At 36.5% G+C, this 144,179-nt stretch overlaps 1 long non-coding RNA gene across 1 annotated transcript; it reads left to right on the top strand.

The window, feature by feature from the left end:
* The first annotated feature begins 42,946 nt into the window (after window positions 1-42,946).
* On the top strand, window positions 42,947-120,110 carry LOC144246267 (uncharacterized). Its single transcript, XR_013339941.1, has 3 exons — window positions 42,947-42,984; window positions 107,966-107,994; window positions 120,025-120,110. It is a non-coding gene; the product is annotated as an uncharacterized LOC144246267 (long non-coding RNA).
* The last annotated feature ends 24,069 nt before the right edge of the window (window positions 120,111-144,179 follow it).

The raw sequence follows: 144,179 nt of genomic DNA, 5'->3' as shown, positions 1-144,179 counted from the left end.
CATGCGCTTTGTGAAGTTGGGAAGAAGATAACAGAATGTTATGACTAGCACATTTCAACAATCCATTTTTAGAAATGTCAATTGCTCTGAGTTAGTCAGAAAACAACAGCCCCCGGCTGTGCCCAAACCCTAACCCTGAGTTTGAAGGACAGTCATGGCTAGCAGTTGCCAGCAAGTAGAAGGTGTGATGTTGAACACCTCAGAAATGTTTCTCATTCTACTTGTGCCTGGTGGGAGCCACCACTGCAGGTTATACACCATGTGCACAGTGAGCTCAGATCACACACAAAGTGCAGACTGATGCCTTAGATTGAACAATATCTGGAATAATTTTAATACAGACCTGACATCCAGTGTCTCAGTTCATTCAAATTCTTTAAATGGTTTCAGATTTTGGATCCTTCCTTATCACAAAACCTGTACTGTCTTCACTCAACTAGTCCTATTAACACTACACTTCGTTCAGCTTGAGACTAATTTATATTTTTTAGGTAATTTGAACAAAAAATCATTAGATAAATAATTCTGCCCATCATGTAAATTTGACAGATCCCCATCTGCAGAAAGTAGGCAGGGGAAAATATGGGGAAAATGCAGTTATTTCCCTGTTCTTACCTTCTTCCATTCTTCTGGTGTAGTCTTATGGTTACTGGGTTAGGTGAACTCTTGGTTTGAAGCAGTTAACCTGTTGTTGCCTACTTTAAGTGCTTAGTCCTCTGAGTTCTCTAGGTAGCTTTTAATCTGGTGTGGAAGTCCATTAAGTGTGTGTGTTTTTCTCTAGTGCAAGTACAGAATCAGATGAACCTCCAATTCCTTCAGGAAATCCATTCCCCTTCAAGATTTCCAAACAAGCCAGCTAATCAACACTTCTAATCAACACTTCTCATAGTGAGTAAGAGCATTTGCTTAGGCATTGGGTGACCCTACTGCCCAGGAGACTTACAGTCTCTTACTTCCTTGAATGCTTGCACGTACTCAGTCTCCTAATATGTCCCCAAAGCTGCAGCTTTCTTTCTATGAACAGAAAAGCTTGTTTACATGCCAAAAATATTTCTCAGACTATAAAAAATCCCTGATTTTCAGCCCTTCACTAAGTGGTGGAACTGTCCTGGTTTGTTCAGGCTTTTCTCCTTGAGGCACTTGGCATATATCATAGAAACCTGAAGCTTTTTCTTCCACTTTTCTCCAAATTTACAAGCAAGCCTACCCTGACAGTCTGTATCACAACTACCAACCTTGCAGCTTTGGAAGATTAACTGAGAAACCCCACAGAGCCTGCTAACATCATATAATTGACTGAGGAAACACTTCTAAGGAGTAGTATAAGGAACTCCCTCCCCTCTAGACTCTCAGCATTGGCTGTTTGCTTTTGAAAAGCTTTTTTTTTCGGGAAGGGAAGTGCGCAGGGGGTGAAAAGGAGAATGAAGCCTTGACTGCAGTTTTCATTGCTTTCCGAAGGAAAATCTCAGCTGTATTCATGCAGGCTGTTCCTGTTTTGTCACTTGTCTGGATTGTTTGCCTCTGCTTGGAAGAATTAAAGCATTTTCAGAAAAGTAATCTTATCGCATGAGAGGGCAATTAGACATTTTGTAATCCTATCACCCCTGTGCTGAAATTACCATGCCCAGTTAGCAATAATTCTGCTTCTAAGAACAGAGTGAGCAGCAGCACAGCATGAATTATTTAACTCAATGCCATGCTTCCTGTTTTCAAGTCACTGGAATAATACCGGCACCACAGACAGTAATTATCCCCAGCATAGAGTAGAAACAGTTAATGGAACCTGCCTTTTAAATCAATATTATTAATTCAAGGAAAGAAACAGCATGTACTATCTGACGCCTATGGAGTTTTGATCTGGGCTTGATGTCACGCTGAAGTAAGTGGTTACCATGGAGATTGGAGCTTGTGTCTGCGTATCCCTCCCTGCCAGGGAGCTGTGAGGAGTGTTTTTGGAGAGGAAATGCCCATCTGTAGTCAATCACTATTGTTCTGGCAGAGCCACATGCCAGCCTCGCTGCAGCCCTCCGAACTGCGTCACGACACAGCAATGTCAGTCCCTCTGAATAAAGACTCCCTGTTGAACCAGATTTATCCACCCTGCCATTTTCACTGTCAGTTGATTATCTGCTTGTATTTTCTGGCTGTGTTAATGTAGTCTCTTAGTACTGTTATCATAGGATCCCTACAGCTTGATACCTCGCAGTTCTGGATGGATCTTGTATTTCCTTGCTTTCTTTGTCACCCTCTTCACTTAATCAAGGGAAAGCACCCATACTACATCAGCCACTTTGCTTGTTTTCTTTCCTCTTAGATGCAGAAGACCTTGAAAGCCTGAATGTGCTTTCTTCCCTGTACAAATTCATATCAACCAAAACCTGATTGTAATAGATCCTTTTATTAAATCATCATTATTAATTGCCAGCATATGTTTCTGGAGCAAAGACTGGCAGTTTGGCACAGTCTACCATGATTATTGAATATGCCTGTTTATTAACCAATTAAGCAATGGGCTAGTATGCCAGTGGCTTATGAAATCAGGGCATTATTATTAGCTGGGAGATATCAGACAAATTTACTTCTGCTTCCTGAAGACAATGCAATGAGATATCTCCCTGAATATCAGGTGGAGTTTGTGTTCTTATTTTATTTTCCTCCTTAAGACAATACTCAAAGTAACATCTGATAAATTTCTTCCAGAAATTCTGTGAAGAGACTGTCTCAAATACTGTGCACACCATGAATCAACTATGATGGAAAAAGAAGATTTATCTAACTAGTTTCCCCTTTATTTTACTTTTCTTCACCCTCATTTTTCTCTTCTCAATCTCTATTTTGTTTATCTCTTTTGTCAAATAAAGATGCATTTGAGCTATCTAGGATTCTCATTGAAAGTGATGCGAGAGGTTTTCAGAACAGTCATTGTATCTATCCTCTTTCCTTATCATTCCTGGAAATGACTGAACATTTTCATCAAAAACATCAAAATGAATCATCTTTAAGCAGATTCCTGGCATGAAAAACTGCAGGAAAAACAATCAAAGTTTAATAAATTCCAATAATGATAAACATTTTGATTGTGAAGAATGTGCCTGCCAGGGATGCTGGGTTCTTACCTAGCCACTGAATTTTGTCTATGTACACTACTACCAGTGGTAGGTCGATTACCATTTGAGTACTCCCAGCCTGGGTACAGGTGTTGCATTCAAACCTCAGCTTGCAATGTATGCTGACTTTCCTAATTACATGATGAATGTAGTTTCATATTTGCAATATGCCCTACTGCTATAAACAACACAAACATTTCTTTAGTTCTTGATGGGGTGGTTCAGGCAGGGCTGCTATGGAATTGTGATTGCCAACTGCAGGGATGCACAGCAAAAGAGCAACTTTCCCTCACTACATGTTTTATTTATATCTCTTCCATTCCAGCTGGCATGCACACTGGCAACTCTGGGATCTCTGACCCTGAACTAAACTGCTGCAGGGCTGATCAGAGACTTGACAGGTACTTGGTGAAGCTGAACTGCTCAGCAAATGCTCTAACTTTACTGACTATGAATTTTAGGAGAAGTTTGAAAAGGATGTTTCTGAACACTTATCAGTTCTATAAGCAGCATGGTTTTAGATTTCCGAAAGTATTGTCATATCATGTGATTTTTAATTGTAATTGTGGGGTTTGCCATGCTGTGAGGCTTGACCAATGATTTTTATGCTTTTGAGGCAGCCAGTTTGAATGAAGAGTCCAGCCACACCTACAGAAACAAAGCTAATTTGAAAACAGACCAGCAGTATACCTAAGTTAAACAAGGAAACATAAGCTTTCACTACTGAAAGTGAATGGTAAGTTCAATTCCTAGTAATGGAGATAAAAAAAAGAAGGCATTTCTCTTCAAGTGAAAACCTTTGGTGCTTGGAAATCACATAAGGTTAACAGGGAAATAAACATTATGTGGAGAGATGGATGAATGCATGTTAAAGTATATTTAAACTGTCCACCAGAAAGGCACAGAAATTGGCATATTCTTACAGAACATGTAAACATTACTGAATTTTCATTTTGACAAGGTCTTCAATTAGAAAGCATCTAGACAGGTTCACTTTCTTCTACACAAGGTTAGGAAATTTTCACCTGGTTGACTGAAAATCCTAGCATATCAGCTACAAGTGACCTTGGACTGTTTGTTTTTGTAACACTTGCTCAGAGTGACCACCTGACATCTGAGATATCTGGGGTTTATTTGATCTCCAGCTTTAATATAACCTGCCAAGGGGGGAATCAAACTCTGTGTGGGCAATTCATTCTGGTAACCAATGTGACATTTTTGACAAAGCAGGACATATGCAGGTAAAAATCACATAGGATTCTAGACAAGGATACTTCATCCTCTAAATAAGGTGTTCTCACACGATACTTGTCACATTTGAACCACATTCATTGATTTAAATTAAAAATGTTCCTTGGGAAATGTTCATGTCTTGTACAAGAGATGATTAATTTCACATGGAGGAAGCTCTTTGGTTTTTCCAGCCTGAATTATTTGGGTTTGTTTTGCTTTTATATTCTACAAAATATCACCAGAAAAGAGATACAACTGCTGAATATAATTGTATTTTTTTTTCTAATTCTGATCTCTATTTCTGTTCACTGCTGTCCATTATACAGCAGGTAACTAAGATTTTTCATAAACTGAAGGAGTATCTATGAAGGCTAGCAAGCAAATATGTTGGTGTTGGTCAACAATTTTGAGACACTGAGGTGTGAAGCAACTTCCTGATTTTTTCAGAAATTCGACTTAAGAATTCTGCAAAACATTTGACCCCCTTTGATCCTACATCCTGTAGGATATCCTAGACTCCGGATTCTAGAAATACTCTCTAATAGAAAAGCTCCCTACCTTTGTTGGAAAGCTTTTCTATTTCAATATTTCCAAATAAATTAAAAAAACCAAAGGAATTTCAATTAATGGAAATACTTTCTTTTATGAACATTACCAGTTTATTAATTTTATTTTTATTCATTTAATATTTCTAAAGGCATAGGAGACTTCCTGATTTTATATTGCAAACATAGCAATGACTTGAAGCTTTGTTCCAAACTTAAAATGAATGAAGAATATAGATATATGATTTTTTTTTTCCTCTCACTTATACTATTTTTTTAGAGTGTATTTGTATTCTTTAGCATCTTTTCAATGCATTCAAAAAGATATGTTCAACCTCTGTCAGCAGTCACGGCCTATTTTATGTTCTGAAAAGTCTTGCCAGAATGGCCCCCTCAAGCAACACATGGCCCAATTTATTTATGACACTGCCAAAAAACTATTTCCAGGATGTTCGTAGGTCAAGAGCTCCTCTGAAATAGAGAATGCCTTACAGACTTATTGCACGGTGTATTATTTAGTGTGTGTGTGTGTGTTGTACTCATGTCCCGAGGCCACAATCAAAGGCAAGGAAGTTGAGGAAGAATGAAAGAAAGATGATCTTTCTTGCATTTTGAGACTCTCCTCATAGCTTTATCCATCTATGCACTGTCATCTCCACTAAGTCATCAGTTTACCCTTCAAACAATTTTCTTTTTAAAAATCTCCTTTCATTAGCCTCCTATTTCTGTTTTGTACCTGACAGCTGTCTTGAGGCACCTATTTTACTGTAGTGGTTACATCCAGTAAAAGAACACTTAAAATGGATGATTCATGATTTGTCTTTTTATATTCCTTCTTCTTTTACACAAAATTGCATATGATGTGAATTAAATATCTCAGCAAATTTAAAAAAAAACTTTAAAAAATGATTTCCAGGTGACTTTTTTAAGGGGATCTTTGGGAAGGGAGGTGCTGCTCTGTGTATAGAGCTGCAAAGCACTTAGGGAACTAGAGCAGTGTTCAACAGTCCTAGTGAGAGAGCCCAGCAGATTAACTGCTTGTAATAAGATACACCTTATTCTGTTTCTTTGTTTAGCCATCTCCTTCCTAGTTGTCCTGAACATTCCTTCTGGTTTGACCTTTCCTTCAGTCATGCAGTGAAATAATTCTGGGTGACTAAGACCTGCTTTCCTGCACTGAGACATTTTACAGGAAAGTGGGAGAATTTGTAAGCAAAGCACTGGCTCTAGGAGTATAAGGATCTAGTGGTAGTGAATTTTTCAGGTTGTATTTTTGGTAGGAAATATAGGTTTTCTCCTTTTTAAACAAATCCATAGAAATCATAGTACATATACGGCAAAAATTCAGAATTGTGAAAAAAGTGTATTTATAAGTATGCAATACTTGCCAGTGTTTGTGAGATATAATGGTATTTCTACTTGCTTAGCCCAAATTTTGAAAATGTGGTAATATCTAATAATGAATACAGGATGAATTTGTCATACTTATTCTTATTGATAAACATGTTGCAAGGAATAATGTAACAAAACCAAACTTTTAGATTCTATAGTAGAACAAAACATAGGTGAAATTTTTCAGGCCTTCATAATTCACATTATTGTTTTCTGCTTTTGAAGATGAAAGCTGGGTCTGAAGGGACAACAGGATGAAGGGGAATATTTGATGTAATTTTGGGGAGTTAGAGGAGCATTTGGGCAAGAGGAATTAATCTGAATTTATTCTGATTTAGGGATAAGTTTTGCAGGGGTTAACTAACATCATGCTCTGTTCATTTATTCTTTGTGAATCTTGTGAAAATGACTGTTATCTTTTAATTTATTTTTTTCCTAGTGTAAAACTTTGTCCACTTGGTGGGACTGGGGTCAAATTACTCATTGTGGCTGGAATTTCTAAAGTTTGACTCACTTGAAGTCTTCTTATGCTTAAATTCTGAATCAGCATAGGCAGGATGAAAAAAGAGATGGTAGTGCACTGACACCAGCGGGATTTTCAGCATCTGCATGCAATGATGTCATTTGACTGACTTGTATGGACCTGAACCGAAAAACTACAGAAAGGAATAATTTAGGACTTATTACCTGACATGTGGAGGATGATCCTAACTATAAAGGAGATACTGATTACAACAGGCAATCATTTTCAGAAGAACAGATAGGTCTTGGTTTTGTTCCTTAGCTTATATTCCTCTAGTCATTTTCCATCCTACTGTATGTAAAACAGCTTGTACATATGTAATAATCACATAAAATTGATTAAGAAAAATATCCAAAATTCTATTCATCTGTACTGCATGGAGGTTTTGTTCATGAGCCTCTAAGAGAGACAGAGAGAGAAAAAGCTTAAAAAGTGTATCTCCAGTACAATTCAGGTTACTACACAGAACCTCCTACTCACCACACTTTAGTGACTCATGCATGCTAAGCATAATGATTCCTCTATTTTTTTAATGTGTTCTCATGCTAATTTTCTCATTTACAATTATAAATGTTACATTCACTTCAAAAATTTTGACAAAATCAAATTTCCAAAAATATATAATGGAATAATTTTCACTCATTGTCAAATCAATTTTAAAAAAAAATTTGTACATTATTGTAGCTATATTACATTAACTTTGTACAGTATGTGCCATGATAAAATATTGGGAAAGACACTATTAACTATATTTTTCAATGCTCTTTCTGTGTGATTAAGTTTCATATTACTGAATTTGGATAAAGCATTGATCATGGAACTGTCGAATGAAACTTCTACTAAAATCTTGGCTGAAAAATTTTCCTCTTCAATTGCACCTTATTATTCTTTTCCCACTGCTTTGTAGTTATATAACAGATTTCTTCCTTCCCTTTTTGATGTACTGTTCTTTCTTTATAATCCAGGAAAATGAGACTATGAGTTCATTTGACTCTAAAGACTGGTTTCCATGTTAAAAAGAAACCACAGAGCTATAGAAAATATATCACTTTCAATAATTTGCAGTGATGGACAGAAATATAGCTCTATAGTTAAAAAAACCCCTCAAGTCTAGCAGACAGAAGGAGCAGATTTTTAGCTGATTTTTATGATATGGATAAATGTCCACCTAAAAACCAGGTAAGGTGCTGAGAAAGGCAGTAGTGTGCAAGCAGAGGGCAAAGTTGTCTTTGAAGGATGATAAAATTCTGTCTGGGTGAATGGAAGTTTCACAGTGTTGTATCTGAACAGTCTTCCTAAATAGTACAGAATTAAAAGTCAAAATATTACAGCAGTGTAACAGAATGTAACATTTTTTCAAACTTTATGATATAATATTTTTCAAGTTCAAATTTTCAAAGAGCCCATGAGTCTTGCTATGACATGCAATGAATGGCGTTCAAAGTTGCCCACTGTTCCTCTGGCAGGTTGGCAGCACTGAAGTCAGAGTATTCTGTCCCCATGGCATGAAGCCTCACAGAGAAACAGACATTCTGAGATGTTTGAAGTTATACAGCAAGTGATGCTTAGTTGCAGACTTGACTAAAATTAATGAAAAAGTATATTTTCTTTTTGGAGAAGATGTGAACTTGCTTTATCTGTGTCCAAATTCAAGATACAAGTAAGTTGTGGTCTGAAGGGCCTGCACTTGATCCTCTGCAATAAGCTCTGATGGGTGTGTGGCAGTGTTTGCTTTGGAGTTTGTAAACTCCCTGATGTGATGAAGTGCAAGCAAGGCAAGCATGGGTCTAGGCACCAGACTGAAGATTTACAGTGCATAATGTAAGGCCAAGGCTCAAATACACAGTAGACCCTTGACCTGGAGGTAAGACTTTTGGAGATAAGGGGCTTTCCTTCTTCAAACAGATGCAGGAGACAAATAATACAGGCTAAATTAGAGAAAACAAAACACCATTATATAATCTTAGGAGCATTCTGCAATAACCACTTTTTTTCAAAGACTATTTGCACTCAGAAAAGACTTTGAATGAGCCTACATCACTCATAAATCAAGAATTATGTGTTGTGGTGCCTTTTTTAGAGCCTTCATGGTAATAGCACCCAATGTGTTCTGCTGCTTTTTTTCTCTAAGAAGAGTTTCTGCTATTTCTGGTCAGTAAATTATTTGTCCTGAGGTTCTTAGATGCCCCACAACAGAGGCTAAATCAATTCTGGTAATGATTCATTGTGAATTAAGGCTAGGTCTCTTGGACCCTCTCACTAGTTTTGTTTCTTTTACTCTCAGAAAGTTGTGTTATTATCCACTGTACTCAGTAGAGAATCCGTTTTAAAAATATTTTAAACCATTAAAGTAAGATTAATAGACCCAAGGAAGCATCTATACCTTTCTGTTGCCTGGAGAGGAAATTTGGCAACTAGCTTAGATTAGAAGCTGAAGGCAGGCTTCAACAGGCTAAACATATGTATTTGTGCAATTTCCTGCCTAGAGTATTTCAGATGTCTGCAAAGCTGGTGAATATGATTGGTGGTGTAAATAGAATACAGAAGGAGATAGAAACTGCTTGAACAACTCAAAAAGCTTTAGATATCCATGTTGAGCTAGACTGAGACACTAAATGTACATGAGTAGAGGAAGGTAACTGCGTTTGAGCCAGCTCTTTAAGTTTCTGCTACAATCAGTGAGGGTGCAACTCAGCTGCCTAACACACATTAGCTGGGGTGCCCCAGGGTACACAGCATAGCCTCCAACTGCTGTAACCAAAAGGTGTGGGCAGCCCTACAGGCACCACGCCATACCTGACTGCCTTCAGCTGACATCCTGGACTTCTGGATGCTCATCATCTGGAATCTCAGATGCTAAACACCAAAGATTATACAGAGATGAATGTCAGATATAGTCCACATCGTGAGCAGAAGATAGAAAGTTATTCATCTCACCTTTAAATAGTCTCCCACCTTTGACCATCGCCGTAGCTCTCTGTACTGCCCTGAATCAGCTGACTAGATTAAGAAATTCTATGATTCAGCTAAGAAACTGAATGTACAGTTGCATGTTTGGCTCTGGAGCTGAAATCCACCCATAGCTGACGGAGTTCTGAAGTTAGGTGAGATGAGTCCCTTTCTCATCAGCCATGACAAGAATACATGACAGGCAATTCTCCCACCCTCGTGTTAGCACTGTCATCCTCAGTTTGAAGAGGCTTGTCAGGCTGTTTGCAACAAGCTGTTTATTTTAAATGTCATTTATGTAACTTAGGAGTTTTTTCTCTGTATTACAGTAAATTAACATAATTTAAGAATTACTCTCACTTCCCTTTTTATTCACTCTGAAGTTTACAGAGTTCTGATTTTTGCTAAGACGTCAGTAAATACAATAATTTAAGCAGTCTGAAATATCAGCAGCTGCCTTTTCCTCCAGTTTCCATTTTTTTTTTTTTTTTTTTTGAGCTTGTTTCTTTTTTGTGGGGCAAAAACAATGATTGGTAAAAACAGATCACTTATAATAATGCTATTGGCTATGCATCTTCGGAGAAATTTTTTCTGCAATGTTCTCTATGTGAAAGAGCCTGGGCACCCACAGTATTCCATAGATGAAAACCTGGCAGACTAGATGACAACACCCTCCCCCACAAGTCTGTCAGGTATTGAACTTTACATTGGATTAATTCCAAAGAGTAAAATCATGCTAGTGCTCTTAATTCCAAAGAGCACTAGCAAATATCAATGGTACAATTCAGTTCATCTAAACACTAGTTAGTTCATACAGTCATACTCAGAAAACATAACTTTCATTACAGTTGCTGGCATAGGGATTGTCATTGCTATCAGCCTAGATGTAAATTCAATGAGTTAATTCAGACTTTTATAAACATAGGTGGAGAGAGTATATATGCTCTTGATACATGGGCACTTTACTCAGAGCAACGATAAAGATTAAGTAGAGCAGTCTCATGATCAAGAAAATGAATTCTCTTTTTCCTTAGCTATGCCCTCCTTCTTGCTCAGAAGTGTACCTTTAAAAGTTACTTCTGATTTAATCAGGCTGTTGAAATTCAACATATGTGCACACAAAATCAGAGTTCAGGTAAAAACTACAGAACAGATTTAGCTGCACAGGGGCACAGAAAGAAACAAGGACCTGACCTTTTAAATTTATGTATCTATTTACATGATTTGGAAGTGTATTTTTGTCTTCTCTGAAGAAAGGATGTGTAAGATACAGCAGCTCTCTTCATTCCTTGATCTACACAACTGTGGTAGGATTGATGTATGTGATTGGCAGTAGCAAATGAGACCCAAAAGCAAGGGGGAAGTGGATTAAATTGTGGCTTCTTAATTTCTTTCCTAAGGCACTGATGGACAAATGCAGCCACATGATACTCTGTGCTGTACTACACTGGAAAAGCCAGCTCCTAAAGAATAACAGATTTATTTTTATAAACACCTGTATTTTTCTCTTTTCAAAGCATGTTGGTCTTCAAAATCCACTGTGGTGTATGCAAAAGTATTTGGTAAGACAATAATCTACAAAAAGTCTTTTTATGTATGTATAAAATAGAGATATGGGAATATGTTTTGTAATCATGCCAAACCTGTCAGAAGGCTTGAATGATACCAGAATGTCAAAGGCAGTAAAGGACCCACACTGTTTATGGATGTAAATTGTGCTACAGTTATCTCTGTATACAAACATCTTTCAATAAATTTCCTATCATTTGTACACACAGACATAAGTTGGACTCTCCCATTATAACAGCTGTGAAGAGAAGCCCTTTTATATTTCATTCTGAAATTTCTATTAGAGCTGTCTGTGAAAGCTTACCCTGCTTGTAACAGTAGTGTTCTACTTCTGCTATACACTTTAGCTACACAATAAGGAACATTAAACTTTTTGTAAAAACAGGCAAAGAGCTGATAGAGCAAAACCCATTGTGAAAAACAACACACTGACCCCTAATATCTAAATAAAAAAATGAATTACATTTTATCTTCAAATTGCATGTTGAGAAAGGATGACGTGGATGGAAAGAGACAAGGCAGTTTGAAGGGTCTTGTTCCCCAAACATCAGAGCTAACTGCAGCATTTTGTGTCTATGTGTATCAGATACCTTGGCCAAAGGTTGTTATATAGAGAGTCTAGGTCACAAAGAGTCACAAACTCTTTCACTGTACTCTGTAGTATGTTAGCTTGTACTAATGGTATTTGAGATCTAGTCTGGATATACAGCCAGACCAAGTCAAGTGCCCCAAAAAATCTGTTTTCAAGTTACTAAGGTAACCCATTTCTTAATAACCACAGAGCATAATTTACACTAATTTTATTCATTTTTGAAATTACTATGGTATTCCATGGTAGCTTTGTATGTGGAAAAAACCTGAAAACTACAGGTAAAAAAGGATTAATGTTTTGCCTACTACTACTTAGAATTTGAAATTTTACTGTCTTTCTTGCCCTCACAATACAAACTTGTCAGTTTTTAAAGATAATTATTACAGTGCTCAACAAGCAAGAAATGTGGGACAAGTAATATGATTTAATTTAGGAAAGCTGAGATAACAATGGAATGATTTTCAATCAGAGATGAAGAAGGAATATAAGTTACAGGTCAAAGAATGAAAGAAATCTTAACTAATAAACAGAAAACCTTCAGTGAAATTACATTTACTTGGAGCTCTTAAAGCTCAGTTTGCTCAAAAAGCATTCACAAGACAAATGTGTATAAAATTACTCTTTGCAGCTGTGTTTGCTTCCTGTATATGTGAGAGATTGTATTTAGACTTCAGGATTTACAAAGGAAGGAAGGGAGGAAGGGAGGAAGGAAGGAAGGAAGGAAGGAAGGAAGGAAGGAAGGAAGGAAGGAAGGAAGGAAGGAAGGAAGGAAGGAAGGAAGGAAAGAAGGAAGGAAGGAAGGAAGGAAGGAAGGAAGGAAGGAAGGAAGGACTAATCAGAAAGGTTTCTTTCCTGACTAGCAGTATGGACAAATTCCTTCTTGTCCTTCCTAGGTTTTTTCTTGTCTATTAAGGGATCAGTATTCTAAAAACCCCCTCTTCAGATACTTACAGGCGTTATTCTTTTCTATTGGATGTTTTGCTGCTGGTCCTTTTGCTTTCTTTGATGTTTTAAGGTCTTGATATGCTCTCTATTTTCTGTGAAACTTACTTGTAACAGGAGATCAAATTCAAAACCTGTTTGGTGCTATGACTGAAGGCAGTGTGTGTATGCATGGAGATGAGCATTGGGAATATTTCTTGTGAATGCTAGTGCCTGCTATAATCACAGAGACAAAATCTCTTTGATGATCCCAGCCTCTGCCAGTCTCTGTGCACTGACTGGTTTTGGCAGAGACCTAGCCCATTGCCTTTTCATTACTCTCCTAATCATACAGTGATGAACACAGTTTTAAACAATTGAAACATGGTTTTAGAAAGCAGCAAAACCCAGGAAATAGTGTCACCTTTTTCAGTGACCAATATTTCCATATAAATTTTTGTTGTCAGCTGACAGTTAAAGTTATGAAATTCTGTAAAGCCTACAAAGACTCAACATACCCTGAATGGTGTGTGTGGCTGCAGAGACACAGAGCAGTTATAAAATAACCCAGTAATCTGAAGTAATTGCATTTATGCCTGTTAACTGGAAAAAAACATTACTTATTGATCACTGAGGATAGTGAATGTCTACTTGCAGGCCCTTCTGTGACATCCAGAGGTAAACATGAAGGTTTTTCATCAAACTGATTTTCTACATAAATGCAAACTTTCTCTTTCTCCTCCCTGTCTCCCAGTACTGCTGAAGTACTCTTTTGCACTCTCAGTGGTTTCAGGAATTACTTTTCTGTGTGCCTAATTTAGACTCCTGTCTTTTAAAAGTTTGACACAGGAATGGCTTATTGGTCTGTGTTCTGGCCTGGATTTGCTGGAAGCATACTTGCTGCAGCCATCACATCTTTCCAATACACACAAACTCACTGTTAACGTGAAGAAGAGACAAATTACTCATCACAGAAGAAATAAGCACAAGTGGGCCCCAGAAATGCTGGCTGCTATATTTAGCTTATAATACTAATATTCGAATGTCATAGTCGTGCCCTCTTCCCTAATAGCAGCCCTGTGAGATTCTATCTAGATTTTATGATCTTATATGGAAAGTAATTCAGCTATTTGGGGAACTATGCTCTGTGCATACAAACAGTGAGACTACTTACGTCTGTTCTCTGTGTTATCAGTGCCATTAAAAAGTCACATCAGTTGGGAGGATATGCTGCTTTATAGTTTCTGCTTTTAATGTCTCTAAGGAAACCACTTTGCTTACCCACACTTAACCGTGCTTGCCACATCCACAATTTACACACAGGCAGGGCAAGGAGAAATAGTACATCAGAAATTCTATTCTTTACATAAATGTGCCAGTAAATGTATCAGTATTAATGGTCTTTATGGTTTTTTTTAAGCTGGAGACTCTGGTTTAGCTAAAGTCCTGCATTTATGTAGATTTCCACAGGAGTGAGCTGGTATGGAGATACTGTGTCACAGATCTGGTCATAACTTTGAGGGGAATTTCTCTGTTACTGAAGGCCAGAAGGACTAGAAAGAACTATGTTTGGGTAAGGTAGACAATGAATGTAGGGGGAAATGATGAAACAGTCTAAGGTTAAAATGTGCATTAAAACCATTTGAGTTTTCTCCTTCTTCATTTCATAGAATAACTCCTTGTGTTTATGAAATGTAAGGGCAAACTTTTTTAGAGTAGAAATTCATACCCATGACAATATAAAGAAAAATATTATTTTCACCTGATTTATCAAGTGTCTTGAGGGACTAATTTTCAAAATGACAGTTTTTGTCCCACACTGATAATTTTACATCTTTCAAAAATGTTTTGAGCTTAAAACATTTCAGGCCCAGAAGAATCTGATCACACTGAAACAAACTGTGGACATTTTTAGAATAGTACAGCAATTTGGACAGTGCTGTTGCGAGTTGGAGGAGTGGGAAGGGAGCTGGAGCTCCCTTAGTGCTTCTGGCCTCCATGGTGCACTTCATTTTAGCAGCCCAAATTTAATAAAAGCTAAGGAATCACTATTGTGCTGAAGAGAAGAGGATTTACTAACCTGTGATTCTGTCTTTAGGAATCCTGAGATGTCTTATTTGATGTTCCCTTCAGAATGGGATATTAACTCTGTCAGTTAAAACTTCTGGGTTTCTGACCCATTGGTCAGAGACATACTGGTCTTATTATTAATTATGTTAAGTTTTCTATAAATATGCTTGCCCAGAAGACTGTCTGCCCAAACATTTCAAGCATTCCTTCCAGATGGAAGATATAGAACTATATTGTACTCATGGAAGATGTAACTTCAACAAAACCCAGGCAGAAAAGAATTTAGAACCAAAGAGAAATTTTACGACAAACTTTTTTTCATGGAAGTTCAATTTGTTTAAATAAATGTATAAGTGTATAAGCAAATATTTTTATTTTAATAAAAGGTATTCCTTTTTTCAGGAAAAAATAACATTGTATTTCAATATTTAAAATATCAAAGAACAATACATCATTTATTAGTCTAGACACAGAGAGATTGACATAAAATTTTCCTATGTAGGGAGGAAAATATCTTTGTTTCTGGCTAACACACAGTAGAAGTAATGATAGTAACCACGCATTGAAAGTAATCTGTCCTTTAAGCAAACATTTCAAACTGATGATAGAGGAAAGGTAGTACAACAGTTTAGGAAAGGTACTCTACAACAGTAGATTCCCTGTGTAGGGTTAACATGAAGCTTCCATTTTTAGAGTCCATAGAGTAACATATGAAAGAATATTGTACAGGTAGAGATTACATCATAAGGGTTTACAGCTGCAACCTAGCTGGAGTGTGCATTTACAGGTACAATAAAACCCTTACAATTGCCTTTGTAGCATTTCATAGGTCCTGTATTTAAAAGCATAATGCTGACATAATATTAAAAATATTACTCACAAACACATTTCTGAAAAAGAGTTAAATTGATTTCATTTGTGAAATATTATGTACTATAGGTATTCAGTCCTCATATAGTATATTTTAATATGCTTATGAAAGCCTACAGCTGAATGTAATTTAGCATGAATGATTATCTGTTTGAAATTTCACTCATTATTAGCCATTTCTCATTTGTTATTCCAGTCATACTGACATGGAACCAAAAAATGCTGCAGTTCTTAGGTAAGCAGTCACAGCAAGATTCATTTTCAGCATGTGGGGGAAAAGTATGTCCTATGGGACAATCACAGATTATCAGGGTGATGAATCCCATGCTTGTAAACAATTCTAATGCTTGCAGAAATAGGGAAGGTTTTCTGATTACCCAAGAACAAAAATGTTTCTAACCATGCTAGTTGTTAGCTGTGGTATAGGTATTGTTTTAACCAGTTTCATGTTTTAAGAAGATTTTTACACTTTTTCTACACTTTGACTGTACAAAGGCAATTTGGAAACATCAAAGTCCTTGATGGAAGGAGACTGCATTTGCTGGTTTCTCCAGGTCCTTCTTCTATTCTCCTAGACATAAGACAGGACAATTTCAGTTCTCCAAAGCGAGACTTTGTGCAAACTTTTTTATTTGGTGCTTAAACCAGATGTAAGCAGATAGAAGTTAGTGTGTTTTGCCTGGGACATGACATAGTCAATATGATTGTGTAATGCAGACCCTTTTTACAAGCAATAATATCATGGAAAATATGACACCATAAATTTTTAATTGAACCCGTATCATTAAGCAGTAGAGTGAAAAAGTACATGCAGTATCCCTGCACAGCTACTTGATGCTATCTGTCTGCCCTTTCACATGAGCCAGGAGGAGAACAAGAACATTAACAAATAGCTTCTATTCTCACAACTCGAAGCAGGGGAAGAATAACAAGTTGCGCAAGTGGAAGAAGAAATGTTAGACTTTGTGTTACTCCTCTCGTTTTCCCTATCGTCTGAATTGTATTAGTAACTGAGGCAAGTAAAAATGTTGTAAAGGTTTAGTGTCCTGTTACCTGCTAAGTCTTATACCTTTCTCAGTCACTAAGATTTTACAACCAGCTATAAGGAGATTACTTTAAATCCTTTTCTGTCGCTATGAAGAATATTTTTAAAGGGACCCTGATAGGAGTTGCAGGTTCATATTTTGATTTGGAATCTGGTATAGAGTTGGAGTTTGTAGAGTCTTTCAAAAATAATTACAGGTATTGAAAATAATACCCAAAACCCTAATCTTATGTATTGTCATTTTATGTTCCTTGCTCAGCAGAGAGAGGATTATTTATAGATGTCTTTTTTTTGTCCACACCACACTTTCTTTATGCTAAAGACTTGTGACCTAGGACTAAAAAACCCCAAAATGTTGCAGTAAGACATTCAATTATTTCTTTAAAATAAGTAAAAATTGTCCTGCATTTGCCAGCAGGATCTGCAGGACTCATCCTGCATCCCACCAGCTCTAAGAGTGTCTTAGTCACAAGCAAATAAGAAAGTCCATTGCCTCAGAGACTCCTGCTCACCATTAAAACCTGATGGAACCAGCTGAAGAATAGTGTTTTCAGGCACTTTTTCAACAACTGGCTTCACAAACTCAGTATCACTCACTGTGATGACTACTATATGTATAAATAAACAAGCACATAAATACGTGCAAAAATAATTTAACAGAGTTTTTAATAAAGAAATAAGCAATCATTAGAGAGATGGCCAGCCTGTTTCCTGTCAAATAGATGCAGTGGAACTGACTTTTGAGCTCACATTTGCCTACAAGACATATTACATATATTCATGGCAACACATTGATCTGTTCTCCTTTTATAAATCATTTATAAATGTCTACTAATAAAAGTGTACTTTTACTTTTATGTCTGTTAGACAGAACTGTAGTGTGTAAAGTCTGCTCTTACCAGCCCTTGCCTCTGGCCCAAAATTGAATACAATATGGCTCCTGCTGAAATTTCAGGCATGTCCATCTTTTCATTGTTTTTTAATGGCATATGGCCAGAAATACTGAAATATAATACATTGTCATTCAATGACTTTAGGGAGCTCTTTCTCAATTTAATAAAACAGGATAACTTGCTAATGCAAGTGCTGCCTATCACACATGAGGAGTCTAAAATGATAAATGAGTTGCAAATGAAGCCCTTTGTGGAAGTTGAGACAAATTCTTTTGACTGAAGAGATGGATTCTCATCTGCAAATATTTTGTATTTCTACTTTTCTGAAAGCCAGGGATGAGCTTATATAGATAAACACAACCTTTTAGCTGCAGAAAAACCTGCTGGTAGCTTGTATTGGATTAAGATGGATTAATGCCTCTTTACTTAAATTCCTATTGTCATTTTTCAGTTGTGTACTTCACACTGGCAAAAAAAAAATTATAGCCATACTTTGCATTTATTTGACTGAGGTTTTCTATTTTAAATCATCCCAGTCCAGGATATTAGTGTCCTTGTCACAATTTTCTCTGACAGATTGAATGGGATCTCAGGTGAATTATTGCACATGGATGCAGGAACAGCATAGATTTAAGGTGTCATATCTCTTTTTCTTGCCCTGGTATCTTTACTTTTCTTGATCACTGTCCTTGAACCCTGAACCATATGGTGTCAAAGGGCACATTAGAGTCTACCTGTTCAGCACCAGAAGAGAACTATTAACTAAACCTAAAGATCAATAGGATCTAATTTAACAATTGCCATTATAGTTCAAGCTACCTTTGCAAAATAATGTGAGGGACTTCATTTTCAGGGCAGTATCAGAATAAAATGTCAGAAGTCTAAACCTTAAAAAATGTAGCAAAATAAGATTCTTGTCATCCAAACAGCTCTAGTGTGGGTATCTTACAAGTATCTGAAATCCTGGAATGTCCCCAAAGTGGTCTGTGAATATGTAATTACAGAATCACAGACCACTTTGGGGATATTCCAGGGGTTTTTATTTGGCATTTCAGAGAGATACAAGCTCTCTTAATTTACCAGAAACAATGCCAATGGAACTGGAATGTCAGGAAGAAGTAACGAGTCATGTGAACTGTTACCTGGTGATGCAAAATATGTTTGAGTGGTTTATGGCTTCATATTTTCTAACATTAAGTTGTGTTATTGTCCAGTTTATGTATGAAATAAACTGCTAATATTTTAGCTACGTTCACCATGAAGTTTGTTGTTCAAATGTATGCTTCTTCAATGAAAATTGCACTTTACACTTGTTTAAAGAGCTCTGCACAGGAAATTGTCAGCATGGCCCTTGCAAGGCTCTTCTGAGAGCCCACAGTCTGTGCCAAAAAAAAAAGCCTCAGATAAATGGCAGCCAAATTTCCACCTCTGGAGCCCCATAAACTAGGATTCCTCATTTAGGGGCTTAAAAAGGAGAAATAGCTGCTACATCTGTCTTAGAATGAGGGCTGCCCCCACTCGCCTCACAGTGTTTCTGACAGCATGAGAACATTATTTCTCAGTGCCACCTTCTAGCACTGCCTTATGAAGAATTTATATGTTTTGAGTTTTCCTTCATGGCAGGCGTCCAGCAGTGCTGTACTATAAACCTGCCACAAAGAGTGAAAAAACCAGTTTTCAGTTCAACTGGGGCCCAGACTGATTAGCTCAGACAGGCCGAACTTCTAAAGGTTCGTGAGTCTGAACTCAGCTGATTCACTGAGCACCATCAAATTATGTACGACTAAGGAGGTAGCAAACATTTTAAAAGACTAATTGCTTGAGAAGGTTGTGGAGGGTGATTAATACACTCAAATCCTTTATTAGAGTTCTCTTGAGGAACCCTAATGAAATAACAAATTCAGAGAGAGGACAAATTATTTTCCTTTTTTGGCAAGTAGCTATTTGAGCAGAGCAATGCTCCAGCTGAAGGCATCGTTAAAGGGATGGCTTCCTGCTGCACACCAAGCCCCTGCGATGAATGGCGAGTGAAGCGCGTCTGTCGAGCGCAGCGCGGGCGGCTGGGCTCGAGCCGCGCTCCCAGCGGCCGGCGCTGCGGCCTGCAGAGGGCGCTCACGCTCCTCTGCTGCGCCTGCCCGCCCCGCTGCAGGGCTGCAGCTGGAGGTTTTCTGAGGTCACCGAGGGCCGTCTCAAAAGAGCTAAACAAAAGGATCCTTCAGCATAAGCATGCCTTTTTTTTTTTCTTTTTTTTTTTTTTTTCCCTTTTCTATGGCCTTGCTGTTTCTATGTACTATCTCTAGCCACAACTTTGCCTGCATTATTTGCTTTAGCAAACAGATGTTAGAAAGTCACTGCTAAATATAAGTCTGTAACAGTCGTTGTGAAAAAAAAAAAAAAAAGAGGAAAAAAATCCAACAAGCTTGGAATAGGAATGAACACTTTCAGTATTTTTTGCTTACTGTCATCTTTGAGGCAACAGTACTATAGACACACAGAACACAGACTACTTGTTTATATTTAGTTAGCTCATTTTGTTCAGTTCCTAGAATGATCTGGGATGTGCAGGAACACAAATATTGCATTGAATATCATTCTTTAAAGCTGACTTTACTGCAGAATGCATATAATTTTTTAGACATAGAGTGAATAGCAGAACCAGCTACACAGATTACTTATTAACATGCTTGTATTAAAACCCAAAACCAACCTACCAGCAAGTGCTATACATGTACAAGAACATGAAGCCTGCAGCAAATTAAATTTACATATATATTTAATGGCAATTAAATCCTTGTCTTGTGAGTTACTAACACGTTTTAATTGCTTGCAGCCATGTAAAATTTTTCATTTGTAAGAATATAGCCTGTACTGGAGGTAGAAAATGCTCTTTTCCCTTTGAAAATAGCTGTGTTTTAAATCCAAAATTCTTATTGTGATTATCTCTCCATGTAGATCTGGAAAATTCAGAAGGAACAGATTATTACAGCAACCTTAGTTCCTGTCTTTCTTTGTCTGGTTATACTTAAAGGAAGAACCCTCTAAAATTAGGATAATTGAGCAGTTTTTTCTTTCTAGTAGATTTCCTTTATGAAAGGGGACATCCTGTAGCAGTCCTTGATGGCACCTTCTGGCATTACTTGTTTGTTTGCCTTTTCAGAATAAAAAGGGTTTTTTTTATTTTATTACCTTTACTTCATGTTCCTATTTCCTTTCCTTGTAATACCAGGGTGGCTTTAGCTAGGACAAAAGTTATATACGAAAAAACTTACATCCTGTTTTTGTCCCCGTATGCAGAAACACAGCTGTGGAAGTAGTCTTGTAGTTTTTCTTTCCTACAGGATCTCTGAATAAGTCATTCAACATACTAGTTGTTTCTATTCTCCTTAACTGTAGTGGCAGCTGCCACTGAGCTTCTGAAGCTGAATTTACTGGGACTGTGCAGTAAACACTGGAAAGAAAATACATGATATTAAGAGAGAGAATTGTAGGTAACAACAAGAAGTTATGACCATGTCACCAGGTGTTAGAGACTGCATATCTCAAGGCACTGAATATGCAAAAAACCCCACAACTCTTTGGGTATTCCCAGCTTTATAGACTTTTACTACTTTTTCTTGTCTTTAGATCAGCTAAGGGTAGAGAACCATTGCTCTCCGTGTTAAATGGCTGTAGGTGGTGAGATCTTTATGTGGTAAGACTGTCAGGCTCATGTACAAACTGTTTCTTTCGACTGCTATTTAGGCATCTGTAAGTACCTACTGACTGGTACTGTTGAGAAGCTTTTCAGTCCTAAGTCTGCAATATTGTAGAATTTTATGCAAAATCTCTAATCTTCTGAAGTGGGGGAAACTAAATTCCTTTAGGCAGTCAGGTACTGTACATGTGAGGGGATAGAGTAGACCTTTCTTATCTGCCACTGCTCCATTGCTCAGCAGTTGTACAACACATGCCACTGCTGGAGGCTGGGACAGAGAGTATGGCAGTGGCTAAAGTTTTCTGAAAGTGTTACAGTATATTTAAGCTTTCCTGGACATGTTCTGGTTATTTTGGGCAGAAATTTTCTACACAAGGATTTTGAAGACTTAATGTATTTTTCCAGGCCCTAGTAGTTCATAATCTGCCAACCAAGAACCACACATCTGGAATTCTTCAATATACTGCAAACCAGCTTCATATGCATCAAACCATATGCAGATATGCAATGTGGTTTGTTCTGTGCATGTCTAGGAGGATCAACATGTCCTAAAATTTCTGGGCTTACTGTGTAGTGTAGAAGATCTATATCTGCTGATAGGTTTCCACACCAGATATACTGAGATGCTGTGCGCTGACAGTGACAAAGATTATATTGGAAATTTTGACTCTGCAGAGCTTTGATCTGAAGGATATTCTAGCCTTCTGTGTTTCAAGCACTAGTTCTCCATGTCATTTTCTTTAGGCATTCAATGAAATGTCAGTAGTCACCAGTGATACCCTAATACCAGTGGAGGTGACTAATATCCATCATGTCAGTTGGATACTGTCATGTCACACTTGTACCAAGAATGACACAAGAACAGATGAGGATGCAGTGTAAAAAGGAAGAAAAAAAGGCCTTTATGGAAAGGAAACTTGGGCTTAAATAGACCAATATGATACATTTTATTTGATTGGTTAATTAATAAAAACATCTTTCTCACACACTGTCCTTGAGAGGAACAGAAAAGCAAGGTGGAAAAACACCACCTGCAGATTGTTTTGACTAACAAGTTATCACATTCCTACAACTCCCTAAAAATTCTCTCAAACCACTGTGAGAAACAATTGTCATTTCTCTCTCCCTGACCACAGGCTGGCATCCACACTGTCAAAGGCATAGAGGTTCAGATTCATGGTGTTTCTTCCATTCAACGCCCATTACCAAATACCTTCCTGAGCATTATGCCCCGCTGTCCTTGTTAGATGACAGAGAAATGAGCTTTGCTTCCTGGAGGCATGTTGTCTTGGGACAAGACCAGGCAGGTTAGAAGAGGTTTTAGAAAGTGTCAGTCCGACCTGCTGCTCAAAGCATGGTCATACTGGCCAAACTACTTATTTCATCTTGAAAATGTTTGAAGAATGAAAAGTTTCTATTCCTGAAACCATTGCTCCTTCAGACTGTAAATCCCAGCTCTTGGCCTCTCCTCATGGGGCATCAAGTGCTCTATCTCAATGCTATCCTGGTCTCCCACCACTAAATTCACTCCAGTTCACTGATCAGTGTGTACTCTGGGGTTTCAGACTGTTCACAGTTTTTCAGAGCTCTTAAAGGTCATGTAGTAAGAGGTACAATCCCTTCCCTGATGGGTGTGCTGCTTGCTGATACAGTCCAAGAGGCTGCTTTTTTTCCTTGCTGCCAGGACACACAGAGTGGTTCATGCTCAGCTGTTTGCATCAGGGCACAAGTAGAACTGGTTGTTCCCTGAGGAATAGGAGGTTGAAATTTGAGCTCAATGCCTGGGCTTGCAGGGCAGTCACACCACAGGAGTAGAGTGTCTGTCCCACACTACAGGGGTGGGGTGAGTGGGGCAGAACTGAAGATGGTGCCCAGCCTCAAGCATAGCCTGGTGGTGGCCACATGGGTCTGTGGTGACAAGGCAGGTCCTAGGTCAAGCTGGAAAATCAGTTAGGCTTAGCTAGTGTGTCTGTCACATGAGATTCAGGGCACCATGGACAGGCACAGGCCTTTATGGGTCAGTCTGTGACCGAGAAAGAACCTTAACTGAGAGCGGCTCCCAAAAGTCAGAGGGTGGGAAGTCCTGCTGTGTCTTCCTACAGCTTCTTTTCCACCAAAGCTCTGTTGAGGTGGTCTCAAACGCAGCCTCTTTGGCACCCAAACCCTGGGAAGGCTGGGGAGTGCATCCAGAATACTGACAGCTGTCTGTGAGGCCCCCAGATCCTTTGCAGAAGAGCTGCTCCCCAGTCAGTCTCAGCCTGTACAGCTGAGTACATATTTCTATCCCATGTGCAGGATTATGGATTTGTTCCTGTTGAATTTCATAGATTTCCTGCTGTTGCATTACTCCAGTTTGGATAGGTGCTTCTGTCCCTAGATGGTGACCCAATGATCCGTGCAGCACTTTGCTGTCATACAGAGACTGCATGAGTGTGAATTCTGTCTCTTCCAGATCAATGATGAAGATACTACACTAAGTATAAACCCTTAAAGAACATCATTTGTAACCAACTTCGAAGTGTGGACCATCTATGATCTCAGCAAAGTTCAGTGCACTGGCTGTCCATTCAGACCATAGCATCACAACCTGGATAAAACAGTACTGTTGGGGAGCATATCTAGAGTCCTTTTGAAGTTGAGTGAGAGACATCTACCAGTTTCTTATCAGCTGCAGAGTTATTTATCACATCAGACAATCATATGAGGTCTCTCATGACCACACAACAACTCTGCTTCATCCCTTACTTGCTGTCTTTTTGACACTTGATAAAAGATTAACTAATTACTTTAGCAATTTTTAGCTATGTTACGTGTATTTTATTCCTCTAATATTATCTTCATAAAAAAGGGAAAAAGCACAGGAACAGATAACAAAGGAACATCTTGTGATAAGGTTGTTAAACTTCTAGATTTAATAAAGAATACAACAACGTAGCTTTATGGATCAGATGCTCTTGCATTCATAATTCAGGGATTAAATGGGAACATTCATCTTATTTCAAAAGGATAGGATAATCACTTGCTATTTTATATGCTCAAGTTTTGAATTTCATTTTAGAGACTTTGAAGAATATTCCTCCTTCAGCCTGAATGGCTTTTAACTTTGCTTTTCAAACTTTGAATTCTAAAAAATGCATAACAGCATTTCAATTTCTTATAGATCTTCTGCACTAACTTCACTATAATAGCAGTGATCTAAAGCCCATTGAAATGAGCACAATTCTTCCTTTAACATAAATCATTTCTGGATCAAGTGGTAACTGACAAATGCTAAGTTCATTTTTAATTCTTTTACCTCTGGTTTTCTGATGAGGATGTACAAAGCCATATATAGGATGTAAAAGAAAAGTCTGTGGTGAATAGCAGCTTCCCTTCATGTCCCAGGTGCCTGAGCACAGATTATTGTTCCTGAATTACTTGTTACAGAAATTTAATTTTCATGACTGTATAATAAGCTTACTGTCTCAAAGTTCTTTTGAATGTTTGATACCTGATTGTTGGCAGAAATCTGCTGTCTAGTTATGAGCTACCATGTTTGTCATATGTTGATTCTTTGGTTAGAGTAGTGAAGTTTAGACTACTAACGTCATGAGAGAGTCTGGAATATAATCAGGAAGACTGTAGATATCTTACAAACAGCAGACAGAAAAACATTACAAGGCATTTTGAAAAGAGTTAAGCTGCTCAGGGTAATCAGATGCAGTTAGCTCTATAATGCTGTGCCTGAGCTAACAAGCCCTGTGTAGAAGAGGGACTTAATTGTTTAAACAACACTAGTGCCACTAATTGCACTAATAGCAGGTGATTCTCATCTGGTGAAACAGCAATAAGTGAATAATAGCTGCACATGGCCAAGAGGATGACTGCTGTGTATTGACTATATAAGCTCACCATAAATTCCCAAAGTAGTGTCCTGAGGAGTATTATGTTACTTCTATCTTCAGTGGTTTGGGAGGTACTATAGAAAAGTATACATTGCCACACATATATGGCAAAAAGTTTGGATTTCTGCTTTGCTGGGTTATCTTCAGAACTTGAAACACTATCAGCACAGGGTCCTCATTCCCTAGCCTGGTACCCTTCCAGAAACTGAGCCAGGAATCCAGTGAGATCTTGTCAACAGCAGATATATTGGATTAAGTGTTCAGGTTCAATAAATCATGACATACCGATTAGATTTTTTTTAATTGAAAATTTTCATCAGCACTACTGGTGAGGCCTTCCAGCTCACAAAGGGTAATTCCAACACACAGTCAACATTACTGACATGTTCTTCATAAGGAATTTCAGGAAACTGACATCTTTTGGGGTTTGTTTGTTTGTTTTTAATCCTAAAGCAATGTCCAATAATACTTTTAATACAAATATATAGAAGTACAAATTTATATTTACCTTTAGCAATTATTGCTATGGACAAAAATCAAAGCACATTTGAAAATAAGTTATTTTGGTTAGAGTGCAAAACATATTTTTTTGATGTTAAACAACTATAGAACAAAACCACTGGGTTATTTTACTATAGGACAAGTCACTTAAAAACAAAACCAACAAAAACCACCAGGCATTCCGGTCTGGGTTTAGATTAATATTTCAAATGTATACCAAGGGATATGATTTCTGGAATTTGTTATGCATAGTTGCTACCAAAATGTAACAACAGTCTGAAACCCAAAGCTCTGTGCTATTTCTAAATTATGTCTCCGCTATGAGTTCATCACACTTTCCTAATGATGTTATAGTTTGGCACTGGCCTTGAATAGTTCCTTTACTTTTCTTTTGTCATATAGAGGCAACTGTGTAGCATTCTTTTGATGTAAATTCAAGTAGTAGGCTTTCTGTGACAGCTGTGCGTACATGTGCGTGCTGTTAATGCTGTCAATCCCAGTGCCTCAAAGTTTTCTTCTTGTAGCGAAGCACTGGATAAAACTTTCCTGATGGAGCCACTCCAGGTTGCTGTGTATGCAATATATGTCTATTAGGAGCCATGGGAAATTCTTAAATTTCCCTTAAGCTCAACAAATTGCTATATCATCTCTCCTTTAGAACTTGATAGAATATCACAGAATTGTAGAATTGTTTGTTCAGAGGAGCTTATTTATTAATCTTGCATTGAAATAAGGGGAAAAAATGAGTAGGACACAACAGCAGTGGATTTTACAAAGGCTAATCAAAGCAAGTTTTTACCTTGCAGTCAAGTGTGGAGTTGAGTCTCAGTCTAACCATTATATAAACCACTGTTTCCAAACCTAGTGACATGTTGGCTTCAGTCTTGAAAACTATAGTTGACTCCTGAGGCTATTTGGCTGTTTTGGGGTTGGGCTGCTACAATTCCTGATTTCTGGCTTGGGCCAGTGCTACCTTAGATACTACACATCATATGAATAAGTTCCTAGACAAGTATTGTTTGTGTGTGATATTAGTACAAGGGACAAAAAAAAGAAGAGATCAGTTACTTTCCTTATTTTTCTGACACACTATGATATTTTGACATACCTATGCAAGTGGATATCTTCTTTTTTCTTAGGTTCTGCTGGAAATATTTAAAGGTGCTTATGAAATGAAAAATGGAGAATCTAGGTTACCTGTGTTACATTTTGGAAAAGTCCTAGAAATTATCTCAGAAGCTCCTGGCTATATGGTGTACAAAAAATTTCCCCTTTGCTGTATTTTTTGGCCTCCAAATCACACTGCTTAAGGTTCCTTTTAATCTTATTTCATGTGAACTTAAAATGCAAAATATTCTCTCTGCAAAAAAGCCTTTAATGACTTCTCTCCAAGTCTCAATTTTTTAAGAGCTGCTATTTGTATCCTTCTTTCCCCAGCCTCATTGCTTTAAGCCCAAATCTGTGTTTCCTGTTAAGTCTTCCTGTATGAACAATCTCCAGTGGTCCTCTTGCTTTGAGGAGACTCTAATACCATCCTTGCTGAGGTATGACTTATTCCACAGCTAAATGGTTGGTTATTATCATAAGAGTTCCACCCTAACTCTGGGATTCGTAAGTTCTACCAATAGATTTCCAAAATCATCATGGTTTTATGAACAAAGAAAATGAGAAAGACAGGAACACTTTATAGGCTCAAAATGACTAGCTAATGTCTAGTAGCCATACATGTCAGAGCACATATTTTTACAACCAACTTGAAATTATCAGATGTTTTTAATATCAACTGTCAGTATACAACAGCTGAAACATCCTAATGGACAGAATTAGATTTTTTCTTCCTTGCATTCAGCAAATTGAAATGAATGAAAAAGAAGCAGAGAAAGAGATATTTTATATTTGAGCAAAAATAGGAGAACCCTTATTAGATGATTTTAAAATGCAGGAGAAGCTCTTGTGACTAATCTAATTTCTATGAAAAACATTAGGACAAACTCTATTAGAGCTAATACCTTAATATCCCCCTGCCTGCATTCTTTATTTTTTGAGAGTGCTTTAGATTGTGCTGTGAGGGAACAGCCCAACTGCTGATTCATAGAGTGAGCTTTGGCATCAGCCTCTTGACTGCTCTTAGGACTTGCACATGAGCACTGGAAGAGAATAAAAGGCTGTGTTTGGCAACCTTAAGTCATGCAATTCAAATCAATGGCCACTACATTTGAGTAGAGCATATGAGTAGTTGAATGGGGGAGGGTTGAAGTAGCAGCACCAAGCTCAGGTGTTCCAGTAAGAAAAGCATGGCATTGAAGAGCAAGCCCCTCATAGTTTTGCTTGATTTCATCTCAGACTTGCTGGAGGTTTGAAAGAAAATTGAAATTCCTTTTAAAGAAGCTTATTTGGATATACCTTAACAACTTTCAAGTATTGACAATGGCTCTAAAACCTGCATGATTTTCATGTCCACTGGAAATATATTTTTTATTTAGCCTTTATTATTTCTAGACATTATATTTCATTTTTTTATAATTGATAACAATTATTTATAATTAATTTATTACTGAAACTGCTGTTCTTGCTCAAAGTTATGGTTTCCCATAACTTTGGTATTTAAGACTGAGTTTGTACGTGATTCCTTACCACTATTTTGAAAGAGGATGTGAACAAATTGTGAATTAGAAATTTCAGCTTGCAAAACCAAAACCCCAAAAAACAAAGAAACAACAAAAAAACCCCCCACAAAACAAACAAAAAAACCCAAGCCCCCCCCCAACGCCAAAAAAAAAACCAAAACCAAAAAACAAAACCAAAAACAACCAAAAACCAGACAAAGCAATAACAAGAAAAAGTGCTCAGTTATTAGGTACTATGACTTCAGGGTGCAGCTCACAGCATAGCTGCTGTTAAGAAAGATCCTGACTTGTTGGTATAGCTGTCTAACCCAGGGGAAAGCATTTCAGAGACTCATTTGTGCACAAGAGTCACTTTAAACTAAAAAAATTTACCCTTGCTTGTCTGCTTGCGTTAATTAGCCTAAATTAGAGACAATTAGTGAGCTAGCTCAGGTGGAACAATATCCTGCTGCAACCATCTAGTTTCTGGTTCTGAACCTGGCTTCCCCTGAGGCAGCTCAGTGCTCTCTGCTGAGCTGTGTGGTGAGAGCTTGCCCTAAATAACTCGTCCAGGTTCAGCTGAGTGCAGTTCAGAGCCAGGAATAGAACTGCCATCAGTTGACTTCATGACCTGCCTGAAACCGTGCTATTGTTGGTTTTCTCTGAGTTCTTGAATTTATTTTTAAAAAGCTTTCAATTTTTCAGCTGAGCAGCTTGAGGCATAAAGAGGTCAGTTAATGGCACTACTGGGAGAAGCACCTGGTATCCTTGGAGAGACTATCCCCAGCTCTTCGGTTCTAAGCAGCAGAACATGCAGCCTCCTTTAGACTTACTCCAGAAATGATCTATAAATAAAACAGCACCAGGTTTGTTTTGAGCCCACACATAAGGAGTTTATTTGAAGGTACCCTCAGGCAGCCTTTTCAGTTATGAAATAAGTTCTGAAACTGCTCTGCTGTGGCTGAGACTTTTTAGTCTCCGGGTTATACAGTAAGTAGTACATAATTTTAGCTGCCGTTTAAGGTCCCAGAAAGTGGCAGTTGCCCAGATCTGTAAGATAACAAGCTGGCATTCTTCTTTCCACGTATTTGTGCTTCCTGCCAATTACAGCTTCTCCTCCCCCCTTTTTTAAAAATTTCTCCTCTTTCCTCCCTGCACCCTGTTGGGAAAAGGAGAGCTGACAAAAGGCAAGAAAGGTTAGTGTGAGCTCCATTACAACCAGTGCCTGTTGAAGCTTGCTGTTAAATGAAGTGTGAAGTGGATTGTTAATGGCCCTTTTTATCCTTTTCTTGTGAAGGATTAGCTTTTTCCTTTTATGATAAAAGAATTATTCACATACACTTTACTGTTCAGATCCAGACACTCAGCTTTATGTATTCTATTTCTGATCTCAATTGGACAAGTGAGGTTTATTTACCTCGGCCCTTAAGTAAGGGTTAACAGACTGCATCACAAACAAGATTTCATAACTGTTTTATGTTTTTTGCTGGGTTTAAGGTAGCTGAAGGCTAAAGCTCTATGTTTATCTACACTACCTGATGCAGTGGTTTAGTAATCTTTTCACTGGTGCACACAAGGAATGTGGTTTTAGCTTGAAAAATAATAGGAAAGAAGCTATATAATGGCCAAATATGTCAAGCATTAAGTTGCAGGTAAGTTCTCAAATTGTGGAGTCTACATTGTGAGATGAAATGTTGCAATATATATCTGGATAGAAATTAATTCAATTTAAGGATTTTTTGGATTTAGGCCTATGCACAAATCAGTTAAAAAGTCATATAGTTCCCTGTTTTTTCCTAACAGAGATGGACTATAAGCCTATGTTCCCTAAACTCCATATTTTATACTGAAGTTCTGTTTCTGGATATCCCAGAACATTGGAAGAGCAGGCAAAAAAATACTCAGGTGAATCTTCTGGAAGATAAAATACAGAGTTTGCAAAATTAATAGAGGAGGAAGAAATAGTTTGGACAAATATAATTTATCCAACCTCACTTTTGAGCAAGCCTATAAAGTATTTAAATGGAAGAATAATGAAAGGTGTGAAGTTTTGTGGATAAGAAAGCAAATATTAAATGAGTTTGTTGTAGGTAGATGGTACTAATCTAGCTAGGTGTTTTTCATTTACAAAAGAGCTGTTACTTTTAGACAAGAAGCAATAGGCTTTATCTACCTATAAAAAGGTAAAGCCAATGCTGTGGTACCAGCAAACAAAAGGGATTACTATTAGGATTGTAAAGTAAGCCTGAGACTGGTTGTAAAGAATCACACCAGGTTACCATTATGAAAAAAACTGAAAAATTTATGACTGAAATTTCTCAAGGCTCAGTCTTGGAGCCATTACTTAATACTTTCACTAATTTTCTTTTTGTGCTGAAGTCATTAATTCTTATAAATAGTGTTGAACACACAAAGTTAGTAATAATCATGAAATCAGAGGTGTGCTGGGATACCTTGAAGAAAGAAATGGAAAGAATTGAGGTAATTGAAATAGGATGCAATATTAAAATACAGAAAGCAGTCTCTATACTGAAGAACTAAAATTAATTTCTGTTCAGGGTGATCAGTGGACTAGAGGGCACATTTTACAATTGCAAATAAAAAGATCTTGGCTTAAACTCACAGAATGGAGGCTGAGAAGGGACAATTGCTTTCTAAATGCATCAGAGGGAAATAAACAGCATGGAGGGAGGAGAACAAATTAATCTAAAGGACATTGCTGGCACAAAAACAAAGGTTCATTATAAAATTTAAGTCAGAAATTAAAGGAACTATTAGAGAAATGAGGAATGTCCTGATTAGAAGTAATGGAATCAACTTCACTGAAGTAGAATCTACTTAGTTTTTAACAAACAGTAATTCTATGGTACAATTGTCTGCAATAGGAAACAGCTAGACCATGGGAGTCATGAGGGCTCAGAGTCTTATGCCCAACCTCATCTTCAGCAAGTGTTGATATTTCTGTGTAGAAGCTCACAGATCAGCCATCACCAGGTGTAACCTGTACACAAAAGAAGTATACAGCCTTTTTCATGTGGTGATAAGTTTCACAGTCAGACTTTCCTAGAGACAAGATGGGATCAAAGCAGAATATTACCTTGAAATAAATAATAAAAAAAGGATCTGAATTTTCATTTGATTCAAAAAACCCCCATTATTAGCATAATGCCTATATTTGAGAATAGACACAAATTATATCACAGGATATATAATAGTCTAAGCCAATGTTGCTCTTTATATAATTACATTTTCCTATTGAGAAAAAAATGTGTCATGTCTAGGATTCTGTCCATTATGTTCTTCATTCTTTTTCTTATTTTCCTGCTTCCCCCTCCCAAACCTCAAACACTGTTAAAAAGTTAGCTCTGATATTCCACGGATGGGCTGAGGACATTAAAACATTTTGTTTTTTTAAATATTTTTCGTAAGTGCATTAAAAAGTCAGAATAAACAGAAATCACAAAAATAACTGTGATTTTATGCATCCTTGCCTATTCAGTACCTGGACTCTTGATGTATCAGGTTACATGCATTCTAAAAAGGTAGAAATAAAACTCCTTATTTTTCACCTTGGAGGAAGCAGTTTTTTCCTGTAGAAAGTAGTGATATGATGCCACTTAAAAGTGGCAGAGAAAACAGAACTAGTATCCATAATTGCTGCTGACCAACATTTATTCTGTGGCTAAACAAGGATTTTGGTTTTCAACGTTGTCAATCTGGCAATTTCTGCAAGTCCTACGTTGACCTTTTCTGTAGAGGTTTAATGATTTCTTTTATCTTTTAAATATAAAAATGTCCAGCCTTTGTCCTCAGTTTGATTCAATGTTTTTTAAAAAAAAAGAAAAAAATTTTGATCTGCCTTTCAGTATATATGCCTTGCTCCGTTGGTGCTGGGTTGACAGAACTATGGTACAACACTAACACTGGTAAATGCAAGCCAGTTAACATTTTTGTTACCTTCACCCTTCTACTTTCATTCCTCTACTATGCATGTGGTTTTGAGTGACGTTGTTTCTATGACTACCATTGCCTTATTTTTTTGTGATATATGGTTCACTGAAAGTAGTAACCTAAATTGTCCAAATGCACCAAAACATTCTATACTTCATGACAAACATACTAAAGCTGTTTGCATATACATTTTTTAAGATACACATATGTAAAAGTTATAACTAAAAATAATTTAAGGATTTTAAAAATGCTTCAAGTTTTTAATATGTTTTAAGAAATCTTAGCTTGGGGATGCCAAAAAATTCCTTCATCTTCTCTCTCCTCAGACATAAAAGATAAATGATGATGGGAGAAGAAAAATCTGAAAATTTTGTTACATTGCAGAACAAACTCTTAATTAACAATACAGTATTAACTGAGTTATGTGTCTCATCTTTCAAGGGATTTATGTTAGTATCTTCAAAGGAAAACAAAAATTCACTGTTCTGCCTAGTTTTTATTCTTACTTACACTCCATTACTTTCCCAACTATGTACAGCAATTTTCACAGACACAACATTCTGATCTCAGAGGTTTCACTGTGAATAGGAGATGTAGTCGTTACCTTCAAATGGTGTTAACATACAACTTGAAAGGCTGTGAACTAAAAAAGAATAAGATAGCTGCTAGTTAAAGGATTATAAACACAAAAAGCTTGAATTTATCACCAGAACTGAATAGAAGGAAAGAAGTCCCAAATTGTTTTACGAGACTTGATTTAAGATAAATCATATAAACTGAAAACTTCTTTTAAAAAATTAACCTATTGCTATTTTTCATATTTTTTCTCAGTACCTTTACAAAATAATTTTTGAAGGAGCCTTCAGTAAAACTCAGTCCTAACTCTGGATAAAAATGTGCACTCTGAATTATACTTATGCATTATCTGCAGAAAAAACCAAAGTGTCTAACAGCTGAGAATTTTTTGTGATAATTTTCATTAACCTTATAGAATAAGTACTTAGCTGTTCTCTCCTATGCAAGTTCACTGTCTAAATTTCAGCAGATTGTGTTAGTAATTGAAATATAAAAAACCATAGTACACAGTGTAAAAGGTTATTAATTTTTAGTGTTATCCAACCAATAGTGTAATTGAAATGTGTTTGATAAATGAATGCAATGCACCCTCTTATGAAATGAAAGAGTTGTGCATTATGGGACTTTTCACAAATAAGTTTGTGAAAAATAAACATAAGCTACAGAGCAAATTCTCACCTTGAACTGTAGGTGTGTAGTGACACTTGTGCTCTGCACTATTAAGCCTAATAATTATACTGGCAGAAATATTGCCCTTATATAAACTGGGAATACTTCTGGATTCAGTAAAGATGAAGACTGAGCAGAATGCTTTTTTGCTGGAATGTGAGAATAATCAGCAGCTCTAGGAAAGGATTTGCAGCAATGCTTAAAAACACTTAATGATCTAGGATACTAGCAGTATATACATGAAAGGTTTAATTGTACTGACATAATAATAATGTGATACATAAATACTGAGAACACTCTGGGACACTTGAGAATGTTGTGTGCTGATTTTTTATTAAAAGATAGATAATGTGAGATAATGCTGTTTCAAAACTTAATACAGCTGCTAAAGATAATCAACTCCATATTAAAGGCTAGTAAAAGCTGAGGGTTTGTTGTTGCTATAGGTGTTCCAAAGTATGAGGAATACAACAAAACTGACTTTTGGAGGCAAATTTTGTTTAGTTATATTTTGGATGAGGTTATTTTTTGTTTTGTTTTTCATTGACACAACAGAGATCTGGCTTGTGGTTGGCTTCCAGGTACTGACACTCTAAAAGAAATAACTGTTTTGGGCAGAATGGTTGGCAGGTCTTTGGGATACCCCAGATTATTCTCAGAAAGAAGAGAATATACTCTTAGTGCCAAATTTTTTTAATGCACATCAATGTATTGTAGAGGAATGTCAAAAAGTCCAGTTCCTTACACACAAGAAGACTCAAACATTAAGATATTGGTCCTCGTTTTTCCTCATTCCAAGTCATTTACTGAATGATTTCTGAATATATACATGGATGGAAACTTTTAGCTGAGGAATGTGCTAGAAGAGGGAAGTCTAGAACCTCATGCTTGTTTCAATTAAGGAAAGTGGTAAGTTTCCCTAACCTTTTAACAGGGCAGAAAAAGTGTATAATTGCCTCTTAGGCTTTGCAAATGTGTCACAGAAAACCATGGGAGTAAGAAATTTTAAAGTGTATTGGTTTTGCATAGTCTGTTTTTTGGTAGCAGGGGGCCACAGAGGTGGCTTCTGTGAGAGGCTGCTGGAAGCTTCCACCACGTCTGCCTGAGCCAGTCTCTGATGGATCTGAAGATGGACGTGCTGCTGGCCCAAAGTGGGGCAATTGGAGATGATGGTAACACCTCTGTGATAACAGATTCTGGAAGAAATCAAAAGAAAACTTGTGGTGGAGTTTTAATTGTGACTAGACAAGAGGGGAATGAGAACATATGAGAACAACTCTGCAGACACCAAGGTCAGTGAAGAAGGAGGGGATGGAGTGCTCCAGGCACTGGAGCTGAGATTCCCCTGCAGCCCTCAGTGCAGGCCATGGTGAAGCAGCTGTGCCCCTGCAGCCCATGGGGATCCATGGGGACCCAGAGATCAACCTACAGCCCACGGAGGAGCTCCATGCTGGAGTGGGTGGATGCAAGGAGGAGACTGCGATCCAGTGGGAGATCCATGGAGAGATGTGCCCTGCTCCCCGACTGGAGCAGCCTGTCATTGACAGACTGTGCCCTGTGGAAGAGTGGCCCACAGCATTTGGAGGGGTGCTGTTGCCTGTGGGATGGATCCACTTTGCAGCAGTTTGCAGAGAGGGATTGCACATGAGATGGACTCAGGTTGGAGAAGTTAATGAAAAACTGTCTCCCAACTGGGACCCCACAGTGCAGCAGGTGATGATAACTCCTCTCCCTGAGCAGCAGGAGAAACAAAGAGTGATGAACTGTCTTTGACCCCCATCCCATCTCCCTGTGTTGCTGGGGTAGGCAGTAGAGCTGGGAAGGAGGGAGGGGCAGGGGTAAGGTGTTTTTAAGTGCTTATTTTACTTCTTATTATCCTGCTCTGATTTAGTTATTATTAAATTCTTTTTATATTTATAATTTGAGCCTGGTTTGCCCCTGGTGGCAATTGATGAGTGTTTTCACCCTGGTCCTCAGCTCAGCTCAGGAACCCTCTGATAAATTCTCTCTCTGTCCAGCTGCAGCAGGGGAGTGAGCAAGGGGCTTTTGTGGGTACCAGCCAGTGTCAACTCAGGACAAGAACGTTTAATTTTAAATAAAAGAACCAGGCCTTATCTATTACAACCTGGGAATGAGATAGGCTGGCATAATTAGCCATCCTGCTAATGGATGGTGTAAACTGCAGTAGCAACTACTGCAGTTTACACCAGCAGTAGTCAAGTCCTTGAGCACAAAAGCTAGTAAAATATCTCCAAATAAAAATATATATTACAGCAATAGAAGCAGGAGACAGGTACTCCACTGTAAATTCAGACCATAACTCTCTCTGTAATGTTGCTTGAAAAATTATATTTGCCTGGACAGAACAGAAAAAAAATTGTCTGATACACAAAGATAAAGAATATTTTCACACAGGTAAAGATTATTAAGGAATGTTCTTCAGACCTGTAAAGATTTACAAATTTAGTAAAGGGAACTTTCATGGGCTTTCCATTATTCTAGTTCTTCATTTTTTCCTTAAGTCAATAATATTCCTTATGAATGATAGTTGAGGATTTTGGCCTTGATTTTATTACTATTTAGCCACATGTATGCCTTTTTAAAATGCAAATACAATTGCACACATATTTTCTACATGTAGGCAATTATCTTAACAAATATAGAGACAACATAATTGTATCTGCAAGTGTGCATAATTCACTGTGTCTATGTAGTTATCTGATTTGTTCATGTAACTGCAATAATTGCACATGTATATACTGCTATGCCTGAATTACCTGAAAGATTTTGCTTGATGTGTGTTTTTTAACTTCCTTTGATTTTATTATCTAATGAATATGTGATAAAAATATCTTAAATTGTTAAATATTAATTGTTTCCATATGACTGTATTTTCTATATTCTAAATATAATACCTAACTTGAGACCATTGTTAGAATGTTAGGTATAAACAATTGCAGACTTTGCTTGTTCTGTACATGGGACAATCTATTGGGCAAAGCAATCTACTATGCTGGCAATTGTTTGCTAAGGCACAATATGTAGGCTTATAAACATAAACTATGAAAACTGATTTTCCTAAACCTTGTTTCCTTATTAAAGAAACTGCCATTACAGTTTTTACCAATATATTTTTGTTATTGATTTTAATTCAGAAGAATTCAAAAGTGAGGAAGAACGTATAAGCAATTTTCAATTGATTTGTGGTGGTATAATGTCAGATGGAAGCTTTTTGAGATTACTTTTTTTTCCCCTTGTGTGCATTCCATGATTGTAAATAAGAATCTGGTGAATCTTATTCTGGTAGACAAAAATAATTGAAATCATATCTAACATATCTATAAGGCTCATTTTTTCTTTGCAGATTTCCAGAGACACCAAATGCACTTCTAGCATGATACATTTTGATAAAATTGCTATTTTTTCTAGGTGTTCCTCTTCTTTTAGATAAATCTGATGTATACCTCAAACACGGTAAACTCATTCAAGTGTAAACTGGATCTAATGTATTGCTCTGTAAAACTTTGCATGTTTTATATTGCTTAGAAAGGGTGATTAAAAGATTACTAGATACTTTGCTAGATAGTTAATACACTGGTTTGTGTTCAGGAAATATAATTATTCTTAACTTTATTTTTGTATGTATTACTCATTTCCTTATTCTAAATAATTTTAAAAATAAAATTCCCACTATTGGGTGTGAGAAAGCACTTGTCTACCAAGTCCTGATACATTTATTTTAAATTCTTACCATGCTTCCTCCTTCTTTTGATATTACTGGTAATATAAGGGCACAAATAGAAAAAAACTTTCTGGAAAATAGCTTTTTTATGAAACCTCAGAACATCCTTAATATGGGAAAAACCTAAATGAATGGAAAACTAATACTAAAGATAGGGAAAACAAAGCTATATTTGATTCTGCTGGTATATTAACATATGGAAGAAAGTATTTGATAGTTCTTTTCAGACTCTAATTTCATCTGTCATTCAGAAGATAAAAATCCACTATCAAGCAGAGACTAGTGAAAATATATTTGTCTGTTCTGACTATGCATTTTTCTTGGTAAATATTTTTCTGTTCATTCCGCTGAACACTTGAAGGGCAGTACAGAAATTCCTTGAATACATATCCTGGATGAATTCTATAAAGTATTTAAGTCATGTGAAAGCAGCTATTGTAAACTGTTCCTTTCTTGTCACATTTAAAACCACCCATTAAGACCAGTAAGGAAGTTATCCAAAACATTTCTGAAATGATCAGCATTCCTTTATTGCATTAAACCTAACCTACAGACAAAGCGATGTGAATTACATTATCACATCAATTAAACATTTGAATATCTCATGAGATTGATATTAGAGGAAAAATTCAAGAGAATTTCAAAATTGTGCTTGCGTATTTTAACTGCTAAAAAAATCTTTAGCTACATGTCATGGTTTGACACTGGCACAATGCCAGTGCCCCCATGAAAATGTGATCCCTACCTTGAATGCTGTGAAGTGGAATCTAGAATAGAACAAAGCAGGCCCAAGCTTAATAACAGGAAAAAAACTTTATTAAACTACCACTACAAAAGAAAAGAGAAAACTAAAGAAGGGGAAAAAAAAACCACACAAAGATCCAAATGAAAACCTTGCAAAACATTCCTCCCCCCCACCACCCAACTCCAACAAACCACAGTGAGACACAATCTGGACCCCAATCAGGTTTCCACCCTCCAAACAATCGACACTCAGTCCATCGAGGGAACAGAGTCTCTCCTGTGCCACAGACCCCCCAAGAAAACACAGCTGCCACATCCTGTGTTTCCATGTCACACATGGCACCGCCCGGAGAAAAAGTTTGCCATGGTGACCCTTCTCCCCTCCATGCACAGCGCTCCCACCACCAATGCATGGATGGTCAGACTGCTTTTAGGATTTTTCCTTTCAAGGATGCCCTGCCAAGAGGGGAGAAAACAACAGTTCAGTTTTTCATTGTTTGGGACCACAGTCCCCCCCCATTTTCCCCTGGGGCCGAGGGCTCAAGAACAGAGATCTTCTTCTCTTCTCTTTTCCTTTCCAGGGCAAGGGGGCGCCACCACAAACCCCCTAACCTTTTCTCTGTTCACTCCACCCTTGTCTTCCCCCCAGACGAAGCAGGTCTCCCGCCTCACCGGCATCCTCCCAAAACACAGTCCCTCTTGACGGAGAAGATTTGGTTCAGGTTGTGGCTAACACGGAAAAGTCCAGCCAAAAGCCACTCCTTGTCCCCCTCCCATCCAGAATTCCTCCTTCCAACATCCCATCCCAGGGTCCAAGGTGTCCCCCTTCCTCTCTTTCAAACCAAGGAGGGGAAAGGAAAATTCACAAAGCTTTCATTTCCCAAGGAAGGGCCAAAAGTCCGAACTCCCAGGATGGCTCGACGCCCGGACATCCAGCAACTCCCACACAACTGGGCACCTTGGAGCTCCCCCGGCTCCTCCTTCCTCGTGGTGGAATTGCCGACAGGACAGGACCGCCGCCGTCTCTTTCTCTCTCCCCCTCGGGAGAGAAACCGGGGCGGGGGGGAGGAAATGGAGACATCCCAGATTTCTTCCACCCTTCCATCTGCAGGGGCCATCCCGGTTCCAGTCCCTCCACCCTTGGGGCCTACCTTTCTCAGGCCATGGGGCTTCCCCTCCCCCACCCAGCTCGTGGCTGGGCGGGGGAAGGTCTGCACTGCACGCTGACCAGAACCAAAGAGAGCGAGTTCCCCTGGGAATTCTGCTTTCAACCCCTCTGTGTTCTCAGAGGCGTGTCTACTTTCAATTGGTCAATATCTAAATTGACCTCTTCCTTCCGGGAAAAATTATCATTCCGTGTCAAACCACGACACTACATCAACTCTAACTGCTGGTCTGTAGAAGTTTCATTATAGTTTGCTACAAGATCCATATTCACTTTACAAGTTTAGTTTGGTTACTATTCAGTTGCATCTTTGTTTTATATGCATAAAGTTTTATATGCATATTTGGCAAAAACAAGCATATGCTTGACTAATTTCCTATGTAAAGATGAAAATTTGAAAGAAACAAACTCATTGTCTACATTTGCAGCTGTAGAACTCTTTATGCAGCTAAGGGATTGAGTTTGTAGTGTCACCTTAGACTAATTTAAGGTATCACCAAGGAAGGCATGTGTTAGATTTTGGTGTGTACTTGCAACTGGTAATCTGAAGTGCTGTGTAATTTCACACACCCGGAGGGTGAAGGTGGTCTGTCTGACAAACTAGTTCATCAGTTATCAGTCTTCATTTTAAAATATCTACAACAAAGTAAAGCCAACTCCCTAAGTCTGACTAGATGTGCAAATGGTTTTAATTCAAGAATATTCTCCATATATATTTACTGAGGTTCTGCTTTGCAAAAATGAAATTTCCCATTTTCATCTAACATTTTCATGGCTACCACCCCTTCAGATTTTAAAAATTATTATTTCTTTCAGTAACTATTTAATCTGTGCAATTTGTTTTCAAGTATTTAAAATATTCCAAATATCCATAAAAATTACTCATTTCAAAGTAAGAAGTTGGTTGCAAGTGTTTCAAAGCAGATTAGAAAACAAAAAAGAAATAGCATCCCTAGTTCTTCTGCTCAAGACTTTACAACTCTTTGAAAGATAAGAGTTAGGTAGAACAGAAATTGTTGAAAACTGTACAAGAATGAAGAGTTGTAATTCAAAGATGAGTGTCATACAAGGCTTCTAATGGGGCCTTCTGGCCTTGAAAATATTAATTGATGAGTATAAATCTCTGAAACAAAATGAAATGTTATCAAGATTTTGTCAGGCAAAATATTTTGTCACTTTTCACAATGTCAGCTGCAGCATTTTCCTAAAATATAATTCTCAAGAAGATGCCACTTTATTTGCAGAAAGAAGTTTTCATTTTAGCTGGTTAATGAAGCATTGTGTTTAGAAGTGCATCTTTTTCAGTAAGCTGTCAATCTGCTTTGCTTAAAGGGTTATAAAAGCACTTATTCATTGTGTGAATTCATGCTTCCAGGTATTTTCAAAATCTGTTTTCCTCATCACCATCTAGGAGAAAAAAGAAGAAGCGAAGGGAAGGCCTTAGGGACGTTGCAGGTGCTCTGTGATATGCTCATTTGAAGTGTGAATGGACCTTGGCATGCCCTGAACCTTCTTCTGTATCTTATTTGCCTTTTTTATGAGGGAGACAAGAATGCCAGAAATCTTGTCTGTCAGTGCAGCTTACCCATTCTGAATTCTTACTGGAACAATGTGGGTGTCACTAGATTTTGGAAAGAGCTCTGGCTTAGACTATATCTGAAACCAAGCAGTACACCTAAAAATGAGAATGTGGCTAGTTGGGACACAACTATAATAACAACATATAAATGCAAGATGTATGAGGTCTCAAATTTAATATCATAGGGGTTGTGAAGTCTAAGAATCATCAAGTAAGAGTTTGCTGTAATGCCTGTCCAAAATATCTTATACTTCATGCTAAGATTTATATTTCTAGACATTTCTTCCTCTGGTTCAGCCCTCTTAATCAAGGTCTTTTCCCATCTGGTGGAATCTGCATTAGGAGGTGTCATTTATCTCCTTTTGTGCTCCTGAATTCTATCTGAAATCTTGCATTTTTTTCCTGCAGTGTAATCAGTGGTGGTTGGCATTGAACATTTTCAGTTCAAGAGGCAAGCACAGCCACTTCCTTCAGCTCCTCGTTGGACACCCGATGGTGAGAAAGGTGCTGGTCATCCCTGCCTGAGGAAGGGCTTGGAAACTCCTGTTCAAAAAAGGCTCTTAGTTCAGAATAGTATGTGAGCAAAACTCCAGGGAAAAGGCAGAATTTCACTGTTCATACTCTAATAATTTTTCTGACCAACTTGACCCTCTGCTTTTTGTTCTATCTGTGATGGTCCTCTTCCCAGCTCATGTCCCACTCCAGCCTTCATGGTGTGTCGTAGTCTCTGCTGGGTGGATTCCAGGACAAGAGTCGCAAACCCAAATCAAGACATGGCAAGACTTGAGGCCTTGAGTCACTGTGCAGCCCAAAATCTTTCTGAGGCTAATTTGAGCATCATTTGACTGCTATTTTAGTGACAGTTCATTTCTAGAACATGAGTGTTAAAGGCCTTGGCTGTAGAATATAGCTGTTTTAAACCACACATTTGTGTATTTTTACCATATAAATTATACCATGCTTAAATTGTTAAATATGAAACACACATTGCTTTCTAGAACTACTGTCCTTTTAGGAAAATCTTAAACATTAGGAAAAAATTAAACATTAGGAAAAAAATAGTATTGGGAATGTCATGTCAGAGTATGTGTGTATATATATATATATATATATATATATATGCAAATTCCACCCCCACTAAGGCAAGTGGAGTCTGTTCCAGAAAATTAGAAAACTACATGGGAAAACCATGCTAATATTTGAAGCTCTAGAGATTTATTAATGAAATAAGGAGGTTATAATGTCATTCCTTTTAAGAATAATATGCCAAGGTATTCTAAATCAGAGACTATAGTGAAAATATGAGCCTGATAATGAATGAACCTTTCTTTTGTCTACCAACAACCTCAGATATCCAATGTAGGAGGCTACAGATGTTTCTTTTTACTGAAAATTGATCTCAGACCTGTACCTTGTTAAGAATAACACTGAAAAGAATACTAAAAATAGCAGTTCAGTTAACACAGGATAATAGCTTTTTTGTGGTTGGGTGATAGCAGGTAAAAACCCCCAGGCACCGAGAGCAGGCATTTTAACAGCTTAAAGCAAAAAGGAAAGACTAGATCATGCATTTTACCTTGATATGTCAGATGGAGAGATTTCACTCAGTAGGGCATGCTCTGGGCTAAATCAGGGATGATGCTGATCTATAACTTGGTTTTTTTGAGTTGAACTTTCCATCCAGACATATCAACAGTTATGAAACAAACCTTTTCTCTTGATAGTTTTTTTCATTAACTTATTCCTGCCAATGTTAGGAGACTACTCATCATTTCTCATTTAAATTTTTCTGGTTTCAGTTTTTTGCTACTGTATTGGACAGTCTTCAAAGAATTTCTCCACAAGAAGGTTTTATACAATATATTAAAATTCCCTTTCTGTATGCATTTTTATAAAGCAAACAGAATGACTTGTTACAGTGTCCCACAGAAAGATATTTCCTCCACCTTTAAATATGTTTATGGCTTGTTTTCTGAATGATTTGATAATGTCATTAAAAAAAAATAGCTAGCTAGAAAATGCTAGCCTTTACTAATTCTGCAGTGTTACAAGTATGCCTTTTTTTTGCCACTGCACAACTGTTATGCAAACCACTGAATGTCAAATTGCTCATCCAGCACTTCCCAGCTGAATCTCAGCTTTCCAGGATACAGTCCATCATTCTGTAAGTAGCCGCATCTTTCTAGATTTTTCACTTTGCATTTAGTGGTGTTTAAATTAATTCTGTGAATTTACTGAGCAATACAGGAATACTTTATGTCATTGTCTTGATCCACTAATTATCCATTCGTACCAAATGACTTTGCGAAATAAGACTAGAATCAATACCGTGTTTAATTCTTGATCAATGACAGAGGTGCTGAATAACACAGGGCACTGATCACCATTAAACAGAATTCCCACACTGAAATATACCTATAGCCAATTCATAATCTGTTCAATGTATATCTTGCTTATATTGTACAGATCTTTTTTTAAAACAAAAAGTGTGTCATGCAGTACAAAGTTAAACCCCAATGCTCCTGACAGCTTATGTTATGCAATTCATAGACAGATGGAAATAAAAAGACTGAAGGGTAAAAACCTTTGTCAGGAATTTCACTTCACAATGAACAGCTGAGAAATCATGCTGGTTTGACAGGACATACCTTTGAAAGAAGCATTCTGTCTGGCCTTAAGTAAATCCTTATCTTTCCTGACTTTTTAGTTGATTCCCAGGCCAGATTTTTCAATTAGTATTTCAGAATATAATAAAATACCTTAAATTAGAATGAGGTACCATAAATTAGGATTAGACTAATGTTTACTTTCTGGAATGGTTGGTACACTTTTTGATCCCCACCCGTATAAATAAATAAAATAAAATTGACGTATTTCAATTTTCAGTCATATGCCAATGATTTAAAAGAACAGTTTTTAAAAGAAACCCTGGAAAAACATTTATTAAATTAAAATTTATATTAAATATTTTATTTTCCTTGTAAGAAAGGATCTTCAATGTATTTCACTTAACTTTTTATAATTAGGGTTTTTTTTGTTGTTTTGCAGATTATTACCTTTAGTGAATGTTGCTGTGGGGAGCGAAAATCTGGTTCCCATTCTCTACAGTGGTCAAAAATGTAGTTTTGTTGGAGATACAGAATATTTAATGTGGTATGATATCAGTTTCATATGGGAAAGCACTGTATGCTGTTCCCCTCAAATTGTAGTCTCATAGTATGTCAGCTTCCATGATGTCAGCAGTTTAAAGGATTTCCAACCCCTTGATCTCCTCTCCTGTGCTAACATCAGCTTTCATGAGGTTGGACTCTTGGCTGAGACAGTGAACCAATGCAGGCCAAAAACACCCCAAGGGAAAACCCCTTTATTCAAGGCAGGTGAGTTCAGTGATTTTGAAGGCAGTGCAGCCCCACAAAGAATTGTGCCAGCTCAGCTGCGCCGGGGCTGGTGGGGGCACACACATAAGCAGCTGGGACAGAGATGCCGTGAGGAACTTCCTGCTCTTCCAGTCTGGTTACACAAAACTGGCAATGTTAAAGCAGTGTGAGTTTTAGTTAAAGTTACGTATCAGCCAGCAGCATGCCAAATCAAGATCAATATTTGCCTCAGTTTCTGGGAGGGGAATTTGTCTTTAATTTGTCACCTTAGATGAGCTGGCATGCCTGAATGCAAAACATAAGAGATTTGTGTTCAATTGTGGCAAAGAAAACTAGCGGCACAAGTCTTCCATTCATGCGTTGTTTAAATCATTCAGGTCATATAAAGGACCCTGAGAGCTATTCTTCTAAGGTAAGGGAACTTCCCAGCCTGACCATCTCTCTGGTAGTTACCCTTGCGCTGCCTCCAGGCAGTGATAGGCATCCAGCCCCTTTCACACGACACGCCCCGCACTCAGTCACACCAGGTCTCCTTTCTCGATCCATCCCAGGTTTCCCAGAGCACCATCTCAGATGTTCAGATACTTAAAGCAATTTAGTCATGGTGCACTAACTAAATAACAAAATAACAGCTTGAGCTGGGTGGTTTTGACAAGGGGCCCTGAACAAAAGAACCCCCATGGGCTTTTATACCCTTACAGGGCAAGGGTGACAAAGTCTGGGTCAGGCTTAGGCTTCTGCCCCCAAAGCTCAGCCTACAGCTCTCCCTGCAGCTGCACACAGAAGTTCCTCCACACTAAACAGCATAAAGCAGTGTTAATTCTAAGTGAAGTGAATGTGGCAACATTAAATAAATGTCGCTTAAAATGCTTACACCAACAACTCAAGATCTGATATCATCTTTCTAAATTTCTAGATAGCAGTAAAAATAAAATTTCCTTAGTTTAACTAAAGTTATTAGTGTTTGTCTAAAAACTACAACAAGATATATAACTTGTATGGCCAGTGCACATATACACATGTCATTTCTGCTGTGTTCTATTATTGCTATCTCAAAATGTAAAACCCCAGGACCAGAATTTTTTTGGATCATATCCACATTATCCATCCTGCTTTCAAAGCATCCAAATTTTATATAAAACATTTTCCAATTAGGCAGCTATTTGAATTTTTTTCTGCTTTCAGTAATGTAATCTTGTCCAGAGGATGTCATCCTAATTGCATGTAATCAGATTACACATGTATGTGTGGCAAAATTGGTTCTTATTCCCTTCTGTTACTTAACCAAAGAGATAAGGAATTCACTTAGTAGGTGGTTGAACATAAAACCCTACTTCCTTGCCACCAGTTTATAATACTCTAATTACCCGGTTAATTGCTGGGATTTTTTTTACTTTCCATTTGCTCAAAACACTTTTGTGTGAATGAACATAAATATTATTTTCCTTTATTTTGCCAGGCTTAATCACATTATTCTTCAGAGTGATGTTAACTAATGTCAGAATGATTTATTATAACTATTCTTCCACCTCTCTGTCTTGATTTTTATGTATTATTATTATGATACCCTTTTCCATAATGAAATAGTTTTGTCTCACCTTATATGAATTTAGCCACTCATGCTTTTCTCAGTCTCTCTGTAAATATTGAAAATAAAACTGGATCTTTGAAACAATTTTTAAACTATGCACATTGCATATATTTATGCAGAAAATAGAGTGACTTCAGTAATAACTGGCAGAGATACCTGTATCATGAGCAAATTTTAGTGGCATAATTTTCCACTTCATTATATGTTTGTTTTTTCTCTTCAGTTGAGGTAATTTAATGTCCATTTTCTTCCTATTGTTTGTCAACCTGTTTATTTGTCTGAAGCACTATAAATACTGTCTCAGCATGTTGCCAAAATAATTGTTTTATTTTTGTGCCTGTAGTAGAAGCATGATGAGATTGTGAAACAACCATATAAACATATAAACAATTTGAAGGACAAGTGTCTGAGATGTATGATGACAAATAAGCAAAGGTCTATGTTTTCTATAATTTCTATGCTGTTTTATTACAAGACTGAGGCTAACTTGACCATCTTTAAGCTTACTAATAACCTTACTATAATGCTGTTCATTTGAAGAAACAGAGTAAATGTCATAGCAGCAGGCCCTATGGAGACACAGAATGGTTTAATTTCTCGCTCCACCCCTCTTCAAACCTCTGATGAGAGTATGGCATCTGTGGATTCAAAAGTGCCATATGTAAATGACCAAATTCTTTTGCAGAAGTAGCTAGACATGGTGGTTGCTGTTTAAAGGTCTGGCTGGCACTGTGATGACTTATGTATGTGACAGCTCTGTGGATTTCAAGGCCATTTGAAGCCAATGTGAATACTCACAATATGTAAAGGCAAAATGCAAATTTTTCCTCCATCACAAAGTAGTTTCACATGAAGAAAGGGCTGCACTGTCAAATGGCAAACACAAACTCTAAAATGGTAGTGTTCTAGAAAGACAGTATCTGAAAGTAGAAATTATTCATTCAGTGCAGCTGATCATTGTTTGAATAATTTTTCTAAGTGAAAAGAATTTCTGCCAATGGCCAGTATGGAAATCCCAAGCAGAAATGTTAAACAGTATGCATATTTATAATGTGAATTATGTAATGAATTTATTTTTCTTCTTTTGTGCATTTTCTACTTAGATATTTTCAGGGCAGTATGATACTCTTCCTGGACAAAGTGAGACATTGGGTCAGTTTTGACTACTGACCTAGGAAAGGTCTACACCTATCTAGAAAAACAGTGCTGCAGGGTGTTCCTGTGCCTGAACTGAAATCAATTCAGCATTAATATATTTTGAGACAATATTAAAGACAAAAGCACCTGCTGGAAAGTCACACTTGCTCAAAGAGAATGATAACAGTGAATGTTAATCCAGCAGTTTACCAGCCACTTGAGCATGAATTTTTATCTTTGTGTTGGTGCTATGGATTGGAGAAGGGATTTGCAGATTTTGCCATTCACACAATGATAATCACTTTCTTGGACTTTAACATCAGAAGGGACTAATTCATCTATTCAATGCTGCCCACACAAACCCATAGTGTTTCCTCTGAATCTGCCTTCAAGAATAACAGTGATGCATTATCTAGCAAACACCTTCTGGAATTGCAGGCAATCTAGATACCTAAAATTCTAGTAGAAAAGATGCATGCACCTACTGGTGAATTCTTAATTTTAAGTATTTTTTATCTTCTTTCTTACATCTTACCTAAGCTTCCCTTCACCAAGATCTTGTTCTGTTGCTATTCAGTCCTACAGTGGACTTCACTAAGACTAGAGGCTTCTCCATACCAGGTTGCTGTATCTTATATTTTGTGTAACTACTTTATTTCTTCTTGATCAGCAATACTTCAGGCAGCAAATCTGCTATATCTGTCTAACAATGAAATTCCTTAAAATAATGTGCATTTTTTTTTTCATTTTACATGCACTTCATATAACCATCTAGAGCAGTAGTCATCCTGACTTATTGTGTAATGCACAGACAAAATAAGCACTAAATCTGAGCCCATTTAAACCTATTTGAATATGATCTGTAGGCACTGCTTATTAGTTGTTGGTGACAATTAATGCCTCTTTATTTTCCTTCCTCCTTTTGTTATCTGATCCCTTCTAAATGGTTGAAGCCGTGATTTCTAAATATTTGATCACACAAAACTTCCCAGAAGGATTAAGTAGAATTTACAGCAATGAGTGAACAATTCTGCCTTCTGCCCTGTTTATTGTATTGGTGGATAGGAGCTAGAACTGCTGGGGTATTTTGTTTCCTTGCTTTCATGTTTTTGGTGTTCCTCTCAATGAAATCAACATTTGCATAACATGATTAATGATTTCTTAATCTAAAAACTGACTGTGCAGGCAAGTGGAGAACTGATGGATAGCAATAAGGGCACAGCAGCTAACGTGCTGGTGAGTTGGACAGTAGCTAGTGTGTTGGTGTCACTAATTTTCCAGGGAAGCTGGACATATGCCAGGGATGCTGCTGAAGTTGTTACTCCAACTCAATAATGTGAGCCAATAAACACCCTGTATCACCTGTTTCAGTTCTTTGCCTTGCAGACACATCAAAAGTCAGCCATGGGAGAGACAAGTTAGTTCAATATACAGTATTTGGGTCAATGCACTGAAATGTAATAGCTGTGGAATTGGGAAATATGAAAACCAAGACCAAATGGATGCACAGCAGAATAGGAGCATAAATACCTAAATAACTGCAGGCATTTTCATGATCATGTTCAGGACAAATTTCAGGAATCTTCCCTCAGCAGCAAAAGAATTATTGAAGAAATAGTTCTCAAATTGTAGTTTCATAATGGTAAGGTATTTTACAGCAGGAGAACTTCCTGAATGTAGGAATCCTGCTGAAAAATACATAATTGTGAATTGGAGAAGGATGCTTAGGACTTTTTATTGTCTTTCCCCCACTAATATAACATACCTGTACAAAACATTTACAAAATAAAATATATTAAAAATCAGAAAATAGGAAATTATCCTCATTCTGCCATTACTTTAAAGTGTTCTAAATCAGGAAATAAACATGGAAAGATAAAAAAATATTCTGCTTAAAACTATTGGGGCTTTGTCCTTTTACCTTTTTAATCTCCAGCCTCACTTAGAGGTCAACATTTATAAATGTTTAAGAAGTCAGGTTTAATACCTGTTTAATGAAAAAATAAAATTTATTTCAAGATCATGCAACAAGAGAGGGTTTCAACTGTTACTTAGCTGTTTACACAGTTATTGAAAGGGTTAAGTAGCATACTGTCAGTCATGCATATGAAATTTGGAGTGAGAGGAGGCAAGTGGATTTGAGGTTGTTCTCCTTCAGTTCATTCAAGGTTCATTGAACAGGAAAGTGAATTTTTATTATCACTTCCTGTGAATGAGCAGTTGACAGGACCCATCAGGGAACTGCCAGAAACCTCAAGAGTTTTGAGTATGAAGCCCAGAGTCCACTGCAAAGTTTCCATGACAACACACTCATTAAAATAAAAGGAAATTGTGCCCAATACTTACAGCTTTCAGCATACAGTTGAAAGCCTTGTATCTCAGATTTCCAAAGTATTTACACCTGGGACCCAAGAATGCAGGCTGTCAAGAAATAAAGGGTAGTTGTAACACTCAGCTGTGAAAGTGGAAAGGTTGTTTCCTGGTTAGATTTCAGCATTCTTCAATTTCTTGAATTGTAGTAAACATCTCTTCTGTCTCTTTCTGTGGTGTGCTAAAGGGTGAAATGGACTTGATATTAGCTTGAAAACAGACTTGAGGGAAGGTTTTAGTGTGAGCAGTTTACTGAAGATAGGGATATTCTACCAAGACAAGGGACTTTGATAATAATCAAAATAATTTATTTAGCTACAGATATCTAAATTGCAAAAGATAAATCATCACTGATACTTCCTCAGGCTTGTTAGCAATCACCTACATTATAGTAAAGCACCACAGGGATGAAGGATGACAATAATAACATAGGTTTATTTGAGGTACTCAAGTCCTACTGAGTTCTTTTCTTTACTATCCCCACTCCTTACACTGCCCTTTTCCACTCTCTCCCTTAACAATCATTTTTACTCTCTTTTTGTGGCTTTATGCCAAGTTATTTTATTTTTCCACAGGTGAGAAAGCTCACAATGGGGATAAAATAATTAAGTGGAAAAGACAGCAACAGAACTAGAAAGTATTGTTTAACCTGGGCCAAGTACAGATATTGTTGTCCCTGATTCTTAAATTTCTGCAATCATACAAGAGGTCAGGCTACAAAATTACTGTTGCTTATTTTGACCTTTGAGTGGATGAATCTCACACTTATCAGTAATCAAGTACATTGCTTTTAATGGATATCGTAACAGAGTTAAAGAAAAGCAAAACACCTTACAAATAGATACAGGCACATATAAATATACCTCAAATTACATAATTGCCCAGCATATGCCTTAATCATACATTATATTGAGTCTTCATCTTCCCTGACTGTACAAGTATCTTTATGCTGGCTGCTTACCGAAGCAAGTATCAAATTGTAGTGTGTGAGTAATGTCTTAGGTGAACAAAAAACAGCAGTGAGGGATGTGTGCCAGCTGCTTGGGAGGATATGTTTATGCATGTGCTTATATCAGAATTAGCCTGTTTGTAGCTTCTGATTCGGTAATTGCCTGCAAGGTCAGACAGTGGGACTCCCCTTTCCCTTGGTCCCAGTGTTTGGCCTTTGATTTCCTTTGGGACTTATTCAATGCAGCAGCATTTGTTGCTCTCTGTTTTGCATCTGGTCAGGTGGAGTAGAGACAGAGCTCCACAAGAAATTGCTGTCCCTGACACTGAAGTGTCAACAATTCTGTGCCTTCAGAGGAAAGAAACACATTTTGCTGTCTCCCCTAATCAAATTTAGCCATTTTCCCAAGCAATTCTTGAAGGGATCTTGCAGTTTTTCTCTTCTCTATCCCAAATTTGTAGTCTTGTTATTGATAGTAGTTTCCTTGTTACTGATAGCTGATTTTGTTCACTTATAGGTGGCTGCTTTAGTTTCTATGGCTTTCATATTTAGTTGTCTTTTCCTTGCACATTAAGACAGCACTCTCTCCCCTCTGGCTTTCTAGAAATTCTTGCTCCACACTCTGGTCATTGGTTGGTTGCAGATAGAGTAGGAGCATTGTTTTGCCTACTGGAGGAAGGTAAAAGTCCTTCTAGTCTCAGGATGGTCTTTTTCTCATCTGTAAACTCTCTCTGAATGAGATCTCCCTGCCAGGACCTCCCTAGAGGTACAAACCCTACTAATAAGCCCGTGAACTCTTAATCTCTCTTTGTTAAAGTGCACTCCAACACCATCTACTAATTTTCTTAATTTTTCCACCTTCATACTGTTAGAACACAAACCATAGCTACTGCATCAACCAGACATCTAGCATGTACCTGTAACTGCTTCTTCCAGACATACAACTGTGACCCTCTGGCTCCTCAGACAGGAAATATGAGACAAGAATACACTAAATGAGTTGGTCGTGTATTAGAAAAGAGTCAGCCAGTTCATAAAACCCAAGTGTAATCTCAAAGTGATCACAAATCAATTCTCAAAAATAAGCGAATAACTTTTTATCAGAGTAGAGATTCTTGGCAATGTCTTTCCATTTCTAGGCCCTACACAGAATAGGTTATATCTCAAGGCTTTCTGCTTAATTTCAAGGCTTGTCTGATCTCTAACAGAGCTTCTGACAATAAATCTTATAGGAGCTTAATGACCTGTAGCCCTTTTCATAGTGCTTGCTTTTTCCCCCACTGTACATGAAAAGTGGCATCAATCTTTCCATCCTTCAGTCATAAGAAATATATCCTTGAGATATTCTAGAAAAGAGCATGAACTGAGCTTGGAAAGACAAAAGAAGTGATGAAAGTTATTGTGGGAAATAAGCTGAGAGAGTCATTTGGAGAGCAAGGGGATCTCAATAATAAATATCCTTTTTATGAATCTGATTTTTTTAGGACTCAGAATGATACTTGGAATAAATTAGCTGAAATATTTGGTAGGTTGTTTCAAGTTTGTAATAACTTTGAAAATATCAGAAATGCTGACAGTGTTCTTTAAATGTTCTTTTCATGTTTTTCAACAGAGAAGCCACTGACTGTGTGGAGGTAAGTATAAAACACACAAGAGGAATCTTAGTGTGAGAAAGAAAACTTTGGCACGTGAAGTCTTTTAATACAGTTCAGGATTTTAAAAAAGTTCTGTTGCCAGATGAAACCATTAGAAAATATTTTTACAAGTAACATCCAGCAGAGCTAGTACTAAAAAAACAGTACTCTGTTTTTACAGTGATTTCATTGTCTTGATGGTGTAAATCAGTGCAGATTAAGTTTCTGTTTTCCCAAGATCATACATCAGTTTTGTGGAAGGACTTCACAGAGTGGAAAAAAAAATTAGAAAGTTTTAAAATATGACACCACAGTGAAGGGATTCCTTAACAGTACCACTGTATCACAGATGGCAACAGCTCCTTGAGCTCTAGTGTCATGCTGACTGTTTGCTGTGTACTCTAGACTAGCATCACCCCCTCCATGGTGCTAGGGGGAAATCCAGGGATATACACAGAGTGGCTCAATCAGTTTTCTTATGGATTTGAAAGATTAAGAGATTGTAAAGATCCTGGATAAATTCTATTCCAAGGACTCTCATGGTACTGGGGAAGGTGAATATATGTTGCAAATATTAGCAGATTTGTGATGATGGATTTGCTATGCTTGCTACAAGCAGATTTACAGGATGAATGTAGTAGGTGTGTGCAAGGTCAGGTGACCCTTAGCCAGCATCTTTGGAAAATTCCCCATTTTCTGAACTAACAGTCATTTAACTTTGGCATTTGAACTTTCTTTTAATCACAAGCATCATCTGACAACGCCCAGCCAGTTAGCAGCTTGAATTAGCCTCTTCCCTTCTAAAGGCACCCAGATCTCAGAGAGCAGCCACAGGCCTCACAGATACTCTTTTCTGTCTGTGTATAGCAGATTCTAATAAAAAACATCTGCTCTTATTTTTTTTTTTCCCTTCTCCATCAGAAAGCTGTCCACTAAAGTCTGTGAAGTGATTTGAGTTTGGGATCTGAAATTTTGGGACCACAGACAGAATAAAAGCATATGGGTGGTGAGGATCAGAGGGCCCCAACCATGGCTGAAGAATCATACACTTCATGCACAGAAATCCTTGCATGCTGTCTTAGTACTCTTCTGGGATGTGGTGGATAGGTACCAGCATATTTTGCTAGGATTTATTTTATGGAGTAGTGATTGGGCTGATGGACAAATTTGCCCATTTTAAGCTGTAAATAGGTTGGAAATGCCATTTTGATGTGCTTTGGATAATGCATGATTATAAGATATAAAATCCTGATGTCACAGGGATATTAGTAAGGAAGGTTTCTGCTAGAAGTCCTAGAAACTCAGCCCCTCCCCAGGGCTGTGCATATAAGGAGTAGGAGGCTGTGAACATCAGAAATTATGTTAAATTCTAGGAAGACCAGGACAGCTTCTCTTCGATGTCCTGTACTGCTCTCTTCTGTAGAAATCTTCCTGCTGTCCCAGCTACAGAACAGTAATTGTCATTTGGTTCAGTTTAGTGGCCAAGTGGGTGACCTATCTCCTCCTTTCTAGATCTGAAATCGAAAATGATGGTTGCTGGAAGGAATGTGCTTAGGGCTACAAGGCCTTTTCATCACCCTAGAAAACAATTTTTTGGGGTAATATATAATGTCTAACTCTCTAATATGAACTTTAAAAACTCTTTTTTTGCATGACCTTAATTCCAAGTATATATTGTTCTGGATGTGTTTTCAAAAAACATTTTAGAATGTTTTGATAAAAAATAACTATAGAAGAACTTCACAGCACCAGACATCCGGTTCTGGCTTACACTAACAACATGTCAGTACAGCTTGGGAAGAGTACTGTTCAGAGGAATCAAAGAAATTGGGAACTAGATTTAAAATTTCAATACGTTAATACAAAGCTCTGTCATTAATATTTACTTGAAAAATATTAACAACATTGGTATTGCCTCCTGTTTTTAATAAACCTATAGAGACCTGAGTTTTGTTTACTATGGTTTTTCTTCTTTCACAATTTAATTTTTTTTTGCTCTTTGTTCATGAACTTAACATCTAACTAAACCTTTATTCACAGATGGGGACTTGTGTATGTCATTTTCAACACATACCGTTGTGCAGATGCTGTAAAGAAAAGTAGTCTCTCTCCTTACATTATTTATGGCTTTTTCATGCAGAGAGGTGAGACACATTAAATGGTTCAATAACTGTCTTCTATTTAATTGTGTCAGCGAGAAGAGTCTATTCTTTCCTGCACTTTCCATTCCCCAGTTCTCTGATTTTTTTTCTGTCTGTCTTTGATCTGTAAAGACACCATCCTGTCTTCCTGAAATTGTATCTTCAGCAGGGATAGTAGGTGAATTGGATCAGATAAAATAAAACCTGATCTGAGCACAACCCTAAAACTCAAGCTTAATCAGAATAGCTCCAACTGGCACCAGTGGCTCTTTGACCTTCAAAATCAATGCAGCAAAGAAGTTATTACATTCCTCAATTACATGGATGTCATTGCTAATTAGGCACATTTCAAAATATAAACATACACAAAGCAGTTTATTAAATTTCCTGCAGACCTGAAAGTTCAGAGTAAAAGCAGCCATGAAAATATACTGCAGATGTATCAGAATTCTCATGGCTTGGGGGAAGATGAACAGACACAGAAAAAGTATTAAAAATCTGTGGTGCTTTTGCTACTAGGGCCACAGTCCTTAAAATGCATACACAAAATAAATTTCTCTTACAAATGAAAGAATCTGTTTCCTGGTCAGTGTCATGCTACAGTAAGTAAACTACTCTTAACCCTTACCCTCATCTATAAGGATAGTACTGTAATCACTAATTAGTGTCTTTCCTTTGGGATAAAATTATATTTTCCAAAGTCCAGTGCTAATCAGATGAGAAAACCAGAAGTGAGAAGTGTGTAACTGCACCCATTCTTCTCTTCATCATGAGAAAGCCCCTGGAGGTGGGTCTGACAGGTGGTTGACCCCAGCAATGGTATTTCTTCAGCATCTTAGATGTCCTCATAACTCATCAGTGTGCAGGATCCTTTTATATGTATTTTTTTTAAATGAAAGAAACTGATGAGAGTACAACTAATACAACATAAGAATAGTTTTAATAGAAAAAAGTGTGATTTTATGTTGCCTCATTTGAAAAAAAAATGTGTTTATAGAAGCTGTTAACCAATTTGATGCTCACAACAATAACTGTAGGAGTGATAATAACCGTAATCATTATACTATGAAATGAAAATTGGGGAAAAAGCCTGTGCTAACAATAATCACTGGCATAGACAGCCACTGGAGCACGTAATCTAACAAATCACTGAAGAAATCACCGTAACACTTCTTGGATCAATAATACAAATGGTTTGGTACTTAATAAGTGAAAAGAATAAGAACAATTAATTCAATTGTTGCAAATCATTGATCAGCTGCCTTAAAAAAAAGTGTGACTTTTAAAACCTAAGTATGTCTTTGTGTCATGAGTCCTTGCAATGAGCCATTGAAATTTGAAGTATAGCTTCAGCTGGTGCAAATATGTATAACTTCATTGAAGTCAATGGTATCATGGCATTTTAGATCACGGACTAAAAATCTTCAGTTTTGATAGAGAAGCTTAGAAGAACACCACTAAGTGGGTACTTCACTTCATCTTTGATGGCAATGGCTGTCTGGATATTGTTTGGCTCCTTAGGTAACTGGATGATTTGGAAGATTCAGAAAGGCCTTTGAAATAATGAAAAGAAAATTGACAAATGGCTGCAACACAGGGGGAAAAAAGCAGAAAAGAAGTATGTAATAACTGAGAGAAAAAGAGGGAGAGGAGGTGGAGAGAGACCGAACTCACAGGACAGGACTTTCAAAGGTACCTTGGTGTATCTTAGCATAAAGAGCATTGTAATTTTCAAAAGTTTACATATTTTGGGGTGATCACATTAACAAGAACACCTCAGAGTCTAAACTACATGCTTGGTCATGTTGTAACAGAGGTTAAGGCTGTCTGAACTCTAGTCAGGTTGCTGCCAGTCAGTCACTGGCAGCTCAGTTTAGAAAGATGGTAGTTCTCCTTTCTCAGCTTTTTGTGTGGACAGGAAAAAGTTTAGTAGAATTTGGCTTGTGTCTGGGACCCAGGCAGAATGGGAATGAGACAGAGCCTGGCATGTAAACAGCTGTGAAAATTAAATGCCTTCCAAGTTTAAGAGCACCTGACCAGTGATCTGCAGGTTTAAAATCTGGGGTTATGCTCAAGTCCTAGGAGGGTGCACAATGTTCCTTTGTGGATCATATCTCAAAGATCTTTGAAAATCCTAGTGTCTAACTCATGTCAGCAACATTTTTCTTTAGTTTGGATCTTTGAAACATAATGAAACAAGCAAACAAACAAACAAACAAAAATTTTAGCTGAAGATTATTTACTAACAAGTTCAATATGCTTATCTTTGTTCAACAGTGATATTAATCCAAAATGATGAACTGTTTTGTTTTAAAGGAACATTTGTGTTTAAATGTCTTAGCTGTGATATTTTCAGCTACTAGGTATAATTATATCTTTAATAAAATTATTGATTGGGCCAAATTGGTAAAATGTTACAATTAAATGCCAAGGGATTCGAGACCAGTGATTAGGACAGCTGAGTTTTAACAAAATTTTACAATGAATTGTATTGAAAATTATAATCATTTATATCAGCTACAAAGCAAAACTTACATGTTTCAATAGTCTGTTTGATTTTTAGAGTTACTTAGATCCTATATAAGTCTAATAATGGATATTCAGTCTTGGACGTTCCTTTCAAGAAGAGCAAGTTTCCCCTGCTGTTAAAAGAAATCTAAAATGAAAGGGTCTTTCATTTATATAAAAAGACACCAAACTTTGTCACTGTCTTTCTGTAATATGAAAGACAGTAGAGGTAGAAGTCAATTGTAATTTTTCATCAGAAGGGTTTCACCTGTATACACATTGCCAAGGTAGCAAAATAGAGCTGTAGGAGATTCTTTAAGTAATTGCATTAGTTGTGTAATAATAGCAACAAAGATACCACAAACAGCATTATAATAGAAGCAAAAGCCTTATTCTTTCAGTTATATTGGATCCAAATGTCTAGTGGAACATTTCTGTTTTTAGCAGCTTTCATAAGCGAACAAGATTGATGAAGACTAGAGTGGGAAACAAAGGTAAAACAAGATGTTCATGATTGTAAAACAAATCAGTATCACAAGTCAGGAATAAGATAGCCAGTCCTCTTTCTTAGAGACTTTTCATATTGTCCATCATAAGAAGAGCATAAAATGATTAAAATTAACTAGTAGAATGCAAATTAAATTAACACCTGTAGGATTACCACTAGCAAATCAAGCATGAATTTTTGCCTAATTGCTACTTATTCTAAATGTAAAAACAAACTACAAATCTGCTTAATGTTCAAGCTTTGATTCTGTAGTATTTGAAACACTGAAAATAAAACCCCAAAACTATGTTAAGGGAAATTATCAGCCAGCTAGATCAAAGATCACACTTTTAGAGGTTTTAGGTATTGTTAGATAGCTTTCTAGACTCTGATGTCCACCTCTCACTGCTTTATTAGTGGAATGCATTAGAAATGAGAGAGAAAAGAAGCAGAAGCAACAAAAGATTGACTTGCTGATTTAGGGAAAAGTGAATTTTTCTGTAAGAAGTCAGCCTAAAGAACAGTGGTTTCCTATTGATCTGTATGCTTTAAATTACTGTAGTGGTACTGAATTACTCAAAATCCTATTAGTTCCTATATTATCCTCTCCTGGTTGTCATCTCTCCAGGCTCATGTAAAGTGTGCATTACCTGATTAAACAGCTGGTTGGTGGCAAACAAAATGTATGATAAGCAAGCTTATTTTACCTTTCTTCTTCTAAGGGCTGAATTTGGCCTTTATTTCCCATACTTAGTTAACTTTTACAAAATTTGTTGAAGTGTGACTTTGTTATCTTTATCCTATTTTCAAACTGGACTAAAATTGTCCACTGGGTTCAAAAGTCATTGCAAACAATTGGACAGATACCTGCACAAAGGACACAAACCACCTCAAGATTTTTTCTCTAGGGAAAAAAAAAAAAAAAAAAGGCAGAATTTAGATGTAGCAGATCTTGCTTTATTTTTGCATTCTCAAAATTTACTTTTAGTTTCATTTTGCACATGTGAGTCATAAATGGATGGTGATTATAGTTCTCACAGAAGACTTCAGTTCATTTATTCATGTACCAGGGAATCAATATTGCTTTGGTTTTTCAAACAAATATCCAGGGTGATTCAAAAACAGCTCCTAGATTATACAAAACACTGAAACCTAATTAATTCATTATTATTAAAAAAAAAAGAGAACTAAATATTATTTTTTAGAGCCAATGTCCTCACTGCATCATGAACATTAAGTAATCAAGACCTATAATCTCAGATTTTTCTCTGATTATTAATTTAAAAATAAATGTGCAATTTTGCCAAAATATGGATCAAATATTTTCTTCAGTTCTTTCATTTTCATTCTTTCTTGAGTGTCTGGAATTTATCTCAAGACCAAAGGTGCTGAAATAATGAGGGATGATATTTGACAGAATGATGGGATTATATTCAAACCTGAACCTTTACAAGAACATTGCGTGAGAGTTCCAGCCCAAATTTGCCAAACAAACAAGTTGTCTCAGTAAAAGGCATGCAAAATGCTGATGGTTTCCTGAGGAGGAAGGAACATTTAATGAAGGTGGCATTGAGAAATATAAATGCTTTTGAAAAAAGATGGGATTCCACAGAACACAAGGAAATGCGGGCTGAGTAAGTGTTGCATTTACTAACAATAGTCTCATTCGGTAATGAACTATTCTGTCCAGAAGAGTGGCAAAATTAGATTGGATGAAACAGAGAGAAAAATATCAGAGAAAACAATGATGTATTAGCAAAAACGACCAGATGATCTACCCAGTGGACACTTGTTAAATTCATATCAGAATTTGCTGTAACAAAGAATGTCTGGAGTCATTATGTTCCTTTAAAAGAGGCAGAGATGTTGCAAATTATGACAATTGTCATGAAGTACTACATTCACTGGAAATCTTGGACTTTTTTGATGTTTTTGGAGGGTAATGCAGATGTTTCTCTATTCAAAGCCTCATTTATTTTCATGTAAAAAGAAGGAAAGAAGAGTGGAAAAGAGGCATTTCTGTTCATGTACACCATATCCTTCAAAGGTGGAGACAGGACAGGAAGACTCAAAATAATAAATTTAGGAATAAGTAGTGGAATCTGACATATATAATCAGCAGCTCATCCTGAACCTAAGGAGGAGAGTATCATTATTGACAAACTTGTCTTTATAATTTATAATTTAAAGGGTTTCACCATTGAAGAACTGAGCTGCCCAGGCTCTCCAATGGGAAGTGTTTATTAGTGATATAAGAGCTCTCTGCCATCTAAAGCCATGTTCAGCTGTTGTTTATCCTCTGTAATGCAACAGACCTGCTAGAAGGCTCCTGCCCCCAGCTCCCTAAGGCTCCTGTCCTTATGTCTCACCTGCACAGCAGGTCCTGGCAGGGACTGCAAAGCTTGCAGAGGTGATGGGCTCACAAAAGCTGCTTTTCTGCACAACAGGAAATTAACCCCAGTATCTTTGTTCTGTAACAACTGTTCACATCCAGGATCTTGTGATGCTTGTCACCCAACTTTCTGTGTCCCTGTATTAGACAACTAAAGTGAATCATTCTGTCTGACACTATAATCCCTAAAGATACAGATGCCAGCAGGGGATCATTCATCACATTTGAAAGGAGATATTTGATTACAGTGAAATATTCTCAGGATGTGAACAACTCTGCTCCACTGACTGTAAAAGATCTATATCTCTACAGATACCTGTCTATATCTATCTCTATTCACCTACACCTCTTCCTCTCTCCATCCCAATCCTCCACCTTGTAGCTTCATCATCTCTATAGGTGAATTAGATGATACAAAATGTTTTCCAAAAGTTAAACATAACCGAGGTAAATTTCCATATTCTCCTTTCCACGTAGGAAAATTTGAGATCACTCTAACAACAAATGGTTCAAAATGATAATTCAGAAATTCTGATACAGCAGTTTGGAATCCTTGGTTTACCTTTTCTCTCTGACATCTGGGAAACGGGTCACATGCTCTTTCAGGCATACAGTACCAGAGGGAGTGGCATACTGAATAAACTGGACCATTTCCATTGCTTTATGCAACACTTGGTTTCTAGGAACTGCATTGAAAATACTTTCTAATGGGTAAAATGGTGGTGAAAAGCAGGTTTGCTTTCCCATAATACTGTATGTACTAGCTCCTCTCCAAGAATATCTGTGCAGGAGGACATGGAGCAGTCAACTGGGAAATAAAAAATGGAAGTACAGAATTAGATTAGCAAGGTAAAGATATTCTGATCACAAAGGGATCTTTTACTTATAAAGTAAGGGCACTGCTGGAACCTGAATCAAGGCTAAAGTAAATCAATTCTAAAGGCCAGTCTTTAGCCCACAGACATCCTAATAAAAACCTGAAAGTCTCATGTTAGCAATCAAGAGACTGTAATTTGCAGTACAAAATAAATTCATGAAATCATTATGAAACTTCAAAACAAGATCTCATTCAGAGTCTCCAAACTGCCTTCAGTAACTTTATTTCCTTTACAAGGATAGAAAACTGTAAGGCATTGACTCAGAATAAAAATGATGAAGGTTTTTCAATGAACTCATTGTAGAAATAAAGAAAATAAACTATCAAAATGGCCTTTATTGTCAAGGTAAAGAGACATTTTTGTGCTGAACATTTCTACGCTGATTTGTGAGACACACTGTCTCCATGTAAAGTTTACATCTATATCCTATTCACATTTTGGTCCTCAATACAGCAAGAAAAAATAGGTTAAAATAACTGGGAATTATTCTCCAAAAAATTATGTCACCATTACCTCAGAGTAAATGTGTCTTTAGTTTTTTGTTGCTCCTTAAATAGCTTTTTTGTGCTGCTAGAGTTTAAGCAGTGCTGGAACTCTGTCAATTCTTGACCTTATTTTTTTTCTTCCCCAAGTAAGGAAAACTCTCAGCTGATTGTAAGAGTGCTCTGTTGCCATCACAAAAGACCCTCTTCTTTGGAAAAAAAAAAAGCTGAATTTCCGGTGTGAGATCATCAGGTTCAAGAAAAGGAGAAAAATGCTCTTAAAAAAAATAACTGAGGCAGACAGCAGAGCAGGAATTGGTGATTATCTGGCAGACAGTCAGATCAACACTCATGGCAAGGAGCGAGGAGCACTGGCTCTGCAGCTGCAGGCTAAAAAAAATCGGTGAGTCTAAACAGTGAGCATTTATCAACAACTGGAAGCATTTAGACAAAGCAACTAATTTTTCATTGTTCTCCTTTATAACATTTTTTTTTGCTGCATTCTTCTCCAGTCAGAAAGGCAATTAGCATACCGAGTTCTCAACAGTCCTGAGAGTTTTTCTTTTTTCCAGGACTGACACAGTAGAGCTGGTTGCACACAAGCAGTGTTTAGCATGAGTAAAAGATCTGGGGGCAATGCAGATAGTCTGCATAATTTTTCTCTTTAGAAGTTTAGGGCCTTGGCCAAATAACACTGGGTCTTATTTAGACGCCTTGAGCTATACTGCTGAGACAGAGAGAAACAGAGTTCATGGACTGATCTTTTTTCACAGAGTTTCAGTTTGGAGACCTCACAAAGCTGAGAGAGGTGCTTGCTCACTTCTCTTAGTACTGTGGCTTCTCAGAAGGAGATGTGCACTGAAAATTGGAGTAGAAAGAAACATATGAGTATTAAAAGTAAGTTCTGAGTGATGAGTTTTGCTTCTACTCTAATCAAGGGGATAAAGTCACAGAGCAACGACACTCATCTTTGTCTTACTGCTTACGATTTCCTTTGGCATGTGGGCCACGAAGGTGCAATCTGTTCTTATGTTCAGCATTTAACAGAGGGCTTTTTCCTTTCTTTTCTTCATGAATTCAGAGACTGTACATATAATATGGAGGCAAAATGCTTTGGAAAGTGCTGTATTACAGAGGGGAAGCTCAGCGTACGTGTAAGTGCATCCCAGGCGAGAGCATGCGTTGATTTGAAGGCAAACCACCCCTGTCAGAATGCCTGCTGGGGCCTGTAAAAGCAGATTAGATAAAAACAAAAAAATACGTATGTCAGAAAGCAATTTTTTCCTATGGGAAAAGTGACTGGATGTTCTAACCATTTTTTATTATCTCCTGTCAGATACATCAACTGAGGGCTTGGCCCTTCCTTTACACTAATTGTATATAATTCATTGCATTGAGAAATAACTAGGTGGCAGTAATCACTCAATGATCTCAGATGCATATCATAAAACTTATGAGTTTCCTTGTCAGATTAAAACTGGGGGAGAGGGAGGATGGACAAGTTCCAGGTCTTAAAAGAATATTTTATCTTAATTGAGCTTTGCAGCAACTTATGTAGCAGATTTATTACTAGCACAAAGAAAGCATTCATGGGTTCTAGTTCAGGACTGATATTGCAGATGCACAGAGCCTTTAACTCTATGTGCTAAAAGAAGTTGCTGAACTTAGAGAACTTTATATTTACTTCTCAAACTGTTAACAGAAATGACATACTATGCAGAATATTGTCCACTGTTGCTTTATCCTCACAGGTACATCAGTGTTCCACAATTCTTTATGGTAAATGTGTGCCTTATAGGAATGCATTGGGTGAGAAAAACAGGAAGAAAAGAGGTGGAGTCCTGATGGATCTGACAAAATAGTTAAAAAAATAATAAAAATTATGGTGTTAACCTTGATACAAGCCTGTGTCTCCTAAAAAACATTTATTATGAAATTTTTATAGACAAATCTTTTTTTCTCCAGTCTGTGTCAGTAGCAGCAACTGGGAGGAAAAGAAAAAAAGTAAATTGTAAGCTATAAAAGCTTCCTCATTGTACAGTTTCCAGGATATAGGCTCCAGTAGAAATACAACTCTGTGGTGGGAAGGTAGTCAGCTTCTGCCTGTGGAAACTCTAGGGTTTATTTGTCCTGCAGTCCATAGTTTCCCCCTGAATGTTTCCCCATGAACTGGCTGATTTGTAGACAGATTTGAGAAGGTTGCTTGATTTTACTTGTAAGGGTTTTTTAAAGTTTTCTCAATTTTGAAGTAATGTGATTCAGTCAATATCTGTCTAGTCTGGGACTAGATGTCTTCAAATGGTGTCTGTGAATTCATGTTACAAAGCTGTTATTAGTTCTGTGGTGACACTTTAGAATATGCTACTTGACAGATATGAAAAAAGAAAATAGAAATACAGTACACCAGACAGAAATTCCTCTGAAGGAATGGGGGAAAATGATAATACTACACTGATATAAAGGAAATGCCTGTTCATGACAACATGTATGAATGGAAGGAAGCACAACATGTGTATCACAGTAGGTCATTAAGCATGAAACTTCTCAAATAAGTTGTGATCCTATTTTGGAACTAACTGTACTCTTTCTGTAATATAAATCCTTGAAATTCATTGTTATTTTTGGAAATAAGTGTACATTTTCTCCAAGTAAAATGGTAGAATTAATGATTGGTTCCGTCCGTACTAAAGACTAGGAAGTTGTTTCCAGTCTTATTGGAAGTGATTTGACAAAGTTAACTGTGGATAAACTTCCTCAGAATTTTAACTCAGAAATGGGGAAACAAGATGAGAGAATACGTGTTCACTCTTTGAGCAGGGGCAAAAAGCATTGACATGCATTTTTGTGGATGAAGTATTATAATAACCAGCAGTAGCAAAATTTTCACACAAGTTGCAGCATGGAAGTTTTGGACTGATGCTCTTGAAGAATCAAACACGGTATCTTAGTAAATATATATTGAAATAATTATTATTTCTGGCTAATGATCCCCGGTGAAATTTACCATAAAACTTCAGAGTAAAAAGAAAAATAATCAGAAGACATTTATGAAACTCCTAATAGATGAAAATAAATGATTCTGTTAATGTAGCAGATTCTTAAAATAGTGTGTGACTGAGTAGAAATACTTTTATGCAATGACTGCAATGTAACAAAACCAGCCATATTACTATAGTGCAACTTTTCCCCTCTCACATTTTCCTTGGTTGAGCTCATAATTTTTCTTTTTGTCATAATAAGATCATCAGGAATATAGGAATTTTTCCTTCTTTATTCATACCCATTAGTCACCTTTTTTCCCACTGATTATAAATGAAACATTGTTCATGTTTCTCTGATTTTTGGTGATTGAAAGGAGGTTCTTTATATTATTACCAACAAATAAATAAAAAAAGAAATAAAAATGCCCAAGGCTCTACTACATATTTATTCAAGACTCCAAATTATGACAGAATTTACAAGGATCAGTATAGCAGCCAATGGCTGTGCAGAGCTGACAGGCAAGAAGTGACTCTCAGTGTTAAAAGGAAGGGGAAGCAGGAGATGAAGGAAACACAAGCTCTGCACCACTCTGGCATTGTTTTGCACTTACTACACACTGGCTTATTTACTTCACTGCATATCTGAAAAGCATTGGGTACATTTGCTTGTATCCACAGTGGATATCACAGTGGATATCACTGCAAACTGTGTGAAGCATAGAAGAAGCTTGCATTAGTCTTTTATCATATCCCAAATACATGTTGCTGGGCTACAAGATGACATTTTAGTCATTAGTTTTACCAATAAGTGAAGATACAACATATATTTGGAGGAACATGCATAAACATATATGTATGTATATAGACATATTTGGGGGACTAGTTACTTTGATTTTTTCAGGCGTGAGAAAGTGCTGAAGTTTGAAAATATGTTTTTCTCTTTTTGTCTTTGACATTTGTGATTCTCTCTTTACAGTACTAGATTCAGTATTTATACATTGAGTTTTCTACTTTTCTTAAATGTTGCCATTTAAGTAATATATTTACCCACCAGATTAGTATGTTTTTACCACAGAAATCTTTTATTCAAAAGAGAAACATTTTCCAAAGTATGTTGCTGAATAAAAGCTGACAGGTTACATCCAGCCTATGAGAGAAAGCCCCCCTCCTTTTTTTGCACTTTTTGTTCTATGTCTGCTATGAATATTATGTATGACTTTTAGTATGTGTTTTCATCTTCCTTTGTTTCTTAAAGTATCTCTGTAATAACCTTTTCTCTTGTTTTACAATTTACAAGATAACAGAAACCAACCTGGTTTCTTGAAGGATTTCTTAATCAATCCATTTGATCTTTCTAATTTATGAAAGAGAGAGATAAATTTCTTTACTCATGGGATGATGTATTACTTAATTATATTTGAAGTATTTTAAAATTCATCAATTGTCCATGCTGGGGAATAGCTAAGAATGTTAAACTTGATAAAAATATTAGAGGGATTTATCAATGATTATCTAGTGAATACAAAAGATCTGTGTTACTTTGCTAAAACTTTGTAACTTATTTTGAATATCCTAAAAATAATCAATTCCTGTTTATATAAGGACAGGTATGTAATAGCTATAATATTATGCATAATCTTATGTTAGCATTATTAGCCTGATAATGTCTATTTGCGAAATCCTGTAATGGGGTTGTTAAAAGCACATTGTAACTAGTCCCTTACCAGAGAGGGAATTCAAATAGTCCAACTGATCAGCATAATAACTGAAAGAGTAGAAATATATAAAGGTACCTTGTGGTTTTTCTCTCTTTTTCACTGTGGATCATGGGTTAATTAACCTCTGATCATGTTTGGGTTCCCTCATTCAGTTCTCTCCAACTAGCTGTCATCTTTGTAAGAGAAGCCAAGAAAATGCTAATATAGAAGAAATTTCTCCTCTAGATAAAATCACAATATATATTTCAATTGGCTAATTATATTCAGTCTCTCACTGGCCAGTGAGTCAGTGAGTTTGCTTCTGAACACGTCCTTCTATTTCTATGCCCATGTCAAGGACTCTTCAAGTTATATAGTTCCTTTCACTATGAAACAAGAATTGTTATAACACAATTGCTATAAAAGCAATAAAGTAAGCCACATGATAGTGCTTCTGCAAGATATATTATTGCAAACAAAAGCTTTAGTATAATAAGATTATCATATTAATGTGCTATGATTTAAGTATTCAAAAATGTCTCTCATGTTACTCTATTATAATGATGACACAAAAGTATTGCAATAAAAATATTAATTACAGTCCTTCTACTAATTGCTATAATATATTTTAAGAGCATTGGTCAATTTAGAATTTTTTTCTTTTTTTAACTCCTGAGACTATCTGCAAAAAAGGAGAAAAAATTGAACTACATTCTAGAGTAATCTCTATTATACCCTATTGTCTTCTGGATCTACTCTTTGTTACTTTGTTGCTGCATCATTCAGAGATCACTAGAGGATCATCCATTTAATATTAAGATCTTCACAATGTCTGCAGGATTTTGAAGTCAATTTTATTATCAGGAAATCCTTCCAGGAGGGAGAAACACAGCTAAGCTTAACTTTTATTCTTGCTCTTTTCTTAATCTAAAATAGACACTTTCTGACTGAATGCTGAGTATCTCTTGTTCTGAAAAAATATTAAGAGTTGAGGATTATCCTCTAGACTCTATGGCTTGCTGCAAGGGTGCAGTATTATGTGAGAAGGGGAATTTGCTGAGTCTTTGAGTCATGCTTGCAACTGATTTTATGCCTACATTTCCCTTCATAAAAGTTATTGCTTGTTCAACCCTTAAGTGAAGTTTCCAAGTTGAAACAGGCAAACTGATGGAAGCCAAGACATCAGTCAAATATTCCAGCCTTAAACATAAAGTTTTACATGTTATGTTTATATCAGTTTTTTCAGAATTGCTTTATATATTAATTTCTTATTATTTGGGGACCTTATTATATGATCCTTCATCTTGGAAATAAAATATCATTGCTGTACCCTTGGACATCCTTGGACCGGCATAGAAAAAAATGTACCAGGAAGACACCAGGATATACTGGATTGTTTTCTTTGGTAATATTTCCAGATTACTGGTAATCTGGTATTTGGTAATTATTTCCAGAATTTTCCAGGCTGACATACTATCACTAAAAATTATTAAGATATATAATGATAGATTATTTGAAGTTACACCTTATCATGAATGGATCTGATAATCCAGAATTTTTAAACTCAGATGTCCAAGAACCAGATTCATACTCTGTTAAAATTTCACCTGACTGAATAACAGTTGCAGATATATTTACATCAAAGATTAAAGTGTTTCATGACTGTATATTGGCATTTTCAGGAAAAAGAACAGCAAGGTCATAAAGCACTCATTGTATTACAGGCAGCCAAGTCATTCTCTGAAAGAGTTAAATAAGTTAGAATATATAATTTTTATGTGAGAAGTGATGTTTGAAGAGGGATTTTTAAGAAAAATGGATGAATGCCAGTGGCACTAGTTTGGAAATTATATTCATTTTATTATTCTGATCTCTCTGCACCAGGATTATAAATTTATAAGTTACTGAGATACATATAAATTATATACAAAATCTCCAAAGAAATCCTGCCACATTAAAAAACCATGAAAATTAAAAAATGTAATTCTTGAAACAGAAAAATGTCACTACTTGAATTCTATCTCTGTGTACTTCTGTGTTACAAAGCAGACTTAAAATTGCATGACCATTCAGTCATTATACTTTGTAATTCTTCTGTCCACTGGGTCAGACTGCTAATTTATATACTTTATTTTCTCTCTACGCCATCTGATCCAGATTTTGCTCCATCTAGTTTACTTATCTGGCTCCATACCATGGAGCAACTGATTGCTTTTACATCTCAAGTCATCATCAGTTTGGTTTGATTCCCTTTTGTGTTTACTTTCTAATTTTAGAACCATCTGCAGAAGTATTGACCATTTACAAGTACGTATGAAAAAATCAGCTCTTGAGGTGATGGAGGGAAAGGAGCCAATCTTATCTTAATGAGTGAACAAAACCAAATTTTGTTCCTTTCTCTGTATAAAATGTAGGCAGTAAAATGTTTTCTGTCTTATTATTAATAGATACTGCATCTCTGTGACCACAGTTGGTCTAAGAACCAGAAGAGACTACATGAATGCACTGGAATTGGAGAATCATTATCTGGAACTCTTTGGACCAAAAAGTCCCAATCCTGTGCTGAACTGTTCCTTTATTGAGGAAAAGTCAGCAACCAGCATACTCCTCTCCCTAAGAAGCAGGGACTGTGTTCAAGGGTGCTCTTTTATTGCAGACATCCACACACCATGGATGCAGGTCTCTGCTGCCTGTCCTTGAGGAGTGTGGTTGCTCTCCAGCTGGTTAGCATTTATGCAGCAATCAGCAGGAAGAACTAAGTGGAGCTGCAGTGTTCCTGTATAGCTCAGCAGAAAAATGTTCTGTGCTCTGCATTGCTTTGGACTGCTCAGATAAATTCTAATCGACAGGCTTCAGCAGCACAGCCATTACACGTGCACTCACCATTGCATCGGCCAGGGAAAGACTGAGCTGCCTGGAGTGCTAACAATGAATAGGCCAAAATTATCTTGTGGAGGTGCAATAGTGAGATTTTAGGATTATACACATTCATGGATTTCCACAAAGTATTTAATTTTTTTTTGTTTTGTTTTGTTTTAAATAACCAGGAATGATCATAATGTGGGATTTTTTTTTGGTTGGTTGATTGGTTTGTTCTTTTAGAGGGGGGAAAAGCATAAATTGTATAGAAGCAGGTCTATTAATTATTGAATATAACATTACTGAATTCATAAATGATAAGATAACTTTTTCCCCTTGAAATAACTTATGGCAGCTCCACTTCATCCACTGCAATGGCAGATGGAAGCGAGAGGGAGATCATGCTCTCTGACCCTGCTCTGAGATAGGGCTGCATGAAGCTTACCTGCCTGCCCTTCAACAGAAAGGAGCAAATTTGTGACAGTATGAGGGATCCACCCAAGAAGAATCCTTTGAGTGATCAGCAGCACTGCATTGCTTTGTTGCTTCAACTTGTTCATTATGAAACCTTTTGCCCAGCTCTTCCAGAATACAAAAAGCATTTCTGTCCAGCCTACTTGCAACTGCATAAAATAAATTCTTCAATGGGCATCAAATTATCTCTGGTATTTTCTATCCAGTGCAATGAATGCATTTACTTAACCTGGATAACGTGGTTTCATGTAATCCCCAGATGATAATTTGACTGAAATATTCTAGGGAGTTGTTATGAGTGTCTTATGCAGATAATCAGAGAGGGAAATAATTTCATGCACTTGACAGAATGAAATGCTTGTAAAAAACAGTGATTTTATCTGCTACCCTTGAATACGAGAGAGATTCTATTTACTTTGTCTAAATGGAAAAGACATCTCCATGAAAAATCTTGTTGTGGTGTTAATTTGGTTTAGTTGCTTAAAGATTGGGTACCTATACTCCCCACTTAATATCTTCTTATCTGCTAAAATACTGTAAATTCTGCAGAAACAGGTGCTATCCTGGCACAATGCCCTATAAAATTCTTGTCTTCCAGTTTCGCTTGGTTAATTTTTTTTGCCTAAGCACCTAGACAATAACAGTTTTGCTCTCAACTTCACCAATATAATTCATGCTGATAATTCTCCTTTCTTTCACTTATATATTGGTTTCATTTATTCTTGCTGTCAATCTTTATTAACTACTGAAAGAAGTACTTATTATTATTGGCATTTAAGCCATTAGAGTTTACTGGGCAAAATTTTATTGCTTGCTCTTTTGGAATTTGCAAATATTGGATGCACTATTCTCTACAAACATTTAATGTTTTCTGTCTCTCATAATATGTAATTATGTATAAAATGGGTTATGTGGTGTCACAAAGAAGCTTTGTGGATATACTCACCATCACTATAAGACAGTTTCTTTGTAGATTAACAATGGTAAGAATGCACAGGAGTTCAGAGTTCATAGATCTAATGCCTATAAGTGGCTTTCAGTTAGAAGTTTAAGTGCTAGCTACTGACATTTTTATAATGAGTCTGCAGTTCTGAAAGGGAAAGCAAATAATGATTAACCATACTATATCAGAAAAGAAAGAGAATTCCCTCTGTGGGAAGAATGTTACTGTGGAAGTGAAAAAGAAAAAAAAAAGTTTAATAATATTCCTTGTTGAATGACTATTTCTGGAGGCCTGCAATCTGGAGTGTAAAAAAGGCTGCTATAAATATGATGTATAATCTCAAAAAATGTATAGAAGGGAAACATTTTTTTCCTGTTATGTGGCAATTAGATACACCTCTCCAATGCACTCAGAAATTGTTCTTCACTGCTTTCTCTGCTTATTCTTATTTTTTGGTATCCTGGTAATGCTCTGGAGTTTTTCCCTTTAGTCTTTCAAGAACAAATAAAAACCTATGTTTGTAAACAATTGAAAACAAATACCTCTCGTAATACTTTTTATTAGATGAAAATATTATATTGTATAGGCACTTTGCCTAAGAGGCAAAATTTTCCTAGATAGACCTTTAAATTCCCCTAGATAGACCTTTAAATTCCCCTAGATTTATAATAAAACAAAATCAGAAGGGATAGATTAGGAGCTCTTTTCCTACCCCCCTGATTTGTTGGTTTTTAGATTTAAAGCTGCCTAAACTGAGATTGCTTTGCATTTAATTCCTAATAGTGTTGCTGGCTATAATTTTTACAATCATGACACTGTTCAGAGCCACAGGCACATTTTGACCCTATGGTGTTTGTCAGTGCAGAAATACAGAGCAGATAAATGGTCTCTATAGCACTTTCAGGGTCCCTACCTTTACAGCCTATTATCTATAAAAGAAAAATGGAAATACAGGTTAACAGAGAAGCAGAAAAAACTGCAATCTGGTCTTGTCCTTGGCATATTTGGAGATTAGCAACTATAAGGTTTTTTTATATGTATTGTAGTTATAGAGAGTATTAAAGATGGAAAACAACAACATAATGTTTTTGGAGGCTTACAGGGAGTATGGAAGAAAGCTCAAACAAAAAAAATGATTGTGGGCTCCCACAAAATGAATGAGTAGTAACAACAAGAGGTGACATTACAAAGAGTGGAAACAAGTACCCTTTTTCAATGCAGCAGAGAAGTTGTGAAGAATTTGCACCAGATGTGCAGTTCAAGCTGATGGCTGTAAGAATGTTTTTGATAGTTGCTTCATGGATGGCTGTGCTAATGGAAAGAATGCATGCATCAGGGACAGAGAAATCAAGCCACAAACTATGGAACAGAGTTTGACGTGTTTAGTTGCCCAAAAGAATAGGAAAAAACCTCCAGAGTTTAGCCATAATGAGGACATGAGGACTACAAAAAGATCTTAATGTAAATTTTTATTTTGCTTATGAACTTCCATGACGGTCTCTAAAATGACATTATTGTCACTGATTAATAATAATTATAATAATTAGGTCTAGCATTAATTTCTGTAAAAATGTTTTTCCTATATTTTGTAACATTTTCTGAAGTAAAAATACTGGAAAATTGTGCTGCTTCCTTCTGATTGAATTACCAAGCTAATGAGCTCAACACTTCTAGAGGTAGCTATGGCTTCCAAAATTACTTTCTGTGAATGTTTCACTGCATGCACAAATGTTGTCATTAAAGAAATGGTAACTCAAAGAGCAATGCTGTGAGATATTAAAAAGGGTTGGTATGAAGTTCATATGACTCCCTCAAGATTTCATGTGGTATAATCTGTAATGATAATAGATTCTTTTCACTGTGTATTTGGTGCCACAGATGAAGCATTTTATTCTCACAGTCAGAAAAATATGCATGTCCAAGCTGGGCCTTGCCAGTTCAGTAGGAAGAAATAATCCAGAAAATACTGGAGATTAGATTTGTGTCATTTTTCTGTTATATATTGATCGTCTCCTTGAAGAAAAGTGGTTATTCTGAGGCATCATTGATAAAGAGAGATAGACAGCTTTCTCTTTGCAAGATGTGCCTCAGATATATTCCCCATGGTTACTACCAGTGCTTGGCAATTGCTTTGTGCTGGCAGGTTCTTAATTCTCAATTTCCACCCTGTTAGGCAGATGTGCAACATACTTCTACTCAAATGTTTTATCAAAAGCTCTATGCAATATGACATTAAATCTGCAAAGTACTATGCATATAAATATTAGGTCTGGTATGCTAATGTTTTGCTATTATGCCCCTGTACACTGAAAGAATTTGCCTACATGTACAGAAGTTATACTTCTGCATCTTGAGTTTTGTTAATGAAAAGGTAATGAGCTTAATTCTGTAAGGTAACAATAACTTTACTTCTCACTGAAATCAAAATCAAAGCAAGATACAAATGAAAGACGCTGAAAAAAAAGTGCAAAATCCTAAGACAACCATCAAGAGGGAATAAGGTTTAAGCAAAGTTCAAGATATAAACAAAAATCTTAGCAGTTTTCAACAGTCCAAGAAGGTTGTGAATTCAGAAATCAATGTATAGATTAGACTGATCTTTATTTGACAGTAATATTGATACCATTCTCCATGTTACATAAGCATTGTGGAATATTTTAATGAAGTCAGCAACTTTTTTCTACTGCGTTTCTTAGCTGGTAAATCCTTTTTAACAAAATAAGCAATTAATCGAAACCAGCATCATCTAGGAGACCTCAGGAAGGACAAGCATTCATTTTGATCAAAGAATTGCTAACAGGGATATTTATAAAAATTAATAATGAAACAGAGTATCTTAACTACTCTGCAGAAATTTCAGCTGAACTTACCATATGCACTGGGGAAAAAGAGTGTTGGTAACTTGTCACTATAACAGGCAGATAAATATAGAATCATTATAAATATTGTTGACTTTATTTGTATCCTCATTTCTGCATCTTAACTGTTACAACCAATTTATAAAATTTCAAGCTTTAAATTCTATTTATTGCAATTAGCAACCAATTTATAAAATTTCAAACTTTAAATTTTATTTATTGCAGTTAAATTATTTCTCTTTATCATGGCTTGAGGCTTTTATACACATAATGTGCACATATAGATCATGAGCAAGGGATAGACTATTGGGACGATATATACAGGAAAATGGGAAAGTAGATTAATCTGTTCTAATTCATGCATTTAAAGAACTCATTCTGTGGTTTATGAAGAAAAATAAGCGTTTAGAGCCAATGATTAATTTCTTCCTAAGTCTGAAACAGATCAAACTTTCCATTCTCTAGTGAAATCAATTTCTTTCCATTGATTATCAAAGGAGCCCAGGATGCCTGGCTGCTCCTTAAACACCTAGTATGAGGTGAAAGAAGCTCATACTTTGGGACTCTTTCCTACTCAAGCAAATTACCTTAGCAGTAAGGTTGTCTTTCCATTTCAGATCTGAAATTGAAATTAGCTCTAATCCCTAGACCCATCATTATTTAAGGTATTTCTTAGAAATCTCAAGTAGTTACAAATTATCAGAGTGGAACGAGAGAATTGAAATGAGGACTAGGAAGGTAGAGACATAAAACAATTCAGGGCATTATATCGAGTTCAGTTACAGTAATGATGTGTGGACAACCATATATATAAAAAACTTTTAATGACTGAGCTCAGAGGACAGTGGTTAATGGTTTATTATCTACCTGGAGTTTGGTAACAAGTGGAAGATCTCAAGAGTCCACCGTAGTCTTTATCAATGACCTGGAGGAAACATCAGTGTGCACTTTTACTAAGTCTGTAGATGATACCAAACTGTGGAGGACCAATCCAGATGCTCAAGTGCAGGAGCACACTCCAAGGGACTTAGATAGGCTGGAGAAATGGACTAACAGGAAACTTATGAAATTCATAGAGAATACATACAAATTCTTGCACCTGGGGAGGAAGAGGATACAGGCTAAGTACAAAGAATTGGGAACAGCTCTGTGGAGAGGGAACTTAGGGTCTGCTGGACAGCAAGGCGAGCATGGGCCAGTAGTGCCCTGGCACAACAGCCTCTCAGACTGCATTAATGGGCTCAAAAACAGTACATAAAAAGGAGGGGTTAGCCCTTCTGCTTAGCTCTCATCAGTTTTAGTCCCCCCAGGACAAGATCACCATGAATATCTGGAGTCAGTTCAGCTGATGGCCATGGTGATGGCTCAGGGCTAGAGCACTTGCCCTGTGAAGAGAGAGGTGTTGTCTACCCTGAAAAATAGATGACTTTAAGGGAATTGAACCACATGACTAAAACCTGTGGGGAGGCTATTAAAAAAGTGGAGCCAAGCTTTTCCAGAGCTGTATACAATCAGACTCTGAAAGATCATTAAAATTGGAAGAGATACACCTCAATTATATAGTCCAACTTGTTTGCTGAAGCAGAGTCAGCTAATGAAGCCTGCCCAAAATTATATACTAAGAGAATGACACATAAATTGAAATAAGGGAGATCCAGGTGGATATAAGGAGAAATGCTTTTCTTAAGAGTGCAGTCAAATTTTGGAAGAAGTTACTCAGAGAGATAATGCAGTCTCTCTTCCCCTTAAGGGTCTTCAAGATGCAACTAGATGTTGGACTTTCTGAGTTTCTTTATAATCTGAATAATCCCATAAAACATATCCTTTTCTGAATATACATGAGCAGAAAAAGAACTGTAGCTAGTGGTCAGATTTTTGGTTCATTAATCCCTACTTGGACACATCATGAATTTGTCAGGGTATCTAAGTTTATTAGGTTCTACTTGAAAAGGTGCTAAAGCTCTTATTAAAAGACTGCTAATGCTGAGAATCTGTGCTTAAATTGTTGGAAATCTCTTTCTATTTTGTAGCCTAACTTTATTAATTTTTTTTTGTGTTCTGTGTGCCAGCTTAGTTCTTAAACTTAAGTGACTTTTGCTCCTCTTTACCTGCTTGGTGCATTTATAGGCAGCAGTGATATTGCTTTCAGTTTTTATATTGTTAGGGTGGATAAAGCAGACTCTTACATACCTGTCTCAGGAGAAATGTTCTGCATTCCCTTCTTCACGCTAGCTGCTACTTCAGTACCTGCCCCATTTGTTTTTCCTGAACACGTGGTCAGGATTTGGTGCTGGTCTGTGCTCCCTGAAAGATTTTAGTAGTACAGCATGACACATGCTACCTTCTCAGACAATCTCTTCCTCCTTGAACAGTGCCTTACAGTTTCATACAGACATTGCATAATGTTAGGTGAAACTAATCAGATTTTGGCTCCCCTGTCCTGCCTCCTTTCTTAGCCTTGTGTGCTGCATTAACAAGGGAGTGCTTGAGTATGTGGAGCCTTAGGGCCTGTCCCAAACTGTGAATTTGGATGCACCAATATTTACATGTTCAGTATATGAGCTCACAAAAGAAATAAGCCGTCTTCTAAATGAGTCATCTCACAACAGAGCAGTCAATGTTCGCATCATTTTCATCTGTATTGAAATGTTAGACTTTCTCCAAAGCCAGCAGTAGCTGGGAAAGAAAATTACTGAAGGCACTCACAAATTAACAGGCATCCAGGTTTTCTGGCCTCCTCAGTGAGTTTTGACAGTCTTTGAACAATGAAGTCCCTATTGTGCAAGCATGACAAACTCAGTGACCAAAATGTTATGACAGAAGTCCCAGTTAGCAATTTTTTTTTATTTTTGCATTGGCAAAATGCTAACATATAGAGTCCCTTCTCTTCTTAAAAATGTGTAAGAGCTAGATAAATTATTAATGTTGAACTTTTGTGAATTGCTTCTGATTCAGTTCTTTAAAGTCTGAAAAGCACATCTGGACATGCAGCAGCAAATAAACAGGCTAGACTTCCCTTGAAACAGCTTGTACTTTGGAAATAACCACATAATTTGAGATCAGGATGACCCTGGTGTTTAGCTGAATAGCGTTAAAGCATTTCATCGACAGGAATTAAGGGATCCAAGCCAAGATCAATTTGCTGACCTGATGAAAACTGGGTTTTGCAATGCTGATTTGCTATGATGGCAACAGCCTTATCCAGTTAATTGCATAAATAAAATTATCAGTTTTCTCCTTCAATATTAGAGTTGTCCTTAAAAATTCTCAAAATTGGGGCATTTGGAAGCTATTCTGGAGAAAATAATATCTTTCCTTATGCAAGTGTGTCAGCATATGTCATCCTAGTATGTCCAAAAATAAAGGATAAAAATGCAAACTGTAATCATTACAATCCCACAGCAGTCACATTAGATATGCTTCCTATATGTAAAGTTTAATTTTTTTTTGCACAATTTTATATTTTATTAAGATGAAATAGAATGTAGGTTTAAGAAGAAAAAAGATAACCTGAGATGACACTAAAAATAATAGGGACATGCAACTACTTATACATTTATTGAAATTTTCACTATTAACTCACCTATATTCATTTTTATATGCAAAAGGGGGAAGTTAAGAAGTCACTTAAGAATGATGTTGTAGGACATACAAAACACACTTACATGTAGAATAATGTATAGATGCTGTATTTTATTCAGATCTTATGGGTAATTTGTAGTCTCTAAATCATTAGATGAGAGTCAGATAGGAGACCTCACATAAGCTGGAACCTTATGTTTAAACAAATTAATACTACATTGATTTCCTAAAAGATGGGCATCTAATGCTATTTACTGTGCCATAGGATATTCTACCAAGTCTCTACCCATCATGTGTTTTTCCTGAGTCCCATGTCACAGTGTCAGACCAATGAGGCTGTCTTGGACGGCCTACATCTCAAATAGCATTGGCTGCTTATGTTCAGGTAGCTAGGTCAAGCCCAAAATGACAATACCCTATGGTTAGTGTCCAGGTTAACACTGAACTGAATGCATCTATAGGTTAGTGTCAGCCTGTGAGCTGAGTGTCTGGTTTTAGTCTATAATTATTGTCAAAAGAAGTCTATGAGTCAATGAGGAAATCTAAAGCATAGAGAATTATTTGGCAGACCACAAGTAAAGACCATTGTGTAACTTACTAGTGACTTTTGATATATCCTAGGATATAAAAGACATCTGCATGGGGTTTGGAGAGGTGGAGGGTGTATGGGAGGTACATGCCTTTATGGATCAAGCTGAATGCCTGATGGGAAAGCATAATGTATTTGGTGTTTCACTTAAGAGCCAATTCCTGTGCTTGAGGACTATATCCAGGTTGGTGATTTTAAGCTTTTGTCACAGTCGATGGGGAAGAGGACGTGCTTGTAGGGCCTGACTTGGCTGTTTTAGGTATCTCACAAGAAGAGACAAATTATATTGTAAAAGTGACAGAAGGACTTTAGACAGCTAACTTACTCATACATGTTCATTATAGCCATGCACCTTTTGTTGAGGAATACCCCCAGTTCAGGTAGCTCGGTACCCAAGCTGCACTTTGTCCCCTGGGTGGTGAGAAATGGCTGAAGCCCCTGAAATCAGCTGTGGATGGGCTCTGACTTTTGACCTAACAAGGGGCAAGCAGAGCTGCATCACTGACTGGACAGGGGGCTGGTCATCAGAGACCCTGCTGGACCCAACTGGAAATGAGAAGAGCCCAGACCAAAATCTACAATTGGACCAAGAGGCTAATGCAAGGCACATGAAGAGTGTATGCAGAGACTGTAAAGGTAAAAAAACCTAGAGATGACTTTGCCTGGTTTCCTCCCTGGAGGCACCAGTTTGAGTTATGTTGCTGCACCATGATTCCATTGCTTGAGAACTAAATGAGTGACTGAGACTGTACTGTGGGAAACCTGGGGTTGAACCTGTAGGGAACCCTGGTCTGACTGTGTGAGAGTGGGTTGTGTAGGGACTCAGGTGAGACCCATTTACTCACTGGAGCCTCCCATTATAAATAGGCTTTGGATACACAGTTGAAGTCTTGGATGGAGTGATTGTAAATCATAGAGTGGCTCCTGAGCTGACAGTAAAGAAAGTTCCTTAAAAAACAGATAAATCTTGCAGATATTTGAAAATCTTTGAAAATCTTCAAATCTTTTTGAGCTCCTCTGTGAACTTTTAAGATATCTCTATCACTCACAGAGCTCCCTTGTCTTCCTCCAAAAGCAGTCCAGTCTGTCATAAAGTGCAATGTTCTTAGCCAAACTGAGCCTGAGACAATTTGCCCCCATAGCTTCTACACCTGAGCAAATGCCTAACCTAGTTGAATGTGACATGAGCAATGTAGGTTGGCATGCAGGACTCCTAAACCCAGCAGAAAAACACTTCAAAACCACAAATTCTATTTAGCTACAGTTCTAAGCACTGCACCCTGGATGGCTCAGAGACTTTTCCATAGGATTGTTTTTATTTTTTTTTAATTTGGTATGCTTTGGTTTATTTTTTTTAATAAATAAATAAATAAATAGAGTAATCAATAAATCTGGGTTATTTGTGTTTTTTAGAATGAGCTGATATATTCCTAATGCTATTTTGATACATTTCCTTTCAAACCAGTTAGACTAAAAGACATTCTAAAACACATCCATCATGAACAAGGCAAATTAGTTCAACACTGATTTAGAATCACTGAGTTGTGTTTGTGCAAGCTAAAGTGCAATTTGCTTTCTTGTCTATATTCAGCAATTTATGAGACTGCTTCAGGATACTAATCAATAGTGCAATAGGCACTCTTTAGGACCAGCTGTTCAATGTAGCCCATGGAACTATGGTCTAGCATATATGTTATACACATATAAAACTATAGATATTTTTTTAGATGAAGGAAGAAATTTTGAGAGGGTTGTAAAATATACAATATTATAGACAGACATCTCTTGATAGACAAATGAATCAATGTTTGCAGATACTCTACATTTATTATTTTCTTTCCATTAAATCTTTTATTCTCTGAATAATTGGCAAGGTATAGCTAAAGGCAAGACAAGTTTTCACTACTCATAAAAAAATTCTAATGTACATTTTTATGCTATAATGCTAACATACAACTCTCCCTCTTAAATATTTTAGATTTAGGCTTTAGAAGCCCAATACTAAGCTAGCTTTCCTGTTGGAAATGGGAGGGATTTTTTTATATCCACTTAGGTAGCTTTAATTTCTGTTAGACATAAATAGGAACTATAGTGTTGAAATTTACATTTTTGAAATGTTGAGAGTTTACAAGCATTTATGATCAGTTGCAATGGATTGAGGGGTTTACTGACAGGTAGAGTAGCATTAGAATACCTGTTTTTGTACTGTGACACTACTAGCACAAAAGAATACTTAATACCCTGTTTACCTTTTAAATTTATTTGCATTTCCCCTTATTTTCCACCAAAAAAAAAAAAAAAAAAAAAGTAGATAATAAGCAATTGTAGATATCTAAGAATAGAACAGAGTTACGGAAAGTGTAACACAGAGACTTCCCTCTGAGGTTTTAAGATTTGCCCTCATTGGTTAGCATTAGGCAGACCACGCCTGAGAATAACCATTGCCAGGATCTGTACTTCCTTTATTGTTTGCTGTAATCCATTCTTAACATGTTGCTATAAATAGACAATGTTTACCCTCTAATTAACAAAGCTGAATTATGATAAAATTGTTGGGAAGACAGTTGCACGATCTAGGACTTAACTTGAGTATTCATGGTTCAATGTACATTGTGGTGGGCTGACCTTGCCTGGCTGCCAGCTGCCCCCTTCAGCCATGCTCCTACCCTACTCATTAGGATGACAGGGGAGGAAATAAGATCAAAAACCTCATGGGGTGGGATAATCCCAGGGAGGTCCTTTACCATGACCACAACAGGCTCAACTTGGGGAAAATAAATGTGATTTATTGCAATTAAAACAGATTTGCATAGGGATAAACAAAATAAAAAATGAAAACACCTCCTGCACCCTGCTTCCCAGGTTCAGCTTGAGTCCTCCACCTCCTTATCTTCCCTACATGAAAGAAGTTGATCACACTTTTTTCTTTAACCCTCTTTCAAAACTTCCATGCAGCATTTTTTTACCCTTTGTTAAGTACACTTTCTCACTAATGTTGTCATCTTGGCTGAGGACCTCAGTCGTGTCCTACTGTAGGTCTGTTCTGAAACTGTCTGGAGCCATCTGGGACTGGGTGTGCTTGGTCTGGGCCAGCCCTGGCCCCTCATCACAGAGCCCACCCCAGAGCAGCACGGCAGCGCCTGGGCACCAGCACCCAGTGCGCACACAGGAAGCACAAAGGAGAAAAGTGAACAAAAGGTGATAAAAAACCAACAGCTGCAACTTCACATAACTTGTAGCAGCCAAGGTTGATCTGATTTATGCTAGTTTAATGCATCCTCGAGAGATTAATGGGGCCTGTTTTGTTCTAGGAACCTTTAGTGATGTCTGTCCCAGGTCTCTGAAGGAAAGTTTCCCTGGACTCTTCACTGTGGCTTTACAAATGGACCATGTGCTCGGCACAGCTTCAGACCTGTGTGCAGTATCTGTCTCAGCTACTTACATACTTCCCCATGCTCACACTGAGGTTCTGAAACCTTCCCAAAACAAAGCAAGCAGAAGTGGGTGATAAGCATTTAACAGATTCTTTTTCCTGCAGAGTGCAAATCAGGGGTGCTGTGCTCACACACTTTAAAATGTTTAAATGCAGTACACATTTTAAAATGTTTCCTTAAAAACCCTCATAATTTCAGTTCTAGTCATAGGTGAAGATTGATACTTTGGTTTTGTTTGCATATCTTAGCCTTTTATCTCCTCAGTTTTATTTTATCCTAAATGTCAAAAGGTTATAATATCTCCCAGAGGTGTTCGGACAGAAATTAGAAGTATCAGCATTCTGGAGAGTCTAAATATGTTATCCCTTCAGTTTCTAAGGGTCAAGATATATAATAATTTATTCAAAATTAATGAATAGTATACTTTGGAAAAGATCTGTGGAGAACAAAGCAAGAGAATGTCCAAACATTGAATTTGTATCAATACTTGTATCAATACTTTGTATCAATACAATCACACAACAGTTTTTAAAATTGTGTGCCAGACCCTTGAAAAATGTAATGAACTTTTGGATGAGGAAAAAAAAAAGTTCCTGAGTAGCATGCAATTTCTCATTATTTTAATATGTCATTAAGACTTAGACATACATTTAGAACAGTGACATCTGTGGTTTGAAATAATTGGAAATGTGGCATTCATAATACAATAATGATTTTTTTTAATAAGCAAATTTAATTTGATGAACAAATGCAGTGTCACACAAATGTAAGTTTTGGGGCTGGATCAAACAGCAGCTGTAAACCTTTCCAAGTAGATGCAGGTCTATTCAGAGCTTAATGGAATATTATTCACAGACTGCCATTCAAGGCTCTCTCACAGCAGAGATGCAAAAGAACAGCATGGAACTGGAGTCTGGGATGAAAAAGACATTAGGATAGTTGAAGAGAGCAATTACACATGTCAATGAAATTATCCTTTGTGCTTTGGATATGAAGGTTCAAAGGTTACAGACATAATCACCTCATTCTTCCAAACCATTGCTGAATCTGTGTAAAATTATCATATTTTCTATATGCAATAGTCTACTAGTACCCTGCATAAAGGCAGTGGCAGGCTGTCACTGACACTAATACGGTTCAAGACTAACATGTACTGAAAGCATTTCTTAGAATACCCATGAACTACACCTATTTCTTTAGCTCTCATAGCGTTTCTTTCATGTGTGTCTGTTACATTCACTGCTGTTTGTGGCTTTTTAGCAAAACTGATAAAAATTACACAGAAATCTATCAAATAGGGAAATGTCTTCACAATAAATGTTTCTAAAAAATATTAGCAAGATCTAGTAAAAAAATCTCATGGTAGTAATCTCCTAGGCCAGATCAAAAATTTATAATCTACAAAGCATCACACAGTAACACATTCAAGTCAATATGGTCAGACTTTATTTCAGGTCTGCTTAAGTCTCTAAGACTTTCCAGCAATTTTTCTAAATACCTAAATTTAGGTGCTTAAGAATGCACAGAAATATTATCCCTATCTCTACTACTATACCTTTAACATTATTCAGTTTGAAGTACAACATTGTCTGTAATCTGCCTAATTATTTTGAGAAAAATGTTTTATCATGTACTTGCTGCCTATATTTTCAAGAATGTCCTTAGGCCACATACAGAATATGGTCAAAAACTAGATTATGCAAACTTCACAGCTTCTTTATCTCTGTTAGTGTATTCGAAATCAAATCAGATTTAGTTCTTTTGAAGGTTTCTTAGTGCTTTAGTTAAATTAATTTAAAGACCCCTCTGCATCTACTGATTGTTGGAGAAATAGAAACGAGAAATGATGGCTGGACAACAGTCCGATTACTCATCCTCAGAAGCCTGGATAATTTGTTGAGCATGGGGATCTTGAGAGGAAATGGACACTCTGATGTGGGAATCTGGATTCCCATGGTTTTGGTTTGGCTGTTTTTTTTTTTTTTATTTTATTTTTTTTTATTATTTTTTTTTTTTTTATTTATTAAGAGCCTGTTCTGCCCAGGACTCCTTGAGGAGTCTCCAGGACTGCCAGGAGGATGGTTTCAGTAGCTGAGGTGGAGAACCTCTCTCCTCCTGGAAATGTTTGCATTTCTGACAGAAACAGACTGTTGTTGCTACATAGTCACTGAAAACAGGTTATACGTTAATTATATCTACTTTAGCAAACAGTATAATTCAAAGCAATTATATCTGCACAGGGAAACAGGTGGTGATAAGGTCCCAACATCCAGTCTTATGTGTTTCACGATTTCTTGCTTAGGCTAAACTCTACTCTGATTCCACAGACTGGATTCTCATTAGCAGCTGGGTTGCATTGGGCTGCATTCCTGGGAATGTGTCATTTTTCTTAATTTCCTCCACACAGGATCCAGGTAGCACTCTCAAAATCTCCTCTGCCATGCAAACAGTGTGCAGTCAGTGCAATGACTGAGAGATTTTCTCTGAACACAGTAGCTCCAGCTCTAAAATTTGAGCTAGTGTAATACCTTAATCAGTTGTGAAGTGGGATAGGTGACTTACGTTTTCTCCAAAGGGCTTCAGGCTATTAGCCCGGTGTAATTCAGTTGCCTAGGGAGAGGCATCTAATGCCATTTAATTTGCCCTGAGATATCCTCTGTTCTCCAAACGCCTGTCCTTTATAGCACAGATACCCCATAAACCCTGCGTCTCAATGGTCAGCCCCACCTGGGTGTTTGTGGGACTGCAGGACTTTTCAGATGCCAATGGATACCTGCCTTTAGACAACTGAATGAAGTCCTTAAACTCTTACTTTAAGGTGCTTTGACTGTCTTTCCCTTCTTGTTTTACAGATGTGGGAGGCACAGCTGTGGGCACAGATGTGTGTGTCAGTCATGTTGTGTCTCAGATCATAGAAAGATACCTAAGTGCTGGAGGCACAGCTCGGCATCTTGCCCTCACTGTCATAGATTACGTTCAGGGATGGGGCATTCCCATTATTCTGAAAGAGTTTTCCAGGCTATAGAGTCTGCTGTACTCAGGTGCATATATATGATTAAAAAGATTGTAGGACCAGCTGAAAATTCTTCTATCTGCATATGGAAAAATGAAGTATTTTGAACAGACATAGCAATTTCTTATATATCTCCCAGCCTGAGAGGAGTTTTAAATAGTAAGATCTTGATTCTTCTGTGGATGAGCAGTAAATGTTTTGAAGTTTTGCTTTCATCTTGTATAACATAAAAAAATTTAAATAAGTGAATCTTTATATTTGGGGTTTTTTTTCTGATGATGATATCAGCCCTCCTCATGGAAAGGAGCTTTCCACAGACAAATTAACACATCCAATCTATGTTACAAAGCAAAAAAAAAACCAACAAAAAACCCAAAAAAACCCCAAACAAAAAAAAACCTAAAACAAACAAAAAAATTGTGTCAATATCTGTGCCTGCATATAAAGGAAAGACATGCAACTTCAATATATCATTTTCCCTCAGATATCTAGATCTTGAAGGTTTGAAATGATAGACAGTCACTTCCATTCTTTAGGCCAGAAAAATGAAAGGTAAGAACTACTTAACACAGAAATTAAGACCATAAAATGTGAACATTTTTCATTTTTCCTGACATTTTCGTTTGTGCTTGCAGCTGTGTTATGGAATTTACATTCTTTTCAGAGATAATTTGGCTAGTGACAGACTACAGCTATGGAGAGACAGATGGATTTGCAGAGCATTCATATAAAATAGAAAATCAGCATTGGAGCACACCGTGCATTACAGAATCATAAATGTATGACTTTTCCTTTATTGTTAGATTCGAGAAAAAGCTTGAAGTCTTAGGTCAGATTATTTCAAACCCATAAGAGTTAGTAATAAAATCCTCTAGAGTTATTTGGAAAACACTATTTTTCTTGTGGCAGCAGGCTTTTTTGTTGTTTTGTTTTGGGGTGTTTTAACAGAATGTGCAATATTCTTTTCATAACACAGTGAGATAACTCCATGAGAAAAAGAATTTTAAAAAATATTTTTTTAGATTTGGCTAACATTTTTATTTGTTAGCTCAAAACTACTCAGCAGTTTATATTTGAGGAGACATGTAGAATCAGGGGACACAGAGTATATATGGTGTACAACTGGTAGATTTTATGCATAAAGCACAAGAGTCCTTGGCATTCTGTGAGTTTTACTTTACCTTGAAATGTCACATTCAGTTTGCCCTAACAAGCACAAAGGGTTTATTTTCCTACTTTTGAACTGTGGTGGTCACAACACAAATAAATTCATTAATTCAGTGAGGATTGAGACAAGACAACACAATTGCTCAGAGCTCTGCAACCCTGTATGATTCCTATTCGTAATATCTAGTGATGGTTTTCTCTGTCAGAAGGTCAGTAAATACCATCTTTAATTAAATATTTTTTTCACATATGTATTGCACATATTATGAAACATATTTACCGGTGGTAAATTTCAAGGTCCTCTAGGAACTAGGTACTGATATCTATTATATTAAAGTTTCCTCTTTTGTGTAAAATGTCACCTTAAACATTTAAAAGGTGGGGAAAGAAGGATCTCTTCTACATTTTCCATAGCAAAATGAGAAGTAGTGAAGACTTAGAAATTCTTGCAAAAAAATACAACCAATGCAAAAATACCCATTTCATACAGTGATACTACACTATTTACAAACACATTTGCCATGCTATTTGGAAATACCTTGCCCCTATGCTCTAGATTGTTTGATTCTTAACTTTCAGGGAAGTTACGGAGCTAAAAGAAATAGTCTGAAAACCTTTGTGATCATTCGTCATGTTGTGTTTCATTGTAGGGGTGTCTGATTTGATTTTATGAAGACTCAGAAATTAGGTGTATACCTAAAATTAACATGTAATTTTTATCTTGTGTCTTTGGTTTTGATTACTTTTACTTTATTTATTTAGGCCATTTTTATGTCCTCAGAGTCTTCAAGTGTTTTCCTTTTACAGCCTGAAAAAGCAAAATATTTGTTAAAATAATATGTCATTTTAAATTTAAAGAGTTCATTGCTTGTGGATTTTTACTGCCTGTTACTTGTAATGGATGAAAAATTGTTTCCAGTAGCATTATTTGAGACCAGAGAGCCTTTTGAAGCTTCACATTTCTTTGGTCTTCTTCTACAAAAAATATATTGAAAACACAAAATTATGTTTACCAGATGCTTTGAAAGACGTTTGTTTTTTTTTTTTAATGATGTTGCAGAATAGAGCAGTAAGAGTGTTTTTATTTATTTAATTTTTGGGAGATTATCTGTCTAATTTTTCAACAAATGAATACAATATGTAAAGAAAGACTTTTCTGTTCTCTAAAAACAATATGACTTTGAAACTTTTGTATTGAATAGTTACATGCTGAGCTGAGTATTATGGACATTTTCACTTGAATTTACCACAATCTTTAGAATTGGGGTTCTAATCAGTCATTTGAATCACCAACATGAAATAAAGCAACCAAAGAGGAAATCCTCCTAAATAAAAACTTGGATTTAGATTGCCATGCATCATTACTCAAATCCTAGTAATTCTAAGACCTGTATAGGTCTTTTGTGAGGAATCAAATGGATCTCTGTGACACTAATGGTGCTCAGGCACAGAACCTCTGCCAAGGGATGGAGTGTATACACTAGTAACCTGTTTTGCAGTCTCTAATACACTAAGAGGAAAATGAAGAATAATTCAAGTACTTATGAATGTCTCCTTACTCTTGCAAAACATAGGACAGCTTTAAAACTGAGAAAGAAGGAAATTCAGAGACAAATGGCTGATTAACAAACTGAACAATATCAAACCTTTAAATAGTGTGCACATTTAATTGCAAAAAAGATCGCTTGTTGCTGTCACTTACATCAGTCTGGAAATTATCATCTAAGCATGTAAGCCAATCTGCACTGCCATTTAGTTCTCTACTGTGACAAGCAGAAACCTGTGTCCAGGAGAGAGTTCACAGATACACTTGGATTTAGAACAAAATGATAAATGAAAGACCTTCCACAAGGCTCCCACATACATTATGGGATAAATTGCCATTTAAAATGTAACCCACTTCTAAAACATTTTTAAAAACATAGTTTAAAAAAAGGATAAATTTGGTTTCATTTTTTCCATCTTCTTAAGTGTTACCTTTCAAAACCATAGGCAAATCTTCTACTGAGGTTTGCATAATGTATGAGGGCAGATATGTTGCCTCAGTGACAGACATTCTGGAGAATTGTAATCTCATTAGAAGAGCTAAACATAGTAGGCTCAAAAAGAAAGAATGTAGCATTACCAAGATCTTAGTTTATACCATACATCAAATGTGAGAAGATTCAGCATTTCCAAACACTATGCTATTTACCTTAAACAGCAACACTGAAATAGCAAGAGATCTGTATTCTGAATAAATCCCATATTGAATGTGCTTAGTTTGCCAATTACTTTTCTTCCCTAATGCTAGTTTCCTGATAATGGACATTCTGCAGGATAGAGCAAACCTTTGCTCTTCTGTCATGCACAGATTATTCCTCAAGGAAAAAATCCATTAACTAGCAAGATGGATCCAGATGTTACTTTCAGATTCTCCTGTGCTGGTGCCATCCATGTGGTGGAAAAAACACAGATGTTATGTCAGCATTTTAGCTGAATCTTTGGAATTTGTAGGTAAGGGAAGCTGAAGCATGGTGGAATTGCATTTTAAGAAGCTGGTTAGTTCCCATTCCTGCTATATTTTAAAGTTCTATAGATACATGAACACGAAGAAGGAAAGAAGGGCAAATTTCCCTGCAAACTTGAGAAGCTTTTTTCAGTGTATTACAGATTTGAAGTAAAAAGCAAAACATCAAAGTAATTCACAATAAAATGTTTGCATTAACGTATTTTTCTTAAATGGAAAGGTTTTTTCTCACTGCCTATGCATTTTAATATAGCCATTTCTGCAGTAACACATTACTCTGAATTTTCAGTGATGCTATTCAAAGAATATTTGTTTTAGAAATATTATTTTCCTTTTATTTTTTTTTTTGGAAAAGACAAGTAAAAACAACTATTCAAATTTCAAGTCTGCATCGACATCCTGGTTGATTAGATATTGCGTTGCAGTGGTTACTCATCAAAGTGAGTTCCACCATATTAATTTAATGTGTTCTAAATTGGTTGTTAAAACCTTCATGTTGCAATAATTTTGTCCTGAATGAGGAGGGTGTGATTTTACCTAATTATTTTGAAAACAAACTGGATATTATTCTAAGAAAAAATGGAGATTGAAAGACTGGAAAATTTGTCTCTTTATTATATTTCAGATAATTAGCATTTATAATAGAGGAGAACTAATGATCTAGAGGAAGGAAATTTTTATGATGTACAGCTGTAACTTTGTATAGAAGTAACAAAATTAGCTGTAATGTGAATGCCTGACAACTTTGTGTAATATAATAGGATTTTATTAGAATGAGGAATATATAAGGAATATTTGTGGCATAGTCTTGATTTGAATTAATATGGATTAGTCAGAGATATAGGGATATGAGTTTAAAAAAATAAAAACCTGCTTGAAATGCAAATACAATGCTTAAATACAATGCTTCATTATATTTAAAAATCTCAGTAACCCACCAATTCAATAAAATTTTTAATTCTCATTTTGGTTTAGGACTGCCAGTATACGAAGGGGTTTTTTTTCAGTTTAAACCAGTCAAGTAGGCAACTTTTTACACAGCCCAAACTTAAGGCCTTGGAAAAAAAAAAAAAAAAGAAATGGTCAGCCAAGTCAAATTCAAATGTGAGAATTGGCGTTGGAGACCTAACTCAACCTCAGAGTGAACAGACAGAATAACCCATTTTGCTTGCATAACCATGATGTGCCATGTGAGAGTTTGTGCCTTCAGTATATAGCTGTCTTTCTGTGGAAAAAAAAAAGGCACAATAGAATTTTTAAGTGAGCAAAAGCAAAGAGTTTGTGATAGCTGAATGATTTTGTGAACTAAATCCTATTATAGAGTCAATTTAGGATAGCAGGACTAGAAGAAAAATCTATAAATGTTCTGGATGAATCAATAAAAATCAAAATTATTGCAACTACAGTAGATTGCTTCATCAGAGCAACAGGCCTGCTAAAACAATAGCTTCAAAAGGCCCCTACATAAAAATATTAGTGGCGCTTATAAGTTTCCAAAACCAAGGCCAGGATGCTACTGCTCTCCTTATGAGTGCATTTGGCTTGCTCACATGGCAGGAACAAAGCTAAAAGCTTCAGGCTCCATGAATGAATCACTCCTGGCAGCTCCAGAGCTCTCCAGCCTCCTGCCTCTCTCTTGATGGACCATTGCTCCTCTCTGCTAACCTGCAGATGTGCCTACAGCTGTTTCTCTTCTGCCATGTGTGGGTACCCCAGGCAGGCATGCCTGACTCTGGGCTTGCCAGCAGTAATCCACACCAGCTGCTAAGAGCCACCCTGTCAAAGAATCAGTTCAATAAGCCTATGATGGAGGAACTCCTTTTCATAGTACTTAAGAGCTTTAATGGTACAAATTCTATTTCCCACCAGTAATTTATGTCTTGTGACAATCCTGAAGTTGGAGCCTGCAATGCTGTCATGAAACAGAGGAAAGACAAAATCACTGTGTCTGGATGAAAGATTATTAAGAACATTCTTGCATAGCCTGCAGTAAAAAGTAAAATTGTGTTGATTGAACAGCAAAAATTTAATTGTCACATAAAGAATATATTTTTTTCTAGAGACAAAGATCATTCTTTCACTGGAGTAGGTGTGTATACATCCATATTGTATGAACCAGCTTGTGACTCTGACCTCACTATCTAAAATAAATATCCTCTGGTCAAACATCCCTTAGAATGACAGAGATTTTGTACCAAAAAAAAAAATCTGTTTGTTACCTCAATTCTCCAGTTAAACAATATATTTATAAAAATATAATAACAGAAAGCTATAGACACTCTAGGAAGATGACATGAAGTCCTTGTGGTAAAGTCACTGGCATGTTTTAATGTCCAGTTTAAAAATGATTTTTCTCTGTGCTCTTCTAGCTACTGCAAAGCAAAAGTTTCTGATTCTTCCGTGACTGCTGGCAAAGTAAAGCATAAATTATGTATGTTCATTCAGTGCTTCACACCAAGATGGTTGTGTTCTTTGTTTATAGTTTAGTTTGGTTTTTTTTATTGTTTGTGAACAAGCAAAGATGATGAAGAGTTTTACCAAAGATGATTACCAATCAGGAAATAACAACTGAGAAAGACTTTGGGCTGTCTTTAATGGAAGGCTCTATTTCACAGACAGGAAAGCACAAAAGAAAACAAAACAAGGGAAAAGAAATAATTTTCTATCATATACTTTGTCTACTTACACTGTAGAATTTGTGGTTCTTAATGCTTGCACTCTGGGAATCAGGCAAATGGGAAGACATTTGTGTGAAAAAGAGTACAATTTAAAAGCCAGAACTACTAACAATTAAATATTTTGGAGAGTTTTAAAAAAACCAAGTAAACTATTAGCAGCAACTCTTAGGATTCTAGGGAAAATATTTTTTTTTTCTGCTAAGAAATCTTTTTCTTAAAAACCAAAATTTTTTGTTTCTGATGAAGTAAAATTTTAAGCCACAAACATATTATGTTATATCTTTTCTACATCTTCAAAATATAACCTTTAAATGAAATGTAGTGAAAATATATTTGTTACTATTGTAAACAGACCTAGGATACCAAGTTTAATCCTATAGCAAATTTTTATGTCAGAGCTAAAAAACAATGAAAAGGGAGTTCTACACAGGAACGTTAACAAAACGCTAACTCCGGCGAAGTGACAAAATAGCACTCTAATACCAGATAGCAGAGCATTAAAAGCCACAAAATAAATCAACTTGTGCACCATGATATTTAATATGAATATTTTTTTATCTTATTATGAATTAATCTTATCATGTAATCATAAATATTCATCTTATTATGACTAAAAATTACTTGACTTTTGCTAATTTTGCAAGTTTCTATTTTGAACATATTACATTTATATTCATCCCTTATATATTACCCATCTTTTAATACATATAATTAATAGGTATTTTATATATTGTCAAGCATTCAGCCAACAAAGAAAATATTTGCCTACATTATCAGTCTGAAAAAATTTTTAACAGTAAATTAAAGTAATTTTTCTTTTTTTTTTTTTGAATGAGTGAGAAAGTGAAGATCAGGGAAGGACATAATTCTGGTTGCAAAAATAAATTTATTCTTTATTTCTCAGTACACATGTGAAATAGCAGAAAAAATGCATTGCATTATGTTCATAGAAATATTAAGGACTTTAATATTAATATACTTTCTCAAAAGCGTAATTTAGTTCTCCTTTTTCTTAATAACATGAAATGTATTAATGTTGAAAGGCCACCACGTATTCAGAAATAATGAACTCTGAAGCTTCCAAAGTCATCTAACCAATACTCAGCCAAGTTTTAATGATGAATAACTAGGCCAGTCTTTTTTTGGTAACATAGAGCTAGGGATAAAACTTGGCCAAGCCAGAAGGAAAATGAAAGAGAAGCTTTGTGAGCCCGTTTACACTCCCTCTGCACACCATCCACTAGATTGCTGTGCTGCTTCCAAGTCTGCTGAGCCAGGTACTCTGAGCCTTCCCTCCCTCCCTATTCTGTGCCTGTCCAATAAGTTTCCTGGCCTCGGGTTGTCCGTTTATGATTTCTTCCCAGAAACAAGAACGTCACGGCCCAACTGCTCTAGACTTCATAATTAAGGCTGGCTGCTCCATTTTTCTGCCACCTTAAATGTACCTTTTCCCAAAACCTTACACTCAGATCTTCAGGGGCTTGAGTCCAATGCAAGATGCTTCCATCTGAGCACACCATTTGAAACGCTAAACTGAGGTGCATGTGTTTGTGTTCTTCAGGTAGACTCTCTGTTCTGGAGCACTTTGTAGCTGGATAAAGGTTATTTGCAGATGTCTACAAAATCTCCTCACTTTCCCTCTTTTTTTTTTTTTTTTTTTTTTTTTTTTTTTTTTTTTTCAGCTTTCAGCAGTAATGTCCAGCTCTGTAAAACTCTTTATTATTTTTTTTTCCAAATGCTTTTGCATCATGGATATGAATTTACAGACGTGCCGTCACAGATTTGTTTCAGTACCTAAGCTGCAGCCTACCAGAACTTGCCTACCAACTGCCCTTGCCAGAATATTTCACTCTGTGGAGAAATGATTCTAGTACATTATAAGTCTCCAAACCCCATCAAAAGCAGAGCTTGACAGATAATAAACCAAACAACTAGAGAGTCACTGAGGACATGGATAAATGAGATGTCATAAACCCCTCTGCTATCTCAAGTCAGCATGATGCGTGTTGATACATTTCTTTGTTCAGACAAACATTTGTTGCATTTCAAATTAAACTGAATAAACGCCTTCCTACTTTTCATTGTAAAAAAGGAATTTGATTTTCTTACAGTTACTTCAGACTTCTCTGCTCAACTATGAAAAAAAAAAAAGTAATATGAAGGGTCTTCATAAATTCTTTGGGAAATTCTAGGAGGTTTTAATGCTGTTTGTTATTACACCTTTATGCCACCATTATAAATTCAGTGTATAGGTTCCTTAAGTTAGAAGGGATACATATTTATAACACAAGATATGAATTTAACTACATTAGCTCTGCTTAAGTCAGTAAAACATTTAAATCCTCACATACCTATTTGAAAACATAACTGGTTAGAGTACAGTTGTAGCTTGTTTCAAAGCCTTGAAAGGGAGAATTATATGCACAGAAGATGTTTTCAGTTTTGATTAACTTGATGTTTGCAGAGAATTTGTGGAGAAAGAGATATCTGTCAAGCACTTTTGACCAAGTACAAATCAAATAACTAACACGTTATTTACAAATGTAATATGTAAAGTCAGAAAACCATAGAAGTACATTGGTCTAACTTTTAACTAATCTGTTTGAAAGAAACAAAATTAGTTTTAACTAGAATTTTTAACTAATTGTCCCCTTAATATGGACTCCTGTGAAGATGTTAATCAGACTCTGGGGTATATGTTGTATGACTGTGAGCTGGAAAAGAAATTTGTCAACTTCCAACAGGTGTGATGTTAACAATTAAAGTTCATTTACTTCTTACTGAAATGGAAACTAATCAAGGGTTGCTGTTCTTTGGGTTAGGAAGTTAACCTATCCTAAAATTCCACTGTACTATAAAACAGCTGTAATATCTTGAACTCTACTGAAAGAAATGAAGATAGCTCCTGTGTGACTTTCAGGAAAGTAATTTTTTTCTGGCCACTACTGCAAAACAGATATATTGGCCATGCATAGTCTAGATTTTAAGTAGATCATCAGTGATGTTAGGAACATCAGGAGGTTAGCCTAGATTCATTTTCTTGCAATATGTCACATAAAGGATATTACAGCAAACTTTCCCAAACAGATTTTCTCCCAGGCAGGAGTGATTCAGCTCATTCCTCTCCACAGTGAATAAAAATTCAACACTTTCAGCATGGCATGCTGAGTTTGTCTTAGAATTCTGTACCATGATCCACAATTTTAAAAGCAATGATTAGGCTGTCTCACTTCAGAAAAACACAAATAATATTGTGAGGGTGTATTTTCCATTATATGGTCATTCTCAGAGTCCTAGAGCAAGATTTCATGGCATAAACACAGAGATTTGCTTAAGAATCAGTTTTAGACTAGTCTTATTGAGCAATAATACATTCAGTATAAGGAGCAGAGACCTCAGATTTGGAATGTCAGCACATAATAACCTTGTCTAGACCTGTATCACCAGTCAGACATACAACTGATAGCCAAGTGTGACTTAAAGAGCACCTTAAGCTGCCAAGTAATTTCCAGGTCCTCCTACCAGTCCTGCCAGGCTGTATTTGCTGAGGTGAATCTGCACCAAGTCAATGCCAAAGCAAAAAAGAACTTCTCAGGAATTCTATTTTTGTGATAACTGAGTCAGGAAGAACTGACTAGCAAAGACATGTTCTAGTTGGAAGGTGGATTTGAGTTTAAACCAAAGAAAAAGAAAAACAGAAGCAATAAACCAAAACCAAATCCAACAGTTTTCCCCAATGCTTAGAATACAGCGGAGATCTGTTAATTTGCTTAACTATACTCTGTGATCTTACATCAAGGTTGAAATTTAATATCGAATTTCTAACCAAGTTGCAAATCTGGAAATAATTTCTTGGTTTCAGACAATCTTTAAACATATCTTCTGGGGATGATTTTGGCTATTATTATCTTCCTTTTCTTTTTAAACTTCCCAATATCTATTTTTACTGTTTCATTCAAAAAAGATTAACATAGAACTAGCGTAGCAAAAATTTATTTTTCATAAATGATCTTTTGCTAAATTACTTCAGTGAAACATTCTGGATGGGAGAATCAATTCCAGTCAACCAAATGTCAGGCATGCTTTGAAAGATAATGTACTGGAATGGTCTGCCCAGGGAGGTGGTGGAGTCACCATCCCTAGATGTGTTTAAAAAAAGACTGGATGTGGCACTCGGTGCCATGGTTTAGTTGAGGTGTTAGGGCATGGATTGGACTCAATGAGTTTGAAGGTCTCTTCCAACCTTATGATTCTGTGATTCTGTGATTGTCCCTAGGAATGACATTCTCATGGACTGGCACATTTGATTTTGGTGTTGTGCTAGCATAGGACACTGATGGGCAATTATTGGCCTTGACTGTGAAGGAACAGCTGGACAAGCCAAGGCCAGCTCACCACCTTTTCTGAGGATCATTGCATACCCAGGTGGTTACTGTTCCTAGTGGTCAAATCTCTAACTCCCAAGGCTCAAGAAGACCTACAAAATCACATTATGGCCTTTTATTTTCTATACAGATAATGCTGCTCTTAGTTGTAGAATGGATCCTACAATATCTATGATGAAGACATCAATTAGTGTTGGTCCCATTTAAACCAATACGATGAACCCTTGAGGGATACCGCCCATTACTGGGTTCCACTTGAATCTGAGCCATTGACTCTGTGGACATGCCATCCAACCAATTCCCTACCCATCTTACAATTCCATCTAATGAAAAACCCATATTTTTGCAATTTAGAGGTAAGAATGTTGGGGAGGGCTGTATTAAAGGCCTTAAAGAAGGTTTGATAGGTGACTTTCATAAATCTTCCCTTGTCCACTGATGTAGTTGCTTCACCATAAAAGCTGCTAAGTCAAACAGGTGATGAAGCCACGTGTTCAGCTCCTTGTCTTCGATATATTTTGACACATCTTCCAGGAAGTTCTACTTCATGAACTTATCAAGCACAGAGGTGAGGCTAACTGGTTGGAAAAACTGCTGCTCATCAGTGAAACCTGCCACAACCCAGGTGTTCAGTCTGCTTGCCAGCTGGTTCTTAAATAAGGCAAGCCCAGTGTGAATAAATAACTGACTAGGTTTAAACTGATGCTTTAAAACACAAATATAAAAACATGTTACTTTCTCTGTTAAAGGATGAATTAAATTACCTCAAAATGTACTTAATACAAATGGGCAAAACTAGTGCTATGTGAGATTTTACCAAACTAAGATTCACTGTGGAGTAGCCTGGAACCTGATTGTTTCACAGGCCCCCAGTGACTTGCAAGAGTGTGCTTTGGCCAGAACCACAAAGCTGTTTCTGTTGGTTCCTCCCTACTCTCTGCTCTTACTCAATACAGACTACTATGTTCCACCTCTGCTATGCAAAATTAATTTCTTCCATCCAGTAGGAACCTTATAGTATCTTCCATGAACAGTTTCTACTCTTTATTTTCTTCTAGCTGTTAAAACATCAACTGAGAATACTTCAGTTTGTCTCTTGGCATCATTTTCAAGTAAAGCAGCCCTTGTTCCAAGTCAGATATTTTTGTCTCTTGGCTGGTAACTTCCTGGCCAGGTTGTTTTGGTCTCAGAACATTTTCAGCATAACAATGGCTCTCACTAATTATATGAAGTGTGCTGCAGCTTTCAATGTGCTACAGAAAACATTTATGGGTATCTAGTTATACTGCATTCCCTAGTGACAATCATAAACCTTTCTCAAAACCTAGACTGAAAAATCATGTTTTCTTTCCATTCTTTAAACTTTTTTCATCTCTAGAAATTCAGAAACCTACACTGTGCATATCCTCTCTGTAGAAAGTTGTACATAAAATAGAAGAATATGCTCCACATCAACCCCCAGAAAAAGAAACTCAGAAAAATCTTTGAATGAGGAAGCTGTACTTTGGGGTATTTTGTTTGGAGTTTTATAATATAAATTTGCTGAGAATTTATTAGGGAAGGGAGATTGTTTTATTATTTTTGCTTCTAAAATTGAGCCAATTTAGATTCACAAAACAAACCATGGGATAGAAGAAGTAACTGAAAATCATAGGATGCCTGCCTGCCTTTCCAGATGGTCCATCAGTGACTATCTTCCATCCTATTTCTCTAGATAATCTCTTTTGTCCATTTGAAGCTCTTAGCTTTTGGGAATCTGCCATGTCAGGTATTTGGAAAATATCAGGAAAAGTTGAGCACTTCTGTGTTATCAGAAATAATTAAGTATGCATCTGCATGCTTCCGAACTGTATGCATGCTACAAAAGCAAACAAAAAACTACAAATGGGCAATATTTTAGCAAGGAATTGCACTTGGCATGTCTCATTTGCATAGTTCTGGTATTACAATATAAAATGCTTCTGAAAAAGGGTTATTAACTATCCACTTAGATGCTGGGAATGAATATTTCTCCCCCCATTATCAATCTTCTTCCTTCCTACTTCATTAAATATATCTCTCACTTGTCTCTGTTTTTGATCCACTGAAGCAATTTATTGTGTGATAATGAGCAATGTTTGTGCTGGGGCTTTAAACAGATTGCTGTAGTAGCCCTCTGAAAGACAAACAGATGATTCCAGTCATAAAAAAATCTATAAGGTCATCAGCCTCCTGTATAATTGCAGCATGTGGCTCAGCTCCTGATTGACTATATTTGCATCGTATTGATATGTATGTGAGGCTGATAATATTAAAGCTGTGTTCTTAGGTGATATACAATAACTAACAGTCTGTTCTCCACCATGTCTTCTAATAGCTTCCTAAGTGACTGTTTGACTCCCTTACTTTGCTTACAGCTTTTTTAATTGAGGTACCTCTACATGATAGTGTTTCCCTTGAGATTTTCTTTGAGGTTGATTTTATAGCTTTGGTTTCTATAAGCTTTTTTTACTTCTAAGAGCCCCAGGCTTTAATATTTTTTTACAAGAGAATGCCACAGAAAGCTGTTCACACATATTACTTTACAGTCCATTTCCTATATCTGTTAAAAATGTTCCTTGTATTTATACAGACTTTTTCTTATAAGCAGTCAGGACCTCTCCTGGTTCAGTCAATGTCTGTTCCTTTTTGTTCTCCCACAATACATATTTGTAAAGAGCTTGACTCTACCTTGGTGTCTCCTTCCAGATGCAAGAGAGCACTTGCTTTTCCTGCCTGAGGCCATCTCTGCTTCAGGCTGGACCAGCCTTTTTCCCTCCTGTCTTCTCACAGGGTGTGTACTCCAGCCTCCAGTCACCACAGTGGCTCTGTGTTGAACTTCAAGTTTATCAGTGTTTCTTTTAGGTTGGGGGAACCAAAATGGGGCACAGAGCTTTAGGTGTGGTCTAAGGCGTGATGAGCAGAGGGGGATAATCCCTTTCCCCAGTATGCTGGCTCTTTCCTGCTATTGCAGCCCAGGAGGCTGTTGGCTGTCTTTGCTGCCAGGGCAGCGCTGGCTCATCTCATTGTCCACTAGGCCCCCAGGTTCTTTTTGGTAGAGGTTTTTCCCAGCAGGTCAGTCTCCACCTTGTATCATTGCAAGACACTTTCCTCCCTTTGCAGAGATTTTCTTTGGCTTTTCTGAATTTCATAAGGTGCCTCTTGGCCCATTTCTCCACCAGGTCCATCTGGATGACAGTCCTGTCCCTGAGCATATTAAATGCTCCTACCAGGCCTTCATAATCTGCAAACTTGCAAGAGTGCACTCCAGTGTCTCTTCCAGGGCATGGGTAAATGTGTTAAACAGGATAGGTCTGAAGACAGACTCCTGGGATACTCCACCTTGGAGTATCCCACCTTGGAGTATCCCGACTTGCTTTTTCACCTATCCCAATAATAACACCCTAACTAGGATAAAGAATATTGCAGGAGATAGCATGAAAAGTCCTTCTAAATAACAGCCCTCCTCTCATCCACAAATCCTGTTGATTCATTGTACAAGGCATACAGTGGGAAAATAAATTGTTGTGATTATTTAGTGATAAAGCCAAAACTGGATATGGAAGGCTTTTTTGGAAGTTATTTTCCAGGCTTTTAAGTACACTTGTAGTTGGCAAAAAGCTGGGGCTGATTCAACACACAAGACTAACTGTTAAGTGCCTAATTCTGTGACATGTTTCTATGAACAACTTTGTGAGTATATAAAGCCCACACATTTTTGTGGAATGACCTCTTTGAACAAGGCCTAAATCTCCCACAATTCTGTGTTCCTTTATGGTCAATTACTGCAATCGCCTTTCTTTTTGCTTTGACATTGATTTGTGTATAGATTTGAGACACCTGCCCCTTGCCATTAAAGACAATTTGTTTGTGCTTGGAATAACTAATATAACATGAGTAGTATGACAGGAAGAGTAGTACCCTTTTTAAATATAATCAAATAAACCAGCTGCTACTTGTTACTCTCAAAGCTGCTGGTGACACCAAATTTCTTAACTTGGAAATTGTACAGCTTACTGCAGCCAGTCACTGCTCAGTGTGAAGATATATTTTAACAAAGCTGCTACTTAAGCTGTTAAGGAAGGCTGCTACTTCTTTCTTCATCATCAACTACTTTTAACCGGTCTATGAGAGCTGTTAAAAATATTTCCACTTTCTGAGGTTTGAGTTGGTTTTGTTGTTTGTTTTTTTTTTCATTCTGCTACATTATGGAAAGAGGAAAACTAGTAGCTCCATTTCTCCAACTCACCTTTCAGCCTAGCTTTTCACTAATGTATTGTTTTCTTTTTTCCCGCTTGAAGTTAGCTCGTGATTTCCAGCCCAAACATTCCATTCATACACTTTTTTCATACTCTCCTTTTTGTATTTTTTCTTCTTCCCATGCTCAAAACAATTTCATCTCTTATCCTTAACAATTTGTTCTTTTGGCATAATTCACCCAAACTCAGCTACTTATAAGCCTTTGGCTCAAGTACTGCAGTGTTACTGTCTGTTTTGTAAATAAGCTGTATTGAAAGGAGTCAACTAAGCCTAAGATTTTTTTTTAATTCAATGGCATTAATACCTGTGAAAAATATAACAAAGGAAAAATGAAAGAAATAATAAGAAAACTATTAATTTTTCAGTTGTCAAAGTAGCTGTATTTTAAAAGATGAAAAGGAAACCCCATGTTGCCTATCTTATATTAATCAATATTTCTGAAATACACAAAGATTGACAGAAAATAAGCCTCTCATATGGGCGAATTCCTAAATCTCATTTTTCTTAAATTTGGTCTGCAAATTGAAGCTATGATCCAGAAAAACTCTGAAATTAAATAATAATTTATATATACAGTAAAAACAAGTCAAAAGGGATGAAAAGTGAGAAAAATCTTTAGATAATTTTGGCCTCTTGGAAACTAGTTCATGAACCCATATATCATCACCTGAGCTAGGGTGACAGGATTTGTATACTGTTATACAACCCTGCTATGAGCATGATACAACTTCATGCTGTAAGAACATGTTGTGTAACTAAGACACTGATACTTGATGCACCCCTGCACACCATTTCCAGTCCCAGTTTTGAAATGTTGTAATGAAATCATTCCCATTTCAAGGAAAGCCTTATGCTCTCATTGTCACTCTTCAATATATTGACAATTGTCATTGTCATTCTTCAATATATTATTTTCTGTCTATTTTGAATTTGGATGGAAAGTGGTACTTTCAGATGCCTTATCTCTTTTCACCACTTCTGTTAACTTTTCATAAAAATTTTGCTTTTGTACCTTTTTTCCTGAGTCTTAATTATATTAATCAAACATGTATGCACTCATATAAATTATGCAATTTGTCAGTGCAAGTGTGCATGCAAACACAAGACAAGCTTCAGGATTTCTCTGTCAGAGAATAATGTTTAAAATAGAATTATGTTTTAAATAGTATTACCTTTGAGTTTGCACAACTTTACAGCTGCCCCTTTACCCCTAACCCTTTTACAGTACTTACAAGTTACCTGACTATTTTCCTCCCTTTTTGCTTCAACTAAATGCAAGATGATTTTTTTGGTGTAGAATAAGTAACAAAGGCATGCTTCTGTCACAGGGTCAGAAAACCCAAAGTCAAATATATACCACATGTATGCCAAAAGTACATCTTTACTGTAATGATAGCGCCAGTGATCTGACAGCTTGTCTCCTGGGCCCCTGCAAGGCCACCTTGCCTTTGAGTGCACATATAAAGATATCTTGTGCTTTCACTTTGAAAGTTCCCTGGAGAATTTTTTGGTAGGATTTTTCTTGCCAGGGATTGCTTTTGAAATGTGCAAAGGGAAATGCAAGCAGACAAAAGGAAATCATGACTGCGGAAATATATGAAATATGTATTCTGTTCAAAGCTGTTGCATTTCCTGTGCTCACCAAAGAGGATTTCCTTTGCAGCAAGGAGTATAAACAAACAAAACTAAAATCCAAGGGAATGAAAACAAGGGTACAAGCATTTAGGTTATATAAAAGGGGAGCTCCTTTGGAGATAACTCACCTCCTGAACTTGATGTCAAAGCATTTCAAACTTGGATACCTAATGAAAGACACTAAAATATCATGTGCTACTGAAAAATCGTGTATTCACAAAAGAATTTCAAAATCTGAATTAAAAAATTTCATTAAGTTGTAGCTCATATATTATAATTTCCTTGAGGTTTTTTTTCCTCCCTTGGTGTTTGGAAAAATATTTTAGAAGAAAAATATTTCAAAATATTTAAAAGAAGGAATATCAAACCTTGACATTTCCATTATATGCTTCAACATTCAGTGCTCAATGTTCAGCATTTTTCAAATGCCCTGGATACTAAGTGTTGCAGAGGCTTTTTTGTTTCATTAACATATTCCAATAGCTTTAGGCTCTGAAACCTGAAAATACTAGTCTCAGCAAGTTATTTCTCATTCTTGTGGGATTCTTAATGGTATTGTCTAAACCTCTTGTATCTGCCTGCCTGAACCTGTGAGGAATTAGTAAAATGTAGGATACAATTAGGTAAAGACTCCATGCCATCATCCACCTAAAGTTTCATTGACTCTTAGCAGTTAGTATTAAAGGAATATTTTCTTCATTGACTTTTTTTCTATTTTAATCTTAATTAGTGCTGCATCAACAAAAACAAAGGAAGAAATTGAGGGAACATTTAAAATTTAAAAAATACCCACTTATTTGCAAATTTACGTGAGCGGATTCAGTTTTCTTAAGAAAAGTGCAGATATTAGTGCTAGAGGAACAAATTTCTTAGCCATACCAACCATGTCACATTTTCCATGTAGCCCGTGCATAAACAACTACATTTATTAATTCTATAATTTTTTGGTTTAATAGTGGATTCCCCAACATGTCTGAGGTCAAGCCCTGATCACATGAATGAATTGGAAATTCTCTGAGTCCTTTATAATTGTGCTCCCACTAATAACACCAGATTTTTCTCTACATTTCAGCTAAATAAGAGGTAAAAACCAAGTCTGTCAAGACTGAAAGTATAAGGACAATGCAGTTCTTCATCAGAGTCTTAGGTTAAACCCAGTTGAGGAAATTTGATTTGATTGGAAAACCTGTTCTATGAGGAAAGATCAAGAGAGTTAGAGTAGCTCAATCTGGAGAAGAGAAGGTGGCTCTAGGGAAACCTTACTGCAGCCTTCCAATGTATAAGAAAGATGGAGAGAGACTTTTTACCTCAGGTCGACAGAACATTCCATGTAATGCAGTAGTTGCATTCAATTTACAAAAGCTTTAATGGCCCTTATGTTATAATTAACATTTTTATATTTTACAGACTACAGATCATAGTTACTTGCACATTTTTCAACTTCCCAGTGTTTTTGTGTGTACACATAAGTGAAAAAGATGTTTCTTTTCCACATTTGTGTGTACACTCACAAAAAAACACCCAAATATAAAGTAATTTAGTCATCACAAGAAATCTAGAAGTATTTTATGACAAGCTATGTATAATACAGTGTTCATATAATTTATCTATATGTCTGTATTTAAACTTCCTTTCTATATACTGAAATAGATCTTCTTAGCAAGTCTGTTCTTTAATGTAGCATTTAAGTTTTTTTCTACATATAGAAAAAATATTTACAATGTTTGTTAAAAAAAATGGAGCTTATGTTTACAGCACTTCCCAGAACTGCTTGGCTGTGGTTTTCAGTATTGTTCTAATGGCTCATAAGAGAAGGTTTTATTTCAAGAAATATACAAGCAAGGGAGCCATCATAAATATAGAAGGCACTAAGTATGAATGCTGAGACCATCTCAATGGGCCCTTCTTCCAGTTCCTCATAATACTCAGGAATATTGCTCTTCTGTTGAAGATATCCACATTTTGTTTCAGCCCAAAGACCTGTTTTTATATTTTCCTTCCTTTTAAGAACCATAGAGGAGCAAACAAATAATTATGTCTCCACTCACCTCTGTCTCTCACTCTCTGTATTTAAATAATTCCATATATACTTTTTCTAGTTCACCTACAAACAACTATTTATGTGTTCAACTCAATTTATGTGAGCTGGTTCACTGAAGCTTGACAGACATGTAAATTTTAGTATAACTCTTGCAAATAAAGAAAACAAAGTTAAAACCCTGCATTCACCATCTGCTTGTGCAAGGAAACATAAATATCGGCCTGGAGAGTTATTTCCTCTATGTATTCTGGTAGAACACCTTACAGAAAAAAGACTAAAAATATTAGGGAAGTCTTATGTTAGAGAACAACATGAACCTAAGCCTCTTTCATAAATATATACATATAAATAAATAAAAATTATATATACATTAAAAAAATCACTTTCTCCCCTCTTGCATAATGTCCTGTTTATGCCAAACATAAAACATTATGTTCTAAGAGTTTTTCTGAGACTGGTCTTGCAAAGATTTATTTGTTTCAATTAATTCAGCAGCTTTCTCTTTTCCTTCTTATTGCTAAAATCCACATGCACATTAATTATGTTTGCCTTGAGTTAGATATCTAGACTGCCTTAGAAGGAGTGCAGGGTGATTATGCATTCCAAGCAGAGCTTCTTAAGCTCTTACCACTCTAAATATTTCTCAGAAATATTTACCAAAGAGAGAAAAATCTTTTACAATCTCATGCAGATGGTAAATCAATGGAAGAATGTTTCTAAAAATAGTGTGTGAAGATGGTTACAAATTGACTCTTGTTAATCAGTATACACAAAAGTGGATAAATATGTGTGTTGGCATTTTCTCTGGTTAATTCAATATTTTTCTGTTGGCAGATACCCTTGAATCCTTATGCAAATTCCAAGTATGAATGACCTCAATCTCCCCTGGTAGTAATAATAAACATAATTGTGAATGGATGTACTTATATATATTTTTTTTTTCAAATGATGATGCAAGACAGCTAAGTTGTATCATGATCAGAAATCAAGTATAAATCTACTTCAAGAATTATTCATCATTACATCCTAAAAAAATATTGTTCTAAATTTTAACAATCTCTTTTTACTTGAAAAATGTATTTTTTTTGTTTCCCTTGTCTTTCTCCTTTTCACCTTCTTGCTCACAGCTCTGGTCCATGATAATATAAAAAAAACATAAATATCTCTTATGTCAGTAAAAAAAAATGAAAATGTCATCATAAACACCCTACCTCAGACAACTAAGCAATAGTTCCAGGCCAACATTGCAAATGACCTGCTGTAAAGCAGCAGAAACTGATTTCTTAAGCCATGTTATGCAATCTTAAAAAAAAAAAAAAAGAATCTGACACTAAATTAAATGCCATGCCTTTGTTATCTGATGTTTTGACATCCATAGATAACTTGACATACTCTTTCCCATAGGAAAAAATATTTGATAGATGAGTTAGAGACTAATTTTGCCACAATTGGAACCTGATGAGTGCTAGCCCAGGTGATCTACTCAAGAAGAGATTTGATCAACAGCTCAGATTTCTACCATGGCTCCCTGTCAGACACCATGACATCCTGTCAGGGTGGAGTTATTACTTCAAAGGTATTCAGAGGTCATTGGTTTTCCAGACACACATCAATTAATAAACTGTGTCATGTCATTAAAGAATTTCTTTAATTCATTGACATCCTTGCACTAAATAGCTGAGTGAATGTTTTCACTTGCCTTCCAGTTCTTTTTCCATTACACACATTGGCAGAGAAGAAAAGTTGAATAGATGCTTTAGAAAGATTTCTAGATTAGAGATGTGCGAAATTATGTACAAAGCAGCGGTAAAGCCAACAAACTGACACACCTATTGTTATAATGAAACTGTTTCTGGTCTGTTATTTCTAAAGAGCCAGGATATCTCTGCAAACATCATGCAGTGTAACAGCTGAAAGAAAAGGACTTCAATCCTTGTGCAACTCATCTGCTCCTTGTATATTTGCCAACCTAGTTTGCAACTGTGGCTAAATAAAACAAACAAACAAGCAAACAAACAAGCTTGTGAATATTTTTTAAACTTCTCTGAGTTTTGCAAGCGCTCATCAGTGTATATTCTGACTGGGGCCTTTGAACACAAATCAGTAATAATACCACTGGACACTTGCAGGAATCAGTTAATCTTACCTGGTTTTATATGTCCAAAAATTAGGCATCTAAGTTGAAATAAATAATAAATCAACCTATTTTTTGGGAAATTCATCTGTCCTATCCTAAATATCTACATTAGGACCAGACTGCTCTCTCTTTAAACACTTTCTCTTCACTGATAATAAGGAGTCAAGAATGGTTTCTTCAGGTTTAGATGGTTTCAGTGCTCTAACTCCTGATTATTTCACAGATATCTGAATCAGCTAGAGCTTTTAGGTTTCAAGACAATATGGGTAACCCATATTGTAAAGTAAGCTGTGTTTATAAAGCCACGTAAATATATGTGTACTTATATATAGCTTCTCTTATTATAGATAACTTATATATATGTATAAGACCTCAGGCTTAAAATTAGTTATCTTTCCCAGTTTTAATCCTTCCCTTGTACAGTATAAATTCAAAGAACCTCAAAGAAATGTTTCTATAGGTGTTGACTCCATTACCATAGACCCTGCAATTTTCAGTGTAAGTGTAGCAACAACAAGGGACAAGGAAGAATGGTCTTATCCTTATTTGAAGATCAGAAAATGAATATATTCATTAATAGGCATAAAAACAGTGATTGAAGGAAGACTAAATAACTTGCTTAAGTTCACACAGGAAGTCTGTTGTGGATCTGGGGCTAAACCCAGACCTTTCTCCTCAGACCTGTGTGATGAGTCAATATATTGTCTGAATAAGGAGAAATGGAAGAAAAAAAATTTATTAATGCTGCTTACTATGATAACAACCAGATATTAGAGGTAAGAATATAGACTCATGTTAATTTCTGCATATAAGAAAAATCTTCCTTAGTGTAACAACCTCTTCACACAGATTTGTGGGGGTCATTACACACCACATATCAGCAGAAACATCTGAACAAATGTGATTTAAATTTAGCTGGTTTTGTCTTTCCAAAGTGTGTGGCATTTCCTGTAGACTTAATTTTTAAAACTTGCTATCCACAAATGTTTTAGATCAAAACTGGAAACTTTTAAGGTAACTACCAGGTCACATTAGAGACATGAAATGGGTGGCTCTGCTGACCAAAGGCAGAAGCATAAAGTGTTTATTTCTTTCATTATGAAACTACTAAATGTTCCCATATTTCTGAGATTAGCACCATTCAAGGCAGGAGGGTGGTGGGTTGGCAATTTCGTTTGTTTGTCACTTTGCTATTGATTTCAAAACCAGCAAACTCAACTCTCACATTTGTATTTTCTGAGAATGTGTTTTGAATATCTGTAGCATATGATTGTACTGCAGGGAGAAATTCCTACAAATGCATTCCACATAGAACTGTATGTATAAAAAAAAGCTGCCAATTCCTTTAAAGATGAGGCCAACCAAGAGATGCAGATGCAGTAATAGGGATCACTATTAAAACTTAGCCTTCACCTTTGATAAAGATTAAAACTGGATTGAAATGAGATGTACCCTTCAACATTTTCTTAACACTCTGCAAAATTGCATTCTTCTCACATTGTGTTTAGGAGTCTTCAGATGTCATAAAAATACCTATTAAAATCTGAGTATGAAGCTCAAGGACCATCCGATAAAATTTCTTACCTCGTATATTTATTTTTTAATGAGAGGCTGTGGAACCTTTTGTTTTTTCGTTTACAGAATTCAGAATATACCTTCAAAGTTTGGGCTGACAATGTCTTTGTTTAAACCAGCTTTTTCTAAAGCCAGTAACAAACAATCTGTGGATGCACAGAGAAGGTTGTCATGGGAAACTAGGCCCAAAAGTCAAACCCAAAGTTTCTTGGTCCAAAAGTCAAAACCAATGTTCTTTGCTGATGAACAATCTTCCATTATTGACTTCTTGCCATATTCAATCATGATGTAAAGCTTGTTTTGATAAGCCCAAACAAGTAATGCTTTTGAAAGGCAAATAGCTGTATTTCTATTAAGTGCAACCACTGTGCAGCTTTAACATTAATGAATCAGGCAGTGCCAAAATTATATTTTTATAAACTTGTCTCTTAAATGTCTAGTTCTGGCACTTCAGTACAAAGTAGAACTTCTCAGGGAGCTACCTAGATTAAATTCAGGCATTCTTATCAAGGTAAACAAGGAGCTCAGTTTGGGTTTTTCAGTATGGCAAAGTGGTCAAGCATTAACCAAACATCCACCTGCAAATCTCATACCCATGTGAGTTGCAGGTTGCCTGGAGCGTATCTGTGCTTCATATGTATTGTCAGTGTCCATGTGGTTATGGTTTGTTTTCTCCACAAGGTTCCTCTTTCATGACTGTGTACATTTCCTCATGCAGGACAAGGAACATATCCTCTGGAGGAAAGATTATGGTAAGAACTGATAGATGGTGTAAGAGAGAAAGCAGATTATTTTTCTGGCCTTTTCCATGTTCATTTTGAACTCTTTGAAATACTGATTATACTATTTTTTTTTTTTTCTCAAAGAAAGGAATTAAAGCATATGCCTTGATATGATCCAGATGTTTTGCACTAGAAGGCTGATTTCATGCAGGAGCTAAATGGCATTTATCCAGCAACCTGGTAGCCAAGAAAAGTACAGCAACTAGAGGATGCCTGTCTTGCTTTGTTCCAGCTCCAATTCTGATTGTAAAATACATGTACAGGTCAAAGAATCCATAGTCCTTATAATTAGGCCTTTGCAGAAAAAAATTCACCCAAAACTACTTTAGAGTGTAAATTCTGGTTCCATAAAGGTTTATTTTGAACTTTATTTTAATTTCAGTTTATCTCAATATATTAATATAATTTTATAAAAAGAATCTTTATTCTCATCCCTGATATGAAAAACAGCTTTATAATCTTTTTCTGCAATACTGCCTTCAACTTAGTATCTGTAAGCCTCATGAAGGAGCCTTGGCTGCCCTGGGACACAGCTAAACTATAGGTATGTGCTGGCTCTGAGAGGCAAGGTTCTGCTATCAGGAAAACTATAGGGCTGGCTTCTCTGAGGAGCTGCTGGAAGCTTCCTGCCCATCCCAGAGCCAATGCCAGCCAGCCAGATGGAGCTGCTGCTGGCCAAGGCTGTGCTAATCAAAGGTGTGCTTCTGTGATAATGTATTTAAGGAGCTAAAATAAATTATTGCACAGAAGAGATTATGGCCAGAGAAGAGGGAAGAGATAATAGGTAAATGAAACTGCCCTGCAGACGGCAAAGTCAGTGAAGGAAGATGGGGAGGGAGGAGGTGCTCCAGGCACCAGAGCTGGGATTCCCCTTCACCCGTGGTGCAGGCCATGGGAGGCAGCTGTGCCCCTGCAGCCCATGGAGAACCACAGGGGAGCAGAGATCCACCTGCAGCCCCTGGAGGACCCAACACCAGAGCAGGTGGATGCCTGAAAGAAGGCTGGTACCTCATGGGAAGTCCACACTGGATGTGTGGAGAGAGGAACCTCTGGACCTGTGGAAAGAGGCAGGACTTCTGGGCCCATGGTGAGAGGAGCCTAGGCTGGAGCAGCTTTGCTGGCAGGACTTGGGACCCTGCAGAGGACTCTCAGTGGAGCAGTCTGCTCCTAAAGGACTGCACTCCATGAATGGGACACACATTGGAGCAGTTCATGACTGTAGCCTGTGGGAAGGACTCATGCTGAAGAAGCTTGTGGAGAACCGTCTCCTGTGGCAGGAACTCTTCCTCCTCTCCCTGAGGAGGAGGTAGTGTCAGCAACAAGGGATGAACTGAAAATTGCCTCTGTTCCCAGCTTCCTGTGCTCGGGGGCAGGAGGTAGAGGCCGAGGGAAGAGTGGGGAGAATGTGGTTTTAAGATTTATTTTACTTCTCATTATCCTGCTGTAATTTTGCTTGGAAATAAATTCAATTAGTTCTCCAAGTTGAGTCTATTTTGCAAAGATGTGATGGTAATGGGTGAGCGATGTCTCCCAGACTTCATGTCCGCTCATGAACCTTTTATATTTTCTCTCCCCTATCCAGCTGATGAAGAGAGTGATAAAACAGCTTTGGTAGGTATCTAGCATCCAGTCAGGGGCAACCCACCACAAGGCAATATCCCATATTTTACTAAACAAATTTCAGGCAGAAAGTGTCGGTATAAACAAAAAATGTTGTAGTTAAACTGAATTAAATCTTGAAATAATTTTGAGAAGCAGGAACTTTGGTATCATGCCACCTCCTTCCCACTTCAGTAATACAATTATTCTGCAAGATTTAAGTAGTGTTTTATGGAAAAAAATTAAATATTAATTAAATCAATGTAGTATGATCATTTCAAATATTCAGTCTGTCCAGAAAATGGATGTAGAAACCATTTAAAGAAGTTGTCTGAGGCTTAAAGGTGAAATTATAGTCTCTCAGTGAAGCTTTTGACAAATATACTTTGGTGATTGACATGCTCAGGGAAATAGAACCTCTTAGACTCTGGTAAGTGTCTCTTTTAACATGCAACATTTTTAAATTCTCTATGGCTTAGCAACCAAGAAACAGAGGCATTCCTTATGTTCCACTCTTATTAATGAAAAAAGCCTATGATATGTTTACATATCTTTAAGTAAACTATAAAAATACTTTTGGAAAAGATTGTAATTATAATAGCACTAATCTTAATTATACACAATTTTCCTCAAAGATTCTAGATTCCTCTCTGCATATAAATTAGTGCTCCTGCCTATCCACAGAAATTAAAAACTGACATTTATTATGTATTTTTAAAAAAGTTTAAATAACATTTTTTCAAGATATTTGTGTATTGTTTTGGAAAGGTCTTCACTCAGACAGTGCCTAAGTCAATGCATATTTCATGGCTCTTCACATCATTTACTTAGTACTACAAGTGTTGTTTTATGTGTGACCAGCTGTCAAAGTGAATTTGTCTTGAATTAGTAAAATGAATGAAGAAACTGAGCACCAAATACAATTAAACCCCTTTTCTCGTTGTTTTAATTTCAAGGCCATAAAGTTCTAATGAAAAAGCTGACCTTTTGAGGAAAAGGAATTATTATAACAATTACTCCAACATACCCTTACTAAATTCTAATTAAATATGCTAATAAAATAGTTTTGTTTCTCTTCAAATTCAATTACAGAATTGTTTTGGATGGAAAACTAATAATTTATTCCTCAATTTAATTATTCATTAAAAATTCACTGACACAGGTAAGCCTGATTGTGGAAACAGAGTCTTTAACATGCAAGTTTAATCCTACAGCTGATGCCTTTTAGCTAGTAAGCCTTCATAGTATGTACTACTCTGAAGAAGCAAGAAGTTTTTAAACACCTGAAATCCTGCTGTGGGCTTGTGGGTTGTGGTAACATATTCCATCTTTAATGGATGTCAGTTGAAACACTTTCGCAATCATGTATGATCCTGCTTATATTCCCAACAGCTGCAGACTAAACATCTCAATTGACTTCAGTCAGCTCCAAATCATGAGGGATGCTAAATCTGAGGACATGGACATTTGTTTACAGCACTTTGTTCACAAAATCTTTGTGTCTTCTCTTTAAAAAATTTATTTTCCCCTTCTGTGAGCACAATGCAGGACATGTGAGCATCACCCCGCCTTACAGGAGTAGCCCTGTTCAAAGAAATAAGGGCATTTGTGGCTGCCACTGAGTCCAAGCTTCCTCCTCACTAAAACAGATTCATGTTATTCCTCGATTTTGATCTACCCTGAGGACAAATTTCCCCTCCTTGACAATGACTGACCCTCTTGTGAGTTTTGCAATAGTTATACAATGCTTTATTAAACAGGAAAGGGCAAAATTTATTTCACTGAGAATCAATATTTTTAGAATAAATAGCAAGAATCACTCCTTAATATAGTGTAAGAGATTGGTGTAAACATGTATTTAATTTATCTCCAAAATGAATTGTTCTATTAAAGAGAAAAGATAGACTACATATATTTTCAAATTATTTTTAAAGGTAATTTAGAATAAAGTTTCCTTTCAGTAAAATATGTGTAAAAATTCCTCTTTTGTATTTTAAATGAGAATATTTCAAGAAATACTGAAAAGCAAGAACTACTATAATTTTTTTTTTTTTTTTTTTTTTGCTGTGATATGTAATTTAGAGTCTCAACAATGGTTGATCACTCTCTTTCTCCATCAGGTAAAGACAATTTTTAACTACCTTAATGCATTTCTTTCAAAGAAGTGTATGACAGTTTAAAAACTTAGCAGTGTGTTCATTAATACTAATGTTTTCATATAATCAATGTTTTGAACTTGAGTAAGGGTTACAATGTTTGGCTTATAGTTCACTTACCAACTCAGGTAAATATTTACTGGTAATAATCCAACTACAGCATCCCAGGCTGGTACTGCAATAAGACAGTTTGTACCATGTCTGAAGTGGATGTGACATAGGCAAGATTTTCCTATCTGCATTGCTAGAGTTGATTAATAATCCAGATATTTTGGGAATAAGTGTTTGGAGAATGCAGTTCTGTAAGTAGTCTATTAAAGGGAAAAATCCTTCATTTAGGATGGGACTCCACCTTTGCTGCAGATAATTGCAGCCTATGATCAGCCCCAAAGATGCAAACAGAACATTATTTACACAGCACTTTACTAAAATGTATATTTATGTAAATATAATAAAATATATATTTGAGACAAAAATTTTATCCTTTCTATCTAAAGACATGGTACACACCAGTTACAATTCTCATTCTAGTCTGCCAAGAACCGAATCAGCTGTCACTTCAAAGTCAGCGAACCACAAGCAATCAAAATGACTCTTGAAGTTTTTAAAGATATTTTGGATTTAATCTTTGAAAAGGAAAATTGCTGTGTATTGATATTTGTCAAACATTTTTTAATGTACTAACACATCAGTTATTCACCAGACTTCTTCAGAAATAAACACTTTCCAGAAGATAAGACATCAGCTACAAAGGTTCATATTTTCAAAGTTGCTTGAAGGAGTCAGGAACAGTGGAATAAGTGGAAAATATGTTTCTTATTTGCTCCAGAGATGTTAAGAGGGTACTAAATGTGATGAAAACAGGGATATACACATTTAAACTTCTTGAGACACACCTGGAGTTATATTTGGAAACATCATTGATTGTTGAGAAATACTCTGTGGCTTTAAAATAATAGCACACAACAAAATTCAATAAACTCCAGTGAACATGTTTGTTAAGGAAATTGGTGTAAATGAAAAATAAAATTATGGAGAAAATTTGTTAATTATTATGGTGCTTGATAAAAGGTTGAAAATTTTTGAAAGTTTTCTCCCCTTTTTTAAACTTTTACTTTAATAATGTTTCATTGTCTTTGAAACTATGGATCTACTTGATTTTATTATCTTTTAATATAGTGCTCATAGACTAATGAAAAAACTGATTGTTCAGATAACACAGTTATATTTTTTGTTCTATGTCATCATATAAAAATATAATAAAGAATTACAGGTGCTAATTATGGGCACTGCAAGAATAAGTTTTTCTTGGAAATACTTAAACAATACTCTTGTGCAGTGTTATCAAACCTTTACATTCCTTCTGAAAGAGAAAAACATGCATTTTGACTTAATTTTTAGCCACTCAGTATGTGCTAATTGCAGACATTGATATTCTGAATTCCATTATCTCTAGAGTAGTTCAATGGTGTTGTGCAAAACTTTGACAAAATTGTTTAAACCTGCTGTAAGAAGAGAATATCAATAGCTTTGTTAGTGAAACTGGAGGTTTTTCTTTGCTTTCTTGGTGCCTTTTTTGCATGCTTTGGCTTTTATTGCTACATTTTAGTCAAGTAGGCTGAAATTTATATCTGCTTTTCATGTATTTAAAGCCTCTCGTCACAAGTATTTACATGTGTTCTAAATGTTTTTACAGTGAATAAAGCCATTATTTCAATGAACCACAATAGCACATATGTAGTTAACTGTAGATAAGTACATATATAAAACTTTTATAGAATCAAAACCCATATGAATCTATGTACTGTAAAATTCATGACCCTCTGTCTAAAGTAATACATTCATTAGCAATGCATGATTTACACCATTTACTTCTTATAAAGCATGACTTTCATGACTCTCATTAAACTTAGAGAGAAATCATGTTATCAACCCATTCACCCGTGTAAAGTATGTTTTTCTTATTATCTTGTAAGGTCAAACTAAATGCTTTCACAGACCATACACTCTTTTTCTCTCTGTCTCTCTGAGAAAGATACTATATATGCATTTTTGCTACTTTTTTTTTCTTCCTTCACTTTCCCCTTCACTGTCTGTTCTATTTCACAAAACCCCTCTTTCCTGTGTAAGGTTATTTGAAACTGAACTTTTCACATCTCTGTGAGAAGTCAAACAAGAGTGAATCAAACACACATTTGAAATATTCCTAAAATTTTTACTACATTGCTTTTGGCTTTGATAAGAAAAAGGTACTCAAAATGTATGTAAGATTTAAGTGAATGGCTAAGGAAATGTATATATATAAAAACAAACAAAGAAACAAACAAAACCCCCCCCCCCCCCAAAAAAAAAAAAAAAGAAACCACAACCAAAAAGCTTTTGAAAATTTAACCCAACTTGTTGAAGCTACTTATTTAGATGCAATCTCATAAAAAATCACCCAGAACTTCAGACAACTCCATGTAGTTTTATCCTCTGCCTTCACAGTTTCTGGGAGAAACAATCTCTGCATGTATTGTATGATCATCTGGGCCACAGTTTTACCTAGAACATGCACCATTGTTCTGTGTGATAAATACAACCATTTTCTGCCTGGGGCTGTTCACAATGGAAATTTTCTACCCACAAACAATCTTAGTTTCATGATTGCTTTCCCCTGCTAATGAATGCAGAACATAATGAATGTCAAGCCAATCTTTTGAGTCCAAATCCAGGCATCTTCATCAAGACAATGAATGTGCATTCATTAAATAGAACCATGTTGAAAGTGCTTTTGCCATAAATACAGTATAATACATTTTCTTTAATGGCAATGTAGTATTTTAGCACATTACTTAATGAGGGATGAACAGAAAAATGGAGTTAATTCCTTCAGCTTCAGTGAGTGCAGCAGAAGTAGTACATTTTCATTCATTGCTTAGGGACCCATTAATTACATTACAAGCTGAATAAAAAAAAGAAAGTATTTAAAATATTACATATGGTAAAGCATAATTTAATAACTTTAATGCTTACTGAAAGGATGAAGCTAGATGGACATGGTGTTATCTTCTTCTTAATTGTCACACTTGTGGAACTGATAAAATTTCAGATTATTTTTATGGTCTTGATTCTCTGTTAGTGCAAAGCACGAAACAGTTACTCATTTTGGGAGAAGAGAAAGAGCCAAAATCATACCATTCAGTATTTAAATCCATTTACAAACCCGTGTGGGAAAGTCTGAGCTGGACAAACCAAGACTTAAGCTATTCTTAATTCCTCCTAGTTAATATGAAGTGTATCGATGGTTTAAAAAGTTAGAAAGCTGTGCTTAAAGTCAACATTTCAACTGAGTGTAAAAGTTCCTGTGACTCTTAAACACTCCAGGGTTAAAGCAGTGGTGTTCCTTTATGCAAGAATCTTGGCCACTGAATATGAAACACTGTAGTTGAAAGGATAGAGTCTCTACTCTGAAAACTGTAGCAATTTTAATAAGTTGAACTTTACATGGAGAGTAACTTAGAAAAGAAAAACTCTACACTCTGCAATCCACAGTACAACAGGATGTCCCACATTATTCTTCCTATAATAGTGTCTTTAGGTGTGATACTATTTGGTCTATAAGAAAAAATATGCTAAAATGATAATTCAGGTAGATTTCACTAAGGATATTGCATTTGATATAACATTTAAAAAATTAAAATATTTAGAGAAACATTGTTTAGTTTGTTCCACACTATGTTTAAATCAACCCTTATTTGCTAAGTGTTTTTATTTTGGAAGAAAGGGACTGCTGTGGTGAAAATGTTCTCATTTTTATAACATGTAAGAGTGCTCCTGTGTGCACTGAGAACTGGCTGGTTCAATTCCTTCTCCAGGGATGTGAAGCCATGGTTTTCCCACCTCTACAAAGCTATCCCATTTTCTCTGGGCTGTAGTGAAGAAGCAATGTATTCTACAATTAATTCTCTGTTGGTATCCTTCTGCACTGCACAAAGGCCTGAACATTCACTGAGATCCAGCTCATCAGTGGAAGCGACTGAAAGTAGCATCTGTCCCACCACAGTGTAAGCTGGTGTAGCTCCAAAGGACTGGGGCCACAAAACTAGTCAGAGGACTAGAGAACCTTTCCTATGAATATAGGATGACATCTGGGGTAATTCAGCCTCAAGAATAGAAGGCTCTGGGGAGACTTCAGTGTGGCCTTCCACTACTTTAAGGGGCTTTATAAAAAAGAGGAAGAGTGACTTTTTATACGACCAGACAGTGACAGGACAAGGGGAAATTTTTTAAACTGAAAGAGGGCAAGTTTAGATTAGATGTTAGGAAGAAATGCTTTCTCCAGTGTTAAGGAAACTTCCCAGTGTGACCATTCTTGAGCCTCTCTGGCACTCACACTCCCAAGGCCAGAGGCTTTCCCTTCTGGGACTGGAGCCTCTTGGCAGCAGCAGCTCCAGCGCCTGAGAACTCCCTTGACTCCCTGCACAGCCCACTCCCAGCCAGGCAAACCAGGTTTCCAGGTTTCCTCACCCCTTACTCAATATCCTCAATCTGCATCTTGTGCTGCAGCTTGCAAACTGAGATACCTGCACCTGGTGTATTCCTCAACACTCAGAGGGTGGTGAAACTTTGAACAGGTTGCCTACAAAGGTTGTGGAAGTCACATTTCTGGAAGTTTTCAAGACAGGTTGGCTGGAGCCCTATCTAGTGAGTAGCATCCCTGTCCATGGCAGTCATAGTGGAGCTAGATGAACTTAAGGTCTCTTTCCACCCAAACCATTCTGATTCTATGACTAAAGCCACATGAGAACTTCATCCTGTATTCTTCTGCTTATCCAAACGTGATCTATCATTGTTTCTGCAAAAAGGTTCTATGTCAGCAAATTATATTTTAAAATAATTCTCAGCCAGTTGGATCAAATCTATCTAGGTAATCACACCAAATAAATTGCTCTTGAGGTATAGGAAAGGGTGGCACCAGTTCATGCCACATTCCACTGGATGCTCAGCTCTAATAATGTTATATCAAATAGAATAGGATATCTCTTCCTAAAATAATAGGACAATGACTGAATTTGTGGTGATATATATGGGCACAATTTTAGCTGCAATGATGATTGGCCAGTATCCTCCTGTGAACATTTATTATTTTTCTATAATTTAAATACTATGTTAATAAGCATAAAAAAACTGATAGTAGTGTTGTCATCTGTCTTGTGTGGTGTCTTCATTCATTAAGAGGTATCAATGACTCCATAACAGATTTAGTATATACATATTCAGTTAATTGTCTTTATGCCTCAATTGGACATGTGATGTTCTTTTGTGAGCATGATAATAAATTACAAGCCTTCACTATTAATAAAATACTCTTAACTGAAATGCCACTCCTTTGTGTTATTTATTTACAGGAGGAGATGATATAAAGTAGGTTGCTAGCTTCTGACAGCAAACAGCTCTAAGAAGGAGTTCTACTAGGGGCTCTAGAAATGTCAGGGCTCTTGCTAGACAAACAACAATGCTGTTTCTCAAAAGTCTGCAATTTGGTTAAGAAAAATTTTATAAGGAAGGTGAGAATTTGCTTCTTTGACATTTAAATAACTTACTTGAATTTCCATTAACATATGTAGAAGCTCATTGTGGAGGAATTTTCAATAAAAATGCTGATAATGTAAATATTATGTAAGGTAAAATAAATTATAAAACTTGTTTTATAATTTAAAAAACTTGTTTTCCTGCCTTGTGCTATGGTTAATCTTACCCTGGATGCTGCAGAACAGACAATGCCACAGCTATAACTACAGTTTCAATATTAGATTATGAAGATGCCATTTATCAGTAAGAAATGAAATCACATCTGCAAGAAAGTGAAAGTTCCCAGTGATAGATCACATTGGTTTACATTGTCATGTCATTCTTGAATTCCTCAATGTAATATGTATGATAGTTCTGGATGATTAAACATTAAAAATAAGCATAAATTGCATCAGCATCAAGATCTATTTAAATGCATGAAAAGAAGTTCACTCAATTACTGCTCGGCAATGTAGCTAGTTGAGAAAAGAAATAATTGAACACAGGCTCACATGCTACATGTTCATTTGTCAAACAGAAGGTTGGAAACTGAGCTCAAAATGTTTTTTGTTTCTCTTGAGCATCAACAGACTTCAATGTAGGAAATGAAATACAAGATGGAAGTGTTATGAAAACTAATATAAATTTATATTCATTCTACAAGTCAAAAACTTATCATGGCCAGAAAGTTTATAATTAGGGTTTTGAATACATTTCCCAACAATTTAAATGAATATGGCCTCTTACAAAAGAATGCTGAATTAATTAATGGAATAATATACTTACTCCTAAATAATTAATTAACTAATTAATTAATTAGTTAGGAGTATGTACTCTTGACAGTGATATAGGCCAATAGGGAGGTACCATACTTTGGGGGAAAAAAATGCTGCTGAAGCATTTGCAAGGAAAAACATGAAGAGAATCAGATGCAGTTCCAGTAGAGCAATTGAATTCACAACACCACCAAGTATGAGACAGCCAGGACAAACTTGTCCCAGTGCACTTTCAGGTGGAGGGGTGGCAGCATTTTTAGCATACAGGTAGAGGTGATGTTCTTGACAAGTGCAGCTGATGTTGCATGCTGTAAGGAGCATCAGCTGCCTGCTGTTTTTCAAAAGAAATCTCCACCCTCTAGCAGGCACACAGGTACCTTCCTCCTGTATTTCCCACATCCTTACAGCAGCTTCTTTGGTTGTACAAACTCCATCCAATATTTTCTGAACCTTTGCAAAAACATCTCTCTGTGACTTTTGAAATTTTGGGGCTTGCATTCTTCTTTCACTCCTGTTCCAGGTAAACTCTCAGCCCCTCTTAGGCATCTATGAGGATGAGCTTTTGCCATAGGCTCCTTCCTGGCTCTGCCACTGTGCCTCCCTGCCCTCCTGATATTTCTACCAGCCATACATGCTTAATTGTCCTTCAAACAGACACCATTTCCTGCTTTCAAATGAACATAAAGGTAGCCTTTTTGACAGCAGCAGTTTTAACACAAGTTTGGGTAATGACCAGACAGCACCTGCAATTAAAAAAAAAAATTAATAATACAAAACCATGCACAATATGCTGCTGAAAAACCCTCTATGCTTGGTAGGATCGGTATGTTTCTGACCTATAAAGGACCACAATGCTTTATTTCCCTCATACAATGCTTTTAGTATTGAGCCTGTCTCAAAACCTCATCTTCAAACCTCATCAAAACAATTTATTTAGGATTTTTAGCTCATCATCCCTGGTGGCTAAGCTCTAAGGAACACATATTTCTCTCCTGTTCTAGAGCAGTGACCAGCTGAAAGTGGCAGTGTTCTTTAGACACTTGAAGACCTGGAGAAGATAGAGATATTATTTTTTGTTAATGAGGTTTTAACAATTATAAAGCTTGTAACAGCATATAGAAATCTTGGCTAATTTACAGTATGAATAGTACTAGGGTTCCTTTTTACCCTAAACACCATCAATTCCAATATCAAGATGCAAAGGCTAGTACCTTGGAAAAGGGAAAAAAACAGGAGAGCAAGAGAATTTATGTAAATGAATTCCACGGTGTTAGAGATGCCACAAGATGCTGAAGCATCTCCTGTGAGCTGACTCTTTCCTCTTAGCAAGGTTGCACATATTTTTTTCCAGGAGCTGAAAGAGAAGTGTTAGCAAAGACGTGGGAATCAGATGGAGAGGTAGGGAGTGAGGAGCAGCACCAGGCAGAGGTGGTGGGAGGAGATGCAAGTGAGGCAGAGCCAGGATGGCACAGAAGTATCAGCAGAGGCAACTCACTGCACAGAGAGCCAAGTGAGCTACAGGCAGCAGCTGCAGCAGTGAGACAGCCAGCAGGAACAACATGAACAACAGGTTGGATCAATCTAAATCAAATCTTGATCCCCAGTTAAAAATGTTAATAACTGACTGAAAGCTACTTCAGGGGAGGAAAATTATGTCTCACAGTAGTACAAGGGAAAACTCTCAAATTTTATATTTCACAAACTATTCATATTGAATTTTTTTGAGTTTTCCTTTGGAGTTTCATTTCTTTAATAAAGTTATTGTTTGAAAACAATTTCATTATGTTTATAAGTGGAACATATTAATCATCTGAGCATTGGAACGCTCACTGTATTTTTCTCAGGTTGGAAAAGTACCAACTTGGTGTTTTTCTAATAACCCTTTAAAAATATCTTTTAGCTATTTCATATATTTTTTCTTGGCTTCACAGCCTTTTTGTCATCCACAATTTAAATTTAAAAGGATTGTCTTTTCCCTCTATGTGACAAGATCTTCTGTATGATGATCTCCTTCAAAATAAGATCAGCAACTCAGTCCTGGTCCTGTTTTACTCTTCATTCTTTCTCACTTCTGGAATGACTTTGAACTCATTTGAAATCTGTCAGTAAAATTATTTAAGGTACATTTGGTTCCATTTCATATGACTGAGTTTTAACCGAGGTAATTTAAAATTCATTATTTAGCAGCCCTCTGAAGTTGTGTAAATAGTCCATTGTAATGTATGACTGATTGATTTATTGATTATATGCCTCCTTCAAGGAGGAATTTGGGTCAGTATACATCATGCAAAAGCTATTAGGTTGAACCTAATTGCTTTCTTAGGGTGTAGTTTGACAAAATAAGTTCCATTGAGTTGATAGGTTGAGTAGTATATCTGTTTCAAGAGGTAGGGAACATTAGCATCAGTGGAGTCTTTGAAAGTAACATTGGAATGAGTGTAATAAAACCAGAAAATAACAGTCAGCCATGCAGTGCTGGCAGATTACAAAATCTCCTGCCATTTTAAATGTCTGTGTTGCAGTCCTCAAGAAAAAGAGTGCACCAAGAACCGTGACTGGAATTTACTCTTTTATAGCCTTGACAGTGACCTGCATGCTAATCCAGGAAGGCAAGTGTTAAACACTTACTGTGTGTGTAGCAGTGCTTAGCAGTGAACCTTTACATCCAGTACAATTAATATCCCCGTGTGTGCTTCTTTGATCCTAGCCCTTTTGATTTTAACTCCTCTGATACAGATGTCTAGACAAACCCAAATACATTTACAAAAAATGTAATCTGCCTTGAAGGACATATGGTTCTGCTCTAAGAAGTACTGACAAGAACTGGTTTTTGTATTGTAGTCTATCCATCACTTCCAGGTAGGAAAATGCAGAAAATAGCCAATTCCCTGAAAATGAAAGTCTATGGATATTTTTGATCTGTATCTGTAAGTATGTAAGGCACGTAGATACAAAGCTGCTGAAGGCTGATTTATATTTTTAATCTAGAGTTCATAGTGACATATGGTCACAGACTTAAAACTACATAAGCTTACAACAGTGACAGCTCTCAGGGCCTTTAAAAACTTCGAAAAACCTTACTTGATCCTCAGAAGCTCCTGGAAGCCTAGAGATCACCTTGTTTGCACAAACAGTAATCCCATTTAAAAGCAAACAAACTGCCTGACACATGGTATAATCTTTGAAACAGACAAAACCAATGTGGGAAAATTTTAAGGAATGAAAAGGAATGTCAGAGATATTCTATTTTAATGGAAAGTTTGAGATTACACTGAAAGTCTAATTTGTTTTGAGATACTGTGAATCAAGCTAGGATAAACATCTCTCTCCCCAAAAAAGTTGTGAAGAGATGCTGTTAGCAAGTTGGAGTTGTTAATCTGCTGAGTTCTGAGTTCGCTTCATAGCAAGAAATCACCAAGTACGTGTTTGGTCATCATTATTTTTATGGTCAAATTTCTTTTTATGGGCAAAAAGTAAATGCACATCTATGCAACGAGATCATTCTTACTGTGAATGAATTTAAGTAGCAAAAACATGTTCCGATCTATTTGTTGTAGAAAAAGAAAGAAGGAAGGAAAAAGAAAGAAAAAGGAAAGAAGAGTAAAGGAAGAAGAAACGAAGAAGGAAGGAGGAAGAAGGAAGAGGAAAGGTGGAAGGTGAAAAATCTGACCAGTTAAATTTATTGCATATGATCTCACCAGCACATATTCCTTTCTATCTGGTGTTCACAGGATCAAAAGACCATTAGCATAAGAAAAGATGGTTGACCCAGTGCTGCCATACTCACCAGTAAACCACATCCCCAAGTGCCATGTCCACACATTTTTGAACACTTCAAAGGATGGTGATTCCACCACTTCTCTGAGCAGCTTGTGAGGAGAAATGAGTAGCAGAAACAATATGTCATGTGATGTAGTAAACTGGCTGCAACACCTATTCTCCATCCCCCTGTTCTGGGGGGAGGAGGTAAACTGGCAGTAAAACTGAGGCAAGGAAGAAGGGAGAGGTAGGGGTAAGGAGTTTTAAGATTTGGTTCTGTTTCTCATTACCCTCCTCTGATTTTGATTGGTAATAAATTAAATTAGTTTCCTCAAGCTGAGTCTGTTTTGCCTGTGATGGTAATGGATGAAAGATCTCTCACTATCCTGATCTTATCCCATGAGCATTTTGTTCTGTTTTCTCACTCCTCCCCAGGCAAGGAGGGGAGCAATAGGGTGGTTTTGGTGGGCACCTGGCATCTAGACGGGGGCAGCCCAATGAAACCTAAAACTGGTTTGGCCAGATTTGCTAGTCTCTATTTCCTTACCTAAAAACTGCTGAGTAGTTTATAGCCTGGAGTCTCCAGCACCATCCTGTGCTTCCTGTCTGGCCATGCCATGGTTTGTTCTTTTGTTCTCCTATACAGTGTGTCCTATAGGCCTGCTCGCGGGCCAAATTGATGTTCCTCCACAGTGTATCCATCATACTTAAATATGCACATGTTGGAGACATGCACGAAATAACTACTTACTACTGCTCTCATAAAAGGTATGTTGAAACATGGAGAGAACAGTGCACATGAAATTCAGTAGGTAGAGGTAACCCCCTGAGTTTGCAAAAATTACTGTTACAGCTAAAGAAAGTAAAACAGAGTGGCCAAAACAGGTTCAAACAGAACAAGCTGAATAGTTTTCAGTGCTTGGTCCTTGGCTTCTGGACACTGACCAGCAAGGGGAATAGGGTAGACACTGAACTGGAGTGCTCCAGTATCTTCTTTCTACTTTGAAAACTCTTTATTAAATCACTAAAAGGATGTTGAACCTAAAGGGATTAGAACCCTAATTCTTCTCATTTTCTTCACTAATAATTCATATCTTTGTTCTATCTCCACATTTGCCTGGTCTGTCAGAAAAACAATAACTCGCTTATTTTCCTGTTGTCAGATATAGCAGGAACAGTACCTGGTAATATTAATCTTATCTTGGAGAATTTTCTTTCAAACCTATTGAGATTTAGAACTTGTGGTGAACCCCTTATTGAGGTCTGCCAGTGACTAGTCTCAGCAGTAGAAATCAAGGACTATTTTGAGTGGGGATGAACTTTATTCTGTGGAAAAGATTAAGCTGGAAATTACAGAAAGACCATTTAAAAAGCCACTGTCTTCAGATGGTGGGAGAAGCTGGATTAGAGTTATCTTTGCAACATTTGGTACATTGCCCACAGTTTACTGCTTGTGTTTTAGAGGTGCTATCCCCAAAGTCTCATCTTGCCTTTACTATCATGGCATTCCAGCACTGATGCTTACATTATGACTTAGAGGAACTTCAAGTACAAGCGCACTGCCTGTGATGCTGCAGGGCCATCCTGGGCTGCCATGCTTTTCTCAGCACCACTGCCAAGAATAGCATTTGAACCTTGTTTGCAGCCTTGCTTTTCTGAAGGGTTGCTTGGCAACAAAATATGTATGCAGTGATTAATTTTTCTAACTTAAGCACGTTTTGTGGCTGAATTTACCCAAACTTCTCTGACTTGAACATTTTCTGCATGGTTAAAAGGACAGCAAAAGCTTAATCACAATGAGTTATTTTAAAAGGTACTGAGCTTTTAAATGACTGTAGTAAAGTACTACATTTGATGCATTTCTGCCATGCATTTGTATTTGCATAATTAAAAGGAAAGATTTATATATAGAGAGGTGTTTTTTTATTCCTTTCCTCTAAAGTTTTTATACATAGGCTGCCTGTGTTTGATGCTTTTGGCAGAAGGCAGAAAGCTGTAAGATGCATATTTGAAACTATGCATAAGGCTGGATATTAAATGAATACGGTTATAAGTAAGAAACAAAAAGAATGTAGAAAAATTAAATAGTCCCTTTCTACCTGTAGATTGGGCATACATGAATCTTTAGTTCTTACAATGAATCGTAGATTCATTCTTAGCCTTACCCTTACTGTTGTATGCATTTGGGGGCGTATGACATACATATTCAGAATGAAAAGGAATGTTCAACAGGTTCCAGTGCTATTAAGCTTCATCTTCTAATCCTGTCCTTTACATTTTCAGTTTCTGTGGCAATAACTTTCATCCCACTGCTGCGTTTATAGCAGTATGTAAGTGCCAGTTTATCTAAATTCTTCTATTGTTTATATCAGTGTGACACTGAAGCTTTTCTTTTTACATATATACATCAAAGAAAAAAAAAGGAAAAAACCCAAAATAGTTGTGATTCACAGGAAAAAAAAATACTGAGATCAGCACTTAGCAAATGCCTGCAAAAAAGTAACCCTAGTAGGAAAAGGATAGAAATGAGGGCTGGGTGGGAGCTGTATCAGGTCAGGTATGCCTTCCTCTGAAACATGAGCTGTAGCCATGCAAGGCAAGCTTATGCAGATAGCATCATGGAATTTCCTTCTTCCCTTTTCTACATAGTACTTTATTTTCCAGCATAGTTTTCAGGATCACTGATCACTTAGCTGTTCCACCTGCTTACCCGCAAGTGGGGAGCCTGGTATTCATCAAGCCACCCCAAACATCTAAGCCATTTGTCTGGGAAGCAGTACATGCAGATGGGTAAATAACTTAGGATCAGAGAATCATTTAAGTTGGAAAAGAGCTCTAAAATTATCAAGTCCAATCATAAACCTAATGCTACCAAGCCCATCAGTAAACCAGTTGCTAAGACCCATGTCTGCATAACTTTTAAACACCTACAGGGTTGGTGGCACAATTACTTCCCTGGGCAGCCTGCTCCAGTGCTTGACAACCTTTTCAGTGAAGATTTTTTTCCCTTATATCCAGTCTAAATTTCTCCTGGCACAACCTGGGGTAATTTTTTTTCATCTTAACTTGGTAGGCTTTTGAGTAAAAGGACACAGCAATGCACCAGTGTCTCACAGTGAACTGACAAAAAACGTGATAAAAGTAGGGAACTGATACTAGTGACAGCGCTTGTGAAAAAGCCATAGATATTTAATGACAACAGCCTTTGAAGGACACAGCCTCAGCTTTCAACAAATGAGGAATAAAAGTCACATTTGACTGAATCTTTCCCATCTCATACAGGCTTTCCCTCTGCTTTTATCACGCGTGAGCAGAGTTTGGCACAGTAAAAATGGCATCCTCCTCCTGTCAAGTGCATTTGCTCCTACAGTGCCTGTGAATAGGCACTGTCCAGGATGATTCAGAGTGGAGCCTCCCCCAGATAGGCATTGATTGTGCTGCTTTGAATCAGGCATGGTATGACTTTTACTTACTGCTGTAAATTGACTTTGTTTGCATATCTATGTGTCAGTTTTGCCTACATACTAAAATGTTATCTGCCTCCAGTTCCCTCAGAAAGGGAAGGTGCATGTCTCAATATATAAGGACTATTCATCTAGGGAGCACTCAGGTCAGGGTCTGTTTTGAAGACACCTTTCTCTACTGGGACTGTTGCAAATCTATATAGTTCAAAAAAGTATTTATTGTATACAGGTTAATAGCATCAGAGTGCTACAGCTGCTTAACACACATTAAAGAAAGCAAGTATGTAGAGACTGTTTAGATATTTCAAGTTTGGGAAGGTGGTGGTAGGAGGGTGAGGACACAGGAAAAAATACCCTTTCTGATGTGGTGGATCCCAGGTGGAACACTTGTGGTTTCATATTATTATTCCTTTTAACATCCATCTCAAAACACTATGAACAGTTCAGGTGCAATTTGACCCATGATCTCCACCAGTACGGAAAGGGCAGTCTCTGATATTAACTGCCTTTTCTTTCCCCCTGACCATTTGTTCTAATAATTTTTCTAAGCATTTAGAAAAAAAGGAAAGTGTTTCTGTATATTTTGTTTTTGTGCACATCTGCCAGTCAGTCCGTCTGGGTGTTCAGTGCTGCCATTAAAGGCCCAGCAGTCTGAAGTTCTGTTGTTACACATAAAAATCAGAGTGGGAATGCTTCTCAAGCTGGATGTATTATAGCTTTGTGAAGTGTGAAGAGGAGATGAAATGTCAAGGGTAATCTCTTGCTGCATTTCTGTAATTATTTTATCATTGTTTATGAATTACAGCAGATGTCTGTAAAGCAATTATTGGAAATAACTCTCCGTATGTGCATTTGTAAGTGAGAGAAAGAAGGAAACAGATTACTCTTTAGTAATACAGTGCTGGTTATGAGTACTTGACATGCTGAAGTGATTGACATGTCCGGAGACACCTTCCTTAACCTGTGTTTTCTTAGAAGAAGCTGTAGAAGTTATTATGAACAGGGTGTTAGGAGCATCATAAAACAAAATCAGATCAATTTTTAGAATACATAGGATACCTTTAGAGGGAGCACTAGAGGAAAATCATTTATCAAAGAACAGCACCAGGCATATAGCACCATTTGTTAAAGTTATATATGTGAATATTATCTCTTTACAGGCCTGAGAGGGCTAAAGGGGATGATAATGCATAAATTCAAGCTAGGAAAAATGATAAATTTTTGAAGTGGAAAAAAAAAATCTTTTAGCAGGTTTCATGAAAAAAGCTGAAGAGAGGAGCTTCCACCATTTTACAGTCAACTAGAGATCACAGACTTTATTTTTTGTCCTTTAGTCACTTTGACTCCTGACAGGAGATACCATTTATCCTGATGTCATGGTATTTGTGTTGCTATAAAACATCAGTATGATTTTCTGAAAAAACTCTGCAACAGATCAGGACCCTGCTCCTATTTCCTACCACTGTTTTAACCTTTCCCTTAAGCTCTGTCTTCTGTGTCTTTACTTCCTCATCTCACCCAGTGCTTTCTCGCCTACGTTTTAAGACTCAGTCAACCCACTGTAATTGAGTCTCCCTTGTCTCCGTTCACTATTCCTGCTTACCACTATTGTGGCCTCTGTGAATATATTCCTTGCCCTGCTTTTTCTTATCTCCTTTACAGATATTAGATGTTTTCCAAATCAGTTCTGGGCTTTTGTCTGCTACATCACCTCTTAGGGGGATAGAATGCTCCAAGCATGGAAGTGGGGGCTCAAAAGCATCACAAGGCTACAGTTATTCACTTTTTTAGTGCTGAAAATAACACACTACCCATGGTTTTCCAAGACTTGCACTTTGGCTGGATAAAATGGTTTTTCATAAGGGCAGTAGAAGGTGTACGTTCTTCAAGTATGGATTATTCTAATACAGCAAGGACTTGCTTCAAAGCACTAAGGAGCTAAGGGACTCTCAAGAAGAAAAAAAAAGAAAGGAAATGGAAAATTTTAGTAATATCTTTTAATCTTTTTGTCATTTTATCTTTGTTTTTGGAATTCTAAGAAACATTTTGTGTGACATTTAGAAAGCAATGTTTAGCATGAAATATCCCTTGGAAAGGAAAATTATGGTCCAGACTTTAAATATTTCATTGAGTTCTAAACTCAGAGAAAGTCTTTTACTGGGAATTGTCAGTGTTGGCAGCCCAGTTTACAATTGAAACATCTTTTATTGGCCCTTTAAAACTTAAAACAAACATTGAATATCCCTGCATATGATTTAAGTGACTAGTTTTTTTTAGCCAGGGGAGATACTGGGGTCCTGTAGGGTTGAATTCTGTGAGACCAGGAGTTGACCCTGTGTCAGACAGAACCAGTTCTAACTCCAAAATAGACCCACTGGTGCCCAAAACCGAGCCCATCCAGTAGCAACACCTACATGACAATGTATTTAGGAAAGGGTAAGAAATTATGTGCAGCAGTTGTGAGAGAGGAGTGAGATAATGGGAGAAACAACTCTTCAGATGCCAAGGTCAGTGAAGGAGAGGGAGGAAATGCCTTGGGTAATGGAGCAGAGATTCCCCTGCATGGAGAGGATGATGTTGGAACAGATATCCACCTATGGCCCAGTAAGAAGACCGTGGTGAGGTAGACTGTCCCCCAAACCCATGAGGAGCATGTTGGAGCACATAACCATCAGCAGCACATGAACACCTCCATGCTGGGACAGGCAGAGTTGCCCTGAAGGAAACTACAGCCTGAGGTCATTGACCACTTCATAACTCCTGGCATTGAGTTTGATCAGGTACATCTCTACAAGGATATATTTGATGCTAATGGAGATATTACAATATCTCCAATGTATTCAACATTGGTATATATTGAATATATGTAGCCAAATAAAGCTGACTTTTCTGCGCTGGTAGCAATGACTATAATAAATGACTATAGTAAATCTATAAAGTCTTAATAAATTCAAAAAGAAAAGAAGAAAAAACCAGAGAGTATTAAAACTTCCATTTGTACTTGGAATCATTTTATAATGGTACAACCCAGAATGAAACATTTTTTCAAAATAACAGGTTAGATTGAACTATTATGTAGATAGTTCAAAGTTGTTGCAGCTAAAACCAGAATAAACTAATCTGAATGTACCCTGGTAAATGCTCTGGAACATAAATTTACGTAAGTGGTGTTTTCTGTGAATACAAATTTTGCCAGCCACAAAGTGAATATAAGCTCAACTTTCAATATATCATGTGTCTATTCAATGCCACATTATATAAGTACTGCTAGCCATAATGTTATATTTTGTCTGCTTTGTGGGCAACTGCTCAGAGGGTCCTCAACAAAATAAATTAGGGAAAAATTAAGGAAGCAGGAAGACAGTGTGTTACACTGTCCCCTTCTCAAAAGCCTAAATCATAAAAAAAATATTAAATATAAAAAACCAAAGCAAATAGAATTCATAGGCTTGCTTTTTTTTGTTAATTTTAATTTCTACATATGTTCTCACAGTTTTATAGGATTTAATCTGTGGCTCTGAGAATGCCACACAGGAATGTATGTTTTTAAGGAACCATTTATAATGTAATATCTACCTGAAAATGTTTCTAAACTCAGGAACCTTCTTTTAGAAGACGTACTAGTGTATTCTCCTTCCTAGAATTTTCTGCCTGCAAAATTTCCTTCATTAGTTACTGCTGGAAAGTGAGAGAATGAAAGTGTTATATATTGAGTGACTAATTGTGTAATCACATATCTGCAAAAACTGAAGCTATGTAGAACCTACTGAACAGCTAACTAACTGAAATATCTGGAAATTAATTTAATTTAAAGAAAAGAAGTCACATTTTAATAAACTAATCTTTGGGTGGAATATTTAATTTAACCTGTAGCCATTAACATTAGGTATCTAGTCCAAATCAATTGTCCAAGTCCTTTTCTATTTGACAAAGAGTTAGGCATCTCCAGAGATCAAATCTATCATTGGAAACAGTTATCTCACTTTGCTTACTATGTAGAAGGAGCCTGAATTTAGCCTTAACATCCAACGTTTAATTATAAAAACTAGATTATCTGAGGCCCATTAAATGCTTTCAAAGGGGGCTACTCATAGACTGAGGTAGGAGTCACTCTTGGAAGGTAGTTACAGTTCCCCTTCCTGTTAAACCCCTTACCTTTCATGTTTGATGGACAATTAGATGGATGAATTGCTTGTGTTGCAAGATCAGAATTGTTGATCAGCACTAATACAATTCATGGAGATCATAGTTCTTTCATAAGTGAATTCATTAAGAGCTTTGCATAACAATTCATTAATGGTGCTAAAACAGCAGGCCCAAGAGCTCATTATGTAAAATCCATGAATATGAAAAAGAAATGAGGCAAATGGTCATTTGTTGTGAAATCTGCCAAAACATCTTGCAGCAAAATAAACAGGGAAAAATTACAAGGCCTATTATTAAAGTAATAAAAACCAAGCACAGAAAATAAAAACCAGAACTTTGCTACCCATTTTCATTCTCTTATGCCGAGAAAAGTTTGGGAGATACAATGAAAGGGCCTGTCACTAAAACAAAAATGCATGAAAAAATAATAATAAAATTCCCTAAAGAGATAAACTGAATCCAGTTTACAATGAAGCAAGTGTATTGAGAAATATATTAACAGCTATAAGTTAATTTTTCATAGATGTCATACCAGAAATTTATATGCCTAAAGAGACAGAGACTGAAGCTGTTTCTGAGCTATTGCAAGTTCTGCTAAAATTCTTTTGAAATTGGAATTTTCATTAATTAATTTTAACTGATTTAAACTAGAAGACTAAAAAGATAGTTTCCTGAAATGAACAGTGAATATAATGTGGCAGAAAGGAAAACTTCAAAACAGTAAAAAAGTAGTTTGAATTTTTGTATCCTGCAGAAGTCTCTTGCTTGTGTCCTATATAAGTTTAGAAAATATATAATTGCTGAAGAGTTTGCTTTAGAGAGTTTGCAAAACAAATGCATTTCAGTTTGTACACTATTATGTTTTTATAATAAGTGCTATACTAAAAGACAAAATGTTAAAGCATACATATAGTTCAGCATACGTACAACATCATTAGGCTAGGGCTAAAGACAGTTTGATTTGCCTTTGATTTTGAAATAGAATATGTGTGACTGATCAGATCTCCTCATATTAGTTCTCACTAATTGCTGATTAATTACTGAAATGTTGGCTTCTACATTTGACTAATCATTTATGTGAGATTTCATCTCTGAAAGAACTTTCATGCTTCCTTACATGCAGCCTCATGTGGGGATATGGTCTCTATAAACATCAGCCAGCTAATATGTTATGGAGATCCAAAATGTGTCTTGCTTATTTTATGGCTAAAAAATAATTTTTAGAGTAATTAAGCTGTTGTAGCACCAAAACTGTTGGTGCTTGGTCTTGGGCTTTCTGTTTTTGCCTTTATTTTTGTATCTGCTTTGTGTGTTTGGGTCCAAGTGTCTGTTTTCCCCCACATAAGTGTTTTGGGAAGAGGGTTCACTTTATTTCTTTGTAGAGAATCTGAGAGAATAAGTGTTAGTAGATCCAATCCATCTGATTGATTCTAGGCAGCATGATAATAGCAATAGATGGAAAATAATTACCTTCTTCAGAGTTTGGAGCTAGTTTCTTCTATTATTACCATGGTAATATTACAGTATTTCACATGAAATGCCACACAAAATATGCAGTTATACAAGGGCAAACCAAAGGTTCACACAGCCCAATCATCCTCAGCCAGGAGCAGAAGTAGACACTTAGGGGAAGCACAAAAAAAAAGTTCTGTAAAATACAATTGTTCTTCGTATTCTTCCGAAGACTCCTGCTCAGAAGTCCCTGATGAACTGTTGTTTCTCTGTATCTAAGAATCCTCTAAAGATTTCTGTGCAATGAACATGACCATTGTCTAGCTGGAAGCATGTACACTTCTGGTGTTATAAACTCTTTGGCAGTATGTTCCACAGTTTAGATATGTGAAGTCATTAAAATTATGTGATAGCTCTCCTACCTGAATTAACATTAGATGTTTGTCTTTGTAATACACAGTTGTCAATGTGTTGGACAAGGTGCTTATTCACATACTTGTAGCTTGGCACATCTTTCTGATTCCTTTGATATGCCATCATTTAAACAACATATCACATGAAGATTCTGTCCTTGGCACTTTCTGCTGCTTTCAAAGCAAAATAAAAAATACAACTGACAGCATTCTGCAGCTATAATGGCTTAGTTGTAAACTGCCTTCTGTTACCTAGAATATGAAAGAGGCATAGAAAAAGTTTGTTCCATCCCCAGAACAATACCTAACAGGATCTCACAAGATTTGTCATTTTGATGGAGAAGCTATGATATATTATAAGGACAACTAAAAACAATCTCAATGGACTTGCACTGAAATTTTTCCATCATTCTTTCAAATCTTAATGACGTCATTAAAACAATATTAAAATGTTTACTCTCTTCTGAAATGGCTGTTTTGGCAACATAATAGTTTTGGACACAGAAATGTCACAGAAAATCCACAAAATATGTAACTAGCCACTGAACATGATGCCAACATTTTGTACTCAGATTGTCTTCAAGATTCCAAGTATTTCTTTTTAAGGAAAATTTCATGGGAATAAGGAATGGGCTTTTCCCATATTCAATTTCCTCATATTTTCCTGAAAGGTACAATTTGTTCATCTCTTTTAAAACTGACCAGGTATTCAGATCACAGGTATCAAACAAACCATTTACAGAGGTTCACAGAAGATGTTCAGCTTTGCCAGAGTTCTTGACTTTGGAATTGCTTGGTAATCAATGTGGTCCTTGTTCATACAGTCTTCAGTGAGCATGTGTCAGATTCTACCAAATTACTGTGATACTTACAGGTGATCATAGCTGATCCCAAATGGCACCACTCCTAGTGGAGGCCTTTGTGTAGAAGGTTATGTGGCCCTTGGAAGACAGAAATGGACTGTCTAAATTTGAGGAAATGGTGAAGTTGCAGGAGCAGAGATGGATGACTCCTGCTTTCTCTATGTAGATGTGGAAGGCATGAGTAGACCCTCGGTCTGTAGGTGTCCAGATTATTATCTTCTCTTTGGTATTGCCAAGTCTATTTAAATAGGCTGAAAAAAATATGTGTTGGTGGGAGTTTTTCCTTCACTCCTCTCACTCATGAAGCAAGAATTCCTGATGTAACCAAATGCTCTCCCACATGCACTGACAGCCACCTACTCATGGCTGATATTGAACTGAAAAGAAGAGAACAAGCACAACAAAAAATAGAAAGCAGTCCTCCAGAAAAAAAAGTGAAATATTGCATCTCTGAAAAGGGGGAGTACAAGCCCTAAACCTGAAACATTTTTATGTTCAGTAAGCCCTTGCATGGCTTTCTAGCAGGGATGAATCTTATCCATGCACCCTTTAAAACACAGTAGTTAAACTTTAGGCATACACCTTTACCCAGGCTGACTACACCTTTTCTATCTCCATCCTACTTTCTTGTTGTCACCTTGCACTCCATTTGCACTTACCACTGTGAGCAATTATTGACAAAGATGCAGTTCTTTGTTGCTTGAACAGAAACTGCTGGTCTTTCTAGGATTTTGAGGCCAAAAGACAAGATATGCTCGGCCATAAAAGAAGCTTTCCTGCAACCATTTACTGTTCTTCATGTAGGGCTGTATAAGATTATCTGGTAGGCATGGGTACTAATACTTTGAATTAAAGGAATTAAAATGTGAAATGAAGGCCAAGTACATGAAAGAGACAACAAATATACAGGAAGTTGTCTTTCACTTATTAAATATTTCTCATGAATACTTCAAAAAGAATACTTTCCCCCCTTTATTTGTATCTCAAGGTATTATTTGGAGTATGCAAATGTGCTGTATTCCACAAATCAAACCTGGCAACTCATAATCACCTCCTGCTGTATATGATTTGATATTCATAGACAATCATTGCCACTGACAAAAGCGTGTGTGTGGGAGAAGTGTCTATCATTCTGCTATACAAATTAATCAATAAAAAGTGTGCATGAGAATGCTCTGAATAGAAGTAGGGATCAGTACATTTTTCCTCATGAAGATAGAGAAATCATTTGTCATTTTTTACTTCATGTCTCCAACTTGGACGTTTGCTTCAATGTGTAGCTTAAAACTTCTTTTTGTTGAGTTGTCTTGCACCTCCCTTTTTCATAAATCAGAATATTTAAATATAGAAATATATACTAAATGTAGAGTATTTTATAATATCTTAATAATTTGCCAACTAAGTTTCTTAACATGTGTTCTCAAATTAAGTAAAATATCTATCGAGAGATTTATATACTATTGTTTTCTGATAAGGTTTCCATTTGAGGGTATCAGATTAGATGAATTTTACTTACTGAAAGTTATCATGTTGTGATGTTATAGGATCCTTTTATCTCCTCTGATGAGTCAACCCAAATGGGCAGTGCTTCCTCTTACCAGATTGAACTATGTGTTTCATGGGTCTTAGGAAAGATTTTTTTCTCAAACAGGAAGATTGACAGTGAACTACTTTTCATATTTACTCAGTGATCCCAAGGTACAATGCATTAAAGAAATTAGTTTTCTTCTTTGTTATAAATGTACAAGATCAACTTATCTCATGTTCCTCTAACTCTTCATATTTTATAAAGCATTTAATGTAGTTTTTAACAATCTTTGTGTGATCTGTAAATCACTCTTTGGGTGATCTGAGTAAATATGTCATATATACATAAGCTGACATACACTTTGGATGATATGCATAAGAATATTTTCCCAAATCTTTAAAGACTGTGTAGAAGGTAGACACTGATCTGGGAGTGAGGAAAGAAGGGACGGGAAGCATGGGATAACTTCCATGATAACAATAATTGTAAGGAAGTCAACCATTTACAATAAGCTGTGTGGAGAACCATGTCCTCTTTCATGCCAAAACCTACCTTGCTCTTCCTATTCAATACTCAGCTAAAAACTGTGCCTACTGTTCTGATTATAAGGCTAAAGAGATGTTCACTCACATACTCCAAGATCATTCTGTAAGTGGAAGCGATCAGCTTACCTACATAGAGATTCTTTTTCCAGTACAGGAGCTATGTATTCACATTTTCTTTATTCAAAGGTATTCTTCTTTGTGGAAAAAGTAAGCAGATTGTTTACTTTTGTAAACTAGGCCATGGATCTTGTTATGAACGCCTGTTCTATTAGCCAGCAGCTAATATATTTTAGCCCATTACATCCTTAAACATCAATGTCTTTCAATATTTTTTCTGAAATAAGGCTAGACTGTAATCTGTTCCCTATAGCCTCTGCCTTCTGTCAGTATTGGAGCTTTGCTTTCTTCAAAAAATAATGGATAAAGGATAGTTTCCCTGTGCATAATTAGTTTATGAAAAAAAAGTAATATAGAAATTAAAATACCTGTAAAAATTTGGCTTTCAACCTGTTCCAATCTGCTGCTGTACTATGTTCAGATTTTAGTCTGAACAAAAAAAATATATTAACTTTCTTTTCTCTGATGATGATATCCTATATGGACAGTCATGTGTTTTTAATGAGGCTAGGGGAGCGTTTTGAAAAAAATTAAAATTTCTTGCTTTTGAGCTTTTCTGGGGTGGCTTTCTATTATATGGCTGTAAATGTCTGTTATCCATTCAGAAATAATTACCTGTTGCTCTTTTTTGTGCTGAATTCACAGGGTCTATTGTTAACAAGGTATTACCATTTTTTTTTCTTATTCCTTCTAACTAGGAGCCTGCTGGCTGCATTGCATAAACAAGAATATTATGAAAAGGGTACTTTAACATTACCAGTACATTGCATTACAACTTTGACTGAACTTCAAACCATTTTTCATAATTATGTTGTTTCTCAGTGTTTTAAATCTAGCATTAGGAGAGCTTTGCTCTATTCCACCTCAGGATCCACCACTTTTTGATTTTTGTGGTGTCGGGTTTTTGGGGGATGGTTTGTTGTGCTTTTTTGATGGTAGCTAGGTTTTTTGTGATAATGCTTGCCTTCATCTTTGAAAGATACTCATAACTGTAAACTCAAAAAAGCATGTGAAAATTAAAAGACTAACAGAATGTACTTCCAGTTCAGATTTTTTTTTTTAAGAAACAGACTTGGATCAATTGAATTTGTTTGTAGGTATAAACTACTAGGAAATGCAATTCTCCTTGCTCTGAGAAGATACTTCAGACAAATTGTTCCTAGATCTCTGTCCTAGAAGTTTACCCAGAGATTTTTTTTTATTCCTCATATTACTTTCCTTAGTTTACCCTGAGTAGAGTACTTCAGAGAGAAAAAAAATCTTTACAGCTAGCCATTTGTAAAAGGTTAAATTACATTCTTTTATTTTAGTATTATTACTATAATCGCTACAACTGTGATTATTTATATTTAGATTCAGGGGCGAGTCCATCTACAAGAGATCTCTTAATTAATAGTTCTTACAAACATAAATATTCTATTGTATTTTAATTAAACTGCTACACTGACCATTCTGTTCATTGGGACAATTTTTGTGAGCAAAGACTGGAATATGCTAGAAAGAGTATACTAAAACTACCCTCCACTTTTTCCTGGCCTAAAAACGTGGAAAGCAGTGTAGGTTGCTCTGTTTTAACACTAGAAGAGAATTATAAATAGGTGTTATGTTACTGCAATAATCACTCTAGAGCTATAAATCTAGCCATTTACAGACTATGAAATATAAGGCAACCCCTCATTACAAAGGGGGAATACATTTGGTGCAAAGAAGAGATCAAAGTCACAAAGTCATAATGAATTCATGTCTAGTTGTCACATACATTGTTTAAAAGTAGAGGTTCTTATACTATAAGAATTCATTCTGTTGGCTCAGAGACATTTAACATATGCAGAAAATTCAGGCTATTCCTGTTAAATTCAACAAGTTCTGAATTTCACACATCATGGTGTAGCAGTGCTCGTTAGCATATAATAGAATCTAAATTTGGAATATGCAAATGTGTATAGACAAGAAGTGGCTTAATGAGGATGAAGATCCTTACTGTCACTCTTTTTAGGTAAGTATTGCAACTGAGAACATCAGTTTTCATTTGGTTTTATAAGTATAAGAGTCAAATCTATGTCCCTAAGTAGACAATACTGCTCAGGCAAATGTAATGGGTCCTGTTAGTTTGTATTTGTAAAGCAATGATTCTTTGAAAAACAAATGCAATGTGCATGCTACGCAGAAAACGAAAGGAAAGCAAAATGATTTTGCTGTATAAGTAATAACATTTAAATGAGAATTTTTAAAAATTCTATTTTAATGAAGCAAAAATTTGATCCTGAGAAACACCAATTAGCTGGAGCACTGCTAAATATGCAGTAATTCCAGAAGCATTCCAGTGCTGATATAAGCCATAGAGTACAGTTAGTGAATTGTAACAAAGAAAATGTTGACTGCTGAACATGGTTTTATCATGCCTTCAAAATAACGTTTATGTTCTAATTCTTACACCACATCCTTAATTCTCATTAATCATTCAATCTATCAATATATTAGCCCTCTAGATGATGCTTTTCAATCTAAATTACTAAAATTTCACAAAAGGACTAATTTGCTCAGGGACTCCTATACAGATATTACACACTTTGTTGTGGATATGAATAAATGACATGGAAAGAAATAAATACTATGCAAAATTGAAAGTACTGGAGTGAGTTCTGGCAAGGGAGAAAGACAGTAGGATTTAAAAACAATAGCACATAGGGATTGTTTTCTTCCTAGGCAAAACATGTATTGGCTGAGATAACATTTTCTCACAGTTTTCTCCTAGTTGTGCCATTGAGAGTGAATGGGATAAGAAGTACTTTTGAAATCAATTACATGAGACTTTCTTCCTACTAAGGACTACTTCTGCCCGATATATATATAAACAAGTAATGTTTAAAACTGGATATTAGCAATCCTGTAAAAATTCATTTATTTTCAGTAAGTTCAATGCTTATTTTTTTCTGTGAGTTTACTACTGTGAAAAAAACAGCTCAAGGTGTTTTCAGTTTATGTATTTCCTTGATGTAATTATGCCTTTCAAACTTGCATCTACATCACAGAACTAATTTCTAGTAGTTTCCTAGAAGAAACAACTATGTTTCTAGGCACCAGGAAAGACAAAATAGTCAAAGCTATTATTGTTTTAGCCAAGGACATGCAAAATGACTCATGCTTCACTAAATTTTAAAATTTTTTTTATAATTTTAATTTCTGCGAATCCAAACTGGCATTGTCAGATCATACTTAAAAGTCCAAGCATGTCATGGAAAGCAAGAAGAAAGATCCGAGGCTTCATGGCTGGGTGCAGACAGCTGCACACACAGAGGTTTTGTGCAGTGGTCTAGATCTGCTGAATGGCATTAGCATGGTGTTCACTGCAAACTGGCATACCTGTCCTCCTAGTGAGGCTGGCTAGCTCAGGCTCAGCACTGCTCCGCTGCAGCAGGCTGGCTCAGAGCTCAGTCACAGTGGACGCATACATGTAGTTTTATCAGACCCGTACTTTTACCCCCAGGCAATGTGACTTAAACATTGCATTCCTAGAACTAGGATTTAACATTTCTGTTCTCTGAAAGAATTACTCTCTTCAGATAAGATTCCTGTAATTGTTATGTTTGGCTAAGAGAAAGAAAATGTCTTCTCCATCACTGGAATTCAAACGATGTCACATATCAGCTACTTAAAAACTGCATAACTAAATGGTAGGCAGTGCAATTTGTGTTCAGCTGTAAGAGGTTTTTTGAATCTTCAGCTGCACACACTGTCATTAAATTTCAGCATTCATATTTTAATCTTAATATTACAGCATCTGAGCAAGTTTGTTGGAAAGAAGAGAACAATTTTGACTCAGTACTTAGACAGCCTACGATCTGAGAAGTAGAAAATTATGCTGAAACTTCTCATGGAAAGGAAAGAGATTGTTTCTCCTGTGCTAAGAAAACATGATTATTAAGAGACATGGGAAAATGTGCAATATAGGGAATTGCTGTACTTGGCTAATTAAAAATTATATATATATTTGGCTAATTAAAGAGTAGTCTGAACTTTGAACTTCTAAATCATAACTTTAGCTGAAAATCAGTATAAAACAGTTTATCTGGAAAAAAATTGCTTTTTTTTAAGGAGCATATGGCAGGTTCTAGGCACAATGAAACCAGCCCTTGGTGAAATTCAGTGGGAACATCTGTTCAAAGAACCTACTTGGAAATTAGCCCAGACACTTGGACAAACCTCAGTTCAGTGTCCAGCTGCTGTGGTGCCAAATACTGTAGGAGAAAAAAAGCAGAAGATAGAAGCAAAGCAAACCTGGATAACACATTTTACATAGCATTGGACTCCCAAGTCTACAGCAAGTGACATTACTTACTAGGGAAGATAAACACTTATAAATGCAGGGAATAGAATCAAGAATCTAAATTTAACAGAGTTGGTTTTCCATGTAGCTAGAGTCTTTCTGACTTAGTAATAATCAAGTAAAAAAACCCCATAAAATGTGGTTAAACAATATGAACTCTATGAGCGTCAATATACAGAATTGAAAATGCCATATTTTGTAGCAATTGCCAAATTGTGTCAAAAGCTATGTCAGCTCTTATTTCAGATTGTAGGTAACAAGTAAAGCAGAATTTCCAGCATCACACACACATGGACAGGATGCATATGCAAAAGTTATGATAAAAATAGATTTGAATAGTGCATGAAAATAATTTGCAATGCAACTAAGAACTTCTGCTTTCACTATGAAATTTCTAAAGCATTCTTTATGAGTAAAGCAGAGAAGGTGGTGATGGAGGAGGATGTAAAATAAAACTGTCGATAGAGGATTGTTTAGTCACCAAGCTACTGTGCTACACTATTACTAAAGAGAAGAGAGTTATACACACAGGATGCTTTAATTAAAATCTCTATTTTCATAGCAGGGTGGAATACGAATTTAGGTCAGGCTGCTATAAAGTGAATCATGGTTAGATTTTTACCAAGACCCAGGTACATCTACTGACTTTCTAAGGCATTATCTGCCTGAAAAATCATGAGCTGGCATTTTTATTAGCTTTGGTTAAAGTTGATTTGATATAGCGGGGTTGTTGTTTCCTGCACATGAAAACTGCAGTGTATGATTTTTTAAATAGCTCTCTTCTGCTTCCCAAAAATACTTAATATAAAAAGATTCAGTGAGAAAAAGGTAAACAGGATTCCTCAACGCATCTGCTTTATCCAAAAACCTCTTCTCCATTTTCATTTACTACAGAGAATTCCTTATCCACATAATTCCATTCACTGCTACCACTTTGAAGCCCCAGCCAAAAGACCCCATGGAAAAGCTAAACCACTTTGAGCACCATCCTTTAATTCTGAGAGACATGACTGCCCTTCTGCAAAGCCTGCAGATTTAGGGAAGGGGATGTCACTGCTCGGCTGTATGGGCATTTTGTGATCTCACAATCAGGAGGAATTCTGGTAGGATGGGAGTCTGGATTTTGGTTATTTGGCTTTTCTTTGAGAATGTTTTGCACTGTCCTCTCTCCTCTCCTGAATCCCCTGATCTGTTTCTGGGAGGTTGACCACTCCTTGCATATTATGCTGCTTAAAGCCCCTTTGGACTTTTCAGACCAGCTAATTGTTTCTTGGACATCATGTATAGGAAAAGGCCTAACAAAAAAAAAAAAAAAAAAAAAAAAAAAAAAAAAAAAAAAAAAGGATAGTTAAAACCACTCTGTAAATTTTGATTTATGCATACTGCTACTTTGGCATCCAGATTTGATAGAAGCCAAAATTCAAGTATTATTTATTTTCTTTTCCTTTTCATGGACACAAAGAAGAACAAAATTATAATCCCTTAGGTGTACAAATAATATGCTCTGCTATTATGACACTGACAGCTCCCATCTGTGATTAAGCCTCCCTTTTAGCGAACCATGCCAACACATACTCTGAATCACCCTGCAGAATATAAAGTTAAAATAAGCTCATACCAACGAAACAGACTGCTAAAACTGGTTTTAGTTAAGTCAAGCACTTGGAAAGGAAACAGCAGCTGTTCAAAGGTCTATGTTAGGTAAAACTCCATCCATTTTTACTCTATCCATAATAAATATTTTGGATGTCCTTAATCAGGATGATCATAAGAAGTAAATATTATACCGTGGTCAGATGCTGACAGACCTTACCCTAGTGTATTTCAAGCCTTCCAGATGTGATCCAGCTCAAATCCTGAATTCAAATAGACACAGCACCATATCACTGGGCCTGAGCCAGGCGAAATGCCCTTCTTTAGCACACTTGGATCTGATGATGTCTATTGAAGTAAACATGTCTAGACTAGTTCTTTGGTGCTATGCACAGAGATTACAGGAAACTGAGCCTTGTGCTGGTTCAAATGACCCTTGGAAACACAATGACTAACAGTGCAAAGTTATTTGATTTTGCCTGCTGTTGCCCAGATCTTATGAAACATATTGAAACTTCTCATGGTTTCCATCTGAAAACATTAAAAAACCCTCTTAAGTAGGCAAAACTCAGCCAAGAATGTCCCAAAAACTGAACAGACCTCAAGAAACACGTTTGCAAACCCGCACAAACATCTGGATTGTAACAAAACACAAATCTAGCAAATGTAGCCAAATGCCAGCTTTTGTTAAAGACATTTCTTGTAATTGTAAACAGAGTTGCTCATTTGATAGACAGCATCTGTTGCATTTTCATGAACTTTGAAAATAAGTTCCCCACTTCCTGGTTGGTTTCACAACTTGATGGCAACCTCCCTTTGCTTTTTATTCTCATTGTCTTGCCCTATTTGTATACACAAGATCAGTCTGTTAAAAATTCAGAAAAACAATCTCCTGGGGCATCCAGCAGTAGTCCATTTTGACTTGTATTTGTTTCCCAATTAAGCCTGTAATCCTATGAATGAATGATTCTAATATAATTAATCAGAACTGCATGCATTCAATTCACTGCTGTGGACAAATGGCAACACAATTGTGTTAAAGATCTTTCACTGAGCAGCTAGGTCCGGCCACAGTTGCAGAACTTGTACAATGTTAAAAATGGTGGAGAAGGAGATTGGATTTTTGGGAGGAAACTTTGTAAAATATAAAACTGCAGATTGTCTGCTCACTGTTAGCAGTACTCTGGGCTGGCACCCAAAACCTGAGAAATGCTTTCAATCACTGTCAGAACCATTGTGGAGAATTGTAAGCATCTGATAAAGGTCTTTTGATCTATTTCTTCCAAGCCTCCTATTAACTGTCTTTTGTCCTTCAGCATATATAATTGGAATGTATAAATCCAATGCATTTTAAAGATTAGCCATCCTAGAAAGAAAGAAAAAATAGCTTTAAAACATTTCTCATACTCTCTAAAACACAGCAGAAAAGTAGAATGGCGTCAGAATTATTTAGGCTGGAAAAGAAAATCATTGAGTCTAACAGTTAACCTAGTGCTGCCAAGTCCAACCTTATCTGTAAGAACCACATCTTCAGGTCTTATGCCTCTGGGGACAGTGACTCAACCACTTCCCTGGACAGCCTGTTCTGAAGCTTGACAATCCTTTCAGCAAAGAAAATTTAGAAATCAAATCTAAATTTAATATCCAATCTAAAATTCTTCTGGCACAACTTGAGGCCATTTCTTCTTGTTCTATCACTTGCCATTCTCTTGATTTGTTCCAGGGGACCAGAACTAAATAAAGGATTCAGGGTGTGACCTCACCAGTGCTGTATGCAGGGGAACAATCACCTCTGTGATCCTGCTGGCCACACTATTGATCCAAACTAGGATGCTAGTGGTCTTCTTGGCCACCTGGGCACACTGCCAGCTTGTGCTAAGCCAGCTGTCACCAAAAGATGTACTAGAGATCTTGACTGCTCTGTTCTTCTTCCTTGTGCTGTAACAACACTTGTTTGCAATCTTTCAAATTGCCAGCTGCATGAATGCAAAAGATTATTTTTGTGCTGTACATGTTAAACGGAGAAAGAGACTTCTCTTTAATAATCCAAAACCTAATTAAATTGAAGCTATACAATAAGACGTTTAATAGTGCACATAATCTATCTCACCAATGCAAGATTTTACCTAGAATACATTCTGTATGATGGAAGGAAGCAGACCCATTCCATGCACATGTAATTTGTTCACCAATAACTTTGCATCTCATTCTTCAAATTCAAGCTGTGTTTTCACAAACAATTTATTTGGAAAAATGAACAAGACTAATTTCTAAAAGTAATGCATTGCTGAGGTGATGGCACCACCACCACTTGCAACTGAGTGAAGAATCATCACTACAACTTGAAAGCTGCTTTTACTGCTGTAGTTTATGAAGGACATATGCTAGAAAACAGACTGACACTGTTTTCTTCTTATTTGGGTCATTGTGCATAATCCAGGATTACATATTACATGTATTATATATTATGTGTAGTATGTGGAGAATGTGCATGCATCAACATCAGAAGGATCTTCTAAAGTGAGTAGCAACTCTATCAGAAACTCTTCTAAAGAGAGAAGAAAATACATCAGCAGATTGTGAAGGTTGGAAATAGATTTGTTCTTTTGCTTTTGCCCCGGTGTTTACCCCAGGATGATTCATTACCTGCTTTCATTTTTTTTTAATACTACTTTTACAGTGACATTATCTGTTCCAGTTACCCTGTTTGTGTGACCTGAATTTGCACTTAATGCAAGGTAATTCCAAACTTCGCAAGAGTGTGTAGAACTGACTGAGATTATCAATACTGCATAGTGATTGTTAATACTTCACAGAATCATATAAGACCATGTTGGAAGGGCACCTCAAAGATTGGCTGGTTCCATGTTTCTTGGCAAAAGCGCTGTCTAGAAAAGTTTGTACTGATAGGCTTTAAAGAAGTTTGACTTTCAAAGAGCAGATCCTTCCTAGTGTGAGATTAGTACTTGGGGGTCTATAGTTAATTCAAATGACAAAGCAAGATGGAAAAAATTGAAACCAGTTCAAAAAAAAATCATGAAAAGAACAATTTTCCTTACTTTCTTCTATTAAAGATAATTAGATTGTTAAAAATAGTTGTAAGTAGTCAGCTGTTGAAGAGATATATCACTGGTATCAGTAACATTTCTCAATTTTAAGCTCAAAGTGATGATCTCAAGGATGTCTCCAAGGCTCAGACTGAACAGCTACTCAGGGCTTGGTACTTGCCTAAGAATCAAGGCAAGCTGCTTGTTTAACATTTATAAACATTACTACGGATTTCTGCTCATTTAAATTATTGACAGCTATCTGTTAGAAACTGATAGCAGCTACCTTTGGCAAGGAATGATTTTCAGTGACTGCCAAAATAGATAAAAGAAGCAGGAAGTTGTGCCAGTATTTTCAAATTGACCTTTTGAAAATAGAGACAAATTAATTATTTGCCAAATATATTTAAAACTCAACAGTTTCCATTAAAAACAATTTTTCTACCATTGGGTCTGAAAATGCAGTGATAACTGATATATCCAAATACCATGATTAAGGTACCTGAGCTGCTTTCAGTCTAGTAGCACATTTGATGTGACTAGCACATTTATATGTGGATAATTACTTCCCATCCTGGGAAAGTCAGCCCATGGACATAGACTAAAGAGGTCATTTAAATGGTCCTGATGGATGAGTTCTGATGTATAACACACACATTCTGAATGCACAATAAGAACATTCATAGGAATTTTACAGCTAATATATTTGATAGGTTATACTTTTATTTATGTTTCTAACTGACTTAGTCCTAGCCAAATGAAATTATTGAAATTGATAGAAACATTTACATAAGACCTATCTGACATAAAAGATTTTGAGACTTGCTAAATTAACCCATAAAATCTTTAAAGATTGTATGAAAAAGGAATGAACTTTGTATACAAGAACTTTGAAAACTGCAGGCATTACATGTACCATCTTTTTCTTGTGGATAAAGGTCTAATAGCAAAAATAATAATTTGAACTGTCTCTGCTTAGAAACAGAAGACAGTAAAAAGTCTTCATGCATTTTATTATTCATAACTAAAGAAGTTTATATCCAGAGCTAAAGGTGAATCCATATGACCAGCTTGCAGAGGATATTTGTGTTTCATACAGTGTGCTAATACCACTGTCTCAGTTTTACTGGACACACATTAATTCCTGCTTTCTTTTCAAGTGGCAATACCAAGAGAAAACACCATTTATATCTGTCACACGCCCTGTCTCTTCATCTGCTTAGTCCTGTCTTCTTGCTGTGTGTTGCTTTGCTGATATAGTGGTGGAGGGAGAGAAAGAAGGAATCTAGGCTGATATTGAAACTGTTCAAAGAAGCTTGTGCTGGTGGACATTATATCTATGTAACCTGCACCTGGAATGCCTTTTGATTTAAAGCTGAAATCAAAACACAAAAGACAAAGGAAACATATTTCTCTCACTGACATTAAATTTAGAGTAGCAAAGAGACTACTTGATAAGCTGATGTATACACAATACACAGGTTTAAATATCTTAAGAGACTTTTAGGGTTTTTTTTTTCCTTCTAATTAAATTTAAAGGTTTTAATTTCCTTTAAAACATATCTGAAGAAAGCCTGTTACATGTGCTCAGATTTTAAAGTGTTTCAAAAAAATCCTTTGGAGTCACCAAAACTCTGAAAATATTATGAAGAAACAAATTTTCCAGAAAGAAAGGGAAATTTCCCAAATAAGTATCAAGTTCATCTGTTGATTAGTTGGATATTCGTATTCTGCCTGAACTTTCTCAGTTTCTCTTTTTCAACTCATATTTGAGAGCAATGAAGAGTATTATCAACAGATTCTTTCTCTTATTTTGAACAATATTGGGTCTGAGGCAGTGGAATAAATCAGAACAGAAGCCATAGAAGTCCCGCAATATGTGCAGGATTTTCAGTTGTGTTAAAGCATGTTGAGCCTCCAGATTGTAAACTAAATGTTTGGCAAGAAATGTGTCTAGCATCTTCTACTCCTTTCTGGTTGTTAATATAACTTATAGAAGCCAAACTCATACAGGAGAAGTGACTTTACTCCATTACTCCATGGAGAAAAAGTAAATGAGTAATGTTTACAGGACTGAATTTATTTTTTTTAATATTGCATACCTCTGAAAAATGAAATTGAAAGTTGAGAGAGTTAGAAGTGAAATCATGGTTCACTTTGATACATGATAAAACCCAGTAATTCCAATGCATCATCAGTTTAGTTATAATGCTTGCAATTAGTAGAGCTAACTTAATGTCAGACACAGATGCTGTTGAAGGTAATTTCTTAAATGAGAGAACACACAATTCATTGTAAACTGACTTCTGCACCATTCAGCACAGAGGTTTCACCTGTGTGACAAGAAAAATCCTTGTAGGGAGGTCTCAAACAATTTGTGTTTTATTATTTTATTTAACTGTTTAACAGTTTTTATTGACAGTTACACACAGAGGAATGGCTTAGATGCTGCTAGGGG

This window comes from Lonchura striata, chromosome 5 (assembly GCF_046129695.1).
Source record: "Lonchura striata isolate bLonStr1 chromosome 5, bLonStr1.mat, whole genome shotgun sequence".
Classification (NCBI taxonomy): Eukaryota; Metazoa; Chordata; class Aves; order Passeriformes; family Estrildidae; genus Lonchura; species Lonchura striata.
This window is presented reverse-complemented; position numbering and strand designations above follow the sequence as displayed.